General features: G+C 39.9%; 3 protein-coding genes across 3 annotated transcripts; all 3 read left to right on the top strand.

Annotated features, from left to right (window-relative positions):
* Nucleotides 1-42,045: 42,045 nt before the first annotated feature.
* On the top strand, nt 42,046-60,469 carry LOC310950026 (tumor necrosis factor receptor superfamily member 11B-like). Its single transcript, XM_083917690.1, has 6 exons — nt 42,046-42,128; nt 50,695-50,922; nt 51,550-51,694; nt 56,817-57,023; nt 58,598-58,822; nt 58,907-60,469. Exons 1-6 carry the CDS (start codon nt 42,081-42,083, stop codon nt 59,299-59,301), a joined length of 1,248 nt encoding a protein of 415 aa, XP_083773816.1. The 5' UTR covers nt 42,046-42,080; the 3' UTR covers nt 59,302-60,469.
* A 3,400-nt stretch (nt 60,470-63,869) lies between these two features.
* Nucleotides 63,870-66,494, top strand: LOC310950025 (tumor necrosis factor receptor superfamily member 6B-like). The gene is made up of 5 exons (XM_083917689.1): nt 63,870-63,894; nt 64,707-65,085; nt 65,449-65,628; nt 65,787-65,868; nt 65,959-66,494. Exons 1-5 carry the CDS (start codon nt 63,877-63,879, stop codon nt 66,203-66,205), a joined length of 906 nt encoding a protein of 301 aa, XP_083773815.1. The 5' UTR covers nt 63,870-63,876; the 3' UTR covers nt 66,206-66,494.
* Nucleotides 66,495-68,049: 1,555 nt separating this feature from the next.
* LOC310950922 (F-actin-uncapping protein LRRC16A-like) lies at nt 68,050-141,233 on the top strand (the record flags this gene model as incomplete). The annotated part of the gene is made up of 39 exons (XM_083918953.1): nt 68,050-68,270; nt 73,698-73,795; nt 95,739-95,789; nt 101,679-101,738; nt 104,326-104,447; nt 105,976-106,073; nt 106,298-106,368; nt 106,700-106,773; nt 107,035-107,110; nt 110,846-110,934; nt 111,166-111,260; nt 111,778-111,864; nt 114,102-114,202; nt 114,668-114,745; nt 115,337-115,413; nt 117,202-117,306; nt 117,663-117,732; nt 120,180-120,261; nt 120,384-120,483; nt 120,893-120,947; nt 125,623-125,795; nt 126,252-126,320; nt 129,794-129,887; nt 130,035-130,133; nt 131,122-131,250; nt 131,404-131,535; nt 131,943-132,118; nt 132,485-132,572; nt 132,840-132,980; nt 133,920-133,937; nt 134,595-134,661; nt 134,877-135,103; nt 135,295-135,404; nt 136,157-136,423; nt 136,525-136,735; nt 138,552-138,588; nt 138,763-139,035; nt 139,147-139,290; nt 141,055-141,233. Exons 1-39 carry the CDS (start codon nt 68,231-68,233, stop codon nt 141,231-141,233), a joined length of 4,263 nt encoding a protein of 1,420 aa, XP_083775079.1. The 5' UTR covers nt 68,050-68,230.
* Between the last annotated feature and the right edge of the window lie 2,946 nt (nt 141,234-144,179).

The raw sequence follows: 144,179 nt of genomic DNA, 5'->3' as shown, positions 1-144,179 counted from the left end.
CGGGGAAGCGAAGGGCTACGCTACCACTGGAATTGGAAATATTAATGCGCTCATACGGTGAGTTTGAGCAGGTTTTTCGCCGAAAGTGTAACAACGCTGCAGCAGCAAAAGAGAGGGAGACAGTGCGGGAGGACATTGCGGCTCGGGTCAGTGCGTAAGTTTAAATGTAGTCCTGTTGCATCACAGTAATATCACAGGGGAAACTGCTTGAGTGGGAGCCTATTATAATTTATTTAATTTAGGTGCTCCACAGGGGGGCAGCAGCTTAAGATGAAACATAAAAACATTGTTCAAACAGGTAAAACATCGACACAATCTCATGGTGACGCCTCATTTTGATCATGTTTTACATGGTAAAGTAAATATTACCTTAAGTGGCTGTTTTATATGTTGTATAAAAAACTCCCATTTGCAAAAAAAACGCAACGCAGCGCAACACACACAATCTGCTGTGATATGAAACGGTACCGCTCAAAAAGAGAATTGCCTGGAAATGCAAGAACATCTATAATCAATAGTTTGATAATCATCTCCCGACGAATATTGAATTCTCTGCGCATTAATTCTGCACCTTCATACACGGGATCGTTATCAAAAGGACATGCCATGGTGGTGAAATAGTCGCCACCTAATATAACTTCTAATGTCTGATTTTTGCAATGATTTGAAAACAGACGGAACTATACTACTCCAAAACTCGCGTGCTGACTGAATGAATGAGGAAATCAAACACCGTGTATGGCTGAAAGAGGGCGGAGACAGAGAGAAACTCAAGGTTTTCTGAGAAAAACCTGGTCCCGACCAGGTTAGTTTCAGAGAGCATGTTACCATGGTAACTGACCGAGAGGTTAAGTTACCTCTCTTTGTGAAACAGGCTAGAGTTACCCCTCTGTCTCTGGTTTGAGTTACCTCCCTTTGTGTAACGGAAAACTCAGAGTTTCCCTCATTTCAGGGTTAACAGACTCAGAATTTTCACTAAACCTGCTTTGTGAAACGGACCCCTGAATGCCTCGAGGTGAAAAACAACTTCAACTCAGAGCAGAACCTGTCCAACAAATTTTAACTGCACAGCAAAAAATGACTGAGGTTGATTCATTGATCTGTCTGATTGTGGCCTTCCAGCTAAACTGGGGAATGGATGCGTACCTACAAAGAAGCTGTGCTGTCTCACATTGGTTACAATGGGGCATGCATCTTAATCATTTTTACATAGACTGTACTCATTTTCTTAACAGTTCTATGTAGTATTTACCTGTTTGATAGCGCGTTAGTCGCATTACGCATGTTGTTTGGCCGTTAAGCAACAAAACTACATAAGTTTGTCTGTTATACAGTTTAAGTGACATACCTACGTAAGTACGATATGTAAACAAAGGCCTCCTGGATGAAAGTCCAGTGCTTGTTTGACTCCTCCAACTCCACCAGACTCCTTCCTAGACTTTTGCGTACTTTGCTTAGAGACTTTTTTTTAAAGTGTATTTTTCATATGTCAAAAACAAATGTAATACAGGACAAAATACCTTCCCCTCAAAATGTAATAGAGAATGCAGTTTGTTTTGTATGGGAATGTTATCTTTAGGAGACAGGGATGGTATAATTCTCGAATGAAAGCTACACAAAGTGTTGATGTAAGATTCCTCCCGCCGTATGATTCTAAATGACAACATGTGGTTACAGCAGAGAGAGGCATCCTCTCCCCTGTGACATTAATCAGACTTTAAAATGACAAAGTACACCTCTGGATGCTCAGTGACTTCTCAGAATAAGAAAAAATAACTTTTAGAGGAGACTACTAGAAGTCCTTGGACTCAAACAGAGATCTTTCTTTCACGTTTTTTTCTCCACAGCATAAATCACTGACACAGAAAATTTCATTTGTGGTAGATGACTTATGGAATGACAACAGAAGGCTGGAGCGACATTTGAAGGCTGGGGTTGGAACCACTAGTGTTGCTTTAGGCACGGCTAGTCCTGCATGAGCGTGTGTAGAAGTGTGTGTGTCTCTTCAACATGGATTTGATATTCTCAGCTGCCATAAAAAATCATTTCATGTATGAAATGCAGGTTTGTGGTGTAATTAACACAAACAATGTTTACCTCTGCATTGATGGCTTTAGTTTGCTTTATAAAAACAAACTACAGTAATCCTCCAATGGCAGACTATTACAGTTTGTACCATGATGTGTGGGCTGACATCATGATGTGTGGCTTCAAACTGTGATGTGCGGTTTTAAGAGCTCCTTGAAATATGGGTCCACGTCGGTGACAGTTTGTGAAAAAGACCTACTCTGGCCTTTGCTCTCATGTACACCCTATAAATCTTACCAAAGGGGGAATTGTTAAACTATGACAGGAGGAAGGGTGGAGAGGCACATTATTGATGGAGTGTAGCTAAAAGTCATTGAACTCTATTGAGAATTGTCAAAAAGAAATTATTGCAGAGATTGATGTAGTTGCTGAGAAGCACAGTATATTGGTCATGTGGTCTCATGGTGCCAGAGCTCCACAGTGCAGAAGAAAAAGCTGCACCGCTTATCATTCTGGTATAGGGAAATTTCTTTTAACTAGTGGTTCCCAATCATTTAACCTACATTAAGGGTAGGGTTGGGCCACTGGGCAAATATATAAGCTGCTGCTAATCACACAGCAGGGAAAAACAATGTTTAGAATCAGCATATTTTCAAATCTGACTCTGTGAATTATTAGATAGATAGATTTATTTTAACCAAACTTGAGTTAGTGATTGTTGGAATATTGGAAAGACTAACCAATACTGGTTTGGCAAGTTTCATTTTGTTTCTGTCCAGTTTGAATTAAGCGTGTTTTGACAGTTTTGCAAATAGAAGGAGAAGGAGAAGAAAATGAAAAAGAAGGAAATGAAGAAATGAAAAAGTAGGATGAGGACAGTAAAAGCCGGCTGCCACCATCTGGGATAGATGGGGAAATGCACATATTCCAAACTAAACGGACCTCAGTAAGGTATACTGTTTAGCTGTCGGTACCTGTATAAGTCTGCTGATGCAGCACTTAATTCCAAAATATAAACACTGCTTGAAAATGAAACTTAGTGGCCAGCACATTCAGGTGTCTACCAACCAGAATAAGGGTGCTGATTGGCTGATCTCCACCACCCCAAATGATGACTGAACACGTGTACTGTACAATTTACACAAATAGTGAACTCAAAATGTGAGTGTGTGTGTGTGTGTGTGTGTGTGTGTGTGTGTGTGTGTGTGTGTGTGTGTGTGTGTGTGTGTGTGTGTGTGTGTGAGTGTGTGCGTGTGTGTGTGTGTGTGAATGATTGCTGTTCAGTTGGACATATGGACAAGCCCACAGGATAGACTAGCTGTCATCTTGAGTAAGTTTTCTGAAACTTACTGTCACCTGTCAAAAAGGAACCACACATTATGTTTTCTTTTGGCTTACAGGGTTACCCATGTGTTATGTTTGAAGCTTAGTGAATTTGATTCTGTTCTGTGTCCACTTTTATTCCTGACAACTGCATACAAACTCTTTTTAAAGAACAGATACGACCGATCTTCTTCTGCTGTTGCCATTGTTCCAGCATTTCTTTTCTTCCTTAAAGTTTTTCCTTTTCTTCTGGTTGGGTTGAGGTGGGGGACCATTAATCTTGACTGCAGAGAGAAGAAAAGGCATAAATCAGCATTAAGTTTCCCTATGTGTCAGAATATAAATTCAACGTATATGCAGACACTTATACATGTGAACACATAACTTTGCAAAAAAAGCATGAATCTACATTCATAAACTGTAGTTGACTTAAAGGGGAACTTTCAAGGGTATTTGAATTATGTTCTTATACTGAAATGAATGGTAGGCTACTACGTGTATGAGATGCACCATCTAAAAGTGTTTCCAAAAATGAACGGAGAAAAGTACTTTAAGAACATGACAGAATCAATTAAAGGTAAGAAAGTCTTCAGGCCTCAGATGATTAGCATCAACTAACTCATCATGTTTTCCCTGTTTCTTTACTCTCTTTCCATGTCTTGAATCCCACTATATGTTTCCTATTACCTACTGAAATTTCACAAAATGAGCTTAATGATGAAAGATTAAGGATTATGTGAAGTAAGCACAAACAGCCGTATAGTTTGACACTGAAATAGGGCCATGGAAAGTCTGTGTATGTGAATAAATGTTTACTTTTTAGTTTTTGTTTCTCATTTAATCATGGCTAAAATCTCCCACAACCTCAAGGAAAATGTTTTAATTTTGACAACCTTCTCTCATGACAAGCAGGTAGACAAAAGCTGGCTTCTCATTTCTGGGCAGTGACTGACAACTGTCTGGCATTTGTTCATCAGCTTGCTAGCTACAGCTGAAATGAAAGCTAATGAAAACATTAGCTGTGTTTCCATCCAGATGTATCATAAAATTGAACCGAATTTTGGCAAAATAAACTGCACATTATTGCCTGTTTCCATTCACTACTGGTATGTGACTACTTGGAGTCTGTTCATTAGTGGGAAATGATACAAAAAGCATTGATTCCCAGGATTATCTCTATAAACACATTCTGCGTTTTGATGCAGACTCAATGGGACAAGTTTTGGATAGTGGAAGTGGTGTGATTTTCTTTTGTAGTCTGAGTAGTATTGACCAATCACGTATGAGCATGCTTTGGTTGCATGCAAGTTAATGGTCTGTGTAGAGAGCAAAAGAGGTGGCACCATCGGCTATTGTCTGATAATGATTTAGCTTTTCCTTAGCTTTAGGTTGTTATTTGTCTGCACATATCTGTTTATGGAGATGACGTCTCTCAACTCCAACTCCATTCTCGTGTCACAAATAGCTAATCGGACTACAAACAATGACATAAAATTCCTGCATACATGCTCATTTTGGTGGGAAACGGATATAAGTATGATAAGAAAAAATGTAAGATCAGATTTATTGGATTCGGAAGCAATGCTAGGTGATACTGTAGATCATGGTTGTCAAAGTCAAGGAATTAATTATTTTGGCCCCCGGGATGATATTTGATTAGTATTAGAATCGTCCCGCACGCCACAGCCGCCTGCTGGTGTTTTCCACACACCAAAACTACATTACCCACAATGCAATGGTAGCCCGCGAACTCACTGCAGCTCTGCAAGTGGGCCGCCTCAGCTTCATTATTCATCAGCATTCAGGGCAGATGTCAACTTTCAGCAACCCGCCTCCCCAATAATGGCTAAACGGAAGGTGGAAGATGAGAACAGGGTGTTTCAAGCTAGGTGGGAGGCAGAGTGCATGTTCACAGGGGTAAAAGGCAAAGCTGTGTGTCTTTATCTTGATATTAAGGAATGCATTTTAGTTTTGAAGGACATTTTATTTTTTGTCTGTTGAAAATGTTTTCCTTGAAATAACTAAAGTCATAAGAAAATATTGCTTTATTCATTTAATGTACAGGATACGGATGTGTTTTCTCTTTGAAGGAAGTTTGTTTTTGTCTGTGAGCCTGTTGAAAAATGTTTTCAATTGAAATTACTGACAGAGCCATACAAAAATATTGGATTATTCATTTAATTATTAAATAAAATATGGTACACTGTGTTAGGTCTTGGTTCAATAGGTTATATGCAATCATTTTAATATGTTTTAATAAACATTGAACCAGTCCGGCCCTCGGCTTGTAGCAAATTTGTTTTTTTGGCCCTCTGATGTACTTGACTTTGACATCCCTGCTGTAGATAGTATGCCCGCTAGCCAGACATGCTAACGATTGCAGCTTATACACTCTAAACAGACCAATACATTGTTGTTTTTGTTGTTGTTTTTTTTTTGGTATTTGTGCCTTTATTTGGTAGTACAGCTATAGGTTGCCCGTTCTACCAGGTGAGCTACTTGGTGCCAAGAGACTAACACATTGTTTAATCCACACCTTACACTTTGCTTTTGTGTTTTTAGAAAGGATGAGAAAATACGGCAACCTGATTCTTGCAATATCGCAATATTGTAATATTGCAATATCACAAAATCACAATATGACGCAAGAATCATGGGATTGCAAAATCACATTCATTCAATCACCTGCCATTTATTTTTCGAAAGTGTCTGCTCTTTTCCAAATAGTTTCGGATGACGGCATCTCAGATGTTTCTGTGTAACAGAAACTATCTGGTGTGTGAGGTTTAGAAAATACACCACCCTCCCTCCATACTCTTTAAATGCAGAATATCACCCGAGCCACAGGCACCACTTTGGTATGTTTAGAAATCCAAAGCTTGACAGGCCTGCTGTGCCTATTTACAGTTGCTGTGACTTGGCAGTCATCGTTTGGGGAAGGTTTATTTTTTTGCAAATGGTCTTGTTAGAAATTTACGATCTAACAGTGATCACTCAATGACTCTCTTAACTCTCTATTACACACTGCACTACAGACTGTCTCTTCTGGCCAAGGTGCCACCACAAGCTCCTGTCATCAGTGCTTCAGCTGAGGGTGTCGTCTTTGGTTCCTTTTCCCCTGGCTCAGGGTCATGATGGTGAATCAACTTTTCTCCAAAGTTTTGATGGGCTTGGTGGTTCATCACAGACAGCTTGGTAATTATCGTGACGTGCTCATCTCCCTTGCTGTCTTCTTTCCACCATCCTGCTGGCTCAGATTTCAGATTCCCACAATCCGTCTATTTCATGGACAAACTTGTGCTCATCTTCGCCTTCCATATTGTCAAAATGTGTGACCGCAACACAGTGAGGGCGAGCTCTTTCCGGAGAGCTAACATCCGTCACCCACCAGAACCTGAAGCCACCAGAAAAAAAAATGTCTCTTGAACGTCTCGTCCATACTGCATCTTAAAAGTGACTCTTCATACTGAGGCAGAGCTTGTTTTCCTGTTATAAATCAGAGAAATTGATTGTGTGTTAAAGTAATGATTCAGTTGTAAATTATATAAAATTGTCAGCCTTAAATCAATCTCCCAACCAACACACCTTTCTGTTTATCTGTGCATATTTCAACCTCTACAGTACGTGTTTCTCACTGCAACTAAACATGTGATGACATCTCTAAATACATTTCGCTTAATTTTCTCTCTTTTTCTCTCTCCATCTTTCTGTCCTTCGTCTCCCTCCACCCAAATAGTGATGACAGCAAGTCACTTACAGATGAAAGTCTCTCTCTTTCCCCAGAGCATATGGTGGAACATTTGGTACAGCAAATGGCAGGAAGGGAGGGGTAAGGCATGTGGATTGGGATGGATGATTGATTTTGTGGAACTATGGAGTTGTCAAATAAATGTTCATTCATTAATTTGGCTTGGGTTTGGGATAATACTTCTATCTATTAGTTTCCTGGATAATTTTGCACCCTTGCGATACTTCTCGTCTTAAAATAATAATTACAACCAGCATATTCCAGGTCACACCTTGCCTTATTTTTCTGGGCACTATTTTAAGTGAAATTAAAGACTCGGGTGTTAGAAACAGGAATTGAAATGAGCTTTATTATGACTGCTGTGAATGAGTGTTATTTACATAATAACTTAATAAAAACTATAAATACATCTATGAATAAGTCTGCAGATACATTTTTTTAATTGTATTAGTTTTGAAGAGATTACCCAGGATCAGTTGTTACAGTTAGATCTGATGTCTTTGGTCACTGGATAGAAGTGAATATCGTTCAACATTTATGGATATAATAATGCCACACAAAACAAAGAATTACTCTAAAATGTATCATACATTATAACAAACCTATGGGAAACCTTTACACCACCGAAAATATTATAAAATATATTGTTTTTCATCCCAACATGTGGTTATTTGTTTTTTGCATATAAATCTTTGTGACAGGCTGTGCTGTAAGTTCTCACCACCTGAAGAAAATTGGTCCGATTTAAGAAGCTCAGCCAAGACTCATTGTGGTTCTGTGTGTTTTAAAATATCCCACATGATTGATGTGTGCTGAGCTTAAATTTACATTATAATGTAAATGTGGAAAACATATATCTTTGGGCTGCTCTGTGTTCACTGGATGTGATGAAATTCTGATGAAGTGTTAAATCTTCAGCTCGTCATTTAAAGGGGCTAAATACCACATTCAGGACATTAATATGGCAGCAAACAAATATTTGCTATGTAAAGACATAGTGGAGTAATAGAATAGAGAATAGAGTGCTGCATGAATGAGTCCTAAATCCCGGAAATGACTTAGCAGCATTTTTCTCAACTCGAAGTCAATGGGTTTTTGAATGGGTTTTTGGTAAGATGCCTGAAATGAGGTCTGTGGTTAACACAGGCTTAAGAGGTTTTAAAGTTTTGTTCTATGACAAAATACGTCAGTAAATCTTACATTTTAAAGCCCCTGGAAACTTGGTTTCAAAATGATCTCTGTATGAAATCCAATATTAATGATCAAATCAAAGTGTTGAAAGTTTGATAAAATCCCTCTATTATTTACAAGGTTGACACAAACACAAATTTAACCAATTAGAAATGCGGTTGTGATTTGACAAGATTTGATTGACAAGCAAGCAACAGAAGCAAACAACCCACCTGCTCTCAACACATTTTGAATCAAATCTTGCTCAACTCTGAGAGACGCATGTGTGTAACAGTCAAAAACACAAATACAGCATTCTGTGTGAAATAGTCCAAACTATATTTTAACCATTGTGTTCATGTTGGACCTCATCAATCATCACAAGGAACTAACTGAGAAAATATATGTTTTCTTTACTTACACATATATTTTACATATTTTCGTCTCATAGACTACTGTCTTTTTTTCTGTCATCCGTTTCCCAACAGAATAAATTCTCATCTTAACTTGTTTAGACTATGACTGGGACCCGCTGACATCATCCCCACAGCTGTCCAGCCCATTTGCATTGACAAAAAAAACGTTTAGCTTCTGGACAAATTAGAGCCACACGAGTTACAATAACAACAACTTCGTTCTTTCTTTCTCTATCGTTTTACCATCTCCCCACTTTCTTCCTGTGGCACTTATTTTTGTTCCTCCTGCCTGTCGGTTTCCCCTTCTCCTCTTGTCTAAAGGACTAAATCTGTCACTGTCCCGTTAGAGAAATAAACAGAGTAAAAGTTACCAAAGTAAAAGAAGCAGGACAGAGAGCAACTGTGTCCTCATCTCACTGGTTCTGATGAGAGGAGCAGACAGAGTGCTGGCAAGACTACAGTGAGGTTCTCTGGGAGAATGGGACTGCTAGGAAGAAAACATTACGTCATCAAAGCAGACCAGAGAGGTCACTGAAGATGCTTGGGGACAGGCACAACCTTGGTCCAGTGAAAAAAGAAAACAGGAGGGTTTGAAAGCTGAACCCAGGAAACCAGTGATAAAAGTCATGCATCTGTGAAAGCTAAGTCAGACTTTGGACTCAAGATTTGATTTGGGAAATATAAACTTTAATGATATAGTTTTTGTGCATACTTTTGTCTAACTTGTCAACTTCCAGGGTGTGCTACCAACAGCAGCATACGGTATGTCATAACAAACTCCGAACTTAGATATGTGAACTGTTACCCTCTCTTTCAGATAACCCACATAGCATTGCTGTTTAAGCCTCTGTCCCTTTACAACATTGAGCACTTGGGAAAACCTATCATGCTGTCTGCTGAGTCATTGGCAGCTCTCACATACACTCAGTGCTGTTTGTCCAGCTACTGTTAGCTGTCTTTCTTTCATGGGTCCAGTGGTGATGGCAAATGACCAAACTGTAAAAACTCACAGCAACGTGTAGCCCTAAACATTTTGTACGTTACCCCATGATTCAAATTACAACAGAGTAATGTATGCAACAATGTGACATACGTAGTACTGTATGCAGTCATGTATGTAATAACTTAACGTATGGGACAACATAGTGCTCAAATCACAGATGGGACTAAGCGAAGAAAACTTCTGAGGGTGAAAAAAGGATGATGTACAAGAAGATGCCAACGAAAATGTCTAACTGGAGAAACGTTGATATTTAGGAACTTCTGTCGGTAGGGGCAAAAGAGACTGCTGTTCATGACCAAATTATGAATCGTCTCCATTGGCGCAGTGCAATCTGCATCATGTCTTGCCTCTTGCATGCTCTATCCAGGCGCAACCCCTCACCTAAACCAAACAGAGCATTTACAGTCAGTGAGAATACGTCTGACACGGACAAACGTCTGGGGCAATAGGAGAAGTCGCAGCCTCTGCAACAAAAATAAATCTCTGACCATTTCCAGTATTCACAGAATAAACTGATGTTTCAACAAGATATGGTCCACTGACCACTGTCCTGTGTTGAACTACAGTAGTTTAATGAACTCTGGCCACACTACTGGAACAAAAAGTCCTGCAGTGAAACAACGGAACCTGGTTTCGCTCATTAGTAACTGGATCAAAGCCCATCCTTGCACACATGCACGGTCTTCATTTAGCAAGAGGATCATCGCTTCAAAGCAGAAATGACTGTGGTAGTATTTTGCCCCAATACATCATATTTGACTGGGGTTTAAGGTTTTCTTCCAGTCTTAGCCTGTTAATCTGGGTAGCCACAGTAGCTTGGAACCCTGTTGATATTTAGTCATGGTCGCGTGTCTGGAGGCTGAGCAGATCGCCACTTGTTGGTGAGAGTGAGTCACAAAAAATTTTGGGTCAGAAATGATCCATGGCATGACAGGAGAAGGGACGTCTAGCAGGTGAAACAACAAGCTCTGATGAGTCACACAGTTCACATGAAATGAATGAGTGTACATTGTAATAGTGCGACATCCGGCCGAGAGCATGTTGTGTGTGTTTGTGTGTGTCTGTCTGTCTGTCTGTCTGTCTGTCTGTCTGTATGTGTTGGATGGTGCAGAGATGAGAGAAAGGACAGAGGGGGTTAGAATATTTTGCATTGATGAGAAAACAAGTGTGCAAATGTTACCGTTGAACGCACACACAAACTGACACACACACATGGACATACAGTGACCCATTCATCAGGGTCTGCGGAGTCTGGAAACTCCCCTGTCACAGCCAAACACACACGCACGCACACGCACACACACACGCACACGCACACGCACACGCACACGCACACGCACACGCACACGCACACACACATACAGTGTATGCTGAAACACTGTGAGAAAGACATAAATAGTTGGCCTGCTGAATCTGTCTGTCACATAACATACACTTAAAGAAATTTGCAACTTCAATAAATCTGTTGGATTTTTCTTGCCCGACATGCAAAGCTTCATAACATATTATGGCTCTGTTTTCACGCCATCTAAATCAGTGAGGCCTGGGATTGCTTTGGCTAATTGTCATGTTGTATGTTTTTGTATTTTGTGCTAAATTTGATTTATTCATGGGTGTGGTAAGCTTATGCACATTGCAAAAACTATGTAAGGGAAAGTTTAGTGCTATTTAAAAAGGCTAAATTCATATACCAGAGTAGGAAGGTGGAAATCATCCATCAGTAAGGGACAAAATAATGTATTGTTTTTGTATTTGATTGTAAATTTCTTCTGAAATTGAGTGCTCGGAAGTGTTTTCCTGACAACGCCTCAGTAAATGTTGTTTGTATTAGTGGATGACTCCCATATTACTAACCTGGAGTTTAATGTTGGCCTTTAAAAGTGCTGCTGCACTTTCAGTGTTGGGAAGTTGGAAGGAAAACATTAGTGGCACTGAGAACCCCAGGTCTGTGCTTATTTTTTTTTTTTAAACCCTAAATATGAAATACTTTTTGACTTACTATCTATCCGTTCTGCTGTCCAAAGCAGTAAGGATTACATAAATCAAACAAAGCATAATGATAGAATAAACATAATTGATAATAAATATGATGGGAATAAATTGTAGTTGCCTCACAGGATTGGCTCTTTTACTGTGCTTCCAGCTGTTTCGTTTCAGAAAACCACAGAAGAAAGAAATAGGCACAGATCATTATCATCATCATACGGTATCATCATCATATCATTATCATCATCATAAGGGAATCAAGTTCTCAAATACTTGCTTTTCCCCAAGTTTTATTTCGTTTTATAACATTCTCAAAGTATTTTTCAACCCTCGACAGAGGATCAGGCCTAGGGCGTAAGACAAGATTTGGGAAAGTCATGTGAGATGGCTAAGGTTAGTATAGGTCATCAGGAAGGGAGTCTTGTGAGCGACTTTGTAAATCTTGGTTTATCATCTAGACACAACCTTGATTGAGGGAAGAGACACTATTTTACTAATGAGGCTTTTCTTTTGCCAGTAGACACACCTTTATATGACTTTTTAGAGGTGTCCTTACATCATATTACATTAATTCCTCCAAATTTCCAGTAAATCTCTTAAGAAAAACAACTGTGCTGCCCTTCCCATTGACCCAATGAAACTGGACCAGAAGTATGATTAGAGCTTTGACTTCAGACGTCTAATTTGGCGGCTCCTTGATGTGATGGCAGAATAAAGTTAGTGAGAAGAGAGGAGAGGAGAGTGAAGAGGAGGAAATTGGAACATTGTGTGACCACAGAAAGGCCATAGACAGTTTTAATATGCCCCACTAAAAAGAAGGGGAAAGCCAGAAAAACAAAAGGGGGTTTCGGCAGCGCGTCTTTCGCAAGCGAGCTGGCCAGCAGCTCAGGCAGGGTGCAGGGTGAGTGGGGTGTGTCAAACACATGGAGGCTGCAGGAATGTGATTTCCCACTCACTTTCTGCTTTCCTCCTCCCCATACACTTTCTCTCTCAGATTCTCTGGATCTGCCTGTCTTATCTCTGTCTACCCCGAGAGCTTCTTTTCTGGAATATTAAAAGAACTTGTGCAGTGTCTGTTTGGAGCTTGGCCCTTGAAAACTGTGCTTGCAGCGTCGATTGGATGAACAGTTCTTCAGATATATGAAGGAAAGATAAATAATGCTGCCACAACACTACCTATCGGCCAAATGACAACAACTTTTTCAATGTCCACTCAAACGTCGTTGTAATAGCACAAAGAGTTCAGGAGACATGAAATGTTTTGTAATATAAGCCCCACCCACACCATTTTGACAGACTTTGAGGGCCAGCTGTAGCTAAACTGTATAGAACACTAAAAATCTGAAACTTTTTTCCAGCTTGGACCACAAATGCTCTGCACCACATTTGGGGATGATAGCTCAAAATTTGTAGGAGGAGTAAATAAAAACGATCAAAAGATTTGATCACAATTCAGTATGGTTAAAATTTGATTAAGATGCAAATGGGTGTGGCTTATAGGTCATTTTCAGACTTATTGTCGCAGTTCAGCCATCTGCTCCCAGTACTTTTCCATTCATTCGGCCTCTGCCCCACTCAGTCTGCCAGCCACACCCACCTCATCAGTCTCACTCTACTCACCTGTGCACACAGCTGCCCCTCATCACATGCAATCAGCCCAGTATATATTCACCAGCTCCACACTCACTCCTCTGCCATGCGAGACGCCAGCGGTTTCCTGCCTGACTTCCCGGTACCGACCTTGCCTGTCGCAGATTCCTTTGCTTTGTCTGCCTTCAGGTAATTGCCTCAGTCTTCTGTCCTTGACCAAGATTTCAGTCTCTGCTCTCCTGGTTCCTGCTTGTCTGTTTCTGACTGCTCGTCTGGTTATATGGTTCCTGCTGCCTGCTCCTCATCGGATTGTCTGCATGTGCTGTTGTCTTCCTGGTACCGAACTTGTGCCTGCCTTGACAAAGCCCCCTGCCACTGTGTTGTTGTACTGTCTGCCTGAGCTTCAGTAAACAGTTGAACTATCTCCATTTGTTCTGTGTCTTTTGTGCAGCAATTGCGCCCATACATCACCAATTACACTTATGATTCTACACTGCGTTTCCATTGATCCCCAGCAAAACACCTGCAAAGTGTAGAGTAAAACAAAAACAAAAAGCATTACAGCCACATGGACAGTGATTCCTTGCTTTATAGTAAGCTGGATTTTGTTGCATTTTTAAAATTTTATCTGCCACACTTTTAGTACCACAATCACACAACTTCCACATTGCCTAAATCAACAAAATGCAGCAGTAAATTAAGGCTTAAATAGTGTACCAGCTGTAAGAAGTTGGTAGCCATAATGTGGTGACTATCTAATGTGCCCAATTTGTCGCACAGCTACTCAGGTCAACTCACCACTACGACAATTTAAAAAGAACAGGCATGACAAGTTAACTACCATGACGGATCACAAAGCCACATCAAGCGCCTTAACTTCCGAGAATACACACACAGACCAGGGTAAATTAAGAAAATATTTCTGTTTTTCTTTAGCTATTTCAATGATATTACACTCCCTCAGAGGAATAGTTAATTACTAAAACAGAAACTTGGAAAGAAATTACCCAGTGGCAGGAATCAGACATCTGAACCACATTTTTAGGCGATACAGGGATCTACTAGAAAGCAGACACGCAAACACACTACATACACGCACAGAAACACACACTGAGATCTTAGCATTTGCAGGAAAGACCAAAGAAACACACATGGTGCTTGCATGATGTGGACATTAACTGATATACACACAGTACATACATGCACAGGCATTGCATGTTTGAGGATTTGTGTTCTACATTTACCAGAAACTGTATTAACAATAAGAACTGTAACAAGATGATTATATGATTATTACTGTCTTGGCCCGAGAGAAAGAGTTTAAAAGGACGAAACGGCAGTGGCGGTCGGGAGGAAAATGACATGAAAGCCTAAGGGAGGAGTTCTGGCCAGCTTTGAAGGGTTTTGAAATTTTTCTTTAAAATTTAAGGATTTTCTCATCTTTAAAGACAGTCAAGACGGGCCTGAGTTTAAATGACACACACACACACATATGCAGCAGTATCTCTCAGTATTTACTGGTAATATTCCCACAATGAAACCAGAGGAATGCTTGAATACAGTGTGTTCTTGGTGACCTTATTTCAAATACAGCTCACATCTTTCAACACACACACACTAAAAGCCTTTATCTTTCTTTCATGTATTCTGTAGGGCTGTCTACCAAAACAGAAAAGCTGTTAAAGTTGGATCAGTTGTCTGCATATTGGGTGTGAAGCGACGTTCTTGACATGACTTTCCTCAGACGCTTTTGCTCAATTCTTACACTTCATGAACTCATTCCAACTTTTGCTCTCGGTAATCTCAGAAATTCAGATCAAAGGCAGTTATGCCATGGTTTCAATTTCTCTGAATCCTGCCACAGGAGGTTTGATAGATGATTTAAGATCAGCAACTGACCATTTGAACCAACATCCACACACAGACCCACTTTCCAGATGTTCATTGATAAACTGTGGACCCGATTTGGCCAATCCACTCACGCTGGACCACAATACTCAGCCATCTGAATGGGAGCATGACGGAGTGGCCTTCTCCCCAAACCTCACTGCTGCTTTGAACCTCTCGAAGGTTTAGAGAGAGACTTAGGAGCTCAGCTCATAATATGGTTACTGGTTAGCCACCAGCAACCACACTCTGCTCTCTGATGTTGCCTTCAGAGGCTCAGTGCAGCTGGCTGATGGTCGAGGCTTGGCTGAGCAGAGCTCTTTGTAGTGTGGCAGGTTACAAAAAAGCAGGGAATGCCCCTTCACTGGATTCCTACCCCTTGAAACAAATTTCTAATCAAGAAATGGAAACAACTCCAACTTTAGACAAAGGAAACTGGGACTTGTTGAGTTGTAGCAATGTCTCAGAACAAGAGCGATCTGCACTGTCAAATGCTCATTAAAGTTCCGTCCTGTTGGAGTAGATGATGGCTGACATGATTAATCCAAACATCCAAGCTTTCACTGACAGTTGACACAACTTTCGGTCGACGGTAAGGGCGTAGTTGCGGGAGGGCACAACACAAATTAAATCACCAGATAAGTCTATATGATCCCCATATTCATGGGGGTTTCTATAAACTATTTAGAGGAAGCTGAATGTAATGCTCTAAATTCAGTCTAAGATATAAATATTTGTATCAAATAAATTCAATGAAATATTTGTTATATAATTTGCCAATTTGCAAAATATACAATGTAATGTTGGTTGGGATTTGATATGAAGTTAGAGTTATGCTGCATTCCACAAAAGTAAGAGATCAGAATTTCCCAGTTGAAATTTCCAACTTTGTTCATGCGGTTCAGGTGCGTGATGATGAACGTAAAGAAAAAAATGTGGCTTACCCTGACAAACTTATCCTTTTTTGCCAAGTGTACACATTGAACTCTCTGCAGTGCAGCCTCCTTTATAGTAATGCACTGAACCTTTGTGCAGAACAAGAGTACTTTACTTCAATATTTTGTCATCAATTTACATGGAAAACAGGTTTTACTATATGATGGTATGATATGTATTGTTTTAATTAAACACCGGCAAATATGCCTTTTAGGTAATAGTTTACCATTAACAATGTTTTGGCATTTTTGAGTGACGTAAGCTAACTGCTGCTTCCTGAAGTCGAGGTAGATGGATTTGCCTTGTAAGTTTGAGTGGTATTTGATTTTACTTTTCTAGTAGGAGGTTGAAATCTTTAAGGTTCTGGAGAACAGGTTTACTATAAAAACACGAGAAAGCTGTCTGTCCTGATCACCAATTACTGACCTTAGCCTCCTAGCAAACTTGATAGTTGTCACCAACAACAGAAATTGAAAATGGTAAAAAAAATTTTTAAAAAAAGCCATCCTCATTAACTGGCACACAGGTGTTATTGCCCTTTGTGCCACCATTAGTCCATGAGCCCTCCTCCCTTGACCTTACATTGCTAGCACCACAACAAGAGACGTTAGTCTTTCTGACAGGCCCAAAAGGCAGAACTTCCAAGCCCGGCTTTAACAGTTGTTGAGACCATTACTCAGGAGATCTGATTTAATGGAAGAATGTCGCCTCCCACACTATTAAAGAATTTGTTGGTGAGTTAAAGAATTGTCAAATTGTAAGAGTGAATTTATTTGTATTATATTGATGGTATTGCTCCATAACCGGGTTTAAGCAGTTATATGTTGTAATTATTTCTTGACAGTTTATCCATATGTGGCCCAGCCAAAGTGAAGACCTAAATTAGCTAATTGCTTCAGACTTAAATGCCTCTTTAGTTTATTGACACAGTTGGCTGGAACGAAAGGCAGACACAAGGACTTTCTACCACCATTTCCAGTCTTTAAGTTTTATTTTTAACAAGCTCAACAAGAAATACACCGTTTAAATTAGACAAATTAAACAAAGTGTTTAATCAAACCAAAACCAAAACAAACAAAGCAGCAGGGGCAGTCAGTGTCTACAAGAAACAGTTTAAACGAATCAACTAAGCCCCAACCACAGCCAAAAAAATGCAGTTGGCTGAGTAGCCACTAGGGGCAGATTTTATAATAGAACAATTTCTCATTGACCCCCATGTATAGGCTGTTTTCACAGCATAATTAAACCTATTTAAGGCCTGGTACAAATACAAACAAACACCGTAGTGTATGTGTAGGTCATATCTCCATGACAACACTGAGGGGGTGAATTGTTTTGTACCAGGTTTTTATTCTATTGGAGGTTTAAGTTTGTGAATAATTAGGGTCGTGGTCTAGCTGACAGTGACAGCTAGCTGCTGGCCTTCACTTCGCCTCAGAGGCTAGTTGTCAGGATTAGTCAAGGGATTAGCATGCAAACTCCGTCATCTCGACCTGGATTACGATCTTTCGTGTGGCGGTGTTACCATAAGTGACAAGATGGCTATCTCTTTGATCAACTGTACCAACACATGGTTTCGGAACACAATGTGTTAGCTCTGTTATGCTAATTAAATAGCCGCACTTGCACCCTGACTTGCAATATAGTGTACTATTGATGGCACATACACTAGATGCTAATCTGGAGCACCAAAAGGATTTGGGCCGTGAGTGTATTTTGTTTTACAGTCTATGGACATAGTACTGCGTTCAATATCCATTCAAATCATAGATCATAAATGCTGGCTGCCTGCACTTGACTCCCAGAGCCATGTTCTCTGCTAAAAACTGACATTGACATGTTTTTCACTTCTGTCCTGTCCCGCTCCCGAAAAGAAATGCTACTCCTGCTCCTGCTCTGGTTACAAAATAGAGCTAGTCAGCTAGATGGGCGTATCTCCCTCCCCCCGACGTCACATCAATGCCCCTTTTAGGTAAGAGGAAATGAGGCAAGGTGAATTGGATCAACTTGAAATAATTGACATGGACGTAGAGGCTACATCCATTTTATATACTATCTATATATACTACTATATTATAATTATATACCATATACTGTATACACATCGATCTAATCAACCCACTGCCAAACAGGTGTATGTGGTAGGCAGGTTTCTGAACTTTTTCAGCTGATTCTCCCTGCTTCCGTCCTTTATGCTATGCTAGACTAAACATCTGAGGAGCTGGAGATGTTTGGCAAAATCAAACTGAGTAGAAAAAAGAACTGAATCAAATGGAGCCCAGCTCAGTGGGTCTGACTGGCTTCCAGTCCAATGTTGTTAGCACAACAACATCTGGGAAAGAGTGCAGGAACAGGGATTGGTTAACATCACAGTGTGAAAATGCTCAGCCACAGAGAAACCCATGATTCACACGATAAATATGTGGTGTCTCAGTCCAGTCATACACCAAGGATATCCTGCCTGGTTTGGTACCTTGACAGAATAGATGCTTTCAAATCAGTAAGTTTGTGTCAGTGAATCATGTCACTTGTGCTTTCACACCCTGAACGAAGCATGCCCTAACACAGATATTGTAGACTGTTCTAAGCTGTATTACTGTGATCATTTTGGATTCAGTAGGAATTGTTACCACTCCGTCTCACTTCATAACCTTAATTAAATATTTCACTGGTGACTTGTATGTTTGTGACAGCAGCAATGGTCTTGTTTAAAGCTTGGGGAGATATAAATACACTTATCAGAGAGTTCACAAGCTGATGCGTACTCATGGGCCACAGAGATGTGAGAGTTGTCCCATGTCAGTGAAGGCAGGCTGTTGCAACCCACCTTGTTTCTCTTTGGCATATTAGCTGCAGTTGTCGAGGTGGTGGGACTTTCAACTATTTCCACTTATTTCAATGTAGTTTATCAGTCAAGTGGGTAGGCACCCAACTGTTATTGTGTGAGCACCCACAGGAAAATTATAATCAATGTTCCCATCTGTGTGCCCATGGGTACAGTATGTTGGTCTCAAAAGGAGATGTGGTCAGGAGCATTGTTGGCACATTGCTGTCTTGAGGTATCAGAAAGCGACTTTGACATTGACCAACACAATTCTGGTCTATCCTGGTCAGTGGCGTAGTATTTTCCTGTTATTTAAAGGGCACATTATTCAGATAGTAAATTTAGTACAGACAGTAGTTACAGTATATCCCCCATGGCCTGGTGGTTAATTCCCAGATTGGGCAACTCAAGTCATAGAAATGAACATTCTGATTGTGGTTGTGTGACATCTTATATGCACAGAGAAAGTGCTTCAGTAGTATGGGCAACAACATCAAGGTAAAGAAAGGACATAGAGGTGGTGAATGGATCACACAACCAGGACTCTCAGCCAAGAGATTGCAGTGTCCCATTCATGTTATTTTAGCCTCACCCACCTGACCCCAACCAAATAGTTTTGCTTGAATTCACATCATTAACCATGTTTCCTATGTCTAAAACATCAAGCGTACTGGGGAGTCACAGTTTAACATGCAGAGCTATCCGGTATATTTTTAAGTAACACCAACTTCATCACAATTGACAAAAGCAAAAATATGTCAAGAGCATTTCTTAACTAAATTAGACATCATCACCACTAATAATAATAACAGTTTATTATGTCTGTTATAATCTGGGCCGCCCCTGAAATCTGAAATGTGGGGTCATCTTTAAGAGGCTATAACAGGGTCCAGCTTCAAGTTAGAGCAAACTAAATGTTCTAAGGAATCCATTGGTACCAACCACCTTATACCAGCTTTTCCAGGAAGGAGGCTAAATGATACTCCAAAGTTAGGCTATATGTTGTTTCAAAGAGGTCCGTTGACCTCTGACCTAAAATGGTTTCTATGGGTACCCATGAGTTGAAAGTATGGGGCAAAAACATATTTTGTTTTTCTCATTTTTCTCATACCGAACAAATGTGTATTCTAAAATTTGAGAGAGTTGAGATTCAATGAGCCCAACTGTATTCATGTATGATGATGTTAGTCCCCATAGTAGCCGTTTCATTGTAGTAAGAGCATTTTTGTATAAAATGAGCTGTTGTGACCTCTAGGATAATCACAGTCTTATGAAACTTTACAACCACAGACTAGAGACCTGGTGCATTCAACAAACATTTCACTCTAGATTTACAACTGAGCACTACAGCCTCTGAGAGACAAATGGTCAGTGCGCCCACCAGAGACACTATGTTAGTGTGAGCACACGCACAAGCTACATGCCACCCCTGCAAAAATTAGTGCCCCACATGGACCACAGAAGTCAAAGAAAGTCCGGACACTCCCCTTTAAACACTAAGCACAATTATACCATCTAATCAGATCGGATTTTCTTAAATCCAAACTAATCCCTCAGATGAAAGGCTGCTCTATAATAATGCTGCATCATTCAGTGATGGTCTTTCAAGGAGGGGAAGCTCATTGTTTGTTTATTTATATGTAAATTCTGCCTTTTGTTCCTTATCAAGAAAATGATCTGTGACCTTGTCGTACCAGCTAGGTGTCTTTTCCAGGGACTTGACCAGTGTCCTCTCAATGACCAGCAGAGCTAGGCTGCTTAAACGGCCTTGGCCCAGCTGGAGCTGAAGTGTGACCGCCAGCCCACTGCCCCATATACCCCTAGAGACGCAGAGCGTCCGATGGGTGGGACAAAGCCCAGCATTTATCCAATGACCGTCTAGTTTTGCTGCAGTGGAACAACCCACTCTACGCTTCCCCGTTGAAGTCAGTAGAAGCTGAGCGTCCGACTGTGTAAAGCACTGTGGCGCTGTGGGGATGAATGAGAAGGAAGTTGCGCCGGTGATTACCTGTGATAAGTAGCTGATTCTGAACAAAAGATGAAGGCTTTCAAGTGCGTATTTAACCCTTTAAGGTACTACTCAATGAAATGTAATGAAATGTACACACAGCAATACATATTTCATTTCATATTTTTTTTTTTTTTTTTTGTGACATTTTAGGGGAAACTGAGCTTCCCTTGCAGTCTTAGAGCAATTGTCACTGGCATCATCTCTGCCTTAAGATTCAGTCAACAGTGCTGTGAGTCAAGTTTCCCTGGGCCAGAGGTGAGGTGTAGAGGAAAGATGTGTGAAAGCATCCCCTGTCTTCATAAGACTGAGTGAAAACAGCCCTCATGTGCCATGCCTGTTAACTAATTTCAGAAAATGCATCCGTCCATGTTAACAACAGATACAAGAGAAATTTGTGTGTGGTTTTTTTTAACCCCAAACCCTAAAAGCATACATAGGCACGGCAGTGATTATGGCAGACGTGCCAGAAACTGTGCAATAGTGTGAGGAGAAGTGCTGTGACTCAGATTGTGATCATTGAAGAGTATGATTGTGTTAGGAAAAGGAGGAAGGTGTTGCTGGACCTGGTAGTTGTTAGAGGATCAGTTAAAGGTGTGTCCACATGAGAAATATTGTAGCTCTGCCAAAGCAGGTTATTGCACGAGACTATGCTGTGGACACACTGTTGAAGCACATTTTGTAGACTGAATCATACAAAGATTTCACGAAAGACAGATATTACTCAAACTAAGCTGGCGGATAGGAATGTCAAGCACACTGGGTGTTCTACTTGGAGGGTTTACTAATAGCAAAATTACTGCAGATATTAGAGCCTGACTGATGGGCTACTTTGTTTTTAAGGATGAGGGTTAAAGCCATTTTTTTTGTAGCATAAACACATAACATACGGATAAGGATCACTTAGATTTTGTAGATTAAAAAATTTTGACAACGAAATGTCCCTCCATCCAACTGTTATCTTTAACCATTTATCTTATTTAGGGTTACATTAAGTCTGGAGCTGGAGCTGATCCCAGCTGACAATGGGCGAGAGGCAGGGTTCACCGTGGACAGGTCACCAGGCCACCACAGAGCTGACATTCACAACTACAGTCAATAATGAACCTAACCTGCATGTCTTTGGACTGTTGGAGGAAAAAAAAACCTGACATGAAGAGAACATGCAAACTACACACAGAAGTGTGCAAAACCATATGTTTCTGCAATTGAAAGATACACTATATGTTTTCAACTATATGTTGTTTCTTGTGGTCGGCTGGGTGGAGATGGCACACACAGTTCCCGCCATGTCGTTCATACAAGAACGGCTCAAAGAATGTACCTCTCAGCGACCAGAGATCCAAGGTTCTGTAGCTATCCAATCATTGCATCAAATTTTGGAGGCAGCTTTTAGACCCTCCGTGCACAGACACCCAGAGATAGCACACACATTGGTGCTTTATCACCATCCAAAATGTGCTGTCTGCAAGAAGCATGAAACAAGTATTAGTCTGACTTGTGGGAGGTTGACTGTCATTGACCACCTATTTCAGCCAGTATTCTCCTCCCCTTGCACTATTTATTTTGCAAGGGCACCATAGCTGCATCTGGGGCTTAGTACGGCCGAAGAAGATTGAGATTGGTTTAAAGAAATAAAAACAAGCCAATATATGGATAATGTTACCACGTTATATCCCCCAACTGTATCTGAGAGATTGTTTTAAATTGGAAAAGTAGCAAGATCAAACAAAAGCTTATTCACAACGTGTCATTGTGAAGGACATATTGCAAGAGAAAAGAAAAGAAGGAAATCAAAACATTTCATAATTTGTACCCTTGTCACTTGTGATCAAATTCAGCAATTCACTGCCTCTCCAGACACTGCCACTATTAACCCAATATTTCATTCAGCACTCTATTTAACCTTTGCTACACATGCACACTATTTCTCAACATTGAACTGCTTTACAACTCATATACTACTGTCGGTTACTGCTGGAGTCTTGGTTAAGAACAGTTTGACAATTCTTCAGGGGGTGAGACCCTTGTTAATTAAGCTTTCCCACCCAGATTGTGGAACCTTGTTCTTGAGATAAGATATTTTAGCGTTACAGTCACCACCCTGTTAGCTATGCCAAACACTGCTCTACATCTGTTGCATCTGTCCACCATGACTCTAACTTTGCAAAGAAGCCCAAACCTAAGTTTAATCAAACTCACAGAGATTAACTAGTGCCAACACTGTGCTTTATGGACCCACGCTGAACTACCTTTCATTGAGCCTGAGGCATTTGAGGCATTGTTTTAAGGCCGTATTAGCAAGAGCAAGCAACTATTTTCCTTTGAATAATAATGTGCTCTATTTGTCGAATGCCTGTCTATTTTCTGGCAGGTATGTCTTTCTTGAGAAAAAACATCTGTTTCGAAAAAAATTCAAAAAGACTTGTTGAGCAACATAATAGAAATCTGGCTGTAGAAGACAAAGAGAAGAGCACAAGTTAGAGACGTTTCAGAAACATCAGTATAAAGCAGCCATTCACACGTGTGTCTTTTGTGCATCCCGCTTTACATTGTCATCCAGTTATATAAATGAATGCTGAGAAAAAAAAAGAATACTGTAAATAAACATTTATGTTCAGTATCAGTCAATTACTGAGACATAATAAAAATAAAATAAGTGGTTAAATACTATTATATGTTCAGTCACCATGTCTTGCTTTAATGACATATTTTCCTCTCACATCCTTGTTAAAGATGCATCCGGTTGCGTTAGCATTTACATTATAAAGAATATGTGGTCAACCGCGTACCAGACCACCTCAGCGAGGGATTTGAGTGATCGGATCACAGTACGTCTTGGTAGTCATTTACACCAGTGCTGTCCATTTGTGATCTGATTGTTCAAGACACATTTTAAAAAAAGATCTGTACTTGACACAACAGTACTTTGTGCTAAGTGATAACGTCAGTAATGGATGATCAACTTCAACTTTATTGTCCCCCAAGGGCCATTGATTTTGAAACAATACAATACAATGACAAACAAGGCAATAAAATACAAAAGGTCTACGTAGGGTGTAAAGAGAAAACAACTAATTGAATGTTGCAGACTCCAGAGAAACTTTGGGGAAACAACTGGGGTCCTAGATTCCCATCATAGAATTTCATACAATAATATAAAGTACTGACTGTGAGGACAATAATTACAAGAGCAAATAGCATATGCTCATATGCTAAGCATGCTAACAATTGTTGATAGCTACCAAACACAAAATACAACCAAGGCGGATGGAGATGGTCATAAACTAAAGCATTGACAAAGTGAAATGTTGACCTGATGATGGAGATGTTATTTGATTAATAACATGAATGTACGAAATACCAAGGGATACATCCAAGGTTAAGAAATATCATACTAAAGACAGATGGACTTGCTATCCCAAGGGCCACACAGCTAGTGTGGCTAACACCATATTACAGCACGATACTACAGCAAAAATTAGTCAACTAAATAGAATAAAAATTGATCATATATTTTGTATCATTGATACTGTAGACTGTCATTCCTGTAAAGACAGTGTTTCCAATATATTATCATTTTTAATGCCGGCCAAATGAACATGCTGCTTTTGATACCAGAAAGGAATTAATAGCAGCTTAATACGATTATATTCCTCACTAATTATAGCTAATGTGTAATGCATTGCAGCTTATAAAGGTGATTCTCTCTGCCAACCATTACAGCAGCAGACCTCACTGTTTATTCACCCCTGACACATAAGTGCTCTCCACCACTCTACCACCTATTGCTTGGCATTTCCAGCAGAGGCACTGGTTGGCCCACACACCAATTCATGAGCAGTCTGTTCTCCTGGCTGGCCCACACTGCCTTCCCAGCACCAAGCCACTGTGTGATTCCACTAGGGAACATTCATTTATGTTTCCCATCGCCTTTGAGTTTGGAAATAAATAGTTTCCGACCAGAGGGGGATCGCCAAGCTGTTTTTAGAGGCATCACCAGAGCGTTGCTGATTATGGCCTGTGAGACTGCATTTACACAGGAACAAAAAAATCCGATTTTTAACTGTTTATAGCACAGAAAATGTATGTGACAGGAAGTCTCAATATAATGAATCCTGATGGAAGCTCACTTCTGTGTTCCTTCATCACCTTTTTGACATCACTTCTGGGGAAAAAAAGAGAAAAAAACTAGAAATTTCAGTATAAATCCACCCATAAACTGGAAATGCCAACATGAATTTCTATAAAGCTCATATTACACTTACACATAATGCTATGTATTTTCCCAGCATAATACGTATTCTGTGTGGGGTTCAGGGAGATGACAGGATAGATGGTAAAACAATAATATTACACAGTTTCACAGCAACAGGAATGCACTGAAAAACCTCAGATTGTCCCCAGACTCCATAAAATGACGTGTACGTTGAGAAAGGAGGACGCGATTAGAGTGAGGGAAATACCCCAAATAGCTGTCTGGAATTCAAGGCCTTCTTATTAATCCAGACCTGGACTGAAGAATTACAGCTGTTGGATGTAGAATTTAGAGAAATATGTAAAAAAAATGGCAGTAGATATGTATTTTACAACTGAGAGTTACATATCTGATGTCTCCAAAATATATTTGTGCCACTCACAACCAATACCTGCGTGAATGTTTGTATTTGGAATGACATTTTTGATGAACTGAGAAAAAAAACCCAGATGCAATACTAATTTTTAACATAAAATGTCTTCTGAACACAGAGTAATTGTGGTCTTTCACAACCAAGGTCAAAGAAAAAGCAAGGAACTTGCTAACAATTAGGGATAATCCAAATATTTAGTACACACCCTTTGAACACATCTGATGAAATTAAAAACATAAAATATGGATAAGCTCAAGTTTCTGCAACCTAAATGTTTGTGACGGTGGACAGATTTATTTTTTTATTTTTTAACCTTTGACAATTTTTTAAAAATATATCAGTTGTAGTCACATTTTAGGCATTTGAATTTATCAGTTTAGTCCAGTTTCAGTCAACAAAAGCTTAAGACAATTAGGTTTTAGTGAATTAATTATTCATGTGTTTTTTTATTTTTGTTGTCATTTTTGCATGTCTGCTTACATTGTATTCTATTGATTTTCAACAAGCACCCTGTAGTATTAGTTGTGTCTCACAGTAAAAAAGGTGTTACTAATTGCACTAATGATGGCTTGGTTTTAATGCGTCCCAATATGTCATGATAATGATCCATAATGTACAGTATCAGAAACCTGAAACTGAAGTCGCTAAATGGAATGGCCTATACAATATACAAAACGTTGAATCAATCATGAATGTTCACAAGAAAAAATCAAACACATTTTTAGCTAAGAATTGTCGTTCGTTTATCACATAAAATTGAGATCAAATATTTATATTTATTGAAATGAAGGACACAGCACTTTAGGATTAGAGCATTCATTTGAGACATGTGTGTTTCATTTTATCTAGTAATAAACATGGGACGAATGATCTGAGACATGTGTCCTTAAATCAATCAATAAATACATAAAAGTAGCGTGTCCGAACATCTGTAAATGCTAAAAAATGTTTCATTGACTAAATAATACATCAGAGCTATTACAGCTGTCTCGTTACATCCTGTCAGTTAAAATCAACCTAACAAACATGTTGTGTACATCTTGAAGTAATGATTATTTGTTCATTAATGGCGTAAGAGACTGAATCACATTCCTATAGAAGCTGAGGTATCAGAGAGAGATATTCCAAAGGAAATAACAGCAATTTTCTGTAATAGTATAAATAAATGGCAGAGAAAGATAAATAAATCAAATGGACTACAATTTTCAACTGATAGCTAAATTATCAATATAACATTAATTTGTTGGCAGAGTATTGTGAATGAAGAGGACATGAGAACCCTGGTCCCATGCAGTCTAAGTCTACATCCAGTGCTACGGTCGAGCAGTTGATGGGTAATCCAGTTTACCAATAGAATAGATAATGGTCTTCTGAGCCAACAAGGAGGTAGAGTAAGGCCATACTGCCTCATATCTATTTTTGATATGAAGAATGGGAGTCAGACATTTTCAAATGCTTCTCATTGACTTTATACATAACTAAATACATAATCAAGGATTTAACAATGATAACGATGTACTCTTTTTAATTAAAAGGCTGGGGTGGAGTGGTTCTTGCATTGGTCTGGCGTCTTGACCTGGTCATTGAATCATACTCAAAGGATCATAGGGTAGAAAGAGTCAACCTGTTTTTGTTTATGTCCTCTGTCTTATTCATGAGTCACTTCTTTGTACTCCTGTCCAAGAGATCCACTTGAAAACAGGTGGAGTTTCAGCACATCTGCCGTCAATTGGAGGGATTAGCAAAAGTATTCAGAGAAATGAAAGCAAATAACAGCAATCCGACAACTGACACAATTATAACGGAGAAACACGATCACATCCCTTCTCTTGTTCTTTCACACAGTGATACTATGCATGGCAGGCAGCTGTTCATCCTACCTTTTTTCTAGTGTAAGAGGTCATTTGTCGTGTGTGTGTGTGTGTGTGTGTGTGTGTGTGTGTGTGCCTGCCCTCCACACATGCTTTCAGGTCCTCCTCTTCTTTTAACAGAACAATATGGTATTCCCTCTTTCTCTTCATGTGGTCGCGATGACGCTTCCAAGAAAGTCAAGCGGCCCGAGAGTTTGGCCGCAGCGTGACCGTCAGTAGACCACTGCTGTGGTCAGAGAGGGAGACCTTGCTGAAAAGAAAAGCTCCCTTGGATGGATGGGGCGCAGCCTAACTAAATTCTCCTCCTGACAACCTCTGTTAAACAAATATGGCGTGGTGTGCTGAAGGCCCAAAGGAACACATTCATTGATATTTATTTATTCCCCAATCTTTTGCTTTATTGGTCATCTTTGAGTCGAGATCTAAATATCAGATTCACTTTTCTTGTATTTCTTTTCCTCAAGTTCCTTTTCTGTCTGTCTTTTTTTCCCTCCCTCCCTCTCTCATTCTTGTGGCATTTTTCCATCAGTGCACCTATCAATTTCTCTCTCCTGAAGGATTCAACGGTTTCCTCTGTGCCGTTTCCAGTCAGTCAGAAAACCAAATATAGTTCTCAACGCCCTTTTACTGGTAATGAACCCATCAGTGGATTTAGCTCACACTCGTTGCTGGCTGGCAATTTAACATATCAACACAAAAAAGAAGAAGAATGAAAGCATGTGTCTGTGTATTTCAGTACAATCTAGCTGTGTACTGCATTCACATTGCAATTTGGACTCTATAAAATTAGCCTGAGCAGAAGTGTGCCTCATCAGAAAAGCAAACAAATATAATTGGTTTTAAATGAGGGAGAGATGTTGACTGGAAGTCCTGTGTCGGCCCCTGGGCCTCCTAAATTTATATATATTGGTACGAAAAAGCAAATTAAATCAGGATGGGAACCGTAATTTAAGATTTTTTTTTTTTTTTTTTTTTACAACCTCGGTCATTTTCCTAACATTTGCGATAATGTTTTACTCACCAACTTAATTGCTGAGATTTTTGGAAGGTGACGACATTACTTGAAGAGAATCCAACAAGGGAAGCAGCACAGCCAGTCAGAAAATCAAATGTGCTGTTAACAACCGCTGTTGTTAGTTTTGGAGAGAAAAAAAGTCTATTTATCCCTCCAAATTGTCTGTAAATGTTCATTAGGTTTCGCAGATCAGCCTCTTCATTCAAATTTGACCTACTACCATAACTGCCTGACTGGAATTTAATTATTGATTGTCCTGCTGCACTACTTGTTTCTGTGTCACCTCCTGCATCTAGGTTGTGGGACCAGGGCCTGATGTCCTCTGTTTCGTATCCAAACCATCCACTGACCTCATCGCTGGTTTCAGTTCATTAAGGTTACTGTAAAAATGCAGACAGAACCTAAACCCAAATACTTCTGGGATGAAGGTTATTATTCATTGTCCATTACAGCCTCAACCAAAAAATGTCCTTTCTACGTGTCTATCTCCAGCACACTGCTTTCTTGATATCATGTTTCCTTCTGTCTTCTCTTTCTCTATTTTGGTGTCTGCCTCTGACAGGCTCATATTAGATAAGACACACCTTCTTGATAAAAGGCAACATTCAAGAGGAAAAATGACAACCTGTAACAGCGACATGATGCTGTTGTGTTCCTAGATTTGAGAAATGAATATGAAGGAAACCTTTAATCATAGCTGAAAGGAATAATCTTCAAAAATGTGGAAATAAGACCTGTTTTATCAGACGGTTCTCATGAAGTATTTGTAGACATCACTAACAAAAGTTTTGTTACATATTAATTACTGTAGAAATTACATCCAAAGAAGAGAAGAAAAGCTGGTGATGTAGTATAGAAACGCTAAAATCTGTGTAGGGTGGAGGTTCGGGGTGGTGGATGGGGCCCTAAACACTATAAAAAGGTCTTTCAACCAGAAAAAAAAAAATCTTAACTATCACCTTTTGATGCTTAAAGCTATGGTCTGCATTCTGAAAATCAGTTGAGCCTCTGAGACAGACTTGGAAAAAGCAGCAGAGTTTACAGAGAGGGAGGAGAGCCCAAGGGATCATTTTGATGCAGGCCTACAGCTGACAGACTGAATGGATTTTTTTGGTTCTTCTTGCTATTCATATTTTGTGGATTGGATTACAGGTCCATAATCCCTGTATAAACAATGGTAATAATAATGACCAATATGCCAAATCGTAGACCATAGCTTTAAACTTAACCTTATCTACCGTATCTAGCATTAATATAGCACATTATATTTTTAAGATATACGAATTGTTGAAGAGAATGATGGGTTGTCTTCAATGATATGGCATCTCTATGTCGTATTAATGATGGAGAATAGTCAACATGTCAATTCCGAGTCTCACATTTTTCTTAGAAGTGTTATCACAAGGCAAAATGAGGACTCAAATGCAGTCAGGGAAGGATTAAGCCAGGCACACTGGGTAACCTCTTTAGACAGAGCAATAAATAAACAATAACAAAGGGAACAGACGCGGCAAGAAACACCAAACAGAAACTGAAAATCGCACCTGAGGGAGGAAAAGACAACAGGCAATAACTACGCTGATCTGAAAAACTATCTATGAAAAGTTACACAAAAAAAATCACTCACAAGGAGGAGAAGAACAAAAGGATACAAACAAAACCCATGTTCTAAAGAGCTAATGAAACTACAACTAAATTTAACTAGCTAATCAAGCTGACCAAAACATAAGGAACAAACAAAAAAAATTACTCTTCTTCAGAGGTGCTTAAGGGAACAGAAATGATAGCGAGGCAGTACTTAGAGACAAGACAAGGCTGTGGTAATGGCTGGAGGTACACGACAAGACAATATACTCTGACAACAAGACAGGGGAAGACGAGGACTATAAACACATGAGGGAGAATGACACAAGTGGACACAATCTGTTAATCAGGGAAACACAGCAGACCGGTGACACAGGGCAAAGGGCAAGTGACCTGAAACGAGAGGAAGATTACTTTTCAAAATAAAACATGAATCTCACAAGACAAAAAAACAAACACAGGACACCTCTCACCGCAGTGTGACAATAAGCTTTTTTCCCCTGCTATGTATGAACTATACTGTTGTTTCACCCCTCCCCCCTGCCCTTAATTAACCCGTGTTCCCGCCATTTCCCATCACCTATCCTCCTACGCCCATCTGCACACCTGTTCTCACTTTCCCATCAGCCCAGTAGCATAGCATATACACTGGCCCATTCCATTCAATGATCTGATTGTCAGATTGTCTATGTTCCAGCAATGTCCCTGCCTTTTGGACTGGCCCTATTGGATCAGTTTATGTCTCCTGCCTGCCTGGTTTTAACTTTTGTCTGTTTTTGGTTGAGGTAGACCAGCAACTCCCATGTCCCGCGAGGTAATATTACTTGCATAGCCATTCATTTTCACCAACATGGAACTTTTCTTAGAGTCAGCTGATTCCTCTGAGGTCAACAAAATTGCATTTTTCACAGGTTTTTATTAGGTGTGTGACTCACGGAAGGTACTGTTATACTTCTGTTGGGATTTCTGTTGCAATATCTGACACCTCATTGTTCCATTAAATGTCTCATGTTGTTAGCTCAGACAAGTCTCACCGCATTGTCAGGATAATTTCACTATAATTACTCCCACCAGCCCAGTGCTGTGGTTGAAATTACTTACATTTATGTCTTTATTCAAGCGAAATCCACACTTTTTTTTTTTAAACATCTTGTATTTTAGTTGCTTTTCTTGTGGCTTCTGGCAGACAGAAACCAAAAAAACTATTAATCATCCCCACTGTCCTGCTTGTCATCTTATAATTTAAAAAAAATCACAGAGATTATAAGAATGTTAAGCCTCAGATTGTCGTTATACTGTAAGGACTAAGGGATGTCAAGTATTGCAAAAATATGTTGTTTTTTTTCATTCAGTGACCCAGACTTGTCAATTTCTTATTCAGCATGAGGTGAAGTGGGCAAGACAACACAAATGAGGGTCAAACGTTCACATGAACATTTACACACAATATTTTGCTACACACACACACACACACACACACACACACACACACACACACACACACACACACACACACACACACACACACACACACACACACACACACACACACACACACACACACACACACACACACATTTCCCTCTCTGGTAGCTGTCTGTAATGGCTCTTACCCACTGACTGCATACACAGCACACACGCCCACCCACACACTTGCATGCAGGCAGCCTGGCAGGCTATTCCTTTGAGCAGAGCTACAGTTAGAGCTCAGTGCTGGATGCCATGGCATGCCAGTGGCATCCTGGTGAGAGAGCAGGAAAACATGCTGCTGGCCTGTTTGTCATCTTTTCCAAGGTAACCAGAGACGGCAGGAGATTAACCCAGTGGAAAATACTCACAGAGATAATGATGGAAAATGACATCAAAGCGAAAATGTACAGTTCAAGTGGAAACCCCGTTGTCATGTCTTGGTTATGTCATTTTTGAACAAGAATACATCACATTCAATTTAAATAATGGGATGATACAAGGTCTGAGGTAGCAAGTAAAAGAACATTTGAAAACATTAATAATGTTTTTAAACTAGCTTTGTTGAATACAGTACGTCATAGCACAATCTCCCTGCAACAACAAAAAAACAAAAGATTCTAGTGATTTCTAGAAGATCATTAGATCATTTTAGCTCAAGGCTTTGGTCAAGTGGGGGCCCAGAACCTTGAAACAGCTGTCAGGTCTCAGATGAAATGTTAGTCAGTGAGTTAGTTCGTCTACCACGTTGGTCCTGACTGAAATCTCAACTATCGAATGGGTTGCCATTATATTTGGTACACAGTCATTTCCCCCTCAGGATGAAATGTAACAACTTTCTACTTCTAGCACCACTACCAGGTCAAAATTAGCTATTCAGTCACTGAATACCTGCAAAACGAACTATAGCCAATCCAGCAGCGTATTGCAATCCTGGTGCCAATAGTTTATTTCTCTACTACTCAGAGCTGGTCAGGAGCTCAGCACACTGGTATTCCATAACATTTTTGTAACTTCATTAGGTGATGGCACACACATATAAACTCTGAATTCCTTTCCATTACGCTGACTCTCCTTGCTGCCACGCAGGCATCATCTTCTTCGTAACAAGTCTGGTCAAAGTGATGATGACAAATGCACAAGGCTGAGTGTCCGCACAGCCTAGCTTATTTTCTGAGTGCCACCATCATTTTTCGTTGTTTTTAAGACTGTTTTTTAGACTTTTTTGTGTGTGTCTTAACGCCCCCAGTTGAAAATCTCTGACCTTCTCAGAAAGTCGCTGTTGTCACGACTGTCGGTTTTCAGGCAACCAATCATATATTAAATCAACATATTCTCATCAACAGATTTTTATGATATTGTACGACTAGTTCTAAACAAAACTGTCGATGGACTGGAAGTGGACCGTGACAGTTGCTTATGGTTTTGGTTAGGTTTAGACACAAAAACTACAGTTACGTGAATGGTTTTAGCCTACAAAAGGGTTAAGTATCGAAACGACTTTGTTAGGATTAGAAAGGTCTTTGCCATCTTATACTACGTCCCCTGCTTTTAATACATGAGAAGCATGTTTGTGGCAGCAGACTGGCCATAAACTGAATGTTGCTGGTCAGTGTTGCGAAGATGAAGGCAGAGTTAGACGTGCTTCAACCGCTTCAGAAGAGGTTGTACAACTGTCTAGTGCTTTCACAACAGGGAAATCTTGTTACAGGCGAGCTAATCAGTGTTAGCCACGCTCAGCTGTTAGCAACCCTACCAGATTTCTCCATTATTTGTTCATACACGAAAAAAATAGTCTCGATGCTGAAAAATAACCTGGGATGATTTTACACCTCAATTACGCTTTAAAACGAACCCACGGTCTTTGTCGGCATAAATATGCATCAAATAAGCCATCGAGACAAGTTTGTTGGGGGGTATAGTTCTATTGAACTTCAATAGAACTGAACTCCAGTGCAATATGTAATCGACTTATTTGGTTTGCCTGTTAGTATGGATGTACTCCAGAGAGGTGCTATATTTTCTAAAATTACTTACAGTTTATCATAGCTGGGCTCCAAAAATCCTGCACATGCGCAATCATTCTTCAGCCATGGCGAATATCCGGTTTGGCTTTTGGGAATATCAAATATTCCTTAATGAAACAGAGGTATTCCAAAATTATGTGTCAGATTAGAGGTCTGCAGCCAAAATCTACTTCCTCTTTCTTCATGGTATGTGTTTTATTTTTACTCTGGTTATTTTATGGAGGTGTAACTGAGGTCGCCAGGGGTGAGGCCTTGTAGTGTACACTGTAAGTACAGTAGTTGCACAGTAAGACCATCTTTACTTTGGGTCCGTGCCACTGTAGATTGTGGCCTGTGAGTAAGAAGTTCTTTGCCACACGCTCGTTTTGGATGGTAAACATTAGGCACAAACACACACAGAGCGCTCCTCTCATGAAACAAATTAGAAAAACAGGGAAGCAGGCTGCTACCCCCTGTCTGTTGACTTTCCACGGCCATCACTTTTCCCCTGCTGCCGGTTAAATAATTAAAGCTGAAAATAAGTCCTTGTAATTCAACTGTAGGTCAACCTATTAGAGATGAATTTTACAGTATCTGGCAGTTTCCCAGCAAAAGAATTGTCTGAAAAAACACTTCATTCATTCTTAAAAATGAATCCACTGTAGTCCTTTCTCTCCTGAGGCCTGCAATCCTACAGTGCACCTGACTTTAAGGGCTTCATACATATCACTGCTTTTAACTTGAATCTGAGTTCCTATTGATGCATAGTTCATGGTCTAGTTCACAGCAAAGTTTATAATGTCCAGGAAATTCAATATCACATTTCCCATTCAAAACAATACATGTGTTGTTTCAGCAACAGTCTCCTTTAATTATGCAATCTTCCTCTCATGTGTATCTATCTTCTGCCTGAGAAGATGTGATTCTGAAGCACACTCATTGTTTAATATATTGCACTGCCAGAAATACCTTATTAGCTTGTCAACCAGTGGCAGGAATGTGAAATATATCTTACTTTCTACATTACAGTCAAGCAGCGCATGCCAGAGAATGTCAAGGTCAACTGGAAACAGGACAGAACTGAAGACCATTCATATGAATACGTGTACGCGTGCAGCATTTATAGGGAAGCCAGTGCTAAAGAGGAGGCGTATCTTTAACTTGAAAATTGTCACGCCACGGTGAGGTTTGTCCTTTCTTTGGGTTTTTTGTCTTGTGAATTTCCTGTTTTATTTTGAAAGATAACTCTCCTCTCCAGGTCACTTGCCCTTCCTCTTGTGTCACCGGTCTGACGTCATTCCCTGATTCCCGATTGTTTCCACCTGTGGCTCCCCTTCCCTCATGTGCATAAAGTCTGTGTCTTTCCCCCTGTTCTGTGCCAGATTATTTCGTACCCTGCGTTGAAGGTATCCAGCGTTTTGTTCCACAGTCTTCTCTTGAGATCTTTGTTTCATTGTTCAGGTTTTTGTACTCCTTGTTTTGGTCCAAGTAAGTTTTCCCTTTTTGAATTCTCTTGTGACTTTGTTTTTTCCTCCAGGTTGGAGCGTCTTGATTTAATACATTTTTGTTCACTTTGTATTTGTTTATTCCTCCCGTACAGAGCGTTCTTATTTTGAGATTTATTTGTTAACTTTGCCTTTTGTTTTTTCCTCCTGTGCGGAGCGCTTTTATTTGGTACTTTGGTTTTTTACTGACGACTTTTGTCGTTGTGAAGTTTATTTGTATCTCTGCTGTGTAGGAGTATTTCTGGTCACTACATTTGTGGTCACAAAAAGAGATGTATTGTCACATGCTAACCGCTCTGAGAGTGTACTACATGCATCGCAAGTCTCTAAATTGCATCCAGGTTTCTCTCACTTCATCTTTTCCTTGCGTCTTAGTCTCCCCTACCAGGGATGCATGGAGAGACTTAGGAAACCACATGAGGAGAGAAGAAATGAGGAAATACAATGAGTCAAAAGTTTGGACATGCTTTCTCATTGAAGCGTGTACAAACTTTTGACTGGTAGTGTACAGTATGTTTTTTTTTTTTTTTAGAGACGAGACGTCCTTTCCTATGAAGCGTCACAAGCAGCAATGTCTTTTTTTTTTTTTTGATGACCGCAGCAGCTGATCACTGCTAGATCATCTGTCAGACAGACACGCAAACACTGGAAATTATTTAATGGGCAGGATAATAGGAAAATATGTAACTAATATAAAACCAAACGCTTTGATGATTATCTCACCTGTGACTGAATGGAAATGATGATAACTTAAAGTGTTTCTTGCTGACAGAAAAGACTCTCCTATTCTTTCGGACTTTAATTATAGCCTCTCCATATAAAGAGTTCTTTTGAGGACCTGCAGTTAAACCCAGGACACGTAAAATGACATGGTGGATTGTATATCATTCTCCGCATCTTACTGACAAACCTTTCTAAAATTAAATCAAGTATTAGTCGCAAAAGTATGCAACCAAAGTATTGAAAAAATTTGATGGTAATGATGGTGCAAGGTAAAAAAATTAAATGTAAGAAAAGGGGGGATTACTAAGAGACACATGTCTGAAGCAAAAATCACAAAGTGAGATATTTCTGTCTGGGCTGACTGACTAGCACTAGCCCAAAGGAATGATCATTTCAGCCCCCAGACTTGCTGTCCTTCCTGATCATAAATATTCATGTGAAAAAATCTATAATTTATATGTTAGGTATGTCATAGAACTTTTCTAGAACTCCCCACACCTTCATCTGCAGTTACCTCTCCTGACCCACACGTACTTCAACGTGTTCTCATGAACATATTTGTAGCAAATCCTACATAAAGCTATGCACAGAAATTCATAGAGATTCCTACGGAAAATAAAAACATGCTGACGGACTGCAGGACAGTCTGGAAGTCAAAATATGCTAGACCGGAAATGCAACAACGAACACAAAACAACGTGAAACACAACATCAAAAACAGTGTTAGTGTTTTTAGCCAACAAAAGGTGACGGTTAGGGTAAGGCATGAAAAACACTTGGTTAGGATGAGATAAGATGCCGTGGATTGGTTTACTACAGACGGGAATTGAACCCTGCTCCCTTGGCCTAAAGCCGTGTCTTACGTGCCAGCCATCACTCCCAACCTGCCTCCCTTTGCGGTGCCTCTTATACTGTGTCACATGCTTTCACAGTGGGGAATACACACAATAATTACGAGGAATCCACGCGAATATCTGCAAATTACTTTGTATGTAGGAAAAATGCAATACCCTGACTTTAAACAGGCCCAAAAATATGGAAATACCGGGTCATGTCTTTAAATTACTATTTAAAACATAAAACTAGCGATTAAACTAACATGATGTATTCAGAGATATGTAAAACCTACATGATCCTCAGACTGCTCTTAAAATGACACTTCTCTATCAAACCGGCATGCAAGCATCTCATGAAATTAGCCTGGTCGCATGCGTCACTCTCAACACCACGCAGTCCATAAGCCATGAAGAGTTTCCCCTAAATCCTTTTCAGAAACCTCAGCAGAGAAAACAAGGTGACCACATCAGCTGCCGTGGAAGTCCAGGGATCCCTCTGCTGTTATTTCTGCTCCCAAGGTCGCATGTGACTCACTGCTTTGACTGGCAACACTTCCAACGCTGGGCTGCTAAAACCCTCATCCTTTTTTCAGGCTTGTCTCTCTATAATTATCTGCTACTGCTACACTTACACTCTCTTCACACTCTCTCGATGTGTATCTCATGGGTCTTCATCGGATCCACCCCTAAATCATTGTCACATTCCTGTCTTCATTCATTCTAATCTGCTCGCCTTCCACGTGTCCAAAGTTTCTTTAGGTATCTTTAGCGCACATTGATAATTTCCGTATCCTGTGGAGGCCTTTTCATCAGTCAGTAAAATAAAGACTTGTCCACTGTGATTTTCATCTGAGGGGCCCAGGCAGTGAGAGATATAAAATATCCTGAAACAAGAACTCTGAGGTGGACCGCAGGAAGGCGGGGATGAAAATTTGAGAAGGTCAAGAACCTTAACAAGGCAACATGCTTCCTCTGTCTGTACAACAACACAGATTAAAGTGGTGTGGCCTGGGTTTTCTGAAAACCCTTAGCACTAAGGTCACATTAGCCCACTAACTAACAACAGAACTAAACTGACCTTAAATTAAAAAATGCATGAAGCGTAGTCAGATGTCATCTGTTGCACTTTAAAACACCTCAGTTGCCATCGAAACCAACTTCCACCTTCAGATAGGCAACCACTACTTTCCCTTACTAGTTTAGGCCAAACTCATACGTTTACATTTTAAATGCATATCTATTGCTACGCTAAGGCGTGACGTTTGATTTAGAACCCCTTAAACAGAACATATGGAAATGCTGCTTTGTCCGTTTTAATTTGAAAACGCTGAGGTTGTGTTTCAGTCTGAATGGACGGAAACGGAGACCTCTGGAAACAAAGATTTGGACACCCACATTTGCTGCCTGTTTGGGTCTTATCAGTACCCCGACATGTCCTGACTTTGATTCATCACACCCTTATCCGAAAGAAAACAAACATCAACCTTGACTACCGGTGGTGAATTCAACCTGATTAATTCATAGCTGTTTCTGACCTTGTGGTTGATGCTAGCAGCTGTTTTGCATTTTTACAATGCTACTACTGCCCTCATGCGAAGGGGGCTATTATTCAAGCAATTTGTGACAATTATCTACCTCACTGTGATCACACACCATCATGCACAGGCCAAGGTTATGTGAATGGTCTGTGACATGTATTTTCAGGTGTGTTAGCATGGACAGAGATTATTTATGAAACTGAGCTAAAAGGCTCATGATGACCATTTTTCTTTTAAACGGCTTTAGTAGAGGTAAGGTGGATGTAGCCTCAGTGTCATGTGCCAATCGCACACAATGCGAATAAGTATCTTGAGTAGTCAGACCTCTGTCTCAACACGCCTTTGGAAGTTGGTAATGGCTAATAACATTATGCAACTGAAAAGCCAAGTCAATTTTAAAGCTCTAGCTCAAAACGATACATTTTTTTTGGATGATTGCAAATGTTCATTATACAACAACTTCTATCGTTAAACTCTTAATATAGAAATATTTACACAAAAAAACATTACCACAAAAATAGAGATGATTTCACTTGTCAGTGAACCAACATACACTATTCAGTACATAGATTGAATCAAATGATGCAAAAGAGCAAGGTACCTGATTATAAAAACAATTTAAAAATAATGATTCCAATAAATTGTAATCATTAAAACTATGAAAGGAAGCTTCTATTGTTGTACCTATAAATATAGTTCTTCTCAAGCATGTTAGTGTGTTTCTGTTTTAATGCATAAATTAAAGGAACTGACATAATTATATTCCACTTCAATTGTATCTTATCTGATTTCACATGACAAATACATTGATTGATTGATTGATTGATTGACTTTGAATAGTACAGAAATGTAAAATGGAAGAAGTCTTGAAAATGTCCAGTAGCAGTAACCATTATCTGGCCAGTTTGATGAGGAAAAGCTCTTGGAGTTACAGTTCATGGTAGGTTGAAAAGTGTACTTTTGAGTTGCTACCATAATGCATCCAGTTGATGTGTTTTCTATAATTTATAAACAAATACAGGTTTATCTCTTTCTGCTATTAATTTCAGGTTCTTTGTGAGCTTGTCAATATGTTTGGATTCTACTCAGTCTTCTTTTTTTCTTCTTCTATCTATTTCTATCTCTACAGTTAATCTTTACTTTATTTGCATGCATGCATTCATTCGTTTATGAGATCTGTTAGGGAAATGAGTGGGACTCAGATGGTTAACCCCCCCCCCCCCACCCCACACACACACACAGAAATAATAACACAATACACAATTGGGGTTACCACGCAACCAGATAATACTATACACACGTGTGTACACAGAAGTTCTGAATAGATCTGAACAGAGATCTGCTATCTGCCTGTAGTATGCAAACTAGGCAGAAACACTACAAAGAACTAAACTCAACATCTTTGCAGGTGAATTTAAATCAGGGATTATTCATCACACATGTGCACTCACCTTTGGAGTCACTTTGTAGTGACCAGTTTTGTGCTTGATGGACAGCTGGTCTTCATTGTCCCCATAGAGTAATTTAATTCTATTGTGTGTGCGTTGTTCTTGCCTCAGGAGCATGAATACTTACATATACGGTACACACAAGCTATGGCTGAGGAGACAACGCTTAGCCTTAAATACATTTTGACTGAATATTCAAAATAAATCAAAGTGTAGTCTTCTTGTTGACAGGCCAAAACCGGCCACCAATTTATGGACGTATGAGTCAGCAAGTAACCTTTTTTAAATCTATATGTGTGTGTGTGTGTGTGTGTAGCATCTGGTTCACCTCGTAACACTCACGTTTTCCCTGCTCGTACCCTACAAACCTCACCACCAACTAACGCGTCAGAAAGACTCGCTGACTTCTGAGTGTGTGTTTATGTGTGTGTGCTTGAGAGGGTATACGTCCAGCTTCCGCTCCACCATTGTTGCGGTGTATTCTGACCTCAGTGCTGAAAGATGTGTGTATTTTTCTGTATTTGTGCCTGTGTGTGTGTGTATGTATAAAGTCATCCTGTGGTGAGCTGTGACCTCACCACTAAGATTTCCCTCACATGCTTCAGAGACCTGTAGGTGGGTGAGCGTGTATTTTCTCTGACTACGTTAGGGCCGTGTGCTTTTACGTCAGTGGACTGTGACATTTTGTCATGCCTCTGCAAGGAAGTTATGACAAAAGGGAGTAGGTTTGTTTTCGGACCTTTGGTTTTTAATCATCTTGTAGATCATATGTATATGAGTTCATACTGTGGGGTTACTCTATTGTTATTACTTGAGTTGTCTGCTACCAATCATGCATTTTGACCTTTTCCCCTTTGGTTGAAACCTTGTATTGTACTACTATAGAGTAACTTTTGAATGTCTTTAGGAAAACTATATTTAATATAGTAAACAAACACCTGCAGAGAAAGAAGAACAACATTTGAAGTTCCAAACTCATCATTGGACTTGCGAAATGCCATTTTCACATTTTGATTGATCGGATTTATGTAATTCATACCATTGATGTGCTCTGCATGCCAGATTGGCTCAACAGTTAAACAGCCCAGGGCTTTTATTCTATAGGGAAGAACAGGGGAGTGGATCTGGTATGGACTGCATGCCTTTGTCATGGTTAAAAGGAATCAAGTTTGCCATCTTGAATCGGCCTACGGAGCTTCCATGCTAATATTTTATAATCCTCATACCTGAATTTTTTGGTCAGCAAATCGACCTTGTTCTGAAAAAAAAAAATGCTTTTTTTTAATTGCAACATAGTATTTGCGTTCTGTGTGAAAGTATTCACGACAAGAACAACAGTTTGAAAAAATATGCTCTCATACTATGTCATCTTATTTCCTTCTTTGCTCCAGATCCTGTTTCTACAGTAACCCAAATATATGCATTACATTCGAATTACAGTGAATTACTTTAGGTATATATACGAACAGTGAATGAGGACAGCCTGCACTGTGTAAGTGTGATCAGGGTGTTACTCCAAAAATGTTGCTCTCATTGAAACTTCCCTGAATAAACAAAGGGTTAAGAAAAAGCCAGTTGTGGGATGTGTAACTATAAAACATACAATAGATTTCTTTGTGAAATGCTATAAAAATCATCTGGAGTCTAAACTTTATGCAATATGCTCCAACATATCTGCAGCACAGTTCTACGACTAAATAAACTCAGTGTAACAGAAACAGCAGTTTTAACAAAGATCTTTGATTCTCGTGGCTCAAGTTTCTTAAACATTTTTTCCCCACAACACATGCACAGTGTTGTCCGGCCTCACTGAGACAACATCACCAAGTTCCACGGGCGATATTCAAATAAGCATAAGCCAAATGATTTTGGCTGGTCCAAATAAACAGCTGTCAATCATTGTATCTCCATGCTGTTAAACCAGAACTAAAAACATTTATCCTGGAAAAAGGTTCTTCATTCACTCTGATTAAAGCAACCTTTTTTTTAATTACTTTGGGACATTGGGTGTTTTTCAGACTGGTTGTCAAACACATAAAAACACATTTTTCACACTGTAGAATTTGCATTATATACACATGGAAATAGTTGCTCTGGAGTTTGACCTCATCACTGTATTATTTTACCAAAAAATTTCAGTAGCCTGGAAAATGTCAAACAGATAATTTATTGGCTCTCTTTCTTTTTAAATAAGGAAAACTCATCCCCTCTAAAGAAAGACACTTTTGTATTTGGAACTGAACTCATACAGGAACTGTGTCATATTTTGCAACTGTTCCTCTACAGCTGCCATTGCCATATTCATGAGGGATTTTTTAGGGAACATTTGTTTTTATTATGAGTCCACGAATGGATCCACATCATCTTGATGATTATTGGGTGCTGCTTTGGTTCCCTTGTTGCCGCCCACACCATCCATTTCTTTGCGTAGGGCTGAGCGATGGTTAACTGTGGGTGGGCACTCTAGCCTGCTGTATAAGTACAGATCTGTGATGGAGAGACCCCATCACACCGCAGTTCGCTTTTACGCAGTGGAGATGAGCACTCGGATAGTGATAACCAACCCGGCCATGAAACTGATAGTGGTGAGTAAACCAGAGTTTCTGCACCTCTTCCCCTCGGTCCGCTGGAGCTCAGGGACGCTTCTTTCTAAAGGAATGACTTTCCAGACATGGTATTATTATTTCGAAACACGCGGATGAGAGTTGGGTATGAGCACTCGCCTTCAGTCCAAAAACGCTATTGGCATTTATGCTTTAAAGTTCCGTACAGCATGCGTGTGTGCAGGTAGTGTGATGACGTTGAACTTGTCTCAGGGATCAATGATTTGTCACACACCAGTCACGGTGTCCGCTGAAATTACAGTCGGTTCTTTAGATCTGACATTTTGATCACGGTCGGTCTCGTTTAGAGTGAGGTTAAGACCTATCGTTTGCCATGTGGGAGTTATTATAGTTCATATTCAAACACTTATTCTTATACCTGTTTTACTTGTAGTCAGATTTCAAATGGTATATTGTGTGTAAAAATGCCTCCAGTACAAATCATTTTTCAGTATATTTGCAAGACATTCCAATTAGATAAATGGATTTCATATGGGAATGGAGGGACAATATACATATCAGTGTATTTATGAATATCAAAGTAACACATACACCTATACACTATATCAGCCCCCATGAATACCCACAAAACGGAATATTACTTGTACAATTATGCTGGGTTGTGTAGAGAGATGTCAATTCTATTTATGGTGACTTCTGAGGCTGCAATTTGTTTTTTATTATTCTATCATATTGTAAGCTTAACGCACACTGTAAAGTTCACATAGAACGTAAAGTTCTACAGAACATGTCTCTTAGGACTACTGTATGTGATGATTAGATCTCTAAATGATTCCATTGATGTTACACTGGATGTTGTTTGCTTTTGATGATTAATGGAGCTCATGTTTCTCCCACCTTTTTTTGCACTGCTGTCTGCAAATACTCACAGCCCGCAAACAAGATCTACCATCTCCATCAATGACAGACAGTTTACTTTAGGTGACATTTCATTGCTTTTTCTGTGGCACGTTTGAAATGAATGAAAGTCAACCCATTCAAACTGGAGATGTAGTGTGTTGTCAGCAGATGGTGTTTACTGTGAGTTTGACGTTACACTAATTAGTTCTATAACGCTTCGCAGGGGATTTTAAATGTATGCCTGTAGGGAAGGAGCGGTTATTTCCTTTGCTGTGTTTTGCATGCTGTGCCGTGTTGAGGCCTTTGCAGGTTTTGCATATGATCATGTACAGATGTGTATCTATAAAAAGACCATAAAACACTGCACCCACTATCTGTCCTCATGATCTGCATGTGTGTTTGTTTATGTGTGCGTGATAAAGAGGGAGAGATGTTGTAATGTGTGTATGGTCAGTTGAGTGCACGTTCTGCCACCTTCTAATGTGTCCACAATTGGCCTAAAATAGGCAAACACTTTGTTCTCACAAAAGTGTTCTTGTGTTTATTCATCATTTATTCATTTAGTCAGTCAGTCAGTCATTTGGCCAGCCATACAATGAGTCAGACGTCCAGCCACTCTCCGCTGTCAGCATCCAGCCAATAAGTCAATCTGCACCCCTCTGGATCCCCCATACCTTTCCGCCTCTTAATCACGAGCCACACAGCCAGACACTTACTCTGTCTGTTAGTAATTCTTTGTTAAAGAGACACTGCAATTTTGTGTTCAAAACATTGTTTTGGCTCAGAGGTCCGGCAGTAAATGCACCTCCTGCACCTGCGTACTCTTCCTGTTCCCCTGCATGATTCTGACTCATGTGGTTGCATTTCATCTGCTGAAAAAACACCCTTTTTGTTTGGGTTTTTTCCCGGGATGATGAAGGTTTTATATCTTAGTGGAACAGTCTTTTAGTTTCTGTGCAGAAACATATTTCAGAATGTAAACAGTGGTGGAGAAGTGAGGTTCAGGGGAGCACAATCATTTCTGTTTGGTCCCCAGGTAGTCAACCGGGCAGGCTATCTTTCATCTTAGTGATCCAGTCGCTAATCCCCATTATCTCCCTCTAATATTTTCCATCATCTGTGCTCCATTTATCTTAACGCCTACTCTCCTTTGCTCTCTGTTGTGGCCGTTGGCATTAGCTGCAGCCACTTCCCTAAACCACCTGCAGGTTCACACGCACACAGGAGAAGCTACGGAGAGGTCACTTAGTCAAACAGACTCAACTGTTTTCTAGACAATCACTGGAGAAAGGGTGAGGAAGTAAGCTTGACGGGGGGAGGGAGGAATACAGATGGAGGTGTGAAGGTACAGGATCAACATGTTTTAAGCAAACAAGCACAAACGTTTTTTATCATAAGGCAACGATTACCTCTGGAAGCTGCTTCCTCAGGCTCAACTTCCCCTTTTTTCAATAGGCAACAGTACTGATAGCAGGTGTGTGTGTGTGTGTGTGTGTGTGTGTGTGTGTGTGTGTGTGTGTGTGTGTGTGTGTGTGTGTGTGTGTGTGTGTGTGTGTGTGTGTGTGTGTGTGTGTGTGTGTGTGTGTGTGTGTGTGTGTGTGTGTGTGTGTGTGTGTGTGTGTGTGTGTGTGTGTGTGTGTGTGTGTGTGTGTGTGTGGCACAGTTGTGATGAACTCATTGATCCTTAATCTTTGTTTTATCTTGTACCTAACTGTATGAGTCATATTAAAAACAGTTTATGTTAGAGCATAAGGAGAGTTTGATTGACAAAAAAAACGTATTCCAAGTAAGATTCCTACATTAAAAATCTTACTCTTAAAGTAAAAAAAAAAAACATTATCAGTGCAATATACTTTATATACTCATTATGCAGCAAAGTGACTCATGAAATTATTATTATTAATATTATTATTAGTGTCAATACTGACGCATTAATGTGTAGAATTTTAATTTTGGAGCTGGTTGAGTTGGGGCTTTATTCACAGTAGGAGGAGGTTGAGTCCATTGGCTCCCTCCAAGAGGGAACAATATAAATTTGGCATTGAAATTATCTCTTGTGCTATACAAAGGCTTGTTTCTTTGTGAAATATTGTATAATTTAACCTCTCTGAGCCTAAAACAATCTTTTAAATGACACAATGTTTTCCACTCTTTGGTGGAACTGCTAACAACTCATTCACATCTGAATTGAACAGAACTGGGACCAGGAGCTCCATAACTGACACGTCAACTGGTTTGTTACACAGGACAATCTGAGAATCCGTCATTGGAAACTGACTTGGAAAGGGCAGGTGCAAGGGAAACTATCTGTCTATCAAAATCATGCTGAAGTCAATCGGGAGGAGAGAGAGAAAATATTTTTCCATCAAGAAAATTCTTCAGTGCTGTTTTCTTCTTTCAATGAAGAAAAACTCTCCAGTTCAGATAAAACTGATGCTATTGCAGCATCTAAGCTACCATCTTTAGGAGCCGCTGTTGTTGTTTTGAACAAGCTGTTGCCTCTTGTTTTGTCATCAGTCCTGGTTTCCCCCTCCCTCCTCAACTGTCGGTAGCTCCTCACAGGATTCTGATTGGTCGCTCACTTTCGATCCGAACACAAAACTGTTATTGGAGACTGAAAAGATGTTTTTTGTGTGACGTGCGAACCTACGATTCTTGCGTGATCACATGAATTCAGCTGCTTTGGTAGGTAGGAAGCGCCAATTAGATGCTGTTTTTGTTCAAAGAGGTCACAGGACAAAAAATGTTGGGACTCACTGCTTGAATCTTTAGCAATGTATCATATTCTGTAAGCTTATCATATTGTTTTTTGATGTACAATTGTGATATATAAAGTAAATATAAAATGTATTGGAGTCACGTGGAACACCGCTGTTCGTATACCATGTGAAACCAGAAGATAATAGTGCAATTTCTAAAGTTAACCAACTTCTGTCTTAAGCCAATCCATTTCCAAACTCTAACCAGGTTTTTTTGTTGCCTACACTTAAGTTCAGTAGTTGTAACCGTATAGAACAGTCACTAGTTACGGTCACGTGATTAAAACTGTCAGCGCTGTCACATGTTGCGACCATGTGCTTTAAACAGCTGTTAAACAACGCTGAATAGAACGATATGCTGTTTTGGGAGTCATTAGCAAACGCCCTAAGCTGTCATTTGGGTATGAGGATGTGTTGAGTATGAGATACTGGATGATTTGTTTTAAATTCGTCATTAGTTTAAGTTCCTGGATGGGAACAAATGGAAATAAAATATTTCTGCCTTCACAGATCAACATCAGGTTCGTTACTAATTTCATTGAAAATGGAGAGCATTTGAATTTCCTCAGAGATGTTGAATACCTGATGATTCCTGTGATTATGGTAGCATGACCCTCTGTATCTGCATGAGTGAAAAAGACACATGCACACACACACACACACACGCACACACACACACACACACACACACACACACACACACACACACACACACGCTTCCCAAAGCTGGAATCCCCCCTCAGACCACCTGCGTTCTACAGTTAACTGAAGCCATGTGCCTGGTGGATAAGCTGGTGTACTGGTGGTTGGTGGCTCTTCTCCTCATGCCATGAATTTAAATCTGACCTCGGGCTACCCAAACTCTGATTCTCCTCTTTCTTTGCATTGCAGTGTGCTACATGCACATTCACTCTAACTGGAAGCCTGAACCCTATCCGTTGGAAGTTATTTAAATACTCCGGATAATTTGTTCTGGAAGCGTTTTAATATTTTCCCCAACAACACAAGGGAGGACATGTTTACTCTTTCAAGTTGTTACTCTGAAAACATTTTTACATGATTTACATATTAATTTTTACCCTTTCTATCATATAAAACAAGTCAAAATGTGTCTCCCTCTACAAATTATTTTTATTTTACATAATCAGGCTGAGTTACTTGCTCTTTTTCTGCACAGTGTTCACTGTATCTTCAGTGCAATGCCTCTGATGAAGAGTATTTTAGCTGGTCAGTGTGTGTGTGTGTGTGTGTGTGTGTGTGTGTGTGTGTGTGTGTGTGTAAGATCAATAAGCCCATTGTCTCTCTGTAAGCTCATATGGAAAGCATTTGGCATAATTTTAAAGGCCATTTCTGTCAGGTGTCTGAACTCTTGTTATGCCGCTACAGCCCATCTGTCATGCAACACTCAAAGTGCAGTTTAGCCGGTTTCACCAAAGCACTGTCATCATCACTCAGACATCATTTTGACAACAAACAGACCATAGAAAAAACATAAAAAAAACACCAGAACTCTTATAGACCTTGTCTGGACAAGAGATTGGCATTATTTCAGCGATGAATGTTAGAGATATTACAGTGTCCAGAAAAACAAAGTGATAACGATGACCTGGACGAATGAGAACATTCACAGGCTGATAGATATGTAACTTTGCTCACTAAACATCATCTCACCACCAATAACATTAACAGTTTTTTCACTGTGTCTCTCTTGTGTTGCCTGGGGTGAGAACCAGGATGGTGTGTGTAAACTTTACAGACTGGAATACACTTGTTGTTTGTGTCATTTAACAGGATACCTTCTGTCAAAGACCACATGCTCTCTGTTAAAGACTTGGTTAAGCTCTGCTTAATAAACACAAGGTTTTCTGATAAACTCACTTCAAATAAGATCACAAAAGCAAACTGAATCACTTGAAGCCCATTCAACCTGTATAAATATATAGGGTTTTTATTTGATCCATTATTTATCTGGAGGAACGTGACTTTGTGACCCTGCTTTTTCCCAACAAGCAGCTTCGCACACAACTCTTCATAAATTACTGTCATTTACATAGCTGCCATCCTGCCTTGCTTAAGGGCATCATGCTGCAGGAAGGTAGAACATCATCATTACCTTCATACCTTCAACCATCCTTCCCCTCAGCTGGCTGTGCTCCATTGCAGGACATGCCTCTGGCTCAGCTTCGCTCTGATGATGCTAACAGTATAATTATGGCTGTCAGTGGCCCCTAGCTGCTGTGTAATTTGGGTTTCGAGCAGTCGTCCGTGATGTTGTCAGATGGCATCTTCTTAGACGAAAAGCAGGGTGAAAAGGTCGATATCTCTTTTAGCTGCTGATAGAAGGATGGCTCTGGCTGAAGTGTGTCATATAGTTTTAAGAAGTGGCTGGAATGGATATGAGTGTCAGAAAAGGTGAATAACAGGGAGCAAAGGTATTAAGCTGGATCTACAGTATGATGTAGGTGTGAGTGATTTTGAAGGGATGTCTAGATCTGATCATAAAGACGTGATATAAAGCAACATTTCTCAGCATGCATGATCATGCTTTGCACTGTACTGTAAATTGCAGCTGAAGCGTAGCCAAACTACTGTGCAGTATGAAGGATATGAAGAACAATAGGAACCTGACCACTTCCACATGTGCTCAGGCTCATTGGCTCTCATGACTAAAGATTCCGGTAAACTCATCCTGACTCGGAGCCAAGATTAAAGTCGGAACGACAAGTGTAACTGGACCCAGATTTGTAAAAACCCAGGTGACCCTCCTTCAGTCCCTCGGTACACTCCACCCTCCTGATTGATTGGATGTGGTCTCACGGCTTAATAGTGTTTATATACATGTCTTTATTTGAAGGGCAAAACTATGATTATGGGTTTGATTCCCGTCGGGGCCACCCATGCTACAAACAAACAGATGCAGCCATGGCACTGCTCAGCGAGCCAGTGCGGATGAAAGCCTTCCACCGAATGTTGTGCTCAGAGGTCGATAGGTTTTGCCGGGAAAACCACTGCACTCGCCAGGCTGTTTGAAGCTTTGGTTTCTATTATCGTGTGTAAAACCCATTCATCTATTTTTACTATCTTTCTCAATGACCTTGAGTGCAACAGGAAACAGAAATAGAACAACGTACGCAATATCTTGTCTGCGTAGTGCAACGTTTCCGATTGATTGGACATGCAGATCACATGTAGATTTCTGATGCAAATATTTCTGTAACCAAATATTGTGTAATATAATAGCAAATGAGAGGCACACATGTTCACACACATTGAAATTTTTTTTTAGCTTCACACACACATACACATAGTACATTGTTTTTTGTGGTCGCAAGTTTTAAGCCAAATGGGATAAGAACAAATACACACACAGGCAGGAAGGAGGTGAATGGTGTGCAGCGGGTAAACTGAAGAGCAGTGGGTGAGTGTTTTGTATTCTGGTGGTGAATGGGGAAAGCCCAGTAACCTCCAACAGTTCTCTTTATGAACAGCAGCCAGGAGAGGAGACCGCAGAGCATACAGACCAACACTGAGGAAGACAATAATTGGACATGAACACCGACAAACATGCACACACATACAGACATGCAAAAACACACACATTCTCGCATCTGTGCACGCCTGCATGCACATGCATGGATGAGTTGTAGTTGTTTGTTGTATGAATTCAATTAGGTTTGAAGATACACACACAACCATGGTTGAAAGCAGAAAACCACATGCAAGCACGCACACACGCACACACGCACACACGCACACACACACACACACACACACACACGCACGCACGCACGCACGCACGCACGCACGCACGCACGCACGCACGCACGCACGCACGCACGCACGCACGCACGCACGCACGCACGCACGCACGCACGCACGCACGCACGCACACACACACACACACACCAAATACACAAAATGCAAGAACGGCCCATTGTTAGTTTGTCCAAGCAGTGAGGATGTATCCGAGCCAAAGGGAAAGTCCACAGAGCCAATGGCTGAGGGACTTCAGGGTGGAAGGAGTCTGCAGATGTGTGACATCTGGTCTGCATGTGTCCTCTACCAGCTGCATGGCTGCATGTCAAACATGCTGCTCACTGACTGATATCTCAGATTTTAGGCTGAAGCGGTTCGGTTCCAGCTCAAGTGGTGATGCATGGGCCTGTTTTTGAGGCAAAAGCTACATATATCTATCTCAGAGGCCCCGCTAACAGCCACCCACCCTACTGCGTGTCAATATGGATGGGTTGAAGATATATGGGTGTGGTATGCTCTTGCTCCAGGGCGATATTAAACTGCTGTTAGATCAGCGTTGAATCCCATCAGCCTATCTTAGGGAGCTGCTGACAGGAGTAGGGGAGTGCTGGTGAGGTCAGTGCATGATTATCTATAACCCTTTAACTTTATTTTAATTAAATGTGTGCAGAAACATCTGAATTCATTTAAAATCTTTGCTATTCTTTTGATTTTGAGAAGCAAAAGTGCAATGAAATAAATATGATCCCTTAATCAAACAAATAGTTCAGATACAATCATGCTCACAGCCTTTAGCACCAGGATGATTTGAGGAAACACATAGCAATGATGTTGCCTCCTGCAAACACGCAAAAATGAAAAATGTACCGTTGTTGTGATGTAATCCATATCCATGACCTGCTGCTGAATTTTCTCCCCCAATTCCCTGAACAGCTCTCTATAAAACAGAGGAAATCACTTTAGGACTGCATTTCCACCAGGAGTGTCAACTTTACAGCCCTGACCTGTCATTCAACTCTTTCTTACTGGAAGCTTTGGGTTTGCGAGGGCTCCAAAAAAAAAAAAAAATTTTGAACCTTTAGCCAAAGAGGAGCTGTGCACGAGATGGATTTTATTTGAAATGTTGTCACTGCTGTTGACTCACTCCTAAACCCGCTTTCTTTCTCTCACAGCTCTTCACAGCTTCTCTTTCCTGGGCTTTCCAGCAGCAGACAGTACAGCCGAAGTACCAGTACCGTGACCCTGTGACATCTGACCTCCTGCTGTGCAACCAATGCCCTCCTGGCACAGCCGTGACACGACACTGCACCGCTGACACGCCCACAGAGTGCCAGGCCTGTCCTGAGAGACATTTTGCTGAGAATTGGCACTGGGAGGATTCATGCCAGTACTGCACCCCGGTATGTCTGAGGGCAAAAGGTTTTATTCTACCTAATACCTAAGTTGCATTTTTTTTTTTTTGCAGGCATGGTTCACTTCTTTGAGCATTAAGTTTCATGAGAAACACCAGTTTCTGTAGCATCTACTTTGTGTGTCTACTCACCAAATCTGAGCTCACATCACAGTGAGGGATTCCACTCAAGTTCAGCATCCCTTTAATGATTTTTTCTTCTCCTCTGTGGTTGTCCTTGTGCCTTTTCCTTGGATGCTTCACTATATGGTTTGTTTACTTTTTGGCAAAGCATCTGCAATTTTTTGAAACCAGTGTTTACACTTTAGTTGTTGACACTAAAAATGAAAGTTTGAATGCACTCATTGTGGTAGAGTGATCTTCCCCCGCAGTTTAGATGTTTTCCTCTTTGAAACTCTCAATAAATGATGTTATATGTGTTAACAAGTCTACCTTGAGGTGTTTTTATATCCTTGTTCGGGTGTGTCATTTCTATACTTTTGCAAGTCACTGTATTTAATTAACATGCATAACACTGTTCATATATGTGCCTGTAAATCAGTCTGTACTGTATGTTAACATGTGCATGCAGCAACACTGTTTCAGTGGGTGTTTGATAGTTTTTTGTTGTGTTTAGGTGTGCAAAGAGAGACAGCTTGTGAAGCAGCAGTGCAACAGCACCCACGACCAACTGTGTGAGTGTGCTCCAGGCTTCCACCTAGTGGTGGAGTTCTGCATCACACACGGTACCTGTCCCCCAGGCTACGGAGTGACGGCTTTAGGTAAGACTGAGATTAACATTTAGATTATTATTATTATTGCTATATAATTGTACTGACAGACTGCCTTTTTTTTACATAAGATATCTGATAAAGAAGACGGTCAGTTATTTTGTGGGTTTTGCATCTTTCCGGTCAACAAGTCAATTAGATTTAAATCGGAGATTGTGGTTTTAAAACAAGCATTTGTACTAAAACCAGAGAAAATTAGGAATCCAGTCAACACCACAGGTAAGCACACAGCAGGAGGAAGCACTGAGTTCAGTGAAGAAAAGTCCTTTAGGCTCAATGTTATCACTTAAACCTAAGAAAAGTGTGTGTGTGTGTGTGTGTGTGTGTGTGTGTGTTTGTGTGTGTGTGTGTGTGTGTGTGTGTGTGTGTGTGTGTGTGTGTGTGTGTGTGTGTGTGTGTGTGTGTGTGTGTGTGTGTGTGTGTGTGTGTGTGTGTGTGTGTGTGTGTGTGTGTGTGTGTGTGTGTGTGTGTGTGTGTGTGTGTGTGTGTGTGTGTGTGTGTGTGTGTGTGTGTGTGTGTGTGTGTGTTTTATTGGATATATGTGCATGAGTGTGGGTTACTGTGTTCACATTGTTATACAGTGCAATGCATATGCATTTTCAGCATCATTTTATCTTTCCTTTAATCTTCTTATCTCATGCTTTACTCTTCCACTGTCACCTTACTGGCATATATTAAGTGAACCTTCATGTTGACAAAGCAGAGACACACATTCGTTACAGATCAGAGTTTGGATATTATGATGCTCTGTCCCTTATATCACTGGAAGCTCTCCTCTCTCTCTTTCTACTCGCCTTCTTCTGATTTTGTGAATCAGATCTGTTCCAGATGCTGATGTCTCTCTTTGCAGGAACTTAATTTTTTTTTTAAACGACTGACTCTTTCTTAGAACCTCTGTGTATTTCACTGACAGACAGAGTTTGATTTCAACCTGTATATATATTTAATAGCTAAACATGTGTAGAAACAGGAATAGGTCACAGCCAGTAGTCTGATTTTCAATTTGATCATTCTATAATATCCTCATTATACCCCTGTGCCATTGTATGCATACTAGGGAAGAAATTATGTAAGTTAAGTTTTATATCACAAGTATAGTGAACAATTACCATGATTATCGGTATTATCGCAGTTTTTAAAATATGCTGAAAATGTTCTAAAAGTGCTGATACGCACCAAGTTTTATAATGGAAAGCATAAACATTAGAAAAATAATAGCCTTTCACAGTGCTTTTCTTTCTGCATGTTCTGCAGACAGGATCTTCTTTGCTCAAGTTTCCGTCAACACTCTTAGAAAAAACTAAATATGACCAGACTTCCTTCTGCCACGTTTTCATTAAAGCAAAACAAACCGTAGCTGTTTAAGAGAATGACATTTCCTGCAAAGTCACTTGTTCCTCTTCATACATGATAATGCATAATTACAGAGAAAACTTTCACGACACAGATCATCAGTTTGTTTTGTCTCAATAACCTTTCACCTGCATCCCTAATGATGCGTTTCCTCTTTGAATTCACTGCAGTGTGTCCAATACAGACTCAGATATATTTGCCATTAAAGATTTCTTTGTTTGGACTAACTGTGTGAAAATACTGAACTGTTCTTGCGAGAACAGAGGAGCATTTAGCAGAAACATTTGTTTTGTTTTTGCTAAGATCCCTCAGAATGCTGCTGTTAACAAAGACATAGAAAGTCACACACTAGTGAAATCTATGCACACATTCCACACATTCTGCATATGAAATGTTTCCTATCTCTCTGAAGAATGAGATCAGTTTTACTAGACAGAGAATGCCCTCCGTGTCTCTCTGGAGACAAAGCCTGTATTTAAAACTTCAAAAATTTCAACATCAGTTATTACATTTCCTTCAGAGCAGAGTCCAATCCTTTTCCTCACAATACAGCACCGACCGCTAATTATTAAGCCAGATGCAACCAAGGATGTCATTATTATGGTGGATATCTGACCAGACATTCTTGCAGATTCCCTCCTCGGTGCGTCAGTAGTGATTGTGGGCAACTTAAAGAGAGGTTGATGCTGAATTTCAACATTCCTGTAAACATAATCTGATATTTCTACTGGAACCGCAGCACAAACTGGCACTACACTTCTCCTGACTTCATCTTAGATCTGAGGCCATAATCCAGCAGCTGCATAGATGAAACAACATTTTCCGTGGATTCTGGTCATTATCTGACCCTTGCAGCGCTGACACCACTCTAAAGATGAGACAACGTTTTCCGTGAATTCCTCAAACACGGATCTACAATCAGACCTGAATGTCTAATGATGCTCCGCAGACATGAGACAGCATTTCAGGGGATTCCCCTCTTTGGAGCTAAAGGACATGCAGTATTATGTAATATCTTGAGTTGTGGTTTAGACCTTTAGACCACAGCATGTTAGAAAACCAATGGTTCATTGTGCGCTTTATGACTCCATTCCTTTCCTCTTGATCTCCTGATTTGCCTGTTTCTAGCTGTGACTCTTTCTTGCTGTTTAAACACAAGGTTTTCAATCTTTCTAGCTGGTTTATCTGTGTGTCTGGGTTTTATCTGTATCAGACATGATGTACAAGAAACAGCCAACAATTATTTTCATCATCAATTAATATGCCAATTATTTTCTTTTGAAATGAGTCAAAAAAGATCATTCATTCATTTAACAAGTCCCATTGAGTTATAAAATCTGTTTTCTGGGGAGACCAAGAAGGCAGAATAAAAAGTTGCAGACCAAACAAAATCACAGATAGAAGAAGTCATATTAAAATAAATCTAAAAGACTAGAGTTAGAATCTTGAACTTCTGCAGTGCATATGAAGTTATTATTGACTATACCATAAGACAAAGAAAAGCAGCAGATCCACAATAATGAGAGTCTTCAACCAAGATATTGTTTTTACTCTATGCTTTTGAGCTGCAACTACCAATTATTTGTATTATATAATGAGATAATCTGTTGATTATTTCCTTGATTAATAGATTAGTTATTTGGTCCATAAAATATCAGAAAAAAGTGAGAAATGTTGATTCCCTTTGTTTCCCAAAGCCCAAAATGATGTCCTCAAATGTCTTGTTTTGTCCACACTTAAAAAATATTCAGTTTACTGTCAAAGAGGAGGGAAAAAACAGAATATTCACATTTAAGAAGCTGGAATCAGAGAATTTTAATCGATTATCAAAACAAAGTTGGCAATTAATGTAATAGTTGGCAACTAATCGATTAATTGTTGCAGTCTACTGTGCATTTCCAGCTAGTTTATTTGATTAATATATCCCTTATTGTGCAGACAGTAGAGCTAGCTCTTCCACTTAAGTTGACATCAAAAATGGAACCTTATGATGGGAAAGTGCTAACATGCTGATTCTACATTGACAGGTAATTCTGAGAAAATGACAAGATTAATGCCAGCATGTGACGCCATGTTACAGTCGGGCCAGCACATTCTCATGCACTCTACATGGTTTGTCACCAGTGGTGCAGGAAACACTTTGCTGTATGCATATCTGCCTGTGGTTTCATGTTGTACTGCTAAATGTTGAAAATGTACTGTGATAGAGGGAAACTAATCAAAGGTCAAATCTGATAGACGCATGACTTGTACTCATTCCACACGCTTTCACTTCTATCAGAGATAATTAGAAAATGAGGATGTGATTAGTGCTCTAGTTCCACTACACAGTCACAATCGTCATGCGTGCTGCAGCTCATATGCCAGAAGTTCTTTAGGTTTACTGTAATGTCAACATGGTGGTTAAAAATGTTGTAAATATAGTAAAATGTTGCTGTAAATGTGATCGGTAGCTTTGTGGGAAAGAAGTGGTTACATTATTACATTAAACAGCATTTTTACATCATTGAGGCAATATTTTAAGTGATTAAATAATAACTAATAATAAAAGAAAACAGTTGTTGAATTGTTCTCATTTTATTTCCCAACATTATTTGTCAATATCATGGTTTTAATCATCTGTTAAAATATTCTACAAGCATTATGAAGTGATTAAAATATGTTTTAAATATTAAGTGTTTTTCCCATCAGAAGCTGATGTTCTGAACAGGTTTTCTAACAACTAACAACTCTGAAAAATCAACTGACAAATCACTTTTTGCAGTTATGTATTTCACATTCGAAGATGAGATATAGAAACTATGAGGTGCTGTTATGAGTCATTCAGACCGACCATCATACAGTCATCTGTCAACCTGACGCGTTGTCACATGTCGCTGTGGTCATAGTTCTTGGAATCCTCTCGACGTCTTTGATCAGCTGCAGTTTGCAGGATGTCACACGACGACACTGACTGAGATGAAATAAGATAAGATCAAACTTGATAATAAGATGAGAACAGGGATGAGACAATCATCTTTTTTATCACGGATTTTGAGTTTAAAAAACCCACAATGACTTAATTGTGGGGGAATTCCATTATCTGGATAATATTAATATCATTAATTTCCTCACAAGTGACTTGACCGGTAAATTGACTGCAGTTTTTCCTCTAATCATTTGACCACAGCCCATAAGTTAGTTCAAGAAGAATTGATTTTGTTTTACAGAAAATCCATCTTCTCATTTGATTTAGTCTACTATTAATGAAGAAGAGTGTTTGTTACATAAACAGTATATACATCACTGAGCATGTATTTATCAACAGTAAATGTAAGTTTGATCATTTAAAAAAGCCCTTTGTGATTGCTTAGTACGTTCTTCTGCAATTTTTTATGACATACTATACCATGACTTTTTAAGTTACATTTTTAATCAAGGGGACCTTATGATTTATGATTGTTTAAGATTTTTTTCACTAGAGAAGTCTGTTCAGTAAAAAAAGTGTGTTCTATCTGTGATGCAATACAAAATATTTGTCAACAAAATGTGAGATAAAGTGATTCCAGTGGGTTTTAGTGAGAAGAGTTGTAATTATATTTGAATGATTATCAAAATAATATTGCAAATCACAGTCATTTTGGCCAGGATCGTCCCATTGTCCCATGCCTAGATGAGAAGAATCTGTTTTCTGCTAGTTTGAAATATGACACACACCTAAATGTATAAACAATCCTGTCTTCATTCATAAAATGAACACACCTGTGTGTATCTCCCCCAGGTACACCGCTGAGTGACACCATGTGTGAGCGTTGTCCCGCTGGTCATTTCTCCAGTGCCGATTCCTCCACTGAGCCGTGTCAGCCCCACAGAAACTGCTCCGATCTGGGCTTGAAGACACTGAGATGGGGCACGTCCACTTCAGACAGCCTCTGTGGCAAGACAGGAACCCTGGAGTGCTCTCAGCATCACACTCTGTGTCACACTGGTAAGACACACACTGCAGTATATGGGTTAATCACTAATGGAGGGTTTTAGCACTAATGCAGGGTGGAATCAGGGTAGAGATTGTTTGTACAGTGTATACACTGCACGCGCGCACACACACACACACACACAAAGACACACGTGATAATGTTCTTGAGCAAACCTCAATTGTCAACAACTTCAATTCAACTGGAGCTGAATTATTTCAGACATGTGGTCATTTTCATTCCTGAAGGCAGGGGATTTCCTCGGTCAGGTCCGTTGTCCAGATTCCATTCCTTTGCTAATTCTTGCCTTTAAACCAACACAAGAGAGAAAAGCCAAAGCAAAGGTTTGACTGGGATGTTTATGCCACTACTGTCATAAAGACCCATGATGGATCAATTACTCTAACTGACACATCCTCAAACTACAATAATAGAGGAAACTGAGACAAGCTCAGAAAGACATAAGACAAGCTGGTAAGTCTTTGTTACTCAGACTTGAGCTATGTCAGATGCTGACAATTAATTTGAGAGGGGAAGCCTCAAATATGACACTGAACTCCCAGAGCCTGAGAAACCACAGCGACTGAAGAACACACACAGGGATGTACAGACCCTGGTACACTTGTGCACACACTGAGAAGGAAAGATACAAAGCTGCTGTCCCTCAGGGAGGGTGATGCTCTCTTCAAACATTCATTCACAAATTGTCTTCCTGCGGATTACACAACCACAGATTTTCTGCAGCAGATCCTGGAATAGTTTAGCATTTTTTTAACAAAAGAAAATGGGAAATTGAAAGCAGTTGGGATTACCAAAGTTGCTACGTGTTTTAAAAAGAACCACCAGGACGTCAGTGTCAATTACAGAGCAAGTCACACTTCAATTATCCAGACATCAGAGAAACAAGCCTAATATCCTCTTCACATTTAACTCAGATATACGACACCGACATCGGTTCTCCTAAATGATTTTATTGTAATTTCTGATGTTCCTCGTATTCTGCAAGGCAATCAGAAAACAGTTTCACACATACTTGAACACAGAAATGCCTTACTATAAAAGCCACAATTTCATGTCGACAGTTTCACATCATCTGCATAGTAAGAAAACCCTGCTCTTTGCAAAATAAATACATATGCCATGTAAGGCATGTAATGATGAAACAGTGTAGGCGCTTGTGTGGTACAGTGTGACTCAGCAGCAAAGTGCAGTAAATTTCAGCAAAGCTCAGCTTGAATCACTGCAGTTCAGTTTGACTGATGTCAACGGTGGTACTGTGCTGTCAACAGAAAGAGAGCAAGTCCTTGTTTCTGCTGTGGTCAAATTACAAGCCAACAGTCTGAATACACACGCAAACACACATAAACAAACCCAGACATATAACAGGCCTATGGGACTCTGCGGAGACCAAACAATGTAATCTGAATCTATTCTAAACATCACCTGTGCACCAGAGTAAGACCTCTGTGAAGAATATGTTTTGATTGACCCTGATCACAATTGTATAATGTTTCCACTGCTATGAATCTTTTTATTGTATGTTGTGATAATGTCTCCCTGTCTGTGTTTCTCTCATAATGTATTCCAGATGTGACCCTGTGTGAGGAGGCAGTCTTCCAGTCCCTCTCCTCCCTGCGACTGTCCTCTGTGCCCCTGGAGCGGCTGTTAGAGAGTCTTCCCGGGCGTAGGGTGGATCGTAAGAGCCTGGAGAGGCTGAAGAAGGCCTGCTCTCCCCAGCAGCAGGTTCTCCAGCTGCTGCGACTGTGGAGGGAACAGAACAAAGACCAGGACAAGATGTACGGCATCATACAAGGTACAAAAAAAGTCTGCACTTTTGTTTTAGCCCGTTCTAGATAAAGTGAAGTTCTGTGTTAATGGTCGCCCCCTGTCCCTGCAGGTGTGAACCACTGTGAGAGGAAAGTCTCTCGCTGCAACGGCCTAAAAAACCTGACCCTAGATGACCTCCTGAAGGTCACCAACAGCCTTCCGGGGGTCAGAGTTCAGCAGGAGGATGTCAAGGCCGTCGTCTCTACTTGCCTCCCCAGGCAGTACATCCTGCAGCTTCTTCACCTCTGGAAGACAGCAAACTATGACCTGGATCTAGCCAAAGGTCTGTCTCACAGTCTGAGGGTGCTGCGCAGCCAGGGGGCCCCACGCTATCTGCTGAAAGGCCTGAAGAAGATCAGCCGCATCATAGGAACCACCTCTGCTCACAAGATGTATGAGAAGATGTTTGTCGGTATGCTTCACGATGAGTCGTGTTTTAAGGCGCATAAGCCATTAAATGAATAGCGATTTGGGTATATATGTCATCTATAATATAAACAGACCCTAATCGATGAAAGATAAAGAACCAAAAAAACAAAATTAGTGAGCAGTAGGATATATGTGTGTAAAAGAGGAACAGACATGGGTAACATGATAACGCCAGGTCTTTATCACCAAATGATATCAAGCTATGCATATAGTGCCTAACTGTAACACAAGGGAAAGATGGGAAGGTAGATTCTTTTTTGCCTCTCTCTGCCAAAATAATAATTATATGAGGTACCAAGGGTTGCTAATAACACCACCCTCAGTCTACATATCTGTCTGCAGTGATGAATCTAAAAAGTATGGTAGCCCTGAAGTGCAAACCACAACAGCAGATCGCACAACACAACAGAAATTCCCAGCAACACGACACAAATTTACCACAACACAAAATAAATTAATCCAACGCGGCAGCAAATGACCACAACACAACAACAATTTACCACAACACTACTCAGGACATCTACGTAGCTTGCTAGCTTGCGCTTGTAGTTCCAGGTGTGGCTTCATCAGTTTCATTCACATTCATCAAATAACACCCTTTAGTTGTGTGACTTGCTGTCGTGTTGTGTGAACTGCTGTTGCAGTTTGCGCTTCAGGTCAACCATAAATAAGCCTTAAAAGAAAGAATGAAAAGCGACCACACATCTGTGTACTCCAGGCAGGCCAAAACTTTAAAAAAAGGTTTCCTGGGAACTTTTTGACCGTAGTCTGTGAAAAATGAAAAACTATTTAAGATGTAAATAGAACACTATTTTTATGGAAGGTAGGCTGGCAGATGTTGTGTTTTTATTATTATTGCTTTCTCGCTGATTGAGAGGAAGGATTTGGTTTCATAATGAAATACATGTATTTTCTACAGTTTTCCTTTGTTTGTTGGTTTGTTCTGGACTGCTGGCAAGTAACTCATCTTATTTTTATTTTTTAATTGTCAGCTTTATGAATGTACAAAGGAGTGCAATTGTTTTCTATTTAAAAAAATAATAATTTTACTTTCTGAATATGTAAAGGCTTGTTTTTAATACCTTATCAGAAATACTGGATTCCAAATGCTGCAAGTTCATGAAGTGATATGTGTTTTATATTTTGTTTTATCACTTTTAGATTGTTAAATGTACGATCCTTATTGTGTATATATGCCTGAGTGGTCCTCTTTAAGCTTGTGTAACTTGTGAACACTAATGTCAAATGATCTGATTAAAATCAGTTTGTAAATATGTTTTGTTTCTTAATAAATAAGCACCTGGATTTGACTTACAGTACAAGTTCAAGAGTTCTTTTACAGCTACTCTTTATCATTTACATCACTACAGGGTCGTATCCAGGAAGTGACCTGGTGTGGCCCTTGGCCCAGGCTCAGGTGCCACGCCATGATCCCAAACTATGATTGTCTATCTGCACAGATGCAGGACCTTAGATTGAACTAACTGTGTGACAAGTAAATCAGATTTATGTTTATAGGTGCAATTCAGTCTTCAATACACTGAGTAGCATCTATCGTGCTGAAATCCCAGAATAAGATTTTTGTTTGATTTAGAAAAGAGTGGTCTCCCACGTGTCAAGTAGTGACTGATTACTGATTAATGAGAAAATGTAAAAATGGCACTTCATATCAAAAAGGTTGCCGACACCTGACTTAGAACAATATGATGGAAATATATGATGGCCATTTGCTCTATTATTTCTCACATTTTTGGGGTTGACACCATTTGTTACACAGATTTGGTGCTAAATATAACATTTTTTTACCACTCAAGAATTGATAAAAAAAGGTCATAAATCCCTCCATTATACCACATTAAGACACCAAGACCTTGAGGAGCACCAAAGAAAAATACACCCTGTGATTTAGTATCAAAAACATTTGACTTTTGGGGGTCACCATTATGCAGAAATATTCAAATAGACCATTTTAGAATAGGCAAAAATAACATAAAAACAGCAAGAAATTAACAAAGTGGGCATGTCTGTAAAAAGGATATCTGTGATATCTTAAGGTCAGAGGTCAAAGGACCCCTTTGCAAATGGCCATGTCAGTTTTTCCCTCACCAAAATTTAGCCTAACTTTATTAGCTTTATTTAGCCCCCTTCCCGACAAGCATGGTTACCAGCGGATTCCTGAGCTCTCCCAATTTCATATGAGACCAATATATTCACTTTATCTTCTTCAATATGTTTTAGCGTAAAAAATGAGCCTACTACAGCCTCTGACAGAATGTTGGCCAGGGTTGGGCAGGTAATCAGATCATTAAGAGGTCAAAGTAAAATCTTAAACACGGGAATGTGAGAAACAGTAAGATACTGTAATGTTTGTAAATCAAACGTGAGTAGTGGAGACAGATATGGTAAATGAAGGCTCTTGCGGCCACTTTACCTCACATTGTGGTAGAACTTTACAACATGTCAATGTGTCTTTCATTCACACAAAATTCCTATGAATCCCAGCAGGATCTGACAGGTCGGGCATAAGTTTTTATGTTTAGGCTAAAGCCATGTTAAGTTAAGGTTTAAGAATGTTACATCAACATCGGTCATGTCCAGTATAATTTTCTCCAGGGGTGAGGAAAGAAAAAGCTCCAAAGCCAGTTGTATGTCATGGATCTGGATGGAAGTGCTGGCAAACACGGTAGATCTGATTTACTCCTGAATCCTCCTCAGAGGAAAGTTCACATCTTGGATCATCACAATTGTCTTCTGGCTCTGAAACATCTTCTTCCACCGCACATGCTCCCACGAGAGAGCCTGGGGTGTTTTGATGGGAATGTGACCTAAGTTTGACTCACCACACATGCTATACTCATCAGTAACATCTTTACACCTATCTAACTAAACACTGAAGAAATTGGAAAATTAGGCTATTTTTCTCAGATAGGGAAAGGGCTTCTGTAGATTCTTAATGTGTGGTATCTTTTCAAACAATACCCAACTCTACCCTTTATAGCGTTGAGCATGAAAGTTGAGTCTTGACCTTTGGCAGCAGTATTTATGACTTATAGCTTAACCTTAAAACACAACTTGCTCTGAACGCGTTGAACACACAATGACCTTTGAATACATAATCAGAATGGACATGGACATCGTTGTATAAGAAAGCCAGAAAGAAAGTTAACAAAAAAAAAATTTGTGGAAAGAGACACATGGATAATTATTTGACTCATTACAGTATTTCAAAAGAATTCAAGATTGACGTTTTGTACTCTGTTTCAGTGACTGGCTGTTGAGTCAAAGTCATTGTCAAAGGAAAATGGTGACTTGACGTGACACTTTGACATTTAAGGCTGTTTCAGTCACAGAAAATCCTCAGAAATCATTTTTTAGGTTTAACTCAAATATCTCCCGACGGGTTCTGTGGAAGGTATTTTTCTTTTGCAGTTGCATTTCCCCTTTATTTCAGTTTAACAGTTTTCAAACCCCTGAGTCATGAGCTCTAATATTAGTTTAGGAAGAGATTGATCAATAAAGTTTTGAAAATCTATCAAGAATAGATCCCCTTGTCACAATCATTTAAAGAGACGAGGTAAAAAATATTTGATTCCAACTTTATGAGCACCAGTATACTTAAGTGCTGCATGGTGATTTAATGCATGGATTAATGCAGCATGTATCATTCCTTGTACATATGTGATTAGTTTACACTAAATAGATCACCAGTTAACGGATGTTAATTCACACATTAATTGAAATGGGACCAAATTAGGTGGATTCCTCTTACATCCAAGTTTATTTCAGGACCATGCATTTGCTAAGTCTCTCTGATGGAAAAAAAAGCTTCATATTCCTATGAGAATATACCCAATGGTATTTTTGACACAATCAAGACATAGTGGGTGGAACATTCCTGTTCTTATGTTTGTGTGGTTGTTGACAGCAGTCTAATGTGTCATTTTTTTAAATTTATTTCTGCATATTTCTATATTTTACTACACTGGCCTCGACAAAAAATTTTATGTAAGAGGGATCCAGCGAATTTGGTTGCATATTAAAAAATACATGTAGTAACTGGGAATTAACATTCTTTAACTGATGACCTATTTGTCAATGGTGAGTAACAGGAACTCATGATAAATCCTGTGTTATTTCATGGATTTAAATCATCATGAGTCATGAATTTGTACCCTAAGGTGTTTTTATTTCTATTTGTATTAATTTAATTTTCATTATTTAATTTCCCTCCCTTAACTTGGCAGTACTTGGTAGAGAAAGAAAGAAAATCATGCTCAGGAGAGAGTGTAAGAGGAAGATGTGTGTTATCTTATTTGATTAAGTGTGAATGAATTCCAGTAAATGAGAAGCTAGTTACATATTTGGTATATGAGTTTCAATAAACACAGACACAAACCATCATTTAGCACTTCCTAAAGCTTTTTATCTGTCTACAGTTCAGCTTAACGCATGTGGAAGTTTTTTGACCTTTGAAATTGTAGTGAATAGACATTGTACTACTCTTTATCCGCAAAACCACAAGCACGCCCCCATACAGGTACAGTTTCCATATGAACAGTATAAAAATGACACTGATCTTGTTATCAAACCCTCTTTGACAGAAGCGCTGACATGCACATCATCACAATGGTGAGTACTCTGTAAAACATATGTATGGCTATGTAATGGTTATTGGTGCTTTAGAGGAATTATTCATGGAAATAATATGAAAATTACTCAAATTGTCATCAGATGTAGATTCTATATACTATTAGGTTTTATATATATTATAAAGTGATCAAAGTGTAAACTGACAGAATAAATACATTTCAAGAAAATATTTGGAGAGTCTAAATGAGTGAATTGAGAAATATTTGTGGCTTTTGTTTAGATATTGCTTTCTTGATATAATGGACAATATACCACAAATTCAAAGCTCTCTAATCAGGGACTTGTAGCAGACTGTGACATAATAAGGCAATATGACTCTGAGGAGTTACAGGTTGTCTTACAGAAGCAGGCACATTCAATCTTATTTGATCTCTGGGTTTAGAGTATCAACTGGAGTGCACTGATTGAAATCAATCTGGCAGATTTAAAGCATGTTAGAAAGAGTTTTATGACAAATGCTGTCCTCTACAGGCAGAGCCATCATCAGTCGCAGTGATCAAGATCTACACATCTCACAACATTAAATCACACACACGTTTACACTTCACTTATTCCTTGTTTGCACGGTATTGTTGTGATTCGCCCAAATGAGGCTAGAACAAACTCATCTATTGTCTCCAGTATCATTCTCAAATCACTGTGATATTCCTGTTTTTTTATGTGCATCGACATTTACAGGCCGCTTGTAGTACTGTATCTAATGCGTCATCCTTTTCAAAAAGCTATCACAGCAAAACTGCAAATGTAGAAATAAAAATAAAAACGTAACTAACAGTAGTCATGGTCCTCAGCTCCTCTTACCTGCACTGCTCCTGCTCTCTGTCGTCTCGGCGCTGGACTCCACTCCCACCTTCGAGCACCGAGACCGCTTCACTGGGGAAACCCTCATCTGTGACAAGTGTCCACCCGGCGAGCACATGGCCGCGTACTGCACAGCCTCCACGCCCACAAGCTGCGCGCCGTGCAGAGAGCAACACTTCACCGAATTTTGGAACTACCTGCCCAGGTGTTTGTACTGCCACACCTTCTGTACTGAGAACCAAGAGGTGGAGACGGAGTGCACGGCGACCAGAAACAGGATCTGTCGGTGCAAAGAGGGCTTCTATCTGACCGGTGACTTCTGCGTGAGACACACAGAATGCGGGCACGGACACGGTGTTCGTACGAACGGTATTTATCAGGAATAATAACCAAGTTTCTAATTTTACTTTTTCATTAATTTGCTTTTACCCTGGTGTTATATGCCGAAAGATTATTTAACATTTAAAACAATACCTGTTAATCATTTTCGCATGTGCATGTGCCTCCTGGGAATAAACACCAATGTTTAGAAATGAAAGAAAAACTATAATATAATAACTGACGCATCAATCAGCCAGCACTTAACATGAGTAGCAGACTTGAAAAAGGGATTTAAGATTAGTGCAAAGCCACGAAGTGCGTGGAAACTCTGTGAAAATGCGCGCGATCGGAGCCACAACATTGTTTTTCATTCACTGAAATGACCCCCGAATGCATTGTTGTTTCCTTTAGGCACGTCAAAAATGGACACTGTTTGTGAAAAATGTTCAGAGGGCTACTTCTCTGCCTCATCTTCTGCGCTGGAGACGTGCGTAAAACACCAGGAATGCACAAGCGGACAGATTGCGCTCCTCCCCGGCTCATTTACCCATGACACAATGTGTGGCTCCTGCGAAGATCTTGCAAATGGAGGTTTGTACTTTTACTGGGACAATTTGATTTTAACTGCCCAGCATTCAATTATAATATTTATGACAGAATGTTAAAGGGTAATTTGGTCAATCCTGGTTCTACAAATGACAACACAGTTTGAAATGAAAACTCACGTGGTAAAAAAAAATCTTTCTCAGGTGAGACACTCAGGGCTTTCCTCTCAGGATTCTTCAGTATGCACAGGATGCGTGTGGCAAAAATGAAGACTTTTGTTGCCAGGTGAGCGTCTGATTCCCTCTGTAAATCTGTAACACATCGTTGTACCTCCCTTCACTCAGACGCGAATAAAGCATCACCTCTCTCCAACAGGTACATTCATAAGTCAGAAAATAGGAGGCGCATCAACGGTACGACCCTGTCCAAACAGAGAGGACCTCTCACGGATGAAATCAGAGCGTGGCTGGCCCAGGCTCCAGAGGAGCAACTAAAAAAACTGCCACAGATGCTGAAAGATTCACAGCTCTGCTCCATGACAGAAAAACTAGAGAAGATGGTCAGTGACATTAAGAAGCAGAGCCCAAACTGCGTCTTACCATTCGTCGATGTTGAGGTGTAGACTGGCAGACAATGGTACACACAGCAAAGCACAACATATACCTCTTTCTCTTATTTTGCCCATTTGAAAACAAGTATTTGAACATGTTTGATTTGCATGTTGACTGAGAGTGCATCATTGCCTCACAGGTTGGCCTAGTGATGTTTCATAGATGTTTGTGTTGTATCTTAAACTTGGGTCAGACTGTTTACTTCCGACAAAGTCCGACACAGTGACTCACTGTTCATACTTTGAAAAAAAATGAATGTAAAAGAAAAGCTAAAACTAAAATAAATCATCACATAAATGTATGACGTTCTTTAAAATTGTATGATATCAAACTTAAAAATGTGTCACGCGCAGCAGCTAAATAAAGTTTATAGTATAATCTGTATTCTGAGCCTGGCTGTAATTTTACCAAATCACCACAGGATGTCGCCCTCCCCCCCTTTGGTCTCTTTGGTCGACTAACATATATGAATATACTGACATTTGACAACCCATAACTCAGTCATTCAACTCTTTATCATACATTTAAATACAGTATTCTTTAGGATACTTTTCCCTAATTCACATTCAAAGACCTTTTTTCTTTTTTAGACGCTGTCACTGTCCTAACGACACTGCACTGTCTCTTAGTGTGGGGTTGTCCACCCTTGTACAGGAATTACCATTAAAAGGCAGAAGTAGTAGACCCAAATCGATCTCACTCCTGTAACCAATCCGAATTCAGACCGAGGCTAGGACCTCCTTCCTCATTAACATATGGACCCAGAAATACAGAAGTATAGAAACACAATGTGGGAATCAAATGGATTTAAAACATTTAAGTCATGCTTGGATATCAACTTTTATACATCTATTCAAACATTAAATGATTTCCATAATTATTAATTGTTCAAATATTATATATTTTTTATTTATGCTGGCATTTATGTCATAATGTATTTATCTAATCATCCCTGTATTTATTTATTTATTTATTGATATGCTTCTGGTCGTTTATAGTTCTCCATATCCATCAAGCTTAAAGTAAGACAATTCGGCGTAGGAGGTTTCTTAATAAAAACATTTTAAGGTGGAGCAAAATATTTAAAAGTTGATGTCCAGAACGTTTTTAATCCCACATTTAATCACACATTGTTACAATGAATGTGTGTGCCCATTATGTCCACATTGACTGATGAACAGTTTCTGGTATTTTCAATAATTTATTGTTAATATTTATTTTCTTATTATTAAAAGGGCATTAGGGTGCCCCTTGTATCTGTAACATCCCATAATATGCACGGGCTCAGAGTGTATTTATACTTGGTAGTCGTGATGTCATAGTGACGCTATTAAGGCCTGTTCCTTGATGTATGTTATCCATTGGGACCAGTGATGTACAGTGACAACCATGGGATTAAACTGTACATTATTCATTTAAAATAAAATAAATAAATAAATAGCGACCGGTGGAACCTCGTCAAGGACCGCCAGAGGTCCCTGGTTCCCAGCTTGAGAAGCACCGTTCCCTGCTGTGCTCATTGATATCGGGGCTGACTCCACCACACCGCCCCCTCCTGCCACGCCACACCGTCCCCGGCATCGCATCGGCTCCCTGGCTGCCGCATCACCGAGCGGGGAGGGGCCCCGGTTTCCACGATTGGCTAGTAGCTGCTGTATTACCGACAGCTTTACGGTAGGGCCACGGAAAGAGAGGATGTACGCGAACGGTTCTCTCCTCTTCTCCCTGAAGCGCGGCTGGCGTTCAACATGATTTTAAGAAGACTTTAGCGGGTGTTTGTCCTTCTTTTTTCCCCCACCAGCATACAACCTCTGAACCTGTTCCAGCCGAAAGGAGATGCGCCCAGAGAAACGCGGGTACATTGTCCGGACAGCGCGACAGCAGGAGAAGAGCATGTAACCGGGAGAAAAGCACCCGGCGGCGGCGGCGGCGGCGGCACCACCTGACACTTCCCTCTCTCCGTCGCTCCTCGTTTCCTCTTAATCTGAGGCTTTGACTACACTCTTCTCGTTGTTTTGGATATTATCTTCAGCAAGATGAGCGAAGAAGTGTCAGAGGTCCCCAAAGAGCTCCTGGGTAAGAGCAGATCATTTGTAGCCATGTGTCCACACACACTGGAACAATCAGTCACAGTGTGCATGTGCTCCCTACTGGCTTCTGTAGTGTCCTTATTATATTCCATTCATACAACCCAGCCTACCTATTGTGGCCGGGACGGAATACAAAGCCATAATCTCCCACAGTGCTGATAGCATCCAGCCTATATCCATATGAAATCTTATTATGATGAATAGTAGCCCATCCCTTGCCTGAATACACAGTGAGATTACTAAAACGGCCACATTTTACATTAGATTACAATATTAACATGATTTTTATATCATGTTTTATCTGCAGTGATGCTTTAATGGGCCTATGTGCAGCATTGCTGTTGTCCTGTTGATGTAAGGTGGACTGCAGCCTATATGTGGAAGAAAAGCTAGATAGTTCACATGTGAGTTGCCAGACTGTCATCCCACATAACTCATAGGGTTATTCCGTGCCCACTCTCACATCTCTCACCTGGAGTTTTATCACTGGGCCCGTCCTCTCGGCTTAAGTCTACCATGTTTCTTGTGATTTATTTGCACCGATTGTGGACCTTAGGGGTCTCTTTGTTTGGCAAAGCTGCTCAGTTTGCTGACATCTCAGTGCAATGTTGGACAAGCACAAGCTCTTTCTCTCTCAATGTCCTGTGGACGCACACAAGCCTACAGTGTTCTGTTGGCTCCATTTTTTTTCTTAAAGACACTTCAAGAGTGCAGAGGCTTAAAGGAAAATGCTAGGTCGTGCAGTCACTTGGTCAGGCATGCATTCATCTACTGAGTCACAGAATCTTTCAGTCAGACACTTATTCATACATGTGTACATATTTGTGACCTCACACAGCTAGCATAGGTGTGTCTGTTTGATTGGGATTGTACAGTAGTTCAGAAGGAGCGGTCACTAGAAGACAAAATAAGTCTTTTTTTCAGTTTGATGTGGGAATTTAACCCCCTAATGTTAAACTGTACATAACATATAATCAGCTTTTAACCCGGTAACATCAAATATAAAAATGTATGCCCCCTTAGAAACTTTAGAGTGTATGTTCTCTTCATTGAAGCAATGCAGTGTTTACGCAGAGGAATATTCACTTCATACATATACACTTAATCATTTTCATAGCTGCACCTTTCCATCAACTGGGAAAATCCTGATGTCTTGTTCATCATTTTATACACATTCCCCAAAAATATACCACTAATATTCTGTAGGCATGCACCAGACATTTCGGGCCGCTTCCAATGCTTTTTTGGGATTTTTTTGTTTTGATTTTATTTAGTCCCCTGTCTGTGCCAGGGAAACAAATAAATCTTCATTGTAAAAAAAAAAACAGAACTGTTTTAAAGTCATTCAGCAGCCCTTCCTCAGTGTATCTGTGAAGAAGCACAAATTCAATCATACAAACAAGCTTTAATTTAACATTATTTCACATAAAAAAAGAGGATTTTTTTGAGTAACTGCTTCAAAAACTCTTTGAAACATAATTCAGCCTGCAGTCACTGCAACTGGTGAATGTCATCTTATTTGCAGATAGGCCGATTGCTGGCAAGAAAAAATATTCTAATTCCCTAATATTCTGTGCACTTTGGGATCTGAGTCCTCTGTTCTCTGTGAAGTATGTTGGGTTGTGATGTGCACATCTTTTTTTTTTCTAGCTCTCTATAGACAATCAAGGTAATCATGAGATCCAGAGAACTCGACAGTCCAGTGTCTATTATACAAATAAAAAAGATGAGTCCTGCGGACACACTGAACCCTAAATAGGACACATTCTGTGTTTTTGGACTGTAGATTGAGATTTCTTCCAGGACCACAAACACAGATTTCTTATGGTCCAACTTAGAGTCAGAAAGTTGTCTGTCTTCAACACCTTCAAGAATATCCCTGATTCATGCTGACTAATTTTCCTTACACTGTACACTTAATGTAAGGAATTTGGTTTGTCATGATCCTGTTGCCATGTGGTGTTGTCTGGATGAGTATATAACCAGCCATTGTTTGAAACATTCGCTGACCGGTGATTCAGCTCTAGCATCCAGCACTTACAAGGACTGTGAGCATGATGCTGCAGATGGAAACACCACAGACTGAGTTACAGAACATTTTGAGGAACTAACACAGAGCAGTGAGGTACACACATTCAGAAGCTGTTTGTGTGCTAACAAAATATTTGGAACGATGTCATTGGCATTTTCCTTTTAAGAGATAAGGCAAAGAGGTGACTCAGGTTACCCATCAACAAGCAGGTTTAAGTTACTGTTTTAGACATCCAAGGCGATGTCTTTACATGTCTTGTTTTGTCCAAAATCAAAAGATATTTGGTTTAATATTATCTAAAATAGAGAAGAGCAAGAAATCTCCATATTTGCCATTTTTGCATGTAAGATTACTTTAAGGGATTATCAAAATAGCTGCAGATGATTTTTCTGTCGATCAATTCACAAGTAAGTCAAGTAGTCAACTAATCGTTGCAGCTATACTATACTGCCCTACAAAGCCTAAATGCAGTAATGACAAGATCACTGATACATTTTTGCACAACTCTGGGCCTGGAAGTATGGAGGTTAGGATTGATTTGGACAAAAATTATTAAATGGTAAATTAAGAAACCATGATCCATCATCAATATGTCAAATATCCTTTTTTTGCCTAATCTTTTTTAAATAAGTATTATTTATTTTTATGAACTTATGTAAACACCTCCAAAATGTTTGCCATGAGCAACTCTCTATAGAGTAAAACCACAGATCTAGTCAATGACCTCATCAACACACCAATCTGGACATGTCGAGGGTCAGTGAATGGGAGACTGACTTTATAGGCTTGTGAATAGCTTGTTTGAGCTTTTTATGAGACCATAGGTCCTCTATTTCCACACCAGTCCCCACTGACATTCATCCAAGTGTGATCAAGTGCACATGCCTCAACTGCCAAATCTGAATTAAAATATCAGTTTTAATGAATGACCAGAAAGACTTTAATTAGTGTAGAAACCCACTATAGTGATATACCTGTATCTGGAAATGGTGCACATCAAGTTTATATAGAAAGGCTGGCACATGAAGCACTTTACTTTGCCTTAATTATTAGTTTCACTTTGATCTGTTGATGGTTTGAGGAAGCCTGTAGGCGAGGATACAGCCCTGATTCGCACACAGAATGAATCCCTCTCTGTCTCAGACACAATGTGCACACACTATCAGCCGCTGTGTGGTGGCTGAGTGAGGAGCGTGGAGCGGCGGCTGACCCAGTTCTGCCCTAACAGTGGAGGCTACCACTGGGTGGGAACAATCGATCCAACAGCAGAACATACACTCAGCATAGGCTACTGCAGTGTGTGTGTTTGTACTTTTTTTGTTTCATTGTACTTTTTATAGATTAACAAAATATATTAAAACAATGTTTATGATACCTGCAAAACTAATGACATTCTCATGAGCCTCGGTTATACTTTTTTTGTCCTAAGTGCTAATTAGCAAATGTTAGTAAATGTAGACCATGAACATGGCAAGCATTCTGCTTGCTAAGTACCAGCATGTAAACATTGCTGTTGCCATATATATATATATATATATATATATATATATATATATATAAATAGAAATAAAGCGGACGGCAAAATAAGTGAGTATTTTTTTTTCACAATCACACACAAATCTCTGTACTTAATGGCCCTCATTTATCAAACGAACGTACGGCAGAAAAACGTGCGTACGACCATTTCCTGGCAAACTTCGGCATTTATCAATTTGGACGTGAGCTGGAGCTACGATCAAATCTCACGTCACGTCTGAGATCGTGTACGTAAATTTGAGTATTTGCGGTGCAGCACAGCAAAATCTGGCTGATAATAATTAATAATAATAATAAATTAATAATAAACAAACCTCAGCTGTCATTAAGCATAAGCAGTCACATATTAAGAACAGATCAAAACGGATTCTTAGAACAAATAAAAAAAATAAAAAATTGTGGTTGGAGCAATTGATTGTACTCATGTGCGCCTGAAGTCACCATCCATGAATGATTACGCATTCATCAATCGCAAAAACTACCTCTCGATAAATGTACAGGTGATTTGTGATGCCAAGCTGTCGCTTTTAAACGTGGCCAGGTGGCCGGGGGACGACGACACGCGATTCTTTTATATTTCAAAACAGCTCGGCTCCAGCCCCCCGTGACCCCGACAGGAACAAGCGGTTGAAGATGAATTAATGAATGAATGTGTTGGCGCGCGGCTGCAGCAAGACGCACTGCAGAGCCAAAGTAGTTTTCACAGTCAGTGGCTAACCTCGATAAATTGCATTAAATCAAACAAGGTATCAGATGATCAGGGTCACAGTGGAGCGCTGCTTCGGGTTGACCGCCTTCGTTATTCTTTTCCATACAATGTTTTTATGGGCCCCTTTTATTCCACTCTTAAGACTGACAAAAAGCACATCTTTTTTTTGCTCCCTCTCGTATGTCAGGATGCCCATCTCTGTGTCGGAAAAGTTTCTTTTCTTATCAGCGTTTCTTCTCTCCGTGTTTGACCTCAGTGGGCGAGGCCTCCTAACCAGGAATATTTAGGGGTGTAACATATTCATGACGATCGAATTCAGCTGCCGCATTTATCAAGGTCCGCTCCCTCGTACGCTGAGATTGGTCCGATACAAATGTTTCATAAATCACACGTGGGTCCTTTCCTACGACCAATTCTGCGCTCAGATCTGCTCCCGTTTTCATGCAAGATTGATAAATGAGGGCCACTGTGTTGTTCACATGCTAATTTTAGAATGGCTGGATATCGGAGAACTCTGTGGTTCAGGCAGATGGAATAAATGAAGACGGGTCAATTTGTAACCAGAAGTGAATTGTGTCTTTCCACATACAATAAATGGAAAACCGAATGCGGTCTGGCTGCATCAGTCTGTTGTTTGATAAATGTCCTGAATGATTAATTGATTTTCAGAATTGTTTAATTCATTTTCTGTTGATCTAACTCATCTTTTCACTATGTCTGCGAGGACATGTTTGTTCTCACCACAGATGTGCTGTAATCTAGACACAAAGAATAAAATTATTATTATTATTATTAGAAGAGGGATCCATAATATGAAATGAAAACTGGAAGAAAGATCCTTCCTCCAGTGGTGTGTTACAACTGGACCATATACATGTTTCAACATATTTCTTTTCTAATCACCGGATATGGAGAATTATTCCCCTTGTGGCAGAAATGCACTGATCTGTGAAGTTTTGATCCAACGTGAGCTTTTGATTTAGATTGGATCTGTATTAGGCTATACCTTTTTGTAATGCATGATAAACCACTTGGCAGCAACTTTCTTATTCTTCTAATTCAAAGCCCAGATATGCAGATATTTCAAAGTTGGTGTCTCTCCCAATTTCATCCCCTCTCTCATCTTCTCTGTGTAGAGAGTGTGAGGGATGCTGTGGGAAGGAAGGTGAAGCTGTCGCTGAGGAGGAGAGTCAAACTGGAGATCAAAGGAGACAAGACTGAGAACAGAGTGTTGGTGAGTCGACTTCTGCTGCTGTCACACTACTTCTCCATTAAGGAGAGTCAAAGCTTTCTTTTACTCCCACATGTCTCTGATCTTGAAATGTACAGATTTAATTTAAGAATATCAAAACATCCCTGTTTTCATCTCTCGTCTTCAGCACTCGAAATAATTATTTTACCCGTCACAGTGAGCATCAATTCACTACATTGCCACTCTTGTCTTTTCATGTATACTTTGATTATGTGGTAATTTCCTGAAAATCAGTTGGAGAGATTGTGAGAAAGAGTACTAACATGACCCTGGACATCTCCTGTCTCATTTAGTCTGAGCGCTGGGCATAATGTCGTTATTGTTTCCAAAAAGCATTGTTATCTTTCAGCCCTGCTGTTCACATTCACTTAAAAATGCAGAGAGATTTCTTCCAGCACTTGAATCTTTTTAATCCATTAGAAGGTTTTTGTAAATGATTGCCAGCATGCTTCGCTGTATCTGGGTCATGTGATTTTCTCTGTGGGGTGTTACATGCATGCCAAAGTTTCAAGACTCCTGCGCTAATTGCACAAGATCTGAATAACTTATCATTTATTGCAGTTTGTTGAATCTGACTCAAAAGTCAGGCATGAAAATCACTCACCTTTTGGCGAAATTCGCCGTTTTGAAACCAAAATAGTTGAGTATTTTTTTTTTTTTGGGGGGGGCTATGGAAGAGCCTCAAACTTGTACTTTAGTCCAATAATTGAGTGAAAACCTCTGGTTAACAGGTTTGTTAATTTAACAAGGATTGTTTTTTGACAAAGTTGTTGCTTTGAGTTGGCCTATCATTTCTTGTTTTGATCAGCTGTTATACTGTTGCACTTTGAGGCCTATTTGAGTCTACTATTTATATTATTAAAATAAAGACAATATATGCGCTCCTATGTCCCTGTAGTGTTTTACAATATGCATTAATGTGACACTTTTATTTTCCGGCCCCTCATTTTGGATTATTTTCGTCAACCGGCCTCAATTCCAAATTAATTGAATGGCCCTGCTCTAATATATATTCATACTTTTCCCCTCAAAATGCATCAGCTATGGATTCAGAAAATTAGCCCTGTTTTTTTGCGTATATTTTTAACAGCCGTTACTGTTTGCAGTGTACGAAAGACAACAATCATTGGATTACTCTGATACTGAAGACAACTTCAAAATGTGATGATTCATAGGCAAGTTCTGCTTTTATAAGAAATGTCTTTTTGCTCTAATCTGAATGTGTCACTGTCAGTGTCTGAGCAGAGTCCATAAAGTCTGATTGGATCAGAAAGTCTCTGTGAATGAATCCGCACAGCATTTAATATGTGTAGCTGTGGGTGGAAATGGCAGGGGCTTTTTAGTTCTACAACTCTCAGAGGAACGACAAGCTTTTAGTTATACAGCTCTGTGTGGAATAGACCGACAAATTATGTCGAAGTGAAACTTTTAAAAGCTTTGTGAATAGAACAAGTTGATACTGTGTGACATGAACAGAATCAGCCAGACCCTCGGGCATGATGACACTGATATGGTTATTATTTTTTAACTTTACAGTGATATCCATACATTGTAGTTACTGCAGTAAATTCAATATGTCATCTATGGACCTAAGTAGGAAGAGAGGTGAGAGAGAGCTAGTTCCTCAGTTTCTTTAAGGTAATCATTCATTGGTGACGCATCACTACTGTTGGAATCTGGACCCATCAGTGGTATAATACACGAATAGGATAATTGTGACTACAGGATCATTGATACACATTCATTTGATAGATTTGATGTGAATGTGAAATGTGCTGCATTACATTTTCTCTGGTTCAATGAGGTGTTTATTTTAATCATTTTAAAACAGATTGTGTTTTTTTTATTTAATTTTTTTTTCACACAGTTATATGTACAGTAGTTTCAACTTTAGTTAGGTTGTTAACATCTGTGCTCAATGTATATTGTCAGTAACAGTCCATTACATTTTGTCACTTGTCAGTGGCATCATATCCCCTTTGTGCATGTGTCAGAGTTGTGCTTGTCTGCCAGAAACTTCATAAATCCAATTTTTATCCAGTTTTAAGACACATTTTTATGATACATTTTACAAATCTTGGTGTTTTGCTGCGGTTATGCTGCATTACAACTGTACAACTTGTGAGTCAGGCTTGTAGTAAGGACAGAATTGTAATAGGAACGTGTGTGTGTGTGTGTGTGTGTGTGGATTTAAGACGGTAACATATAGGGGACGGACTGGAAGTAGAGAGGTGAATGTTTGTCGATAAAGTTTACAAAAGTGCAAAAAATACAAAATGGTCAACACACATAGTGGCCTTTGACGTGACAAGATGGAGGCTTACTGCCAAAGAAGTCGCTAGAAACAATGAATCTAAATTCTTATGGAGTACAATTCTTTATAGAAAATTGCAGTATTTTTCTTTACTACTTCTTAACGTAACCTTTGGGAAACACGGTTACCCAACCTATATCAGGGGAAGCAGAGCGATCCTCCTAAAGCCTTTTAAATAAACTTGAATTTTACACAAATCTTTTCAAACTCTTCTCTAAATCCAATCTTAAGTCAACAGAAAGTGCCCTCCCCTCGGATTAGCTGCCAGAACAGCCGTAATTATGACAATAAGTAGTTAAGATAAGAACTTTGGCACAAAGGCAGCACATAAAAAAATCATATGGTCCAGTTAAGTGCTTGGTTTGAGGCTATCTCTCTTGACGTGGTTATGACAACAATGTCATCATGTGGGAGCTGGAAACAGAGGCTATAGTCGCACACACACACACGCACGCACACAATAAACAATGCAAAGAGGTGGGAGTCAGTACTAGGAAGTGAGGAATTCCAGTGGAGTTGTTCTGGTATTTGATCCAGACGCAGAGCATGAGAATGACTCTCAGTTTGTATCAACGCTCTGCTCGACCTGGCTGAACAAATAAACCTCTGTTTGTTGGTCTGCAAAAAATACATTGTGAGGGACTGATTATACAGGAAATGGCTCAGAGAGAAAACAAGCATATCATGTGAGCGTTACAGAATCTAATGTTAGACATATTTACAGATGTAAACAAATGTTGGCTGTAAAGTGAACCACAGTCTCAAGTGTGTCTGAGACTTGAATATAGATGAGGCAGCGAAATGTAAAAGGACCATTCCACTAGTTGAACAAGAATATCACTTTAACCGTCACAGAGGTGTAACTGTGAAACCAATCTCATCAATTTTTTTGTTTTCATTTCAAAATTTGGTGAATTGAAGAGAAAAAAATACAGAAAAAATTATGTTTTTGCTTGTAGTCTTTAAAAAATGTAAATGTAAATATTCCAGTAATCTGTACATCTGAACAGTTTTCACATAGTCACCCTGAAAAAGTCATATTCAATTAAAATGACACATATATCACTGAAAGACAGTACATCTTTTGTCATATATATTTGACCCTTGAAAGGACAAGACTATCCCTGTACAAGACCATTAAAAAGAACATTACAAAACAGTAAACAATGGTAGGACAACAAGAAACGTCATAATATAACAGGATACATGAAAATAAAAACTTACAAAAGTGATCATGCCTGAAATGAAATTTCAGTTGTGTGCTAATGACCCAGAGGATGTTTTACATCAAGTGTGCTCATGTGTTCATGTTTGAGAGGAGGAAAAGTATAAGCAGTACTGCTGTCTGTCAGAGGCTCATGGAGTAATATGTGTGACTGATAGGAGATAAAAAAGTGACTAATTTAATTGACTTTGTGACTGTGAGTGTAACACACACCTGTGGGTGTGACATTTAATCTGTGAACTTCAGACAATATTACTGTGGGAACAGTGTTTGTTTTTCAGACCACTTTGACATTGTAGTTACTCCATGATGATGTTTATTAGAGATTTTATATAACTATACAATAGATATGTATGCAGCTTCTGTTTACCATTATTACACACCTAGCTGCCTAATACTGGAAGAATGAAAACATGCGGTATGGTATTTCCAAATATAAATCACCTCAAATGTTCCACACAACCTTCCATTGTGTTTTACAGTCCAGATTAGATGTTTTCATTGACATTTATTGAGTTTGATTTACTTCAGACAATGTAGGGCATCTATCACCAATGTATACTACACTGATAAGGAGGGCCGGAATATTTCCTCTGTCAATTTGCTTGTTCTTCAAAACACACACAAGGCTTTTCCCCATTTTTTTCCAGCGGAGCTTCGCTTAGACTGAGTGGAGGACTAAAGTGCCTGAGGCATCTCTTAAGCACACTAAAGCTTGATGGATACAGTCATCCCCCTCCTTTGAAGGCAGAAGGATGAAGGAGGTAGAGATAATAATATCAGTCCATCAAAAACACCCCGGGGAAGAGGCGAGGGGAGAGTAGGGGAGGGGGTGGGAGAGGGCTGGAGACGCACAGTACAGGACAGAGGAGATGGAGGGGAGGGGAGAGGAGAAGAATCATAAAGAAAAAAAAGCTGTGCACTGTAAGAACTCTGAAGTTAGACAGACAGAAATCAGTGACATGATGATGAATTGATTATTTAAGTTTTGAAAAAAAGTCTGACCTCTCTGATTCGAGCTTCTGAAATATGAATATTTTCTGGGAGACATGGTGTAAAGCTGGAAAGAATGGACACAACCCAACATTTTGTCATTTAAAAGATTCTAACACAACTTTGTGTCCAAACAAAAGCTTATACAGAGATATAGGACGCTGTGCGTGCTTGCGTGCGTGTGCGTGCGTGTTAGCCAGAGACTGTCACCAATAGTTAACCGCTTTATTGCATCTCATTGTTTGCTCTGTATGTGGGAGTGGCACTAACTCATCACAAAGCTGCCACACAACTTCATTTAAAGTGGCACAGACTTGAATCTGATCTTTACTTTACTTCAAAGATGATAAAGAGGGTCGAGCCAATATCTGACTCAAGATGTTGGACCTCCCAAACATGTGCTTAGATGACAATGGTTTCTGTTAAGATTGACAATAAGAAACTTGACTTGACATCACATTTTTAAACTGCCGAGAGTAATCCGTCTCAGTTGTAAATCTGTTTACAAAGAAACAGCATGTGTCTAATTAAGTGGAGAAATAATGCAGCAATATAGTAGCTCTATGTTTCTGTTTCTTTGTGTGTGGTTTTGACTTTTAACCACAGGAAGTCCTCTTCAGTCCTTCCACACGGGACTTTCCTACACTGCTTTCCTTCAGTTTGACTTGACCTTGATTGTCTTGACCACACATTTGCACACATCAGCCCTCACCATTTCACAAGTGTCTTTGGGAAAATAAAATCTGTATTATCCTCAAAGCAATTTTAAGTCAAAAGCAACTGGACTTGGTCATTTGTCTAGGAAGACGTTTCACCTCTCATCCAAGAGGCTTCATCAGTTCATGTACGCATCTGACCAGGCTAGGACTGGACATATAGAAGATTGTTATGTCTCTGTGCTGGCGTCAGGTTGTCATTCAACTGTTGTTCAGGTTGTCCATTCGTCCTATTCCAGGGAACCAATGGAGGGATTTTCTTCAAAATGGCACAAATATCCACTTGGACTCAAGGATGAACTGATTAGATTTAAGAGGTCAAAGGTCACTGGGACCTCAAACCCATTTTGGCCATAACTCAACTCAACAATCCCTATGCATATTTGACATGTGACAAAAATGTCTAATGGGATAAAATGATGAAGTCATGCAATTTTAAGCAGAAAAGGTCAACTTCACTGTGACATCATAATGTTTATGTCCATTATTCAACACCATAACTCAGGAACAGAAGGGGAGACATTTGATCACATTCTGAATTGGTGACACTGATCTTGAAACTGTGGTGATCGTATAGACTGGTTGACGGAAGGGATACAACCACAAGGCAGTAATTCTAGTGAAGAACTTTAACTGTAGTGACACTTAGTAGTCCCCATCAGATTCCTAGATTGTGCAGCTTGTCCTAACATGACTCTGCTTAGAGACCATTTTACATTTTTACTGGCGAACAAAAGAAAATGATGGGAACCAAGCTGTTAATGAAGCTTCCATCATTGTATTTCATTGCAAATGTGTGTTTGTGAGGAACACTAATGTAGTTCTCATAGAGACTAAATGTGCTGTAATGTAGTCCCAAGGTAGAAATGTTAAAGGACCCTTGCTTGCACAACAGACCAAAGCCTAGAATCTCATCCAACTTCCCTCCTCTCCTTTTCATTAACCCGGAGGTCTGTCATTAGGGGCATTGAGAAAATTGAAGTGACCCAGTTCTGTACTCCCTGATGATCACCTGTAATGTCCTCTCAGGTAAACCTGCGCTGGTATCTTTTGTCTGTGGTGCTAAAACCTCTTGAGGGCTGCAGAGAAACTATTCTCCCCATTTTAGATCCCCTTTGATAACAGATTTCAGTCTTTGCTGCAGGTTTTTCAAGTATTTGTCGCAACTATTCATATTGTGGCCACTTTCTTTACAGAAAGGTTTTAAAAAAATAGCTGTGAATTTATTGCCAACTTGTTTCTCTGTTCTGCACCTTTAAGTGTCAGGAAACTTCATAGTTCATGATGCAGAGACATAATCTTTTTTTCTCTCTCAAAGTCATTCAGTGGGTGTTTGTACTTTGGGATTTGTGGCCGAAGCGGTCTGAGAAAAATGACCTTACAGCGTCTTCAGTTTTTCTTACATTTTTGAGGTTGGGAATCATTTTGTACTTGAACCTTTGCTTGGTTTAGTGAACACAGAGATGGTGTTCTTTGTCTTTTAATCGAGGTTCAGCCCGAGTTCAAACAGTTGTTTGGGATATGATCATTGTGTCTATTCAATAGTTAACTCTGCTTGAAGGTTCTCTGTGTTTTCTACCATGCAATGCTGTGGTGATTATTAACATAATTGGTATGACATTCAGAGCTAACCAGGCAGAACCAACGTGTCAAACAGGTCAGGTTTCCCTGCTGAGTACATGCAGCACTACAGTAACTGTATAGTCCAAACTATAGTGTGGTCTTTAATGAATCGTGTTTTGACAAACAGACTGCTGCAATTACACATACTTTATATATTTGACATTTAAAAGTTTTTAAGAGGATTAGGTGAAACAGAAAATGAATCTTTTGAATCATTTTTTATTTTACTCGGAATCTTAAATATTTTATATATTGTTTGCTCAGAAATGTTATTTTGACCAAAAGAAACAAGACAACATGTCATTCTCACTAACTTATGATGACATCATACCAAATTTATTAATCTCACTTTCTCTTAAATGATTTAATAAAAATGCACAGTGACTTGTCCACATGTCTTGGTTTGTCAGATCAACAGCACAAAACATAAAGATATTACCTTAATAATGATAGACAAGCAAAAAATAGCAGCAAATGTTCATATTTTAGAAGACTTCAACAATTAATCAATAATCAAAGTTGTTGCTAAATTAATCAACTAACAAATTTTAAAAAGGCCAATATTTTCTCCCAAAACAACAGATCCAAGAGTAAGAATTCATTTTTCGATCACTCATCTAGTAACCCGCTTTTGTTTGAAAGGCAGTACCTAGAGTCAGACCGATATATTGGTCTGGTGATAGAATTGGCCAATACTTGCCTTTCACAGGCACAATATAATACATTGTATGTGACTTAGACTTAGACTTCTCTTTATTGATCCCTTTGGGATGACTCCTGCAAGGAAATTGAGTTTCCAGCAGCTTACAAAAACACAAGGGAGGAATAAAAATATATATATATACAGTATAGGATAACCAATAAACTCTTAGGTAAATAAATACAGAACGTATAAAAAATAAAAACAATAAACAGTAAGCAATAAACTCTGTCAAATATATATGAGGTAGATTGAAGAATACAGGTCAAATAAAATTCACGGAAAATGAAATCAGATAAGTTAAATATAGAGTAAATGTATAAGATAGTAGTGTAGTGTATAATGATAAATATTATTTGATAAAAGTGATAAAATAATGTTTAACAAAGCATTCTGAGTACCTTTGCAGAATAATATCAATGCAAATAATACATTCACAGTTTATTTTCATTCCCGCTCATTAATTACATCAGCTGTCGGGCCCTAAGAGTAACGCTGATGAACAGTTTAGAGAACACCATCAATGGAAGGTGCCATTTGTTCCTGGTGAGGATTAAATCCACCTTCTTGCTGGGTCAGGTTTAGTTCAGTCCAGCTGTGAGACATCATTATCACCTGCTTCGTCCCTCACACAGATCAAAATATGGATATATCTTTACATGTCATTAGGTAGACTTATTTACTCTGCTAAAACAGATCAACATGTGATCTTGTTACATGTAAAAGGATGAACGATCTTAAAAATACCACTTGAAAATGAGTTGACTTGAGGCTCGTGATGTGTCATACTGTGGCCAATTCAACCAGAGCTGAGTGCAGATGCTAGTTTATGTTAGTCAGGGAGTCTAATGTTAGCGCACTGAGAACCACACCATGCTATCAGACAGTTATTTTCAGCCTCATTCTGAGTGGTTTGGTTTCTTTGAAGTGCTGGGACAGATTCAGCTGAATGAGTCAGTTAATTAGGAGGAATAGGGTATGCGTGCGTGCAGTGGAAAAAAAGAACCACACTTCCCGTGACTTTCAGACATGAAACACAGACATGACTGCAGCAAAAGAGCAACAGCAGTTGTAGACAGTTCACAGGGTCTCTTTTTCATCAGTTCTCTGTCGAACTTAAAGACCATGTAATGCACAGTAATTACAAAGAGATCAATAATAATTCTCACAAAAGTAATAAATAACCCAACATTTTCCTTGTGTAAAATATTTTTTTGAAAAAAGCCATGCATATCCACATCAGCAAAATTTGGTCTCAACCCTAGCTTCACAGTAACCTTTTCACACACATGCCTTAACAATCTCGTCTTATTATTAGCAGATTTATACACAATATTAAAGAAATAAACCTTTAGTTCCAAAATGTAAAAATACCAATAAATTCACTTTACGCTTATAGAAGCCTCACTTAAAAACAAACAAAAGCAAACAGGGCAGAGAAGATTCATACCTTCTACTGTAGGACAGCATGATGTCAGGAAAATATCGTATTGTGATTATTTTTGTCTGACATTGCAATTGCGATATGATTCACTATTACAATAATGTTTCCATTATTATTCTCATTTTTACTGAAAAATATATTACAACGAGCCTAATGTGATTTTTGTGAGGGTCTGTATCAAGCAGATTATCAAAAAGATGTGTTCTTTAAGTCTGCAGAATACAGTATGACTTATAAGTTGTTGTTACCCTCCACCAAGCTGAATGGGGATTTTTTTTTTGAATGACAAGCCTAAGCATTTTTCCAGTCCACAATGCCCTACAAAAGATATTAACCACCACTCCATGCAAGCCCCGCCCATAGTCATTCATCTTCATTATCTCATAGGTCAGGGTCAATGTCACTCAGACAGTCATAGTAATAATATAATTTACCCTGCCTCAGCTCTACTGTATGGGTTTTTTTTTTTTTAATCTCATAGTAATGACTTCCTATATGTCGGCTTTCAGCAACTGGATCAGATAACCTCTTCCTGTTTTGATGACAACAATTAATGTCTTAGTTTGAGTTTTGCTCTAAGGCTACATCCACTTTACTACGATTTTGTTTGAAAGCATATCTTGTGCTACATTTACGCTTGGCATCCACACGACTCCGACAGTTCTGAGCCCCTAAAACGGAAAACGTTTTGAAATGCTACTGAGACCATTTTGTTTTGAAAACTCTGGGGTTGTGTTTTTGTATGGACAGGCGCAAATAGAGACCTTTGATAACGATGATGAAGCCACCCACATCAGTCCGTCGTATTAATTAGTATATTATGGTCTTGCTTTTCACCATTGCTGTTCTTTATACTAAGTATTTTCTGTGTATTCAACTGCAGAGTAACAGTGTGTTTACATGCACATCGGTAACCCGGAAATGGTCTTAAGCCCGTTTAGGGAATAATCCGGTTATTGAAGTTGCCCTCGTATACATGAGCAGGGGTTTAATGGGAAGATGACGGAGTAACTCTTCCTCCTGTACAGTAGGTGGTGCTCCGCCAACGTACAGCTGGACTGACTACGGCTTTTTTTCTGGTTCCTCTTTGTCAAAATCAAAAACGACTGTTGGACAGAATTACAACCAAAACAGGTCTTTTTGATAGTAATGACACATGCCGTTGTAAAGTCCTCCCTTGGTTTAAAGGTTGCTCTCTTTTATGAGTGTTTCTTTCACGTTGTTTCCAGCGCCGTTGCTTCCTGGTTTATTCTATTTCTGGGTCAAAAGCCATCGCCGCGGAGTCAGGAGCATGTGCAGACAAGAAACCTGATAATAATCAGAGAACGGTGTTTACATGCATGAATAATCGGGGAACTGAGGGAGTTCTCTAGGTCTGTTAACTGGGTGTGAAAACCTCGATTTTACCCGGGGTATGGTGTTTAAGAAACCAGGTTATGCCCTTAACCCGAATATAATCAGGATTTTAAACTACATTTAAACGCGACTGGACAATCTCCTTCCCGTTTGCGAAGTGCATGCCGAGTGTATGTGAATCATATGATATGGGTGTTTTCAGGTGTGTTAATATGGACGTAGATTATTTCTTGTATGGTGTTAAAACACTTGGATAGACAGAGATCGTTTTTGTTTTAGAACGCTGTTTCAGAATGAAAACATAGTAGTGTGGATGTCAACCTAAATCTGCACCTTTTCTGCTGTGTGTGAACATGCTGAGCTGGTCTGACTGGTCCCGCCCCTCATGAGGACTATTTGGTCATGCTGTGAGAAAAGTGGCTGTTGGGTGCTATAATGAAATGGCCTGGTTGGTTGGCACAGTGGTCGGTCTGCTCTCGTTTGCTGTAATTGAATGGGGTTTATAGGTCACAGACAGCAGTCATTATTGATTGAATGATAATTACGTTTGTGTACAATATATTCATTGTCATATAGAAAACAGCCAAAATTCAACCAGGCCTAATCAATGTGATGTTTTCTGTCAAAACACTGAAGCCTCAGTGATGTAATTTTTTTTTTTAAATAAAACAACCTGCATAATTAATCTCCTCCAGAGAGGATTGCCTGTCATGTCGTTGCCAGTTTTAATCTTGAGGATTATTCAGACCGTTTTAAAGCAGATCAATACAGATCAGATGAGATTGGAAGCATGTGTAGGTTATTGGACAGGCGGACAACCTCTGCCTTCACGGACTCTGCCACAGATATTTGCTACCACAATTGCATCTATTTTTCAGCAGAGCTGCTCTGACTTCTCTACAGCGCTCCCAGATGCTTTTGTCGCATGGTTGGTTTTTATGGTGTCAGTTGATGCTACACTTTTTTAGCAACAGCACTTTTTTATCGTTCTGCAAACTGCTAACCTTCTACTTTTCCCTCCATTGTCCTGTGTTATTTAATTTAATTGTTTCACATTAATTTTGCACCTTTTATTAGGGTATACATGTACAGAGCAAACATTCTAAAGGAAATACCCGCCCTGGTCACCCTGTTCCAGGTCATTGTGTGAATCATGTGTTTCCATTTCGACAGATCAGCAATATGTTGAACTGGGTATTGATGTTTTATGACCCTGACTACATGAAATGTAACACGTTTCCTCAACAATGTTTTGCTGAATTGGGTGTACAAAAGCAGTGCATTGCTCTCTTGTTTTTTTTTTTCAGGTTATATGGAATGTAGTGCTTATTTGTAGTACTTGGATATGTCACCTTCTGTGCTTAATTTTCTCCTTAAATGATCTGTTTGTCCTGTGAAGTGTGTCCCATTAGAGTATTTACAGGAAACCCAGGGCTTTACATCATCAACATCTCCTTTTGATAATTTTTGCTTTGATTACACATGTCTAATCATGAGAGGACTTTTGCTTAACTGTGGATAATTCACGTTCATGATCTAAACCACGCTAATTGTGTTTTTATCGCTGAAATCTATGTTCAGCTCTGTGTGTTTGTGTGTGCGTTATTAGTACTGACTGATGTTATCTACCCACTCCAGAGGGAAACCTCGGGTAATGCCAACACCAGCCCAGAAGGAAAACCCCCCCTCCCTCCTCCCCCTCGCGCTGCTCCGCCTTTGTCTCTGTCATTCCTTTTTTCTTCTCCTCCTCTCTCGCTGTCTCTCTGTCACACCTGTGTATGTCTCTCTCCTCGACAAAGAACTGTACTTCACTTGGAGGAGGTTTCCCACTTTGATTTTCTTTGTTACTTGACTTGAAAAATAATCATCTCTCCACCTCTGCTCTCTGTTCCCTTTTTATCTCTGTTGTTTTTCTGCCTCACTCTTTCATCCCTGTGGTCTACAGCTATATCCTATTTACCCAGAAACCTTAGCTCACCATCACATAGCTACACACACATGCACGCACACACGCACACATGCACACACACACACACGCACACATGCACACACACACACACACCTCCTCCCCCATTTTGTCTGGCTGGCATGCTGATGAATGACAGAACCCTCGTGATAATTCCTTATCGCTGTATCCTAAACACACACCCAGGGTTCTTAAAGTATGCACTGCAGGCTGAGAGGCACCCACCCTATCACTCCCACCAGAGACCAGTTCCTAGGAAACCCTGATATCCATCCAGTGTTAGCGGGGCGTTTTGCCAACCTGGACTATAATCCTAATCTGAAAGCACAATCATTTAATCCCTCTGCCCAGCCGTTTGAATGCCTGTTCAGCCTCAGTCGTGTTGTGTGAGGCACATTTGACTAAAGCTTGTTAGTGAGGCACTGATACACATGCAGCATGCAGAGAGAATGTGTACGGTAACATGCGTTGAAAAACTGCTATTGAATTAAATGAAAAAAGATTTTGTTTCCACTCAGAAGACAAATTGTTAGCGGCTGAATTTTTATTGCCGCAAAAATGTTTCCATATATCGCAATCCTCAGACGTACATTTAATAGATCTCATTTATTATTCAACACATTGTGCATATTCGCTGGCAATCTGAATTCTGACTGCAAACAAAACAGGCACATAGCAATAAAAAAAGCAATGGATGTAAACGTAACATAATCAGACACCACGTTTATTCATGCCTCAGCTCGCTTCGGCTACGGTCTGATGAGATGGGCCATTCGAATGTGTTCAGGAAGTACCACTGTCGGCCGCCTTTGTTCCCCCACCACGCTCATCTCCTCAGCAGTAAAACACACAATGATGAGCAGGGCAGTGATAAAAGAAAATTGATGTGTCTATCTTAATTCTCTCATTTGCTGCTACTGGTGCACTCTGGGGAGGGTTTTCATTGCTGAGAATGGTTTGCTCCAAATCAAAATGGGATATCCATAATTTTAAGAGGGAAAAAAAAACATCCTGCCAAAATAATTATCAGCTTGGGACTCTTTCCTAGAAAAATGTTGCATTATTGAGCATTTGTGCCGCCTAAGCAATTAGTGATATTTTCTATCTTGTTTTGTGATGATCCTAAAATCCCCTATAAAGCATTCTGGCTTATGTGTTGGTGCTTTACTATTTTTATTTATTTTGAAGGGTTCTCACAATTTTTTTCTTGTCTGAGACGTTAGAAGTAGACCAGACTGTACCATGTTAGCGGTTCTATCTCTGAACCATGCTGTAGTATGAAAGAGAAATGCACACTCACATTGTGCTGTGGTTTTGGCGTAGTATGAGTCTGCAGACAGGACTAGACCTCAGCTGCACTGTCAGCAGCTTGTCTTGGCTGCAGAGAGTCGATGTATTGTAAAACAAATTATTTTTTTTGCCTGGCTTTAAAGATGTTACAGGGCCTTTCTGTGGAACCAGATTAAGTTCATTTGACCTCAGAGCAAATAGAGTGAGATTTTCTCACTCTATCATCTCAGATAAGTGGTTATCTTTGGCTGCAGGGCCAATTCCCACTGCAGGCCTATGGCAGGAAAACAGAAAAGTGCACTTCCTCTGCAGCTGAGGGGATTAACAGTTTCAAATTGTTCCCAGGGTCCTTCTCTGGGTTTTTTGACATATGTGATGGCTATGTGTAAGGTGCAGTTCTGAGACTTGCTGCTAGAGGACTAAATACAAGATTCTATTGATTTATTGTGTGAATAGAGCAGCTCATCATCTGGAGAATTAATAGGTAGCAAATGGGCGCGTTGTGGATGCTTCTATCATGCAGCTAGTACGAAACCCCAGAGGGTAAAAAAATGGATGATTTTATATGAAAATGGCAACAACTTGAGAGTCTAACTGGAGAGAGAATGGGATTCGGGATGTTCTGTATGAAGAGATGACGCCGAAATCTTCAGAAAAAATTTAAGAAACGACAAGAGACTTGGTTGTTAGTGACCAAATGATGAACTGACTATGTGCCTGACGTGTCATCTACGCCATGTCCTGCCTCCTGCATGCTTTATCCATGCGCCGTCCCCCTCGCGTAATCAAAACAGAGTAATTCCAGTAAGTGAGAATGTGTCGGACAAGGACAATCTCCTGTTGTGTGCTTCATGTGTTAAAGGGAAACTGTCCGAACCTCATTCGTCGGACATGGTTCATATGAGAAAATTGCGTTACACAAGATTCCACTGTAAAATGGTTTCTCAGCAACTGCCTCTAGTTTTATCTCTGCCTTACAGTAGAGGTCTCATGGGAAAACCTTTACCTTGAAATTGATACAGTGTAGTATTTCTGCTGCTGTATGCTCGCCTGTTGGGCAGCCTTGAGAGTCTTGCACGTTGCTCACACTCAGTTACACCATCCCTGATTATTCAAAAAAATATGTGTGTGTGTGCATGCGTGTGTGTGTGTCAGTCTGTCTGTCTGTCTGTCACTCCATTGTCTCTAGATTCACATGGAGCGCCTCCTCTTTTGATACATTCACACCACAAGCACATGCAACACATGCGTATGTACTGTAAATATCTAAAAACAGGAAGATGATACGGAAGGAAACACTACAAGAAAGAGACGAGAGAAAATGATTCCAGGTTGCCCTGCAGTATGTTGTGTGATGACTGTATTCTACCTCATGTGCAGCAAGCATTTCTTCAGGGTTGCACTCCACGTGGCATCCAATTTGAGATAAAGGAAGACGGAGAGAGCAAGAATGCATTTTCCTTCTTTCACAGAATGGATTTCTTTTGATGCAGTGGTGTTCGATTATCCAATAGTTTCACATTAAAGTAGGCCATCATGGCCCTTTTTTACCATTTGGAGCCTATTGTATATGTTTTTAAGCATTTTGTTAAAAATTGAGCGTGAGAGCTTAAAGAAGAATGAGGACATTAAGAGATTAAGGAGCAGGAGGGAAAGCAAAGAAGTGCAGGATAAGCTGTGGAGAGGGATCCATGTAGAGATGATTGATTTCAGTCTATGAAAAGTTAAGATGGACATCCTAACAGCATTGGTTCTAACGGAGATGAAAGGGCTTTTAAACACTTTTCCTCCATTAAATGTCTGCGCCTCTGATTGGATTTAAATCTTGGCTCCTTATCAGCAAAACAGCACTTTGAATCTATTAAGTCATTTAACTTTGTCCTTCAGCTGCCTCCCTCTCTCACACTCTCTCTCTATTGTCCACTCTGCTTGTCTCCATCGCTGATCTCTCTCTCTCTCTCTCTCTCTCACTCTCACTCTCACTCTCTCTCTCTCTCTCTCTCTCTCTCTCTCTCTCTCTCTCTCTGTCTCTCTTCTTTTTCCGCACAACCCTAATAATAGTGTCATCCTACTCTGCTGCGTTGAGCATTTCAGTTTGCAGCCAGCATATCATGACTCATTAATGTTACACACAGGGACATGCTGGCATCAGTTATGCAATAAAGAGTCTGTGTCAGCTGCAGTGAGGGGATGAATTTTATAGTGGCTGGACTTTTTGTCTACTGTGTTGTTTGTATTAGTGATGCAGCATCTAATAATGTTTCCAATAAATTAATTACTCACTCATCACTCATCTTCAACCACTTATCCTGGGTCGGGACGCGGGGGCAGCAGCTCTAGCAGGGGGATCCCTAGGCATTTACAGGCCAGCGTGGAGATATAATCTCTCCACCTGGTCCTGGGTCTTCCTCAAGGCCTCCCCCCAGCTGGACGTGCCTGGAACACCTCCCTAGGGAGGCACCCAGGGGGCATCCTTACTAGATGCCTGCACCACCTCAACTGGCAGCGGCTCTACTCCAAGTTCCTCATAGATCAGTGAATTAATGTTTTGTTTTTTCCCCTCTTATTTAGTTTGGTTTAATTCTGAAATGCCAACGGACGATGAAGTGATTCATCAATAAATCTCCACCAAATCTCCTTCTTTTACATATTCAAGCTACATCTTTGTTGTTCAAATACTATATTGTAGTTTAAAATAATACGTGGAAACTTTGGGAATTGTGCTGTTGTCAAGAATTAAAAGAAATGGATACAGCTCCCATGTCTGTCCCTTAATTATGAAGCAACAGGAGACAGTTGGCTTAGTTTAGCATGAAACCTGAGAGCAGCAGGAAGCCTTGCTCTGTTCATCCAGAACATAATGCACGATTTTGACTGTCTACACTTTAGTTTCAGCACTGATTAAACAAATAGGGTTAATTTGTGAGCTTTAGAGTACCGGTTAGTGGATATTCTTGCCCTTGGACTGAGCTGGGGCCGCAACTTATGATGACTTTCATTGTCGATTTATCTGTCAATTATTTTCTCGATAAATCAATTAGCTGTTGGTCTACAAAATGCCATAAATTGGGAAAAATCTCTTGTTTTATCTACATCTCAAAGATATTCAGTTTACTGTCAAAGAGGAAATGACAAAGAAAGAAAACTAAGAAAAATATTCACATCAATCAATTATACTTTATTCATCCATGAGGGGAAATTCTTTGAGCTTTAAGCTAAAATCAAAAAGAAGTCAACTTTTTCTTAAGAATAAACGTATTCATCTATTACCAAAATAAATGGCGATACATTAAATAGTTGACAACTAATTGACTCATCGTTGCAGTTCTAGACAGACAGGTTAGCGGTTTCCGTGGATTAATTACATTACATTACATTTCATTTAGCTTACTTACATTCACACCCATGCACAGCACAGAGAGCAATTTGGGGGTTCAGTGTCTTGCCCAAGGATACTTCGACATGTGGACCAGAGGAGCTGGGGGAGCTGGGGATCAAACAGCTGATCTTTGGTATGTGGAACAACCCCTCTAACCCCTGATCCACAGCCGCATAAAGATTTCCAATCTTTATGCTATGCTAAGCGAACTGCCTGCTGACTGTAGGTCCATATTTGACTGGCAGATATGAGAGCAGTCTAAATATCAGCATGGTGAAAATGCATTTATTCAATGACATAAAAATGTATTTCCTCAATAATATCCAGCACAGACAGAGAAGTTGCAAGTACATAAGAACAAAGAAGTTTACATGAATTATCTAACAAGAAACTTGTTTTATTAAAAGATGAATCAAGCTTACCTCAGGTCGATCAAACATTTTACAAATTTTTGATGCTGATTGATGATGCTTTAAGTGCTACCAGACAGAGCTCTCACCCAAACAAATAGATGTGAAATAGTGTACATATAATAAAGCATGACTGCACCTCAAGACATGATGGATGAATAAAATCATTTTTGATTGGGGCAGAGTTCCTGCCACAGCAGATGAAACGCTGCTCTGTTTTGCTTCGGTTCCTACAGAGATGCAGCACAACTGTAGGCCAGCGTGAGTGTCATTCTCAAGTAAATCTTGGCACTTGTGTGTGTGTGTGTACTGTTACCATAGTAACACACTGTGCGTATGAGTGGGTTTGGTCAATTTGGAGGGGGGGGGGGGTTGACAGTTTGACAGGGGAAAAAAAGATAATCTGGGAATGGTAATACAATGTGTGTGTGTCTGTTTTCTGTTAAATAGCAATTAAACATGATAGGATTTATCCATATACAATAACAAGCATTTTTTCATAGATAGTCCGTGTCAAATTCTAACAGAGGTGTGTGTGTGTGTGTGTATGTGAGCAATAGCAGATGCTCTCTCTGGTCTTGTAGACATGCTCCAATGCTGCTGCCATCTGGTTGGCTGAGTGGGGCTGATGGCGGGATGATTGTCGCTGTGAAATTATTGGCTGGTGGGAAGGCTCAAGGCTTTAAGTCAGTTTAAGACAGAGAAAGAGAGAGAGAGCAAGAGTGGAATGGGGTACAAGGGCAGTTTCACAAGGGGGGGGGGGGGGGGGGGGGGGTTTGGCTTTGTCCACTCAAAAGGGCAGATGGAGAGAGCCGGGGCAGTCATGCATTGACAGGAGGAGGATGGGAGGATAAAAAGCTGAAGGAAAATCCAACATGAATCAGAGTTGTTCCAAAACTGTTTAAAACTCGTTCAATAACTCATTTTGTCAGAATGTGTTTTAATGCATTGGTTGATAACCTAAGTATTGGATTACTTACTACCCTCTCTAGACTGGACATAACAGATTAAGCTTAGCTGGTCAGTTGGTACCTCCCTCCAGTCAGAGTCAGCAATTTCTTGGTCATTACTAGTCTCACAAAGCCAGACCTCACAATGCTGATGTAAGGTGCAGCTGGTTTATCATTCTGAGATGGGGGAAAAACTCTCCGGGTTGTTTGTATTCCTCTAAACTAATCACAATGGTCTTGAAGAACTAAAACCACAACTTTATGCTGTCACACACACATAGGGCCTCCCCTCTATGGAAATTAAAAAGGAGGTAGGCATCTTGTGTCACAAAGATATTTTTTTCTGTGACCCATCTTCAGAGTTCTGCAACCCAATTCTAATTCACCTAACCTTTGAGAAACTTCAGACTGCAGAACTCCATCTTGCTGCTGTTGCTCTGTTAATAATACTGAAGTATAAAATGTGAATGAAGCATGACCTCAGGTTAGGTTTCAGGTTATGATACCATTGTTCTCACTTTCACAAGAGACAATTAAAAAAAGGTCAAAATCTGTGCACAAATGTTGTGATATTACTGTGATGTTAGGATGGGCTAATAAAAGCAAGTTGCTTCAGCCCAATCCTTTTTTTGGTTGAAATTGTCAAAATATTATGTCATTTTATTTAACATCTGATGTATAACCAAAAATAAATTAATTCATTCATTCATATCCTCCAGTATGGGTCCAAAATAACTTCAATGACATCGTCGGGTACAATGCTATCATGATGGCCAAACCTTTCAAAATAAATACCTTTTGTTTTAACTCATCTAATGTTCATTTATCTTGTACAGTGAAACCAGGCCACTCCCTCAGCAGCATATCTGCACGCACACTGATTGTAAAGGAGAGCTACTGTACAGAAAAGAGCCTTAAAGAGGGAGAGTTGATGGTAGCCATGGTGACTGGTGCTCTTTAGGAGAGGTTATCTTTAGTTTCACAGTCCTGCCTGTCAGTCTCAATCACATCAAACCACACAGTCATGGGGGCTGGGACACACTGTCATCCTTTTTCTTTTCTCACGTCTTTCAAAAAGATTGTGACACTTTAAAGACTTTTCTTAATCTTGTTTTCTCTTGTCACCTTTCTTTCTTTCTTTCTTTCTTTCTTTCTTTCTTTCTTTCTTTCTTTCTTTCTTTCTTTCTTTCTTTCTTTCTTTCTTTCTTTCTTTCTTTCTTTCTTTCTTTCTTTCTTTCTTTCTTTCTTTCTTTCTTTCTTTCCTCCTTTCTCTTCCCTTCCCTTCCTTACTTTGTACTACTTTTATTTTAGACTTTCAACCCGTCTCCAGTCTTCTCTCACCTCTGATCAATCTTTCTGCTTCATCTGCTTTTTGCATGTTTAATCTTCTCTAAACCCATTCCACTCTTCATTTAATTCTTATGGTCCCTGTTTCATCCACTGCCATTTTTATCCCTTTGGGTCCTTCATGTTGAAATATTGAAAACCAAAAGGCCTAAATTGCTTGGAGCATTAAGGGGGTTTTTCGGCAGTTTGGGACATTACAGTTTTATTCCAGCTTGCTGTCAGTGTAGAGTGAAAAGAAAGACAAAGGAAATGGCTACAGGGGTCATGAGGTTTCTGCTCTGATGATGGACGTAAGTCAAAGTCAGCTTTATTGTCAATTTCTGCAATATGTGCCCGGCATACAGAGGAATTGAAAAAAATGCAATGGTACAAAGAAATGAAAAACAGGAGATGAAACTGTACAATTTGCGGGACATACAGGAAGCTATATAAATAAATTGATATGGCAATTAAAGGCACTGATGAAGTGGAAAAAGTGTGGTTCAGAGTCCAGAGTTCTTGGGGGCAGAGGGGAGGGTGTGGAGCTTCTTCACAGCCTGTTGTATGGAGCTGTTTGCCAGTCTGGGAGTACAGCTTGGGGGCTTTGTACCTCCTCCCTGATGGCAGGAGGCTGAAGAAGTTGTGTGAGGGGTGGCTGGGCTCACCCACAATGCTGGTTGCTTTGCGGGTGAGGCGGTTCGATAAATGTCGTACATATGCCTTTTCTTACTAACCGTTGTTTTTTGGCACATGGAGGTGAAGGCAGCAGTCGACTAATGGTCCTGCACATGACTTCAACTTCTTGAAGCCGTCCATTTGTACAAGAAGTTGAACTTTTTCCTTGTGTTGACCTTTCTTCTTCTTTTGGATTATTTTATGGCACACTATGATAATCCACTTGTGATACTAAATTGTTAGCACAGATTTGTTGTTATACTAATGTGCATCCATGTAATATAGAGAGCTGACTTAAGGTTTGTATTGTTCAATGTATGCAGCATTTGGATCCTTCTTAACAGCTACGCCTGAGTGTATACACATTCTCAGGTCATGCAAATCCCTCCAACAGTATCACATTCAATGGCATCTCAGTAAACCAGGAGAATGCCCCTCGTCTGGATAGGAATGTCAAGTTCATGCATTCCAGTAATGCCTCTTCAAGCCTTGAGTTTTCTTTCACAAGCTCCGTCCTCACCAAAGGGTGGGAGGATAATTGATTTATTTTATCGTGGATCTCAATAAAAAAAAAAAAAGATGCTAACACTAAGTTGATCTTGGCGAATTTCTATTATTGGGATAATGGTGAATATCGTTATTATCCTAAGTGACTTGACTGTAGTGAATTGACGGGAGCTGACAGTAACATTAATTCAGCTTCAGTTACAGTTCAAATCAAGTAGAAATGATTTTATTTTGCAGAAATTCAATCTTATCTTTTAATGTAGGTTATTAAAAGAAGAAGTAGAACTTAAAAGTGGTCCTTGCATGTGTACAGTGATGTCACTGTGCATGTCTTTCTCAAACACAACAGGAACAAATGTAAGTCTGATCATTCAGGCTGTATGCATGTTGAAATGACCGTCTACAGCATTTCCACTGGACTTCTCTGTGAATTCTGCTCTCTGTGATCTTTTTGCTGCAATTTTTTTTTTATTATTATTTTTTTTTTGACATAAGACAACTTTCTAATGACATGTTTAATAATGAAAGTTTATTTTGATGCTTATTGGGATAATATTGTGAATTGCAATTATTTTGGCCAGGATGATTGTGACATGAAACTTTCATATCATTCCATCTCTACCTCACCATGTGCTATCCAGGTTGCTCAGCAGCCAGAAACGACACAAATAAGAAACACACTTTGACCTATAATGCCTCACTCAGCAGACAGACGGTGGTCATAAAAAAACAAAGGCATTTTGGCTACATGCTGGAAGTGCCTCAGTGGGTTGTGCTGGTTAAGAGCCGGCACTTCTTGTTTTCAAGGAGAGCGGAATCTTTCTCCTTTTTGTCATGTTTTTTTTCTCTTACATACTGCCTTGGAAGCTTTAGAGTTACAAGCATTTTATCTGGATGAGTCAACACGCGAGCCCTATGTGCTCTTTGTCATTTCCTTGTTGGTCAGAGTGTATATTTAAAGATACATACTAATTTTTTTTCTCTCTCTCTCTCTCTCTCTCTCTCTCTCTCTCTCTCTCTCTCTCTCTCTCTCTCTCTCTCTCTCTCTCAGGCCCTTGCGTCTCACAGAGTCTACCTTTTGACGGCCCGAATTCCCACCAAGGTAAGAGCAGCAACTCAAAGGAATTCAACATTTTTTTCCAAGAACGTTCATGACAATCAGTATAGGTTGTCAAATATTGTTATTAAATATATTTTTTTGCTTTTAGGCCAAACTGCCTGAATGTAAATTCATCATCAATTACAATGCCAGAAAATAATCTCACAATCTTTAGCCGTTTTCTCATAATAACTCTGACAATGTGAGGAGAATCAGTCCAACTGATTCAGACAAGTTTTAGCTGATTTACAATAATATGCATTTGTATGCCCTAAATTTCCCAGACTCAGCACTTAGTTTGTGTGTACAGTATGTACTGTACAGTCGAATAGATTAAGGCTAAAGTAGTAGCTCTGTATGTGCCTGGTTATATTGCAGTTATACAGCTGGTTGACATGCCTGTTAACTTGAAACAACAGTGCCATAATGCAGTGCAGATGGCAGCTGTTAGCACCATCACCAGCACTGAAACATCTGTCATCATCTTTACCAGCATCATTGTCACCTGTGCCCCATGAAAACCAACAGTGAAGTAATAGAATGCAATGTTCACCATAACAATTTAACAACTGTTACTATCTCTACTGCCAATATTAAACTTTACATCAGACTTCAGCTCCTGTGTTGTGAGTTGTTGGCCATGTCTTGCCTGCTAGCTTTTAAACAAAGACCTAGTTCAGGACTGTTCCTGAACTTTGATAAGTGAGTATAAAACTGGGGGAAATTATCAAACTGTGTGTGTAAATAATGACCTGTTTGTAGGCAAAATTTTGGTATCACAGTGGTTAGGTTACAAATCACTTTGCTTTGTTTCAAAGTTCATTTTTGTGTTTTTGAGAGAGCAGTTGACAAAACATTCTCACCTCAGAGTCCATTTTATAGCTGCATTAGAGCTTCTGACCATATTGAATCATCTTTATCAGCAGACAGATGCTGCCCAGTTGTCATGGGAATGCAGATGTTCAAATATGCATTCTTGTTTTGTACTTTAAGGACTTAAAAGTTGAGTTTCAAAGTTAAATCTTGACCCTATGAAACGGCAGTTGGCAAACCAATCTCACCTCCAGGTCAATTTAGTTTGTTTTGTAGCTTAAAATACTTACCATACTAATGCCATACCATTTTATTACTTTTTCAATTTTTGGTATTTCTTACATGGCTATATGGAAATAAATAGTGTTTTGATGTAAAACTCAACAAGTAGACACTACACATAAGTTTAACCATAAATGTTGTATGTTAGTATATTTGAATCACTTTTAAAGTTACAGTTGTAGTAAAGGAGCAGGGGAAGACATTCAATTGTATCATTGTCCACTAGATCTCAGTTACTGAGATATTGCCTTTGAAATTTAGATTTTATACTAGGCAAGATAAGCCAATTAAGAAAGATTTTTTTCATCGCGTCTTCATTCACTCTGGAATGGTAATAGAAATAGGTTTACTTACAATGGATTCATATTCCTTAGCTTTTTTTGTCATACAGCGCAGATGGCAGTGCTTAGCGTCATCACAAAACCAAACACAACTATTATTGTATATAGAAACCAACTGCAAACCGGTGTATTTTTCCTGCAGTATAGGGACTGACTATCCTCCTGGTGGATATTCCAAGAGTAGCACTTCATGGTAGCTTCCTTAGTCATAAGATAACATAACATCATCTCTTGTACAACGTCCAGGAAATACTTAACAATTGCTCTGCTAAAAGCTGCATTCTTTCCAGTCAATAAGATGCCTCCAGGGGCAGTTTGTCTGATTGATTGGTAGCTTGAAAACTGATTTAGTGTAGGAAGAAGAGGCCATAAAGAACATTCAAGCTGACCTGGTTTCACATGATGTCATATGTTTCCAGTGTTGTGAGCTGCATGCAGGTTCTGCATCTGTTTTCTATCTGACCTGGACGGATCAGACACCTGCTTTATGAAGAACTAACTTTTTACAACCCTCCTCTCCATTCTAGTGTGTCTCAGTCCATCTCTGTCTCTTTGTTTCCACTCTGTCTTTTTCCTGTCTCCTTTTCCAGACCTGTTTACACCTACTTTCTCTGACCTACTTTGGATGTTACTCATGTTGTTGTACTTTACTCTCTATTCAAGACAAGTGGCCACAAGTTCATTATTGCAGTCATCTCCAGAGACTGTTGATTGTTAACATGGACAAGTCTGGATTAATCTAATTTTATTTTAATATAGGAATGAAATACAATGACATGCTTGAGTCACTTGCAGTTAGGCATGGAGTCATTCTTGGCAAGAGACACTTAATTTAGCGGCTCAAAATTCATGGACTTAAATGCAAGGAATATGCTGATGTCGGGGAGGTCATAGATTCCATCGTTCAGCAGCTGGAAGGACCTGGGAGACAGTGCCGATTTTAGCCACGGCAGTGGCCACCCCAGATCTGTTGAAGTTCATTAATAAACGGCCGGAATAACGCTGCTCACCAGTTTGTAATTTCCAACTACTACATTAATAGTACTGTGGCCGTAAGAACTGGTCTCTGGTCAGCAAATGTCTTGAAAACGGCACACATGCGTATTGAAACTCCATTTGACTTGAGGATATTTTTTGTTCAGTTTTTCACAATGCTACCAGTATTGCATGTGCTGCGTGGGTTCTTACTGTCATTTTTGAAAGATGTAGCTTGTCAACATCCATTCAAAAAAGCTAACTGTTACAGTATTTGTCCCTGTATGGATTTTTTTAATGTGAAATCTATAATACATTAGAGATGAGTTGACTTCAAATGAAGATTTTCCTCTGCTCACTGTTCCAACACATGACCTATTGGCTGTATACGTCCTCTGCAGATTCAGTTTCCTGCTAAAATGTGTTTTTGTTGAATCAAAGCTGAGACAGTGTTGGTGTTGATTTAAGCTTCTGGCCGTCTGAATGTATTGTGGGTGCTGTGTTTGATCTATCGTGTATTAGATACATCTCTGTCATGCATCGAAAAAACACAAGAGAACAATCAGTAGGAGATTGTCTCTTCTGAGCCCCAGGTCTTAATATTAAAGTAAATATATCTCACTTGTAAACCTAGAGTTAAACACTTTGCTGTGTATTTTTCTCTCTCTCATTAATAGTTGAAATCCCCCTGTAGCTCTCTTGTGCATCTCTCTGTGTTTTTTTCTCCTCCGATTGATGGTTTGGCTACTCTTGAGAAGCTGCAGGACCTTAAAGTCTGTCAGTGTCTCCTCCCCAACATACGTACACACATGCTCTCACGCACAAACACACTATCATTCACACGCTAAAGGGTCCTGATAAAGCATTCATATGTGAGCCTCTTTTTGCTGTATATTTTCTACATACCTGTACACTGTCTCTATCTCTCTTTGCTTTCTGCTTTGTGTCAGAAGTATTTATAAAAACAACAGATCCCACAGAGATACACAGGCATACCGTAATGCAAACCCTCTCATGGAAAGTAAAACTAAACTGTCATTTATTAACCCCAACCTTATCAAATCACCCTCAGCATGAACTCATCAAATGTTGAATTACGACATTTAAAATCTTGCCGCACATAAGGAAAGTGGAGGAGAGGGGTTCAAGTGACAGACGGACAATGAACGAATGAGAGAATAATGCAATTACTCTGGCATTTGGTTCCTCCCTACACCTCCCAGCATGAGGTCTTGCCATTGGCTAGAGCGCATGTTTACCAGCACGCTCACTTATCATTGGCTGGTGTTCAATCCAGTATGCTATCATTCCATTTACTGGCTTTATGAAATTAACTTGACCAACTTGACCATGTTCAGGTTAATTTTGGTAATTGTATATTGCTTATTGCATCAGGTAATTTGCACACTCTATACTGTAGAAACTGCTGTAATTGTATTGTACTGTAGTACTGCACCAGATATCCATGCACTAGGCTGTCAACGTTAAAGTCCGAAGCATAACTTCAGAGCAAGTGCTCCAGAAGTAAGAGCAACAAAGTCCATGTAGGAAGGAGGTTGTGGTGGATGAGTCAGAGAAACACAGGACTTTCACCCAGAAGACTGCGGTTTTTGTCCCGTTTATGTCCCATAACTGTAGTGACATTAAAAACACATTTATTTTAACCTCACCCACAATTCTTTCCTAACCTTAATCAAGTAGTTTTGTTTGAATTGACAACGTTAATCACGTTCCCCGTGTTTAAAACAGCGACCGTAATGGAAAGTCAGAGTTTGACCTTTGACCATTTGGGGTTGGCCAGTGTGTTGACAGGTGGCGCTAAAGGGTCCTGATAAAGCATTCATATGTGACGAGTTGAGAAGAGACCGGTTGAAATATCCATACTTGGTGCCAGTGCATCACTTCAGCATTGCAAGAGGAAGTAATATGATATACTCCTGTATCAATGTATTTTGACTCACCATTAGCGTTGAATGAAGCAATGGGTCTTTTTATCATTTAGTAAATCTTATTTTCTAAGAAGTAGAATGTACTTTAACTACAAAAAATATAAAACCATACCTTGTTCCACCATTGTCATGCGCTTACCTATCCTTGCTAACAGTTATTTTTTTTATTTTTTTTATTCAGCTGAGCTTTGGTTTCTTCTTCACTGTGTTATTGTGAATGTTTCCTTTTGAATAATCAGTCCACAATATTCAATTATTATAAATAAAGTGATGGCCTATGTGTGTGCACGTTTAAATATGGAATGTTTTCCTGCTCCTAGACCAAACATCAGTGAGTAACCACAGGCAGTGCTCAAATAAACACACAAACACTGCATACTGTAGTCAGACAGCAGACAGACAGTCTGCATATTCTCTCCCTCCTCTCATCTCTGAGCCAAGCCTTAGGAAGACTGAACCCACCTGGAATAGTCTGGCCTCGCTCCCTGGCCTGCCCTCAGGCTCTGTACTGTACGGTACGTCTGTGTTTGAAAAAAAGACAGAGAGATGGAGATGGAGTGCAGAACATTGTGTGCTCCGTATACTGTAGTAGGCATTTGTATTCACTGGTTCCCCGCTCTCACATTAAAGGAGATCTGTTCCTGTCCCGTTTTAGGTATGGAAGGGCAGGCTGCTGCTTTTCTTTGTTTTCTTTGTCCTGAAAAGCTCTTCCCGGAAACAGATTTTTGGACCTGAATAGAGAAAAGAGGATTCAATTAACTCTCACCTGATGCAGTTCTTTAGTGTCTTGCTTATGCATAACTACAAACAACAACAAATGCTTTCTTGCAAATGAGCAAGGAAATTAATGGTGCATCCCAGAGTGGTTGTATTGTAATTTAATTCAGCTGGCAGAGATGAAATACTGAATAAAAGGGCTCATTTGGTTTAAATGACTATTGTAATTTCTGATCTTAGTTTTGATTTGAACCTAAATGTGTCAAGTGCTGCCCAGAAAAACCCTGTCAGTGTGTGAGTCAGTGATGAAACAGTCTGCTGGTGTAAAAAGAAAGAAGAAAAAAGAAATGACTGCATCCTTACAGTACCTATTCATTATGCAGCAGACATATTTTTACACAACATTCCTCAGACAGACACTCACTATACTAGACTGTTGTTATTATTAGGAACCCTTGCTCTCACAGATACATTATACACACTGTGTGCTCTCACACACGCATAGGGATGCCAGTCATTCATTCATTCATTCAAACACCTGGGTCACATGCACACTCGCGTATAAACCACAGCTTTGCTTTCTCTGATGATTTAGTTTAAACATGTTTAATAGACTGTCATGATGATTTTAAAATGTACCTTTTTTTAATATTGTAAGAAGCAGAGTGGTGGCACAGTTTATGTCCTGTAATTAACAGTGGCTCAGATAGTCTTTGAATATAGTTTTCTTCCTTTAGGATGTAATAAGGCCATGACTATATGTCTGATGTAGTATCAGTATTTTAATGGTGATTTCTGTGCTCTTTTTTTTAAAGGTGGAACACTCCTTTAATTATCTAGAGATCCAGGGGATCGCGTGCAACAAGCCTACACAGGTACAGTACCAATGTCCTGAGACAAAATATTAAAGGCATAGTTCCACATTCTGGAGAATACACTTACTCATTTTCTTGTTGAGAGTTATAGAAAAAGATCTCATGTTTATATGTTAGGTACAGAGCTAGAGACAGGCGGTGAATCCCTTAGCATGGCATAAAGACTAATTATTGCTGGGAAACGGTAGGAAAATGCTAGCTGTGCACCGTCCAAAGTCTGCTCCCTCCACTTTTTCCTGTTTAAAGTGCTGATTGAAGACATAAGAAATGTGTTAATTAATGACCTTTAGAGGTGTTGGCATATTTGTTAAATTTGGACTGATCCAGGTTAGCTGCTTCCTCCCATTTCCTGTCTTCATGTGAAGCAAACCACCGGCTAGCTCTAGCGCCACACTTAACTTACAGATACTCACGGACCACACAAATGAATGGTATCAATATTGTCAGCTAAAGGCAGGGACACACTGAGCTGACAGTCGGTTGGTCGAACTTGGGCTGTCATTAGAGGAAACTAAACAAACGGGTTAAGTCGAGAGGCTGTGAGATGGAAAACAGATTTGTTCTATCAGGTAAGATTATTATTTTTCATTGTGCTCATTAACAGAAATGGTTCATAATTGTTTGTTATTGTTCACTCGTGTACGGTAATTATAATGTGTTCCTTTAACATCAGGTTGTGTTGTTAACTTGCTATCTAGCATCTTTAATCTGTCCCGTAGGTCATTTTGTTTCCCTTTTTTGAATGACAAACAGATTACCGCTGCCTGCCGATAGTTATTTCTTCTCATGCAGGCGCAGAATGTGCATGCTAATTGGTTGTTGGCTGTTGTCTTTGTGATATGCAACTCCTACACAGCTGACGTGAGGCAATGCAACAGTGGACTTTCATCGGCACTAGTTCTTTGAAGCCGGGTTGGTGTGTACTTGTCTTAACGCTTAAAGTTATAATCCGTAAGATTTGAGATACGTTGTTTCAAGCGGCCTCTTTGGCGGTAAGATGTAATTGCAGGCGCACCTCTGGGACTTCATCTCCCAGAGTTCCTTTCCGCAGCCTCTATTTTCTTTCAGAGTCCTCCATCTTGTCACATTTTCAGTCGCTATGCTTCTTGATTATTTGCCGTTCTTCACTTCAATTAGTTTTTTATTTCCTTTTCTTTGGACTGGAAGTTGAACGGTCTTCTCTAAATAGATTTATGAGGACCACAAATACATCAGCAGTGAAACTTCCTTTATTCATCCCTCCTCTCCACTGAGGTCAAAGGTCAGATTAATCTACATTTTGGAGGGATCCCTGCATTCCAATACCCATACTACCATACTATTTAGTATGCTAGAAAAAGATTTAGGTCTTAATACATAGTATATCAAATGCAGTGTGACAGAAATACAAGGATGTCCTAATGCATCATGTCAGATATTGCAGCATGTAAGTCAGGATGCTATTGTTAGGGATGCACAATGTTATGAAAAGTAGTATATTCCAAATTTTATGCATACTGCATGCAACACTATGTACTTTTCCTAGGATGGTGAAGGTATGACCCGCCCTAAAGTGCCTCTGATTGGCTTACCCTGGTATTCCTACTCTAACCCTATCAGTCTCACTCCTCATACGCAAACCTAACCATCCCGTCCAGCAAAGACAATGAGAACTAGCCAATCAGAGTCACAGAAGCATGGGTCATCATGACATAGCATGGCATCCTTAGCAGTCCTAACAAAGGGAGTCTGGAGAAGCTTGGACTTCTGTTTTTTTGCTCAGTGACACTTGATACTTGAACCCGACTTCTCCAGTTTAACAACGGCGACTGTAATCATAACAGATATATACAGTGGCTAGAGAGTGGACTATACTGAGAGGATGGGAAGCAAAATACCTTGAATGCCAGTAAAATCCTTAAAAATATTAAACATATAAGACACCGAAAAAGGCTCTGCGTCCAGAAGTGATGTTTCCCATCTGGAAAGAGCTTCAATTTGACTTTTTGACCGGTGTTGGTCAGCTGTCGATCAGCAGGACATACCTACAAAATATGATAATCCGTCATTAACCACTATGTTCCTGCAGCTGGACCTCTCGCCCACTCATCTCCTGAGATGTCAGCCGTCTTAATATCTTGACTGCTGGTCTCCCATGTTTAATAAGTATCAGCAAGGATTATGATAATTTTGGCCTATAGAGGAGGCATGTATTGCCTTACATCAGCATTTGCATAATTGTGGTGAGCTGTGCGCTGAAGTGGTTAGCCAGTATTGGTAAATGTCATTAAATCTTTACTTTTTACAGGAGACAAAGATGCGGAGTGTAGATGTGCTTGAGTGTAAATTATATTATTGCTGGGTTGATTCAGTGGAGTAGACAGGCAGAAAAGTGGAATATGAAATGGAAAGCAAGGGAGTCAGATGGAAACGTATGTTGAATCCTCACACTGCCGATTTTAAAGTCGTAAAGCAGACTCACTCAGTGAAATAGATAAAGATGGGAGTAACTTTCTTTTATCTAAATAAGTATAAATGTGGTTACAGCAGGTTTAGGTGAAACCATGCATGCTGGCGCGCATTACTAATTGATGATGTGTCCTTTTAGCTGTTCATAGAGTACGAGCGTGGCTCCTTCTCTCTGAAGCTGCTCTCTACAGACGAGGTCAATGAGGTGGTTGCTCACGTAGGAAACTGTCTGCTGAGGATATGTCCCGGTCTACCACCTAGGTGAGTTCCGCGCGCCCGTGTGTTCGTGTGCGTGTGCGTGTGTGTGTGTGTGTGACTTCTGTGGTTTTTCATGGATTTATTTAAAGGGTCCAACTTTTTTTTTTTTTTTAGGTTTTATATCATTCTGTAGCTGCCTGATATGTCCAAATCATTAAACATTCACATTTTAGTCAAAGTACAAATGTTTTACCATCAAAATGCTGTGTTCCCATGTGACCCGACCTAGGTTTCTTTATGATGACGTTGCTCCATATCAGTACAGTATAGTAACTCAAATGGCAGTCAGCACACTGCTTGGAGAAGCAGGCAGGAGTACAGAAATGGAAGGTAAATAATATGCAGCAGCTTAACATATTTTATACACCTAAATAAATCATTATCAGTTTAAGGGCACGCTATATTTAGAATATTTCCCCTGCTTTACCATGCTGTCAAACATCCCTTTAAGACGGGGAACTCAAGCCGTATTATCAAACCTAACTGGACTGATTCAATCACCTAAATTGCCTTAGCAGGGTTGATTAGTTGGATCAGGTGAGTTCTTGCTTGGTTGGAATGAAAACCTGCAGCCACAGCGGCCCTTTACTGCATCAGTTTGACACCCCTGCGTATTATTTCTCTCTTCAAAGCCACCAGACTCCATTGACAAAAACAGTCATTTCCCCTAGCACAGCACAGGAGTTGCTGGTCTAATGTGGCCTAGCATAGTACTGTTACATTGCTTTGCTTCTGTGCCGTTGTTTCCAATTTAAGCACAGCTAGTGCTGACTCAGCTTGTACCATTATTTATTACTTGTTACTTATTTATTAGCTTACTATGGTAACCTGCGTCGCTGCCTTTTGCTGACGGCTAAATGGGCGTTTTATTCGAAACCCCGGAAAAATTTGAATCACTATTAAAAGCAAAGATGTAGTTAATCTCACAGTATTTCAATCATCAATTTCTGTGCATTTTGCATTTACATTGCATTTGATTTTGCGTTTTATACAGTAAGTATTTACTGAATAGTTTTTTTAAACTTGATCCTGATCTCTAAAAGTGGCTGTGGATGAGTCAAAGCTACTGTCTTTTATGTCCAGAAAAAAAAAAATGCCTCCATTGTGATGCGGATGTGAATCTCATTTAATAGGGTTTGTTGAGGAACAGGAAGCATTTATATAAATGCAGAAATGATCACTGATGTAAAACAATAAATGTTTCTAACCTTGTCTCGTGAACAGTCTTTGACTTGACAGAGAGGCTGATGTTTGTACTTCCGAGCTGCAGTCGGTTTAATACTGAACTGCTTTGTTTTTTTATTGTTTTACATAACTTTAGTTAGATCTAGTTACTATTGAAGTATTCAGCATCGTCCTGCTTTCAAAATGTCCACTGATAAGTAAGGCAGTGAGAAAGAAGCCTGGAGCTGCTTCTTTTATAATCTTTTAAAGGGATTATAGGCACTTAAATATTTTACCAGCTACAATATTTGTAGATATGTAGAAATGGCATGACTAAATTATGTTTTAAGCTGTCTTCTCTCCTCAGTAAAGTGATGAAGAAGCTCTGCATGGAGCCTCCAGACAGGCTGACCTCTCTGCAGACTCTGTGGGAGACCAACAAGCTTGCTGAGCCAGGACCCTGCGGTAGGAATCTCTGACCCTGCAGTAATTATTACTGCATGCTTCTTCAATCCATAGCTTAAATGATGTATGATGTGTGGTGCAGTCAGTTGTAAAGTGAGTTAACCTCAACAGTATAGTAGTTGTACATGGTGGATTAAAACAATTGCCCTTTGTGATGAAACTGATGAAAAATGCAAATTTTTCTGTCCTTCATATTTTTTTGTTGTCTCTCTTCTTCCCTCTAGGTGGGTTTTCTCAGATGTACAGATGTGTTTGTGACTGGTTGGGGCTACCTTACAAAGAAGAGGTGCAGTGGGTCAGTATTGTTTACATTATTTTGGGCTTCAGTGCTGTCGGCTGGGGGGCATTGAAATGCATAAAGCCCTTTTGATAAATAGAACAGCCACAACAGTATATGATTATACTACCAGTTCCCCTCATATCGTTTTCTTACTATCTTTTTCATGCTTGCTCCGAAAGTTTCCAAATGAAATATGTTTCATCTGCTCTGTGCATTTGATGAGTTATATAGATTTATATAAAAATTAACAAGAAATTTGCTAGCAGATGTGTCTTTTTGATAACAGATATGTATGTATGTATGTATATATGTTAACACTTGCTTTGGTTAATTGTCTCCTTTCAAGGATGTGGACACCATCTATTTGACACAAGACACCAGAGAACTCAACCTGCAGGACTTCAGCCATCTGGAGAACAGGTGAGCATCGGTACAGGAAATAGATAAAATAAAACCAAAGAACACCAACAAAATGTGAAAACAGAGGCAGACAGATGAGGCCATATGGCTGAAAACATTAGTTGGGATATGAGAAATCATAATATATCATCATAAATCATATATTGCCAGTGTGACATGATTTAGTTTTAATGTAACATTTTCACCACTAAATTAAGGTAATGAAGAGCTTCATAGCGTCACAGGTCTGACCTTTTCTTCCCCCCGTCTGCTCCTCCACAGGGATCTGGTGGCCATCATAGCAGTCCTGGAGTTTAACCAGTGGTTCACCAAGCTCTCCACCAAGGACTATAAACTGGTTAGTACCTCTTTGTCAAACATTTACTTGCTAATCATTTCTGCTCAATTTGTATTGCAGTACATTGTTATAAACATCATCATAGTGTTAAATAATCCAGATATAATACCATTTTAGGCTTGATTAGTGAGGAGACTCACAATAGATGATGTGTCTCTCCCTGTCTCCCCGTCCCTCAGTTTGTTCTCTATTCCTCTCACGTTTTTAAAGGTCCTGCTTCTCACTTCCTTACTGCACTAGTGTACTGGTCTGCTTTGTTGGTTAGTGCATTTATTCTGTAGGCTATCACAGACACAAACTGATTGGCGCAAAAACATGGAGAATAACTGTGTAAACAATACAAAAGCTATTATAGAAGCTCTGTGAGGCTCCTCGGACATCGCAGCACTTTTTTAAGCATGCTAACAAGCTCACAAAGTCAATGGGAGTAATACCATGTTCTCAGAGCCCCCATTATAAGAAGTTGGTGTAGGCTATCTTTGTTGTTGAACATCAGAAAGAAGATAAATGGATGTTTCAAATGCAGTTTAAATGGAAATCTGTTCAGCCTTACATTGTCTGAAGTTTCTCTTTCACGCATGTAGCACACAACCAGAGATTGTCCGTGTCAGGTGCGTTCTCACTTACTGGAGATATTCTGTTTGGTTTAGGCGAGGGGTGGCGCCTGGGGAGAGCATGCAGGAGACAGTACATGACGCGGATTACACCACTGTCACATAGCCGGTTTGTAATTTGGTCATAAACAACCGAGCCTATTGCCGTTCCTGGAATTTGTCTGATGATTTTGGCATCAGCCCTTCCGGCAGAAGTTCCTTGGACTTCTCTTCAGTTTACTTTTTCATCTTTGTGTAATTAACCTTTCTTCTTCACCCTCTGAGGTTTGTTTTCTTCTGGTTTTATGATAGAAACGTCATCAATACACCCACCCGCTCGGAATCACTGTGAATTCTTTGCACAATGAGCTTCTCTATTCACACATGAGCTCAATCGGACATTACACAGACTTTGAACCGGGGGGCTGGCAGGGTAAAGTCTGTTTGATGTCCGGTCCAACTGATTCAGACATTTACATTCTCAAATACAGCTCTCTGGAGAAAGTCTAGATAATTTCAGGTTTTGCAGTTCATGTTTGAAAGTGGCTTATGTCTCTCATCTCTACCTTTGCCCAACTATGTATCTGCCTGTACAGAATTTTTCCCCTTTGTTTCCTCCATCTTCCCCTCCTGTCTGTTGACTGAGGATCAGTCCAATGTTCTCGTGTGATAAGACTCTTAATCCTAACCAGACAAAAGGGCTCAATGTCTCAGGCTGTTGCCCCCCTGCAGCACTCCATTACCAACTCCCCATCTCAGGGCTTCGCTCAGTCTCACCAATTACCACACGCAGCTTCCTCAGTCCAAACAATTATCTCACGCCTCTGTCACAGGACAATTCCTTTTGTATTAAATTTTCAAATCCAGCCCCTCACTTTACTATTTGCATATTTAGGCACAATTACTCACACAGGCACATGTGCACCAACGTGTGTCCCTTCAATTCCAGATTAGTGTGTATTACAATGGACCCTAAGACTTCCGTGTTGGGAAGGTTTCAGTGCATCTTTATTTAAATGTTTAACAGTTACTTGCTTGTGTTTTTTTTGGTATATAAACCATTTCTTGTGTTTTCGATAGGGGTTTATATTGTGATGCAAAGGGGCTGAATTTGTGTACTTATTTGGTTACTTTTTAATGCAACAGAAACTCCTTTGGGTGTTTTTAAGGATACTCCAGTCACATTGCTGTATCTGCGTGCATATTTATACATTGATAATGGAGAATCGAGGGGTGCACGGATGTGCTCTGGAGCGTGACTTTGAGTTGTTTTTTATCCTGTGCCAATGGAAACAGCAACAACTCAGAAAGAAGAATAAGAATGGGGCAGTGAGTGATGACAGCAAACACAGAAACATAAAGGCCAGTGGAGAGGTCAGTGGACAGAGTGAATGGGTGAGATGCCAGACGAATAAGGAAATTAGTCAGAAGGCATCAGGAAAGAGAGATCAGATTTAAAGAATGAAGCCGGAGCAGGAGAGAGACTAAAGAGGAACTTGACATTGTGGAAACTGGTCTTTACTTTTTGGCAGTAAGTCAGTTTATGTTCCTGCCAAATCTATTGGCGTGTAAAAGTTCAACTCAAAGGCATCGCTGAGCCTGAACTACTGTATCTGTGTGACTGCCTACAGTTGCACAGAGAAGTATCTAAAAGAAGTGAAGGAGATGTGAAACATTAAACCCACATGCCTCAAGTTTAAATTATAGTTTAACCGTCTCATTCAAACAGATAAGGAAAGTCTCAGTGTAGTGCACTTGATAATACAACACACACACACACAGCCGGCTATCACAGCAAGGGATTATGCTGCTCATCCTCAGTTCAATCAGACTTTGGTTGTTTGCTTCAGTTTGTTTAGTGGTCTAATCAAGATGCTGAGCTGAGAATGAGAAAGGAGGAGAAGAAGAGGAGAGGACAGCAGTGATAAGATGACTCTGCTCCTGATTACCTTATGACCGCGCAGCTTGTCTGTGTACTTCAGTACTTGATATATTTCAGCAGGACGTGGGGTCAGAACGGCACAGCATGACAAGGCTCTTATTTAACTGGTGGCAAATGGTGCAGTGCACATGCTGACAGTGTCACTGTGCTGTTTTATTGTGAAAATACAGGCTCTTTTGTGTGCCTCCTCTCTCTCTGCTATGCTATGACCATCTCCTCTCTCCCCTCTTTTTCTCCATTTCATCCCTCACTACCCTCATGTCTCCTTTTTCTGTATTATGTGTCATCTCTCGCTGCCCCCCATCATTCTTATTCCTCTTCTGTAATATTCACAGTTTCACAGAGTAAACACGTGAACAACAGTCCCTTTCTTCTGTCGTTCTCCCCTCTCCATTCTCTCCCCCTCACTGTAGATAACAGTGCGGGACAATGTCGCCAGTGTTTTGGCCACACTGAGGCTACTGGTTGAGAGAAGGCCCTTATTGCGTGAATGTCAATTAGTAAGAATAACAACCAAACAATGGTCCATAAAGTTCTGTTTTTGTGATGGAAAATGTTTGTGTTGTGAATGATGATATGAATGTACTGCAGTAAGGCAGACAGGATGTTTGTTTGTCTACATGTTTTAATAAGATGGCGCAGCACGCAGTGAACTGGGTCAGTGAACATCTAGGCAGGGCACAGACGTCCAACTGCTGAATTTTTAATTACATATAAATAAGAGTGCCTTCGCTCCCTTGACTCTCTATCCTGTGATGTCGAGACCACAGAAGCGAAACTTTTCTCCCTCTGAAGTGTCTAAACTCTGCCGTCCCCAGTCTCTCCTTGTCACACGTAAATGGTCTTAAGAAATAGAATTCACTTTGGTGCTGTTTTTTTTACATTCTACAGTGCAGTTTTAATGAGCATGAATGAACACATTTCCAGAGACGTTTTGCTGCATTTTACACAAGAACACAAGAACAGAATTATTCCTCTGACCTTGAATGTTTCATTCCAAGTGTCTTCTTCATTCTTTTGATTTACGGATCAGTGAGATAAGATCTACTGAGCTGCTGTGAGCATGAGATTCAAAATATGTACAATTATATTTCCCACTTTTCACAGTTTTTTTCTGTCAAAAACAAAAGTGTGTGTGTGTGCGTGTGCGTGTGCGTGTGCGTGTGCGTGTGCGTGTGTGTCCTAAATGTGTGTTTTCAGTCTGCAGATGTGTGCGAGCAGATCTTTCGGGTAGTATCTCGCTCCAGTCGACTGGAAGAGTTGGTTCTGGACAACGCAGGACTCAAAACGTGAGATCATGCAAACCACTAAAGGGACACCTCACCAATTTTACATCTCAAGATCAATTAATAATTATCGCAGTGGATATAGTAAAATATTCTGAATTAAAGCAGTAATAACACGGCCTCCTAGCATGGCAAGAACAGGCTATTTATGTTGCCAAATCTTTTTAATAGGTTTCACACATACAGTACATTTTTCACACACACATAACTGACACACTTTTTCACACTCTACAGTGACTTTGCCCAGAAGCTAGCTGCTGCCTTGTCCCACAACCCCAGCTCGGGACTCGCCACCATTAATCTCGCCAACAACCCACTGGAGGACAGAGGTACAATCTCTGCTAATGTATAATCTAATATACTCTTCTCTTTGCTCTAAATAGCTCTGTTCTACATGTGAAAGGTAATTATTCTACCAAAGGGAGATATCTAACACATTAAACATTCAGATAACACTTGCCAACTTTTAAATGTGAAACATTCATGCCTTGTATCCTATATACACCACAGCCTGTAACAAGTATAAAGTATGCTCATGTTGCCAGTTTAGGTTCACTTGTAACAGTTCAGTGAGTGCAACAAGTTTAATATTTCATCACCTCTATCCTGGGGTTTACAATCTCTGGCTTATTTGTTCTCATGTGAAATTTACCAAGATGATGTGTTAAATGTGTTCTTATCTGTAAAACAATACCAAATTTTATTTTATTTTTGACATTTTGCCTTTATATGCTTTTATACGTTAGTCATTTTATTTGTTTGTATAGAATTAATCTGGTTTGTCTGTTCACTAGTCACAATGAGGAGAAACACTGCCCTTTCTCTGTTTCCTCTCCCCTCCTGCAGGTATCTCCTCTCTGGGTGCTCAGTTTGCCAAACTTCGTATGGGGCTCAAGCATTTAAACTTCTCCAAAACCTCATTATCACCTAAAGGTATGTGCTGTTTTTTTTGTATACAGTTCCTTAAACAGGTGGATGCGACAACAAACTGTCTTTCAAATGCCATGTTGGTGCTAATTCTAAATATGTGCAGCTCCCAAAAGACTTTGTTTCCTGAGAAAAATAAACTCTTTTTTTGTTTTGGTTTTAATCTTTTTTATTGTTGCTTGGTTTGGAAACCTAAAGCTGTCCAAAAAGAATAGATATGGGACTCTTTGTAAAATATCTAGTAAGATTTCAGGGAGTAGTCAGGCCAAGCATTTAGTATAATAGGCAGGTTACTTAGTGGGGTTCATGTCATATTGGACTGTCAGGACTATCCACTCCTAAAGGGGTTTAAGCTCTTGCCCTAGGGACGCCGCTTCAGGGCATCTGTTAGGAGGACTTAGAGATTCCCAAGTGATATTGATATGCTTAATAGCAAATAGCGCTCACTGCTTTCCTTGCTTACTTATGCTCTTGCACATTTTCACTCTTGAACATGTGTACTTGGTATGAATTTCCATTTCCCTGCTCAAGCTCTGTGATTTATTGTGCTGCTTTGTCCTTGATGTTGTCTTTTTTTAGTTTTTTTTTATGTGAACCCTGGCTGCAAAACAAATTTCCCTAGTGGGACAGTAAAGATAACATTGAACCTTGAACCTTGAACCCTCGAACCTTGGATGATCAATGAAAAATACAAAAATAATCCAAAGTAGTGTGTTTAATGAAACTCAAGCAGGTTTTAGTTAACATGCTCCCCTACGATCAGAATTAACATTCCACTAATTTGATCACACCTACCACTGGGATGCTAAAAACACTTAATTATTGCACTATTAACAATGTGAGTGAGAGAGGGAGAGAAAGAAAAAAAGCTTGTGTGCGTGTGTGTGTGTGCACTCGTGCATGCGTGCGTGCGTGTGCGTGTGTGTGTGTGTGTGTGGAGATAATCAGTAAACAGTGCTAGTTTTCATTTGCATAAATGCTGCTTACTGGACCACTTTTCTTTAGTCAGTAGAGCTATAAAGTCTGGGCATGATGGAAAAATCCTCCTGCAGTAATGACCTTTAATGAAATACTATGAAGGGGCTGATTGCTTTCTGCACAAAACTGCTGGGGATTTGTAGCCATTCTTGTCAGAATTTCTAGATTAAATGTAGCCGCTGTCAACAGTCTCATGCCGGTAAAATTTCTTCTTAGTTCACACCCAAAGTAAATGCGCCAGGCACCGTCTTTAGGGACTCTCTGTAAACATGCTCTGCTCTCAGGCAATCAATAAAGAGCTATCATATTTCACAGTGTCAGTTAGGGAGAGGGCTGTGCTGCTTAAACTGAGCTCTGCTCATCTCGCTCAAGGCTCAATTCATAATCTGAACCCCAGAAGACCCCAACGCTCAGAGCAGAAGTAGAGGATTGAGGATTTCATTATTTTAGCACTGATATTGTTCAGCAAAGCTGAAGCAGATCCATGAGCTCATCTGTATAATTTTAATTCCACTTGAATGTAACTTAAATATGTTGAAACGTCTGCGTCCATTGCAAAAATCTTGAATTTTGTCTCGTATTTCTCTCATTTCTTTTTCCTTTATCACATCACTTCTCAGCTGTCTCTGTTAAGTTAGTCGCTTGACAGTCACGCCTTGATTTGCTGCTAGTTCAGCGTGACAGCCATGTGATAGAGGTGACACGGATCAGTGGTTGTACGAACATAATGCCGATATTATGCACACACTTTGCAGTACAGCAGTGAATGCTAAGATGTGCATACACTCATATTTAAATACTTCCCATCATTTACATGAGCTATGTTTGTTAGATCATTTTTAATCACAGAATTTGAATCCATTCATTTTGACGTATTTTCTTGTGGCATATAAATATAATAATAAGAGTTCCTCATCGTCACCATTGTGTGACACTGACGTGTGTTACATGTACACAACTATGAGTAGAGATGCTCTCTTCACTTTACACGTGTGTGGAGGTGTGAGGGTTGTGATAATTGTGTGTGTGTGTGTGTGTGTGTGTGTGTGTGTGTGTGTGTGTGTGTGTGTGTGTGTGTGTGTGTGTGTGTGTGTGTGTGTGTGTGTGTGTGTGTGTGTGTGTGTGTGTGTGTGTGTGTGTGTGTGTGTGTGTGTGTGTGTGTGTGTGTGTGTGTGTGTGTGTGTGTGTGTGTGTGTGTGTGTGTGTGTGTGTGTGTGTGTGTGTGTGTGTGTGTGTGTGTGTGTGTGTGTGTGTGTGTGGTTCAGGGGTGAACAGCCTTTGCCAGTCACTGAGTGCCAACCCATCCATCCCCAGCAGCCTGGTCCATCTGGACCTCTCAGGGAATGTCCTCAGAGACGACATGCAGGTACAAACACACAATGTCTAATCCATCTTAGAGCCAGTGTCAATAACAGAGCTGGCCTTCCCGATCAGTCTTTCAAGTCTCTTCCTCTCAGCCGCAGAGAGAATGCTCCCCCAGCAGACGACTCCATGAAAAATGGCTGATGCCACCACAGTGTCATAAAAGGTCTTCAGGAATGCCCCCTGCACCCCAAAAGACCTCATCTAGAATACTTTGACGTTTTGGGATATACGCTTATTCATTAGAAGAGTGGTACCGCTTTTATGTCTATGCATTTACTGATATATGAAGCTAGCGCCAGAAGCTGGTTAGCTTAGAACAAGGACTAAAAACAGCATCTAAAGTTCACTCATTTCCCCTTACCTGTGCCAGTATGAAAGAACACACCTTTTATTGAAGTTGACAAAAGCTAGATGAGGCCTTGTCGTCTCCTTTGAAACAACTTGTCATGTTTTGCTTTACATTCAGCATCTCTACCACTTCCTGGGTCAACCCAACAGCCTGGCAACCCTTGACCTCTCCAACACCGACTGCTCACTGGACCAGGTGAGTCAGGATATCCTGCCTTTAAACACATCATCACATGTATACTAATGGATAACACATATTTAACAAAACCTCATTCAGAAAATGACTTTCTGTAAACAAACAGTCGTCCCTCATTATGCTGCAGTGTGAGATGAAGTGGCAGACATTAATATCTGTGTTGCAGTAAATGTAATTCACTTGAACACAAAGTTGCGGCTTGTGAAGTGATCTGAATACCGTATGTGATGTATTGATGTGGGTCTGAGAGCCAAATACAGCATATTGATTAGTCTGAGATGTAGCCAGCTGTCGGCCTGTCACTGAACATATTGATTAACCTCTAAATCATATTCAGTCTCTCTCACGTACAGCCGGACAAAAATACACGGACACACTTCTAAACACTCACACCACAGACGCAATGCTCTCCGCTTCTCTTTTTTTCAAAGTCATACACACAAAATGGCAAGAAGAGTGAGGGTTAGAAGGTGCAACTTTTCAAAACTCATTGATTATTAAAACGCTTTACCAAATAAAATACATAAATAATTGATAATAATCCTTCACAGTTTATACAGCTCATTACGGTGATGTATTCTGTGTTTCCAGGTTTGCTCGGCTCTGCTGCGGGGTTCGGTCCAACACCTCTCTGTTCTTAACGTTTCAAAGAGTGTGTTCCCTCACAGGTAAGGAGCCATCTGAGTGATACTAACAGTTACCTGACAAAAAGGAAAGGACATTATTTAAAATGTTGAGATGGCATACATAGTTTTCCACAACTGCCACCTGCTTCTTTTTATAAAATAAGGGCCCTTAATGCAATATCGATAAGTTGCATCCCAAACTTTTTTAAATATGAAACTCAGTCAGGGGGCTCCTGTACATTGTTTTCCAATACGTGCTCCCTGGAAAATGCCTTTAGCCCATAACCTGTTCTATAAAACAGTGGTTACTGGACCCTCAGACATGTTATGTTGTCATAAACTGGAGTAGTGGTCATTGTTTTACTATTTGTCTTATATGCTTTTATCTATGCTTATGGATCTGTGCTGAGGCTAGGCCACTTGGCCAAAATCTTCTGTCCCGATACAGATCATCAGCGATTATATTACAATGTGGCAAGTTTTCTGCTTATTCAATGTATGTCTATATGAAATAACCACATGGTTATTTTTTATACTCCTGTGTGAATTAAAAACTTGATAAACAAAGTATTGTTTTATCGAAATTTAGTGCAAATGAACATAACGTGGAAGGATCAGAACGAAAAGCGTTAAGTTGTTAATGTTTTCCCCAATACAATGTTTCAAAGTGATACGGTTTCCACATTTGATAGTATCAAAAGTACGAAAGCTATGTAAAAAAAAAATACTATCAAATTTTCAACCCAAAGCTAAACAGATGAAACAACGGACAAGAAAATCATGTCGGTGTGTGGTCAGTGACTTTTCTGAAAAGGACTTTTCTTTCTTTTCTGGTATCAAAAGAGGATCGTTTTTTATACTAGTTTTGTATTGAAAATCGTGACAACCTTAGTGCAAATTAGGTAAATATTAGCATCACCTGGTTTCAACATTGCAGTAGAAACAATTTTTATAATAGGGATTTTCGTTTTGTCTATAAATAATGTCATATCACCCAGCCCTAGTCTTTACATACATACATACATACTTACATACATTTACATGATGGACTCAGGTGTTCATGTTAATTACCATGCATTGTCCCTTGTTAAATAAACTAAACATAAACCCCACTGAGGCTTCTCTGCGGTTCTCCTTCCAGTCGTAATATAGTACCGTCTACATCAAAGAGTCTTTTTACCCTAAAAGGCGGAGTTGACCTGAAATGACAGACTTTCCTTTTAGCCCAACAGTCTGTGTACATGTTGGTGTGTGACACCTGCTGGTGACAGAGTGCCATTACAGACCAGATGAAATTTTGATTGGATCAGGTTTATAAATGTGCTCAGAGTGCGAGTGTGTTTGAATTTGAGTGTGTGTGTGTGTGTGTCTGTCTGTCTGTGTCTGCATACTGTGTGTGTGCAGATCTTGCGTGTAACAGATGGGCGGTGGGTGGAGAGTTTTTCCCATCATTATCTCTCTTTCCAGAGTGCCTCTAGGGAGTTGAGGACTTCATCAGGGGAGAGGGGGGCAGAGGGTGGGAGGGAGGGTGTTTCAGAGACAGAAGATGAGTAGAGAAAAGGTGAGAGAGAGGAGTAGAGAAGTGGAAGGAAAGAGGAAATGGCAGAGTTGAGCAATTATTTCTGGAGTCTTTGTTTTGTGAAGCCTAAACTGTTTCTTTAAGAGAGATACAGCTGGAATGGATCACAGGCAAGACTAGTTAAAGCTTAATGTCTCCCTGAATCTCAGGTCATCATTGAACCTTTTCTGTTAAAATTCCCTGGAAAGTTGATTTCAAATCCTAAATGCGTTCCCCTAATTTGAGTTCCTGCTCTTTTTTTGTTTCTGTAGAAAAAGCAAAGATGTGCCCCCGTCATTTAAGCACTTCTTCAGCAGCGCCATGTCTCTGAGCTCCATCAACGTGTCAGGAACCAAGCTGCCACCAGAGGCCCTCAAGTGAGACAACGATTCATTCACATTTAATGTGTCTGAGGAGCTACTGCCCCACATTCTCTGAGACTGTACAGCTTGTTCCTCATCTTTTTTTATTACCTCTGTCCCCATTTAAAGTTGTGCACTTTTACACTTTCAGGTACAGTAATAATAAACCTGCCTTGTCAGCAGCTGTAGCTCTGTCTGACACTGCAGTTTAATGTGTTTTACTAAAAGTTCAATTAACATTTGGAGTTTGGATACTGACAGTGGCAAAAAACATATATCCTCAAAAACTAACAAAAATAGAACAAGTTTAGGAAAACCTCCATGAATGTCTACTAATATATATATTTTTTTTTTCTGCATATTGATTTTAGAGCTCTCCTCCTTGGCCTGGCCAGTAACCTCAATCTGAAGGACGTATCTCTCGACCTCAGCTGCTGTGAGGTTAGACCAACAGATATACACTGACTACGTCATCATTTCCCATTATAAATCATTTTATAACTAAGTTGAAAGACTTTGACAGTTTGTGCTTTTGTATCCTGGGGGGTTTGTTCCCTCGTGGCTGCACTTGTGACTTTAACCGGTTGGTCAGAATGCATATTAAGCTTGTGGAAGAAACGCAAAATCCAGATCAAAACATGGCTGGTTTTGCAGCAATGCATTGGTTTTTGTTACGTTGTGCTCAAGGCGGGACCACGTTCAAAATGTGTACTAAATCATATCAGCAGTGACGGAAAATCAAATTTTAATGAAACAACTGTAGAGCTTTAAAAAAACACTTTACCATTCATCTCTAATAGATGTTAGGGGGCTTGTTTGTTAAAGACCATTTTTTTGGCAGTTTTTCAAGCCTTTTATTATATAGGACAGACAAGAATGGGGTGGGGGGGAATAGGCCGCAGGTCTGAGTCGCTGCCTCGAGAACCTTCGGCCTCTTTACATGGAGCAACTGCTCTAACCACTGTGTTGCCGGCCTCACCCTAAAGTGTTTTTAGTTTGTCACCAAATGCAGTTGCAGACGAGAGCACAAGTAGATCCCACAGCTGCAGTTACATTGAATGGGCATTACAGTGATGCTCGTTATAATACAGGTGAATCCGTTCAAAAAGTAGGTAGCACAGTTAAAGCATGATGCTGCAAAAGACAGTGGAAATCCGAGTTATCATAAGTCTGCAACCAGTGGATTTGCTGGGTCCTTGGTTTTTATTTTCTTGATTGTACGCCTTTATTCTTCAAGCTTCTAGTATCGGGAGCATTTGTGTAAGTGCCTTTGTCAGCTAAAGTTTAGGGAGTGTTGTTTCTAGTAGTTTGGAGGTAATACTCAGGATCCACTCCAAAAACAATCGACAGGACAATGGCGGTGTTAAGAGGCTGTATAATGGAATACTTGGCAAGACAGCAGGCAAGGGAGGAGGGGGGAGGTGAACAAAGGGGTGGTGTTGGTGGTGGGTGGGGGCTTAGTCTCCATCCCTAATTGTTTCATCACTCACTCACTCACTCACTCACTCACTCACTCACTCACTCACTCACTCACTCACTCACTCACTCACTCACTCACTCACTCACTCACTCACTCACTCATTCACTCACTCACTCACTCACTCACTCACACACACACACACACACACACCCCCCAGCTTCTCACTTTCATCTCCTCCCCTGCTCGAACAGAAAAAGCAGCTTGCTGCAGATTCAATGGGATTGCTAAAGATAACGCATGAATACAAATTACACAGGAAATCCAATTCCACATTCCCACAGAAGTCTTCCCAAACTGAAGCTGCGGGGGAAATTATGCGTTCTGTCCTTTTTACCGAGGTCTTAAAGAGACGTTTTGTGGCGGCAACCAAAAACTGAGTGGGCTCAGAGTGGGCTGGCAGCATGCAAAATAAGAACTGTCTATATATCGCCTGTTGAGTGTGTCATTGCTGAGAACAGAAGTATGATCATTAAGCATCTGTGTGTATTGTTGCTGGTAATTATTGGCATGGCTCTGACATGCTGTTCCCCCCCCCCCCCCCCCCCCCCCATGCTTCTGTAAGCTTGGCCATTGTGTAAGTACCAATGTGCTCACTTTTAATAATTAACATCTCATTCCTCCTCTGTTTTATTTGCACATCTGTTTTGGCAGATGCTTTATTTCCTGCTGATCCTGTTCTTTCCTAGGTCCATATTTCTATTCTGGATCATCTGTGTTGTTATTATTCATGTAATGTATCATTTTCCATCCATGACCATGTTGGTCATTTAACACCTCGTGTTCCTCTTAATGAGTCTATCATGCATGTTTCCATCATCATCTGTTAGAAGCTGAATGCATGTTTTACACATGCAGATGTTGTTGTATTAACCTACCTGCATTGTTGTTTTTACTCCTGCACGCAAAATATCATTTTGTTAAATTTGTGCAAAAATTTGCACGGCGCAAGCCTTTTTGTGGAACTGTGAAATTTCGTAGTCATGGTGCAGGGTTCTCCCAAAGCTGTCTTATTCCAGTAGGGCAGTATTAAAGTGTTCATTACAAGCTCTAGCTGCCTGGTGTGTGTGTGTGTGTGTGTGTGTGTGTGTGTGTGTGTGTGTGTGTGTGTGTGTGTGTGTGTGTGTGTGTGTGTGTGTGTGTGTGTGTGTGTGTGTGTGTGTGTGTGTGTGTGTGTGTGTGTGTGTGTGTGTGTGTGTGTGTGTGTGTGTGTGTGTGTGTGTGTGTGTGTGTGTGTGTGTGTGTGTGTGTGTGTGTGTGTGTGTGTGTGTGTGTGTGTGTGTGTGTGTGTGTGTGTGTGTGTGTGTGTGTGTGTGTGTGTGTGTGTGTGTGTGTGTGTGTGTGTGTGTGTGTGTGTGTGTGTGTGTGTGTGTGTGTGTGTGTGTTAAAATTTGCCCTCCTGTCTTCCCAGTTGCGGTCAGGAGGTTCTCAGATCCTTGAAGGTTGTATTGCAGAGATCCCAAACATTACCAGCCTGGACATCTCTGACAACGGTGAGATATTTACTGAACTTTTCAACCCTAAGCTCTTGCTACAGTAAGTCTTTAGCATTCAACTACTAAAATCATTAAGTCCAGTCAACCGAATATTTTCTAACCTCTTTCTGCACCTCCAGGCCTGGACTCTGACCTGTCCACTTTGCTGGTGTGGTTGGCCAAAAACCGATCCATCAGACACCTTTCTCTTGGCAAGAATTTCAACAACATCAAGTCCAAGTAAGAATAAGTCCAGGGGCTGTTATCACCGGCGGTGAGATGCTGCTGTTTACTAGATTTGGTTTATGAAAGACCGTAGCAAAGCAACACAGTGCATCAAATAAGCACAACAGAAACGTTAGATTTTACTAGGTTTTACAGCCGTGTTTAACTATATATCTTTGAACGTTTCAGTTATGGCTGGAATATGACAATTGAAATAACAGCTTGCCAATTTTACACGTCCACAATGTAAATCAACTGCCAGATGTCTCCCTGGAAGTGATTTGTTGTAAGCAAATCAATCAAATCAAATGTCTATAATTGAGTCTATAGAAAAATCTGCGCAGTGCAGTTTACAAAAGATTGTTCTCTCTGTGCAATTATCATGTTCACACTTTTCTTCCTTTCTTTAATCTGCCCGACACAGAAACCTTGCTCCAGTTTTGGACAGCCTGGTCCATATGATTCAGGAGGAAGAGTCGGTGAGTCTTTAATTTCCTTCTCTGTCTGGTTTTTGGAGTGATGCTAGATAAGTGCTGATGGAGAACGTCCTCCAGACAGATGCTTCAGTTTCAAATCCCGTATCAGCAGCCAGCATCCAGCTGAAGCAAATCACTGAAGCTCCACCAGCTGCTCCACAGCTGACCTCTGACCTCTCCATCACAGGGTGGTGTGAAGATGATACACTCCCCCCACAGTGATCAATAAAGTATCACATTAAACTGAACCCATGTGGTTTACTAGAGCTGTACTCAAATATGCATCATATTTCACTCGTATAAAGGTCAAGTGCATACAGTTACAGCACCACAAATACAAACTCAAGTACAGAACATCATGGGAACGGTTCACATGATTATGACCCAAATATTCAAACTGATAAATGCGTAATTTTTCATTTTCCTTTCGTATTACTGTCTGCTAATGATAACCATCTCTATTGAAAAGGGGAAATTATTCAGATATTCAGATTCAGATTCTCTGTGTGTGTGTGTGTGTGTGTGTGTGTGTGTGTGTGTGTGTGTGTGTGTGTGTGTGTGTGTGTGTGTGTGTGTGTGTGTGTGTGTGTGTGTGTGTGTGTGTGTGTGTGTGTGTGTGTGTGTGTGTGTGTGTGTGTGTGTGTGTGTGTGTGTGTGTGTGTGTGTGTGTGTGTGTGTGTGTGTGTGTGTGTGTGTGTGTGTGTGTGTCACAAAAGGAGAGGAGGGAGTATCTTAATGGATGGGTACTGTATAAAAATATGCAGAGGTCAAAGGGGGGGTCTTTAAGGTGGATAGTGGGGAATAAAGAAAAAGGAAGTGGGAAGATGAGGTGACAGTTTATATAGGTTGTGTAGCTTACATGGCAAATGTTAGCATGTAGAAGGGCTTGTTGTTAAAAGAAGCTGTGAATCATTGATTTCTATTGACCAGTGTGCACTTGCATGTTGTGTGTTTGTGTGATGTGAGTATGTGCATGTTATCCTGTCCAGTCTCTTGGGTACTTTTACAACCAAAGCTGTCGTACAAACACAGATAAGTGAAGGCCTGTAGAGATAGCAAGTTGAACATTTAATTCTGGGGCACATTTTTTCCTCTGCATAGCCAGGAACACACAATAATAATAATAACATGCGCACACGCACACACGCACACACGCACACAAACACAGATTGCATCCCTCAGCTCCAGGCAGCACATTTACCCTGCTGTGTGAAACTGTCCTGCTCTGATTCCAGACAGATAGACCTGAGACACCTTATGGTTGCCAGAATATAAACAGATATAAATATAAACTATAAATATATAAACTGTATTTTTTTGTTTCAGAGAATATTGACATCACACCTGTGCACAATAAATTAAGCTCAAGCCAGCAGCTTGATAGCTTTGCATAATAACTGGAAACCTGGGGAAAGCCAGGCTCTGTCCAAAGGAACCACAATCTACCTGTCAACTCCTAAACTACTCTCTTGGTTGGATATAGGAATTTGACAACAAAAACACTGAAAAACAAGACATAGGAAGTTAATTAGTGTTGGGAGGAAACTGTAATTAACATTCAGCAAAGCCAGGGTAGCCGTTTCCCCCTGTTTCTTGTTTTTTTTATGCTATGCTATGCTAAGCTAATCGGCTGCTGGCTTTTACTTCATATTTACTGCACTGACAGATGATGGTATCAATCTGATGAGTGTAATAATAAATACAATTGGAAAAAATGCAGGACTCTAATACAATAAAACCTTGGATCACAATATGAAATCAGATATTAATCAACAATACATTCATGGAGAAATAATCTGCAAAACCAATAGCCTATGTAGATTGTTCTTGGAATGTGGAATACATCTGTAATGAACAAACAACGTATTAGACACTGTTTTGATCAGCAAATCTGCCATTGTTGACCATGAAATGTATTGTTTACAGTATATGTTAACTTCTTATACAACATACAAAACTACAGACCAAAGCTCCTTGACATTAATCATTGGGCCATGTTTGTGACTGTTTGTGTGTGAAAGGGGCAAACAGTTGACAAGAATAACTGCACAACTCCTAATTTCTCCTGTGAGACAGCAATATAATAAAATATATATCTAATATATTATAATACATTTTTGAGAGATAAATCTTTGAGAAAGAGTCATCAGTGAGAGCTCCATCATCCTCCACTGTACCAAGCTACTGCAGCCTGGTACAGTGGAGGATGAGAGACGGAACGTGTTATTTTTGCACACACACTGCAAGACAAATGAGTTTCAGAATATTAAACACAGTCCATCATTTTACAGACATTCATTAAATAGATTCATTTGCCTCTGGTTTAAGGTCACTTTTATTTGCGTGTCTTGGGCTACAATTTCTCATTTTTCTTTGTTTTATTGAACAAGACACGTATGAAATCCAAGAGTAATGATTTCACAGTTTTAGTGATTAATAAAACTGATTATCCGAGCGGCTGAAAGTCATTTCCTTCAGCCGGTGAGGGACAGGACTTGTAATTACTTCTGCCTGCACAACATGCAGATGTTGCCATTGTATTGTATGCCTCCCTTCTTCTTCAATGTCTCCTACAGCCAGATGGTATTGGTGCACTGGTGTTCTGTGCTACAGTCGGACATTTTTAGTCCTTGATTTTATTTGGATTTATGTTGAGATGCATTAGAAGCGTTAGAAATGCATTGTTAGGGATCACAGCTGTAAGAGTAGGCCACTTCAGCCTTTGGTCCATAAAGTTGTACCTATTTAAATTTGCATGTTTAATGTCTGCTCTGTGCCCTAGAGGAGCACATGTAGGCAGTAAATAATTCTCCCTGCAAGACATAAAAAATTAATTTCCTCCCTTTATAACCATGTTGATACTATTCCTCCACACATACATTGCTGTCCAAAATAATCTCTCTATAAAGTACAATACCCCTCACTTTGTCAAAGACAAAAGCCTAATTATAGAGACACTCACACATCATTCAAACCTTACTGGGAGTGTTTCTTGCAGTGCTGATTGCTGTTGCATCTGTGTGTACTGTTAGAACATCCACTGTGTTGGATTTAGTTTCAGGTAGCTGCAAATTTGCCAACAAGATCACTAAAAATCAAACCATTCTCACCCAACAGTCTGTTCTGTATGTGTGCTGCATTTAATCAGTTAGTATGCAGCTGTGATGGGAAGTAAGAAAAAAAACATTTACTCAAGTACTGTATTTAAGTACAATTCCGAGTATTTCAATTTTATGCTACTTCATACGTTTACTCCACTACATTTCAGAGGGAATTATTTATTTTGCAGCTGTCACCAGTTACTTTGCAGATAAATATTTTAAAACCAAGGAGCATCTTAAATACGATGTATTGTTATACAGTAAATTAAGCCACCCACAGAATATGTACTGAGTAGATTGCATCTAGCTATGACAATAAAATGCAATTTACATGCTGCTTCACCAATGATACTAATCTTATAGTATAAAAATGTAACACAACAGAGAACCAGGCTCTCTAACAATTAAATAGTTTAGTTTGAAATTTCCAATTTAACCAAATACGAGAATCAGTTAATAATAATAAATCATTTTTAATTCTAATAGTTTTTTTTAATTGTTGTTGGGATTAGTGACATTGGAGTTCAGTGCTTAAATTCTTTGTGAATTACTCTAAGTGCCCTAAAATTAGGACTGATACAGCCCTTATTTTTAGGAGTTTCTCCTAACTTAGCCAGTTTGGAGCTTCTTTTAGCCCCAGCATGTTTTATGAAGACTGCCCCCAGGAGTCTCCAGCTGTGCAAATGGCATACATCAGAGCAGCTCAGATCTGGTGAACAGACGGAGGCTGTTGGACATTTGTAAACCCCCATTATCACTCACACATCACAAAGAAATCCACTTGATCCAGTGCTGAATATTTCATTTTGGCATGTAAAGTGGAGTGCCCTGTTTTGAATGATAATACCTCTGACATTTTAGAGAAGTCTCTTGCAAGTCCACTTTATCCTCTGCTGAATGTTTGATTGGGGTTTGCCCTTTTGATTCACCATTGCCTGCAGGAACAGAGACTTCTTTCATAACTGCTATTTTTGCAAAATATGAAGTTGTATTAAGAAAGAAATAGATGCATTACCTGATGATGACAATACTCTAGATCTATAGCTTTAAATGTGGAAACTCTATGCTTTTTGATATTTTCATTGATTTAAAAAAAGCTTCGTAGACTTTTGTAATGATGTCTAGTTTTCCATGAGCTCTGACAGCCATGTCCGACTGCATGCTCAAACCTTTTCCGTGGAAGTGTTGAGCCACATAAATAAAAGACACAGAGAAACCAAGCATCCATAGACTTGAATACATTCGAGGACATTGGGAAAACAATATAGGCTTGCTTAAAGGAATATTAATGCTCTCTGTGTCATAAATTACAATAGCTTTTGTTAAAATTGGCAGTGATGTACAACAAGGGCCAAGAAAGCGTTTTTTAAATAGAGGGCAGCTCATCAACTCTGACTCTATTAAACAGCCTGCAGGTGGACGATAAGCTGGAGACTGTTCTGCTTTCTTCTAACCGCCACAAACACATTTGATAATAAAGACTATATTTAACCCCTCTCTTAATATTCATCCTCTTTAACTCTTTCCTTTTTTCCTACACATATTTACTTCATTCTCCCCCGATTCTCCCTGCCCAGCCCCTCACCTCCTTGTCTCTAGCAGACTCCAGACTCAAGAGTGATCTGACCATCGTTCTGAACGCCCTCGGCAGTAACTCCTCGCTCACCAGGTTAGACATCAGTGGGAACGCCATGGGCGACATGGGAGCCAAGATGCTGGCCAAGGCACTACAGATCAACTCCAAACTCAGGTGAGCACATTTTCAGGGCCCAAAGGCTGTTTCATAAGATTATAAATTATAAATAACAATAAATAAAAAGACATCACATCACCTGTCCGCCGCAACCCTGAATACAGTTTTCAGACATGTTTAACTTATGACGCCACTGTTAACCATTTAACTTGGGCAAAAAAAAAATGTGAACACTTTACTTTGACCCCCTTAAATTCATAAGAACACACTATAATATAATTGTAATTGGATATGAACACATTTTTAAGTGTCAATCCATACTGCTGTCTGTTTTATGAAACAATTATTTTTGAAAATTCCCTCAAAGTGGTAGATTTGAAAGACATTAAATGCACCTTCTTGTACAAATATCAGACACAACACAGTGTCATGCTGCCAGTAGATGGCAGGTCAACTCTCTGAATGCATTAGGTTCAGCTCTGCTTGTGTCACAGTGTGTGTTTGATTGTTCAGGACTGTGATCTGGGATAGGAATAACACCAGCCCTCAGGGTCTACAGGATGTAGCAGCCGCTCTGGAGAAGTAAGTAGCTCTGTCTGGATCTGCGTATACTGAGCCTGTGTGGATACCTGTATCCTGATGACTCTCTGCTTGTGGTATAAAGTTTGAAGTATTAATATCCTCCTACAGTGCACTTTTTCACCTTTTTGTCCCCTATTCTACACTGCAAACAGCACATCAGTGGTTTATGCAACACTGAAGCGACTGTTTCAGTGCAGTTTTTCTTCGAGCAATAGTTCTCCCTCATAATCCTTCAGGCTCTGATCAAATTTGAGAGAGGACAACACAGAAATCTAACAATAATGAATCAAAACAAGAAAATCCAAGAACAACAAAATATAGATCATATGATTAAAGTTTAACAATTCAAATGATAAAATGAAAAAAACCCAACATATGTAAATTAAAGTCTTGTAGTAAAGTAGTAGTGTTTCTATGGGCATCTACTTCACATTTATTAAATTAATGCTTCAGGTCGCCCTTAATGATGGAATGAGAGCGTATCTGTTGTGTGAGACGTGAGTAACAAACATGGCCAACACGCTAACGGTCTTGACGATGGCTCACAGTATACATGCAGTACGCTGTTATGCTAAAAGAAAACTGCTGAAGGGATGGATGTGTGGATAACTGTTGCAGCTGTTCCGGCTCTGTGCTGAGCAAGAGGAAACCTTGAGGTGTGTTTAGACAGGAAGAGAAGAAGAGAGAAGATGATAGGAAAAAAAAAAAAAAAAAGTGACAAACAGGGAATACAACAACAAAGAAGCAACGGCGGAAGAAAAAATGCTGAGGAAGGGATGGGAAAGGAAGAAGGAGCCAAATAATTTAGAGGGCAAATGTTCAAGTCAAGAATGATTCAATCAGATTTTTCTTTCTTTTGTGAATGTTCAATGTTCTCTGGGACACATCTGTATATCCAGCTCTCTCCCCTCTCTCGTCTTATCATATTCTCCCAGCAGCACATCTACCCATTTCCCCCTGTAGTCTCTGTATCGCATTATTGAAATAACCATTTTTCATTTTTTCTTTTGCCTGTTCTCCATTTTGTTCAGCAGTGCAGTGCGTGTGCGTGCGTGCGTGGGTGCGTGCGTGCGTGTGTGTGCGCATGTGTGCGCGTGCATGTGTGTGCACATTTTTGCTCTCCTGTTAATTTCCTCATGTCTCTGGTGTTCTTTTTCTTCTTCTTTTTCATAATGCTGGATTGTGGTTTTTCAAGTGAAAAGAGAAGAGAAATGAGTATAAATGGCCCTAAATCCCTATGACATAAAGTTAATTTCAGAGCATTCAGAACCTCATTTAAAGCTTGATAATGTAAATAAAATCAAATATGATAGAAGCAGTTTAGAATTGATGTGCCAACATCATACAGGTGAGTTTGTCCCACATGCATGCAATGGGATCATTCAATTTTCTTAACAAGGTTACAAAGTGCAGAAGATACAACCAAACACAAAATATAACAACAACAGAGACAGTGGGTTCATGAAAACATAAAGCCGCAGAGAGTTCCACAATCTTGGGACTCTGACATTAAAAGCCCAGTTACCTTTAATCACAAGCCGGGATCTCGGCACAATCAGCAGAGCTGCACAAATCCCTGATATAATTTGTAGAGAGCTTTAAAAGTAATCATTAACACTTAATACAGAACATTACAGTCGATCATTTTTTGAATGAAACATTCAAGGGTCTAACTGAAGGGGGGGCTGGAGCATACCAGCTGACATCAGGCGTGAGGCGGGGTACACCCTGAACAGGACGCCAGTCTATCGCAGGGCACACAGAGACAAAAGGAGACAGACAACCATTAACACCTACGGGCAATTTAGAGTCATCAATTGACCTTACACATGCATGTCTTACGACTGTGGGAGGAAGCCGGAGAATCCTGAGAAATCCTACGCAGACACGGGGAGAACATGCAGACTCCACACAGAAGCGCTCAGACCGGATCAAACCAGGAACCCTCTCGCTGTGAGGCGACAGTGCTAACCACCACAGCACCGTGCCGCCTTTAAAGAAATTGTGACCGGAAAAAGAAAAATTTCATGTTCCAATTATCCTGGCAGAATAATTGTGTTACACGGCATTATCAAAATAATCGTCCAAATATAATCAAAACTTTTAAAATGGCACTATAACATATTTGTTGATTTAGTAAAGTGAACAGTTCAAGTTAGAGGTGCTGTTCTGAGGGGTAGACACCTTCCTCTGGCAGATTCAGCAGGTGGGCACTTCATCTACCTGTCACTCTTTATGTTTGGAATCCAAAGTATTTCCACACATCCACCTTAACTTTTTCTGTGCGGGATACAATGGTCAGGCTGAGCTTTCAGCCATGGTAGAAGACTTGGGCTTTTGGAATGACTGGAAAGATGTGGGCTTCCTCTTGTGGCAAAAGAAATCTGGAAATCTATACAAGACTCGACTGAGCAAAAGCAATCTCAACTTGTTGTGAGTGTTTTTATTGCAATCCGCGATAAAATCGTTTATGGTCTCATCCCTATTTTTCTCTATTTTCAGTGATAAAGCATACAATGAATCAATGCCTTGCCTTTTGAATATCTGGCCGGGGACTACAGATGCAGACTAGCCTCTTTGGCTAACTCTGTCTCACTTATAGCTTGGCTGTTGATTCATGTGCAATGTCCCTGAAAAAAACAATAAATAAATGAATTGAAAAGAAAATCAGTGGATCAATCAGTAATGATGAGAAGAGAGGGTTATAGAACAGATGGGTTCCTACAGAAGTCAAATCTTCGTTGGTTCTTGGACCATGCTGCCTGGTATGTTGTGGTGTGCATGTGTTTATTGTGAAGCCAGACCCATTTGAGTGAAGATGAATCCATTCCCCTTTGAGGTTAAAAAAGCATCAACGTCGTTCTTTTGCCTCCAAAACACCCTCATTGTCATCTCTCCCCCTTCTGCTTTCTATTCTACTCTAGTTCATTTCTTTCTCCCGTCTTTCCCCTTTATCAAAGTAACATGAATATTAATATTGTGTGGCGACCTCTATTTCAGGATCAGTAACCTCTCTAATGCAAGTTCATTGCTCTGAAATAGAGCGATGTGAGAGCAGCTGAGAGGCTGTTGTCTCCACACACACACACACACACACACATACACGCTGATGGAACCGTGGCATATAATTTACTATATGTCATGGTTTAATACACTTAATGGCAGCAGGTTATCCATGTAATAAATAAAATATGCATATATTGACTCCTTAAATGATAAATGAATATATCAAGAAATACCACAAGTGGATGCATTTCACAGTTAACTATATACAGTGAATTTAATTGAAAACATTGAACTCATATTGCATAGACAGTACCATATGTGTGTGTATAAATGCATCCTTCTCCTTCGTGTTTATTGAAATACCCCTTCGTCTGTACATCTCAACACACATCTCTGCCTCTCCTCTATAATGTTAATTGGATTAACACTCAATTAGTTGGAATAATTATGTCCTCTGTGTCCATCAGGAACTTCACCATTCGCTTCATGCCCATCCCCATCATCGATGCCTCCCAGGCTCTGAAGGCCAGCCCTGAGAAAACAGAGGACGCTTTGCTAAAGGTAAATTAAGTAATCTCATAGCTTAAAGTTGCTGGATTTTTCTATAGAGTAGAAAACACGCTATATGCAACAACTTCAGGGGAAATCAAGCGGAATAACTTTGTGTTTTACATAATGACAGTGGCTTTTTGTCATGTCCCCCTCCAGATTGAGAATTATCTGTACAGGAACCATGAAACCAGAAAGTACCTGCAGGAACAGGCCTATCGACTGCAGCAGGGCATCGTGACCACGACCACGCAACAGGTGTGTACAGACTGATACAAACACACACACAGCATAAAAGACAGTTAGAATAGTATGGTAAATTCAGATTATTACTTCACTCAAAAATAGGAAGGATTTTGAAACCAAAATGCAGGGTCGGAGGTAAACTTTACACTGCAGAACCATTTTTTGGTTTAAATTTTACTTTTAAGGAAAGAGTACAGAATAATTTCCCCCTCTGGTGTGAACTAGCATTACCCCATGCCCCCCACCTTTGCTTTGTTTCCCTGTCATCCTTGTCTTCTGTTGTTTGCTACCTGTTCCATGTGTGTCTTTGTACTACCTGTCCTGCTCTGTAAGCGTCTTTGGGTCTTTGAAAAGCGCTATACAAATTAAATGAATTATTATTATTATTATTATTAACTACTGTGAATCTCTGGCATAAACTAATGTTCATCAGTTTTCATTTATTCATTTATTTTTTTTGCCCCTGCCCCTTAGTCTGTGCATGCCACTGCTACAGGAATTGTAAACGTCATTATATCTAATCTCATATCACTCATATTGCCCAGCCCTAGATAGGACTCTTCCAAATAAAGTAAATAGGACATTTTGTACAAAAGTGCTCTAACTTAACTTTACATTAGCCTTATATGTAAAGTTCTATAGTGTTTTGGTCTAGTTCAGAGCAAAGGGGTCAATTATTTCCCTGGCAGAAGTAGGGTTTTTTTCAGGATTAAATTTAAACGCGTCTTCAATACACTCGTGTTGGTGTGCCACATTTATATTCTGTGAAGACGAAGTTATGTTTCATTAAGTGTTGTGTCCAGCCACTGCTTAGATAAATCATTATTACACAGATAGAGGTGACCTGCAAGATAACTGATTATAGCTATTATAAGACATTAACCAAATATAATTGTATGTGCTTATCCATTTATGCTAATTGTAATGAGGAAAACCAATAAAGGTATTAAACCTTTGACATTTTAAACACAAACTTTCATGTTTTGTTTTTGTCTTCCAGATGATCGACAGGATTTGTGTGAAGGTGCAGGACCACCTGAACTCTCTGAGGAACTCTGAGACCGATGCCATCATGGAGGACGTCAGGTCAGCAGAGAACCTCATCAAAGATGCCAGGAACTCCAAAACGGTGAGGAGGCGACTCTCATACACACGGCCCTCTCTGGTGTATGTGAATCAAAAAGTTTAATCCAAAAGCTCATTTGGAGATCATCCTCTAGTAGTTTTCTACTTATTTTTTTATTCCTGTATTCATCCTATGTCCTCTTCTCTGTGTCTCCAGCTGCTCCCTAACCTCTACCACCTGGGATCAGCTGCCAGGGAGGAGGTGAACAGCTCATCAGTGGGACCCATTCAGGAGAAACTGGAGTCTATGGCGGGGGAGGTGACTACTGTCATGGACCAGCAACTACAGGTAGGGTTAACCTTAGTTCATACCTTCGGAGTCCGTATGGTAATTCTGCGGACTGCGGACCTCTAAATATAACCTATCTTTTATACCTCGTACTCCAGAGATGGTAGAAAACGTGTTAGTTAAAATATGAATTGTAGCCACCAACAATTATATTCTTTATTCAAAAAAATCTAATGCTACCAAATAGTCAAAGTACACTGTTTCTTGTGCAGTATTTGTTTACAGGGTCTGTTGGTAATGAACTGAAGGAAAACTAGTAAAAAGGCTCCACCTACAGGCGGTGAACAAAAACATTTAATCTGTAGAAAATATTTCAACACACTAAGTTTGATTACTATAATAATAATCTTTATTTATAGAGCACTTTGCAGTTCATATCCATCCGTCTCTTATCTCCACTCCTTCAGACTCTCTTGGAGTCGATGGTGGATGCAGCAGAGTCTCTGTGTCCGCATGTGATGAAGACGAGCAGTCTTCGTCCAGAGCTTATGAAGTCCAGCTCAGCCAAGATGGTCGTCCCCAAAAGCTTTGTCACCAAAACCCTTCTGGAGCAGTCTGGGGTGGATATTATCAACAAGATCAGGTGTGTGTGTGTGTGTGTGTGTGTGTGTGTGTGTGTGTGTGTGTGTGTGTGTGTGTGTGTGTGTGTGTGTGTGTGTGTGTGTGTGTGTGTGTGTGTGTGTGTGTGTGTGTGTGTGTGTGTGTGTGTGTGTGTGTGTGTGTGTGTGTGTGTGTGTGTGTGTGTGTGTGTGTGTGTGTGTGTGTGTGTGTGTGTGTGTGTGTGTGTGTGTGTGTGTGTGTGTGTGTGTGTGTGTGTGTGTGTGTGTGTGTGTGTGTGTGTGTGTGTGTGTGTGTGTGTGTGTGTGTGTGTGTGTGTGTGTGTGTGTGTGTGTGTGTGTGTGTGTGTGTGTGTCCTGACCAACACACTCTCTCTCTCTCTGTATGTCAGTGAGGTGAAGCTGAGTCTAGCCTCCTTCCTGTCCGATCGTATTGTTGATGAGATTTTGGAGGCTCTTTCCAGCTCCCAACTCACTCTGGTAAGATTAAAGTCAACAGAGCTCTCAACTGCCTCATGGTTTCATGATCAATTATCTACATTGCTCTAATGTGTAAATCTCTCTGAAGCTTCTGAAATCCTTCTGTTTGTGTCAATTCTTCCTTTCTCCTCATAATTCCTTTTCTCCCTGTGGACCTTTTTATCCCACTTATCCACATCTTCTCTTCTCCATCTTTCTTCCTCCTTCTTGCACTGATATTTTCTTCCTTAACTTTTCCCTGTGTCCTCCTCTCTCTCATCCTCCCAGGCTGACCACCTGGTGCGGCGAGGTCGTCCCTTGGTGCAGCAGGAGTCGGTGGATCTGGACGCCCCAGAGGAGAAGATTCCCAAACGAGCATCGACCGAGATACTGGAGGCCGAGAGGCTGGAGGATCTAGAGACATGCATGGTAGATTTGAGTGGATTCTTTTTTCTTTTTTGGGGGGATTCATAATCTGGATGGATCATATTGAATTTATAGTCAAATTAATCAATTAATGCAATCTGTTACATTTAGTTGTATTACTAAAATACAAGCACCTGGTTTAACATTACTCTCTAAGAGAAAAAATAGACCTTGAGAACTCTACATTGACTGAAAACTAAAAATAGATTTTGGTATTAATTTAGGACCAGACACTACTGGCACTGGTCAATTTCTGGTTTTGTGGCTATTTAGCTTCTTCTTTTGGATTAGTGGACAGGAAACATTTATTTTACAACACTTTTTGTGTTAATGTCTGTAGATTTGTTCTACAAAAAAAAAATTAAGCAAAAGTGAGCATTAGAAAATGTGTTATTTGCATATTTAAACATAACATTTTAGAAAAATGAAAAAATAATTAATAACTCTCTTTCTCCCTCAGCTGGAGAAGTTTAATGTTGATATCTATCATAGTCCCAAAATGCATTTTGCATATAAACAACATTTCAGAAAACTTGTAACAAAAAAAAAAATGTCTTAATGTTAATAAATCAACTGGGGAGGTTTCATGGTGATGTCTATTATTTGATTTTTACCCTATTCACCTGTAGTGTCTCCCTTTGATGAGTAATGTTTTTACATATTTTTATGTGAATCTGTTGTAAAATGAGTATGGGTGTTGAGAGTTGTGATGTTCAGTAAATGCAGGCTGCAGTCAACAGGAACCTGTCTTTTACTCCTCTTTTCCTCTTATATCCCTCTCTATCCTATTTACCTCTACTTTCTCCCGTTTTACAAGAACAGGGTATCCCTACTGTCTCTCTTGTGGTTGTCTTCACTAAGCTTTACTGTGTGTTGTCTTTCTTCCTCTTCAATCTTCTCTTCCTCTGTTCTTCCTTCTCTTTCCACCTTTGCTCCATGGAGATTTTGTGCTGCACCAGTGTAAGTAATTCTGCACTGTCCCTCTTTACTCTCCTTTCAGTCAGCTCACTTCTACTCTTCTTTCTCTCTTCTGTCTCTTGACACTGTGCCTGCCTGCCACACAGTTCTCTGTGCCGTAGCTTTATCTATCGCACAGAGAGAGAGCCTCCTGTATTTACAGATTTGATTCCTGTGGTATGTTTATAAAAAGTGTAAAAAAGTACAGTATTATATTTGACATTGTTGAATACTGATATTTGAACTTGTATATTTTTCATAATGCATCCAGCCACATTGCACTGCCTCTGTCTGTCATCTCCACCTTGTAAATCTGGATCACAGTAAAATTTGACTGTGTATATTTTCCATAACCTTCGTAACCATAACCTACTTTAGCTTACACTGTAAAGTTGTAACTAAATTACATTTAGACCATTTTGATGAGTTCAAACTGGTGGACTTTGAAATCTAGTGTACAGTTGTTACAAATAAACTGTAGAAAGAATCCTGAACAGGAAACTAGGATCCAACAGCAACAGAGTTAGCTGATAAATCATATGATTGTTTACAAGCTTGTTCATTTGTTCACCCCAAGAATGATAGAAATGATAGTTTCAATATTTTGTTAGCAATTACCAGAAATTGTATCTGATTATTATCCTCTGTCATTTCATACAGATGACTCCTAAATCCAAAAGAAAGAGCATCCATAGCAGAATGCTTCGGCCAGTGTCCCGTGCCTTTGGTAAGCACTTAATTATATATTTTTATTATCATTGAACTGTATTAGAATCAAATATATTATTAATATATTATCTTTCTGTTTTATACTTTGAACTACTGATGCATTAGGGTGGATGGTTTTAATCATTTCATATTTGATGACAGATGAGAGTACCCTGAAACATTCAATATACTGTATATCTATTTAAAAACCTCCTAATGACGTCCAACCTACAGAGATGGAGTTTGACCTGGACAAGGCCCTGGAGGACGTCCCTGTCCATATGGAGGACACTTCAACTTCATCTAAAACTCCACCTACTCCATCTCAGGTCCAGCCCAAACTGGAGCACAGAGCACCGGGAGTGATGGTGGAGCTGCCGTCTGAAGAGGAAAAGAAGCTGCAGCACTTCACCAAACTGCGACCGCGCCGGAACAAGAAAAAACATTCCAGCAAAATACCTGTGAGTGAAACTTAGCAGTTTTGCAATGAATTTTTCAAGTTCAGTTCAAAACATTGGCAGCTCCAAAAGAGGCATTCTTTCAAAACAGGAGTCGATTATGTACCAAACACTTCCATGCACAGAGACAATAGATCTACTGTTGGTCAGATGGTCCAGACGTGGTATCAGATTCTTCAACTTCCTCTTTTCAGCAACTCAACAGTGCTCCATCTCAGGATGGGGAGCAGAACGGCCTCATGGGAAGGGTGGATGAAGGTGTGGAGGAGTTCTTCTCTACAAAAGTCACCAGGATGGATTCCAAGTAAGGGTTGTTCTTTATTCATATTTTTCTCATTAAGCCTGCCCTGCATTTGAATATTTATTTCCAGCAGAGATGTATCAAAGTGAACTAGTTCCTTATATATATCGTACTCCTCTCTTAAGGGTACCATATTGTAAAAAGTGAGATTTCCAAGTATATATTTATTTTAAAGTCTTTTAAGATATCAAATAGTGAGTTAAACAATGGTGAGTGATCATATAACCCACTAATGGAAGCACTTCTATTTGCCTCTTTTGCCAAGTATTCCAATATCTGTGTCTGTGGCGATATTTGCGGGCTAGATGTAAATCAGCTGCCATGTTAGTGAAGCTGCTGACAGTGGTTGGTCGGTCGGCCCATATCGTCACCAACGCTTATACTGCTTTTACTTGTAATTCGAAATCGGAAATTCCAACTGAGTCTGAGTCAGGCTTGTAGTAAGGGCAGAAGTGTAATAGATAGACTGGAAGTAGAGAGGTGAATGTTTTTAATAAAGTTTACATAAGAGCAAAAAAAAAAAAAAGAAAAATGATCAAGACACATAGTGACCGTGAACGTGACCAAAGAAAGAAAGTCAAAGAGGCCGCTAGAAACAACGTATCTCAAATCTTATGGAGTATATTGAGCATGTGAACATGATCTAGTAGAAACTCAAAATACAAATACATACTTGTAAATTAGCATAATATGGAACCTTTTAAGTTTAATTTCCATTACACAACTATTTTGTGTCTCTTTCTGCCTCCTCTCAGACGTTCGAAGAGTTCTGATTCTCAGGATGGAGAGAAGAAGAAGAGCAAAGGAGGATTCCTCAACCTCATAAAACGTTCCTCCAAATCCGACAAAGCAGATAAATCTGATAAATCGGACAAATCAGATAAGTCTGAGAAAAACCAGGCAAACCCTGCAGCTTCGGGGACATCCTCAGCCTCTGTATTTTCAACACCAGCCTCCATTCCTGAGGAGCCCTCCTCACCAAAGGCGACAATAAAGAGCCCAGCACCTGAGCCAAAGTCTAGGTATAGATGAACATTTTTTTCTGTTACAGAACAGATTACCCACTAACTTCCGGTAAATTATATTGCCCACAATTCCCTAATCTTTCCTGTCTTTACTGCAGAGATGCCTCCAGTCGCTCGCAGCCCACAGACTACAGCAGCAGCTCAGACCGCTCAGAGGAGCTGAGGACACCGGACTCCATGGACGAGCCCTGGGAGTGTTCAGATGGCAGGGGCAGTCCTCAGGGAGGCAGGAGGTATCCAGGGTTGCAGATGATGGGCAGCGGCCTCCTGGCAGAGATGAAGGCCAAGCAGGAGAGGAGAGCACACAAGGTGAGGTGGTGCGATTTTAAAAGCACCAGGGTTACATGAAAGAAGGGACAGTAAAGGACAGTCCTCTGTGATTTGAACCACAGAGGACATGACGATTATGCTAACTCCACATATTAGATACACTATATCCTGCACCAGCAACATTTGTGTTGGACCATTCTTAACAATGCAAACAGCAATTGACAAAATAAACTCAACTCAAGGTCGACTTGCTTGCTTAGTTTGTAGCCTCATACCATCTCACATGGTCCCCGGTTTAGGTCAGAACCCTGCAAACAGCTCCATAGCAACTAAACAAATGCAATCTGCTGATAAAGACCTTGTGATTTGGTTAAAAGCACCACAACAAGTGAGTAAGAGGAACTTGAGTTTATAGGTATAAAGTGCTTTAAAGGGTGTTTCAATGAAACGGAGGATATAAACTTCAGTCTTTAAGCTATATTTGAGCCATTTATTGATTTAATATTAGTTAAGACAGTTATAATGTCAGAATAATGTGGCAGTTAAAAATAAGTTACAGATCTAAGGTTGTGGGTTTTCTGATAGTGGTACAGCAGTGAGATAGAGATACATGCTCCTTTAAATAAGGACATGAGATTTTGTTTTGGGGACAAAGCACTGCAGGTGTTCAGTCTCCACTTGTCATGGCTGCTTTATTCAACACTCACTAACTGTGGATTCCAGCTGAGAAACACACAAAATAGGAAGCCTACACACACACACACACACACACACACACACACACACACACACACACACACACACACACATAGATGCTTGTGAGACTTATCTCCAGGCTAGTTATTGTGCCTGTCAAAATGTTGACAAATAACACATACAACCCTGATGTTCTGCCTGGCGACAACAAGGTAAATGGAGGAGGGAAGGCAGGGGGGATGCAGAGTGGAAAAGATGGGGAGAAGATATGGAAAAGGTGGTAGGGTTGTATGGGGTGATGTGGGGTTTTGGCGTGATATGCAAATTCTGCAGGACATAAATGTCAGGGGGATGTTTCACCTATTTATATTCCCATGTTCACTAAGATTCCCTAAACTACGAATGCTCTCTTTTCTACATTCACTCGTTCATTTCCTCAGAAGCATTAAAAAATAAAATGAATACTAGTCTGATTCAAGAGGAGCAGAAATAAATAGATAACAAATATCCCCAGAGTTTAATAATAACTGTTTTGTTGGTGTTGGCATCTGGAAGTGTGTTCACTTGATGTATAATAGGTCCCTTAGTAGTTACTGTGTGTGTGTGTGTGTGTGTGTGTGTGTGTGTGTGTGTGTGTGTGTGTGTGTGTGTGTGTGTGTGTGTGTGTGTGTGTGTGTGTGTGTGTGTGTGTGTGTGTGTGTGTGTGTGTGTGTGTGTGTGTGTGTGTGTGTGTGTGTGTGTGTGTGTGTGTGTGTGTGTGTGTGTGTGTGTGTGTGTGTGTGTGTGTGTGTGTGTGTGTGTGTGTGTGTGTGTGTGTGTGTGTGTGTATGTGTACTTGGCGCTGTAAGAGGTTTATGGTGTTTGCAGTATTAGGGTTTTTTTCTGTGGCATCAGTGGCACTAAAGCGTCTCCTGCCATCTGCTTGTTTTGGCTGGCTTCCAGGTGTGTGTGTCTGTCTGTCCTGAGCATTTTCTCACACAAAGGTGCCCCCTTCTGTTGAATGTTGAATGTACATACAGTCTCACAGCACTGTACTTCTCCAGTTATTCTTACTTGTTTTGTAAGTACTAAGTTTCAAGTCGTAAATCTGTTAAAAGAAAAAAATAATTTACCGCTCTGCATATAGCAATCCCATGTTTTGTCCTTGTGTCTCCTCCAGTCTTCCAGCCCTGACAGACCTGACAGCAATGCAACAGGTAAGCTGATATCAGTGATTCATAAAGACCGGCAGCTGGCCTTAATGATTATTTTTTTATCTTCCTGTTTTGGGATCATACAGTACATAACAATCATTGTGTGAATGATTTATTTGCTTAATATATTTATTTATATATACTGTAATCATCTAATATATTTTTTTCATGTTTCAGCGGCCAAGCCCCAGCCAACCATTTCAGAAAGCAGGTCTTCCAGTGAGAGTCTGGTTGATAAATCAGACCCTCTGACTGGTTCTCCAGAGAAGGCCCCTTCTCGTGGCGAGACCAAGCCTGGCCCGGCCCCTCGTCTAAGGGCTACATCCTCCTCGAGTTCCCCTGGGGGACCAGTAAGTCCAAAACCACCAGTGCCGCAGGGAGCGAAGCCTGCTCTGGCTGCCCGACCCACCATCCTACAGAAGCCAAGGACCAACAGCAGCAGGAGCATAGGTACAGTCCCAGCGCTGGATCTTTTGTTGCTGCAGTGATTTAGTTTTGATATTGCTGTTAGATTGTATGACAGATAAGGCAATGTTTGTTGTCTGATCGTCTTCCTGACAGATGAGAGCTCAGACTCCCCCAGCAGTGGTGGTGTGTCTTCAAAGGTCACAGTTCTTCCTCCCACGCTGAAGAGGACGGTGTCAGAGAAAGAGGGCCAGACAAGTCTGCAGTCCGGAGGCTCTGCCAACAAAACCACTCAAGATGGTGGGTCACTAAATCGGTCTTTCAAAACCTTTGAGTATCTCCATGGAGCCATTCATGCCATGGTGTTTGTATTTGTACAGCACCTTACATATAATAAATTCACATATGAACATAAAATGAACAAAAAATGAACATAAAAACTGAACTCAATTTATGGAATCAGTGTAAAATTAAAATAGGGTTAGAACGTCATAATTAATGTAAAATAAAACTCACCTGACAACAGCAAAGACGAGATGAAATGAGAAAAAAAAGTAGAATACATTACATAAGATGTAAGGTAAAACGCAAGGAATAATAAAAATAAAGTTGAACCTTTTTTTCACATCAGTGCATCAGTGGTGGAGATAAAGCATTCCACCTTGAGTGCACTCTACCAATCGGCGCCCAGGTCTCTGAGTTTGTAAACAGAACCTACTTTTTCCGACGGACACTGGCCGATTTCAACAAGATAGCATTATTCAGCTGCCTCAGAATGTCTTCATTCACAGCTAATGGCCGAGCAGTTCACTGAACTGAACAGCTGATCAACATTTCATCTTCACACAAAAGTATTGGCAGTTGCCTCTTGCTCTCCTTCACTCCTTGCTTTCCTTTGGCTTAAGCTGATTTCCCCTCGATAGACCGCCAGATGTGTGATGTCACTGTCAGGATTAGGCATGGTATAAAATTTCATGATGAACCTGGCTAAAACAATTGCAATTCCGATAATTGTTAAAATATTCTCATATATAATCATTAAAATGGCACTAAAACATAGTGGAATCATACCTTACATTTTGTTTAGAAAGAAATATTTTTATTGCATCGCAGAACACACATATATTGCTCTCGTTTCTTCGCTCTCCTCCCCTTGTTTTGTTTATCAGTGCCACCCTCTGGGGCCTGTCTGAGGCACACAAACACACACACACATCTGATTCATGTTCATGAACATAATTCCTGCTCTCAGGCAAATGAGATATTCCTTTGAGACCGTTGGCTACTGGGTTTCTTTGCTTTGCTGATCCCAAATAGAAGTCTAATAAAAGCTGTTGCTTTTTTTACATATGCATATTGAATGATTCCAGAGAGACTTAAAAGCGGGGGCAGCTTCTGTCTGCTCTGAGCCAGCCAGTGCAAACTCACAATCTGCACCATTGGAGGAATACTTTTTTCTTCAGTATTTGAGATGTAATGATGCTGTAACTGAAACTTAAAAGGATCTTAAGGCTTGCAGAATATGGCTGATGGCTGTTTGTGGCAGGATCCTTTTCAAGTTCTCAAGCGATCCCGGTAGCATTGTGAAGAGAGTAGGGACATATTCTAATCCAGGGGTGCCCAACCCTGTTCGTGGAGAGCCACTGCCCTGCATAATTGTCGTTTGTCCCTGCTGTAACACACCTGATTCTAATGATGTGATCGTTAGCAGGCAGCTGAAGCTTGACACAGGTTCGAAAATTGTTAGAATCAGGTGTGTTAGAGCAGGGAGAAACCTAAAACATGCAAGACAGTGGCCCTCCTGGAGAAGGGTTTGAAGCCCCTGTTCTAAACAGTCCACCGGTCAATCGGAGAAAACAATTAATCCATTGTTTCTATACAATTGTTTTCTGCTGCAGCTTTAATCAAGGCATTGGAACAAGATTCAACTGTAGCAGCATAGTCAATAACAGCTACATGTGTCAAAAATAATGTATAATTTCTTCAGTTTTCCTTTCTCATTCCTTTTTCCTTTCCTGCCCCTTGCTCTAACACTTCCTGTCACCTTTATCTTCTCTCTTTCAGTGAGGGCGGGGTCTGTATCAGACTCTGTTCAGCGACCCAGCCGTCTCCGTACCAACTCCGAGGATCATGGCTCGTTCAAATCCAAGGAGCAATCTGCGAACCCAGACAAGGACAGGGCAGCGGCCAAGAAGTCCTCAGACCCTGGGGAGGAGGCAGACAAAGACTTTGTTTTAATATGAGTAAGGCAAACATGTTGACGAGCCGCACATGTTTTCCTTTAGAAAAAAAAGGGGGAATATAATTGAAGGGTTTCATTTGTACCTGTAGGTTCTGTCCGAGAGCAAAGTACAAATCTTGTTTGGTTCACAGGAAGACCTGCTGTAGTATCAGGTAACACAGTTACAAATTAAAGTTAGTTTGGTTCTTGATGATAAAACTAGTGATATTAACACTAACTTTTCAGTCACATCACATCACCTAGTGAACCAAACTGTGCTAAGTCTCTTAAGCGCCTTTGCTCTCTGCTGTCTTGTCTTTAAAAGAATAAACTCTTCAGGATTTCTGGAAATGGTTTCTGGAGTAATCAAGTGTGTTCAAACAATACACACGGAGAAGAAACACTGTGTAAACCACTTCAAAAAAAGAAGCTTTCAGGAACCAGCAGACAGTTGGGGAAAAAAACAAAAAAACAGAGAGATCGAAAGACTGTGAAACACGTCAAAACTCTCTTTCTTTAGCTAATAAACAAACGTCTCCCAGGGACCAAACACACGTAACAATAAGCCCAGGATCACTGGACTCTACTTGAACTCAAACATACGACCACACCAGGACCCAATGGCTGTTTCTTCCTTCAATATATTTGTATAGATTTTTCTATATGCTATTTTCAGTACATACAAGTTACTTTGCTTCGGACTTCCGAGGTAACTGAATCCATTATGCAATTCATCTTTTTTTTCAGGAAAATACAGGTTCAGCTGAGAATCTTGGCACACCATAAATCAGAAACACAGTTGATGTAGCTAACAGCAAAAACAACAGTCACTCAGAGGAGACTTACTGGACTTTTTCACTGAGCTATAGACTTTATCAAACATCCCAACTGGACTCTTGTTTGTCTCTGTGCGGAAAAGTTGGAGTGACCATATGAAGTGTTGCTTTGAGAGGACTGCTTTACACTTTAACTTCACTGATAACCAATCAATAAGGCTTCAGCACTGTTAACTAACAATGTTCTCTGCGGTTAAACACTGTGGGAAAAAAAATCTGCAGAGATCTCAGAAGTTTCTCTTGTTTATGGGGGAAAAGGAGTCTGTCATTGAAGTGCAATATGGAGTGCCATCATTAACATGTCTGTACTGTTTTGAATTAAACAAACAGCTTAATTTTCTTCCTGGTACTCCTCAGAACAGACTTTAAAGCATTCGAGTAAACTGTGTATCTTAAAGACGGATGGATTCCACACTTGCCTTTACCACTAATATTCTCCTGGTGTGCTGATGGTCCAATGAAAACAAGTATCTGACTGAGAAAGACTTATGTCATAGAGAATCTGCTTGAACACTATTGAAGCCGCTGACCTTTGCTTGCCATTCCAGGAGATATTTTTGATCCAGATTTTGACAATAACCTCTTCAGTGTGATCTCTGTGTCTGAGGGAACTCCAGCCTTTAAACCCTTCACACTTGACCTTCAGGGTTTTTATATTCAGTTCACTTTCACTTCACTCTGTGCAAAGACAATTCTCTTTTGGAATTTAACCTAGAAGGAGCTGGCCTTTGTGAGAAAATAATGCAATGCCTGAAGTGAAAGTGCACTGGGAATAGGCGATACTATATGTAGCATTTTAAGGACCCCGAAAGCTACACATCATTCTGTGCTACTTCTGTAATACTGTAGGTCTCAGGCCCATTCCTCTTATCTTTGTCTTTTAAGAGCAAGAATATCCTTTTCACACTGCTACACAGCCAGCAAACTTTGTGTTCGAAATCCTTCATCTTTTCATTAATTTGACAAAGTGGTTATAAAAATGGCAATTGTGATTTACATACCTCTATTTACAACCTGTAACCTTAGTGTTGGATTGATTTCTTTGATTTAAAATCATGTAGTTTTGCTAATATTGGATATATAGGTTTGAGACAGACCGACAGCCTGTTGTCTGTTGTTAGCCGAAGAGCTCTAGTGGGCGTAGTAATTAGCACGCAAGCAAAGTAGGATGTAGGGTGACTATTATGTTATTAAAAGCAACAAAGTCTGCATAGGGAGGAGGTCAGGGTTGATGGATAGGTTAAACTAAAACAGGATTTTCACCCAAGACGTTTTTTAAAGTTAACCAACTTTGTTATGGACGTGATCTTTTTCTAATCCTAACCACAAATGTTCCTTGCCTTACCTTAATTATTTTGGTGGCACAATGTTAACCACGTTTCCAACTGTTTCAGCTTGAGGACATTTGCATTAGATCACACTGCATTAATGTCATAGAAGAGTTATTGTGATAACCAGTTAACCTAAGAATCAATCAGTGTTCAAGTCATAATTCATGTCACGACAGGGCAGCTGGGTTTTTCTGAAAGTTCCCTGCTATTATCTAGTTGTTGCGTGAAATTAATACTCAATGTGCAACAGACCTCATTCGCTATGCGCAGTGTGAAAGGGACACAACTTGTATTTTCTTATACAATAATCTAATTCAAGTCAGGGCCAAAGTCTTACCGGTGCACCTTTTCCTACAGTGTGCATCGATGTCTTTTTGTATTGTGATAAGATTTATTTTGCTTTTGTCACTAATCATAGCTCAGAAATAACCCCGTTTGTGCTGTATATAGTGCATTTAGTCGCTGATTTCAACAACTGCTTTGATTTAGAGTCAAATTCAAACATCATTTTTCTTTGAAAGGTCTTCCAGGACATAGAATCAAAAAAACAAAAATACCACTGCTTTGCAATATGTTTCATGTCAACACATGTGGCTGTGTGCTGTGTTTTAGCCATTTTCCTGATGCAAGGAAATCACCTTCTTCTCTCTGGTTTTGCTTTCCGTTTGGGATTTCAGAAGCAGCTGGCTGTGTTTCTGTGTGGAAGACTGGACCCTGAAAAATGAGAATCCCCTTCATATGTGTTTGTGCACGGAGTGGAGAATGTGAAATATAACCAGTAGCATTGAGTCTAGGCTCCTG

The sequence above is a fragment of the Echiichthys vipera genome (assembly GCF_963691815.1).
Source record: "Echiichthys vipera genome assembly, chromosome: 8".
Lineage (NCBI taxonomy): Eukaryota > Metazoa > Chordata > Actinopteri > Perciformes > Trachinidae > Echiichthys > Echiichthys vipera.
Note: the sequence above shows the minus strand (reverse complement) of the source record. Positions and strands in the feature narration are given on the sequence as shown.

Coding starts and splice junctions, on each gene's coding strand:
- LOC310950026 (XM_083917690.1), top strand. CDS start 42,081: ATGAGCACTCGGATAGTGATAACCAACCCGGCCATGAAACTGATAGTG. Junction 50,923..51,549: donor CATGCCAGTACTGCACCCCG/GTATGTCTGAGG, acceptor TGTTGTGTTTAG/GTGTGCAAAGAGAGACAGCT. Junction 58,823..58,906: donor GATGTACGGCATCATACAAG/GTACAAAAAAAG, acceptor CTGTCCCTGCAG/GTGTGAACCACTGTGAGAGG.
- LOC310950025 (XM_083917689.1), top strand. Junction 65,086..65,448: donor ACACGGTGTTCGTACGAACG/GTATTTATCAGG, acceptor TGTTTCCTTTAG/GCACGTCAAAAATGGACACT. Junction 65,629..65,786: donor CGAAGATCTTGCAAATGGAG/GTTTGTACTTTT, acceptor AATCTTTCTCAG/GTGAGACACTCAGGGCTTTC.